Here is a 144,179-nt window from a genome sequence, read left to right on the forward strand (position 1 = left end):
TATTATAAGAATTTATATTTTGAAGACACTTCCTGTGGAATTGTCTTCAAAATAATATTTCAGTGAGTAGAGTGAGAAAAGAATAATTTTAAATACATTCTGAAACTCTACTGAGTGCACATTTTACAGAGCAAGATTTGCAGATATCTCTGCCTTGTCACATTACCAGAAAAATACCAGATTTCCACTTCACTTTATGCTGAGAAAATCACTGTAGTTTGTAATATATTCCTTTAATGTTACTATCAAGTCCTTAACTATTCCTTCTTAAAACAAACCACTTTCATATAAAGAATGAATCTTACTATAAACTTCCACATTTTGTACGAGTTCATATTTTGTGCCTTGAACAAAGTTATTCAAAAGAATGTCACTGAGGAGTGTATTGCTAAAAGGGGGGGGGGAGGGGCATTTGAATAGACAACTGAGCCTTATTCATGAGCTAATGGTTTCAAGATTGTGAGTAGATCAAAATGGATGCACTCTTTGTATGCATTAATTAATGAGACCAGGGCAGAGGACCTATCCATGTTTGCTTATAAGCATCACTTGCTATCAACAAGAAATTAACTCAGGCATAGATTCAGAACACAAAAGCATGGGCATTTTAAAAAGTACTAAAGAAGGAACTGTCACTAAAATTGAATACAGTAAGGACAAATGCATGATGAACACAGAGAATGCCTATTGGGTTTTTTTTTTTTTTCAGCATAATTTTATTCCTACTCAATTCCATATGCCTCTTATATTTACTCTTGAAAATTATTTTCCTCCTTTTTTAAAAATTATTTGGTTATTATCTTTAAATTCGGGTTTTTTCCAAAAGATTTTCAATCCTTTCTATATTTCTTGGCACATTATTTATAAATCTTCTACCCAATGTTATTTATTTTCTAGCATTTTGCTTCTTAGGAAAGAAAAATATATTTGAAGGAAAAGACAGATAATATTCCAGAGATTTTTATTCCAGAAAAGACAGATTTCTATTCCAGAAAAGACAGAGAATACGTCCATCTGAAGTAAGTACTTTGATGTACATTCTAATATTTGTATTGGGCTGGATTTCTAATTACTCTATCATTTCAGGAGCAATGTAACAGAGTGGTCTGCACATGAAAAAAGTATTTCCATTTGGAAGACCCAGTGCTCTATTTAGAAAAGGCTCCTGCATATTAAAGTACTAGAAATAGATTTGTGATTAGATTATTTAAATAAATAAATGCAAATGATAATGTGCTTGGTGTTTGTAGCTAACATAAGAGCATAATTATGATTGCCAAGATAAACACTTCTTCAGCCATATTCTTGTTGTACTTAATGACTCTCTCTCCTTCATAGAAAAATACTTGATTTCAAAGAGTAAAAATTTCTTTTCAAAGAAAAAATTCTAGATTTTTCTGTCAAATCACAATAAATTTCCTATTTAACGTCTTAACACTAACTTTACCTTGTATACCCGCTTTAGGTCTAATCTAAGGGATCAGTTCTTTAAAATGTATTCTTAAAGAAAACTATTTCCTAGAACCTGAGATCATCATCTCTTTGGTCCTGGACAATTTTGTTAAATGGATACAATGTTGATACAACTTTTAGTTGCATTTTACTTTCAGGGGGAAAATTACTCCTGGCTGTAGAGAGACCAAAAAACAAATATATATAATACGTGGTTAAAATATTCTTAATACTGCCCTCTCACTCATTTAATTATTTAGGTGTTTTGAGTTTTGAAACCCTATACTTTGTTTTTCTTAGAATGTGGGTATGGATATTGAATCCAGCATATACACTACGATCACCAAAAGGAAAGCAAACATTTTATGAGAACATAGTGATTCTTCATCCAACCAAAATTCACACACGGGGTCCTCAGCTTAGAACAACTATGGGATAGTCAAGGCTGAACTCAAACTTCACTGTGGGAAGCGACTGCTAGTCTCTATCAATTTGTATTCCTGACTCATTAAGTAGAGGGGAGAATTTAAGCCTAACTTTTGCTCAAAGTGCAGAGGCAAGAACAGCTGCAGTCTTCAGCCTCCTTTCCAGTTCATCAAGAGTTAAGTCCAGAAACACTGGAAAATGACTGAGCAGTCTTACTTTTTAACAAGTATCTTTACTACTTGCCAGAGTTTTTCAGAAATAAAACTTGCTGGTTTTTGCATGTATCACTCATTTCTTTCCATATTCTTTTTGTGTAAGTCATAAACAATCTAGAATTCAACCAAGTCTTGTGAGTTATATATTTTTGGTTGATTTGTTTGCATGCTCGTTCTCCAGCCATACCATATCCCTCAACACTCCACACACACGTGCTACACTTAGACTTCCAGGTAGCCAAGCAGAAAAAAAAATCCCAGTCTCAGAAACTTGTTTCCTAAGTTAGGCAATATTTTCAACTTCCCTAAAGATGTTTTCTTTCATCGCTTCTTGATGAAAATACCATATGTCCCCATGGTTCACATAATAGAAAATGTAATCATATACATCTGGGCAAGGTGAAGAATGCCAAGGCTGACCCAGGAGCCAAATTATGTTACCTTAATCTTCCACACTTAGTTCAGGAAAAAAATGTTAAAACTTAAAATAATAGGGTCTAGAAGCACTAAAATGGCTCTATTTCATAGAATTTGGAATTGTAATTTTAAAACCTTTTACAGTTTTTAAAAAGCTACCAATTAAGCTGCTAAAATTCAGAGGGTTTTGGCTTCAATATAACCACCCCCCCCCCAATATTTAATTTTCATTTGAGCAGTCAAGAAATATATACACAGGACCTGGACAAATTATGAGGCTTGTATTTTTTTTTTTTTTCCATTTACAGCCTCCACACTTTACCTCTTCCCAACCCTATCCTTTGGCCTATTCCCTACATTCTCTTTTGCTGCTGATAATTTTTTCCATTTTGATATAATTACATAATAACGGAGTCTCCTAAAATTCTAAAGGCATTGCCACACAAAACTAAATACAAAGTACTTGACAGGCTGTGAACTAAGCTATTTGTCTCCTTAAGTACACTCAGGCTATCACCTTTATCTCTAAAATCAAGTTTCTGTCTGTATTGGTTATTGGATCACAGGAGAATGGATTTGGATGGATTTGGAAGGTGTGTTTGGGATAGTATAAACAAAATTCATCATGGAGTATTATGGCCAGTGGTAGTGATAAAGAGCATCTCAGAGAGAAGGCAGTCATCCACAGGTGACAGCTGAAAGCAGGGCCCTTAGGGCTGCTGTGCAAAAAAGAAAACAACATTGATTTCAAAGGTGAACCCCAAGAAACAGGGGCTGACTTGCAACTGGGTTGCTTCTCTTGTGGACATTCCCATAGGTGAGCAGTAACAGAGACTTTTATATTTAAAGATAGTTTTTGATCCTTCAAGAAATTTTGAAGTGGTATATGAACAGCTGGTATATGATAATACTATAACTTTATTTTCTAAAAAAATATTTATACTTTAATTTCTTAAAAAACTATGTTAACATGGTTTATTTTGCTATGTACAGTAGCTTGAAAGAAATAATTAAAATGTGGTCCTTGACTTCAAATAGCTAGCTGACAGTCTTATGAGGTAGAGGACTATATTTGCCTCCTGTAATGCACGATGGAGAAGAGGTTTAGACAGTGTACTGTGTCAACATTGAGCAAAGTTTACTAGTCTTGACTGGGCATATAGAAAGGCTTTATTAAGGTATCTGCTTTCATATATGAAATACTTCAATTTTAACTTTAAAAATCTTTTACAAAGCAGCCATTCATGCCACTAGTAGTTTGAAAAATTTTTGGCAACACCAGACAACAGAAAAAATCTGAAATATATACCTTCAAATTCATTTTGTTTGGTCTAAAACATTAATCAATGAAGTTTTACACAGAGGCAATGTGATTTTACTATTTTTTGTGTCTTACTCCCATTTTTCATCTCCTCTCCTTTTTAATCTTTTCCAAAGCCATCTAGGCTCCTATTCCCACAATTCCTTTGCACTTGGTCACCATCTCCCAAACTAAAGGAAAGGGCAGGACTCTCCAGGACTTTTCTCCAGGGAGAAAGTGGATACAATGGTATTTAGGGGTTGAGAACTACCCAAAAAGGTGACTTTGGATCCATAATGAAAAGACCCTGTCTGTCATATGCAGAGGTGTGAATCTGACTTTACTCTGCAGGTGTTTCAGTGAAGGGCTTTAAGCAAGACATTGATAAGACCAGATCTGCATTTCAGAAATATGATTGCAACAGCATAGAGATAGGAGAATAATTTCACAAACAAAGAGATAAAGGTCTGGAGGGCAGTTATAGAATGATTTCATTGTCGCCTTTTGGCATTGAAGAAGCTGTATTAGTTTGCTGGAGCTGCTGTAAGAGAGTACCACAAACTGAGTGGCTTAAACAACAGAAATTTATTGTCTCAAAGTTCTGAAGACTAGAAGTCTGAAATCAAATTGTTCTCAGAGCCAGTTCCTTTTTAGGGTAATGAGGGAAAGATCTGATCCAGGCCTCTGTCCTGTTTTTATGTTCACATAGTTCTCTGTATGTCTGTATTTGAGTTTTCCCTCCTAAAATCATCCACCGTATTTGATTAGGGTCTACCCTAATGACCTCATTTTAACTTGATTATCTCTGTAAAGACTCTATCTCTATGAAGGTCATATTCTGAGGTATTAGGGTTTAGGACTTCAATATAAGAATTTTGAGGGGATACAGTTCAATCCATGACAGAGACCAACAGACAAGGAGTAAATAATTTGTTTGAAATCGTAGGGTTAGTCAGGATTAAAATCTAGATCTGTTAACTCCTAGTCCAGCATTCTGTCTACTACACTAGAGGTGATGCAAGAAAGCACTCCATTGCCAGCCATCATTGTGGTTTCAATAAGGTAACTTCTAAAGTGCTTATATTGCCCATAAAGAATCAGTTATTCGCAAAGGAATTGACTAATGTCTTGAAAAAATTTTAAATTAGAGTCCTGATTTTAGCAACCAAATTGATTTTTTAATAGAATTCAGAAAGCAGAGTTACTCTTCTTAAAGCAAACATCATTAGGTAATTCAAAGTACTACACCCAAGCCCTCACTCATGCAGCATTATTTAGCATCATCCAGTTGATGCTTTCAAACAAATCCCAGAAGCACAGTTTGTGAAAAAATTAGATGGGATAGCTTGTTTTTACTGGTTAAAACTAAACTTTTTTTTCTTTTATATGAAATAAGAAGATAGCATTTTTTTTTGTTTTCATAATAATGTTATAAAGCTTACAGCATAGTATTTAAAACAAACCAGGACAAAGGACTAAGTTGAGATAATATGGAGCCTAAGCTTGGGAAAAAATCTCAAATTCTTTCCCTGATGTCATATGTCAGCTCATATGATGTTTATATAGGATTTATGTGGGTGGTGCTCAGATGTTGTAGATCATTCAACAGATAGTTGCAACCACAGATAATTCAAATTACTCATTATAGTAAATCATTGCACCATCAAATGGAAATTTAACACTACTAAAAAGACTTCATTTGTTGAAGAAGTAGACCAGTTTTATCAATTGTTAGAATTTTGCTATGCCACATCATTTATTCTTTTTTTTTATAAGAGAAAATGTATAATAACAATTAATTGGTATGAGGCTACACACAGATAGATATCCCTCAAAGATCTTGGAAATAAGTGAACTTGTCCATGGAAAAGCAAATTGTAAAAGCAACAAATAATGAATTAGTAAAGAGATAAGCAGTCACTGGAAAGAGACAGGATGACTGACAGGCCACACAATCAGGCTTAACTCCAGTCCAGTTATACACACACACACACATACACACACACAAACACATTGCACGCACACACACATTCAAAAGAACTATGACTATCAGGAAAGCAATTGATCAGCGTAGAAATGGAAAGTCATATAGGCTGCTGTTACACACTCTGTATGGTAGAGAAAACTCACATCTTAGCCATCGGGTATTTCCAATCCGAATGTCAAGGCTGTTCCCCCAGTGGAGATGAATGGAGGTGATGATAGCTGATGGACTTTATTGATTTCTGGTGCCATTGGCAGACCCCTTACTTTTTGAGAGGGGTGTGTTAAGCCACCTTAGAATGCGGCGATTCCATATTTGATTCACTTAACTCTTTTCATTCAGATTCTACTCTGAAGTAGCATCTTCCTGATTTAGTTTTACCTACAGAGCTTGACTATAGAAAGAGAACACAATACTAGAATACAATCTAGTACCATATGATAGTCCCTCTTCTAATTGCAAATTAATACTTTGACAGCCTGGTATCAGTGCCTCAAACTTTTATGCATCCTAGTTAGCCTAAAGAATTCTCTTAAGGCTATCTTTAGGATAATATTTGACCTTCAGAGAAAACAGACAACTTAATTTGGACTTTATCCAGTTCTGTCTGGCTCCAGGAGGATTCCCCTTAGATGACACCATTATCACTTTCTGTTTTTTCCCTATTCATTTCTACTTTGAGCAGTAAGAAAATGTTCCCACCATTATGCTTCTATGAAGTTTTTTCTTCCTCTATTCTTAAGCAAAAGAAACATGTCTAATGGGCCTAATGTCAACCATATACATTATCTAAGTCAAAAAGTCATTCTCTTTAAAACACACACAAATTGTTACTTTTAAGAATTTAAAAGATTTCACTCAATTAACACTGGATCAGTTTCATCGTAGAACTAATATTGTACCCTATGAGAAATACAATTTGCATTCCATTAGTTCATATTCTTAAAATGCTTCAAATGGAAATGTCTTTGAGTGTTAAGTATTTTAGCCTCCTGAAGGCTTGTTATTTATCATTAATGCTTCATCAAGAAAGGACCTTTTTTTTATAACCTAGTTTTAGAATTCCATCAGTAAGTACAAAGCTTCACAATAGGTCCTTGAACCTCCATTCTCAATAATAAGTAACATTTATCTCTGTGTTTTATACACATTATATGGAATTAGAGCCCCCTGCAGAGACATTAGATTAGGAATTATAAAACCAATGTGGCATGCAGTCATTGTCCTGATATTTTCGAACCATCAACAAAGAATGGAAAAGGGGGCATCTGGGCCCTGACCTACCATGTGGGACCATATTATGCAGCAGGATATCTCTATAAGAGTCACTAACTAGACTGCCTGTGTAAAGTTAGATAAGGGGTAAGCTTAATGCTGAGAAACTCTATAAATAATTATGCAGTTCACCAAGCAAGGTAACACTGCACCCTGCAGGGTCTGAATCAGATGACTCAGTATGTGAAGAAAAATATTTGTATTTAACTGGAATTTAATTTAGTTTCACATCCTCACTATAGGTTAATCTTCCTTAAAAGTAGGTCACTAAATTGGTAGTGTTTTGAAGTGTTAATTTCTTTTGCCATGTCTGTCATGTCTAGAGACCAACTTTTGTAGTTTATAATGTAAATCCACACTGATCCAGACTAATTTGAGGGGTTAATTCCATGGTGATCAATGAAATGGCTAAAATGAAGACTACTGTTTAACTGTTAACAAGAGGATTTCAAGTAAAGGTCCTTCAAACCCTAATTTAATGAGAGGGGATTCATATGTGATTAGCTCCATCATTCTTAAATATGTGTTAATAACTGTCTCTAAATAAATATTTTCTGAAGTTAAATATATATCTATATTTAATATCTATAATATATATATACCTTCCTTCTTAATTTGTTTTATCAAAAAGAATTTTTCCTTATAGATAATTTCCAAGAAATCTTCAGATCAGCCTGGATCCAATTTTCTTAACTCATGAATGGTTTTTGAGCACACAGTGGATGGTGGGCATTTATATTATGTCTTCTTACAAGCAGACATTGTCACACAAAATCAGCGACAGCTTCTTGCAGCCTTGAAAGGTACATCAATTTTTGCATCCATCAGAAGAGCAATCTTCATCATTATTTTTATCGTTACCTTATTAATTTCTCTCCATTACTCCTAGTAATCTCTATTTATAGAGACAGGTAATGCTATGATAAGTTCTGTTGGTTAGTAGAGATGTTTCTAATCCAACTGACAAACGTCCTCTGAAACACTTGAGCTCTTAAATTAACCTGGTAAGTCATGCTTCATAAGATCCAGTAAATATCCCAGTTCATTTTGGCAATCCAAGGAGATTTTTTATAATCTGGAAAAGGTTAAGAGATGCAGCTCAGGTTCCTAGGACAGTATTTGACATACACTGACCTTACCTGTGGAAAAGCTATTCTTCCTAGAATCTCAAGGCAAATTTATGATTCATTCTGTACCATTAGGTTGTGTACAGATAGTACAGAAAAAGGTGTTGTGAAGAGAGAACTAATATTTATTGAACAGTTGTTTTAACTGTTCAAGAGCTATAATAGCCAGCAAGTGATGGAGTTGTACACAGGTAGACTTATTTCATTCTCACAAAAATTCTACAAGGTAAAGAGGGTCAACATACCAAATTCATTCAATAAGTAAACATATGGCTGATAAAACTCTATTGTATAATGAAATTTGCTGAGAATAGACCTTAACTGTTCTCATACACAAAAAGAGAGAACTGTGTGAGACGATGGATGTGTTAATTAACTATATGGTAGAGGGGAATCCTTTCACATTGTACATGTATATCAGATCAGCATGATGCACGCCTTAAATATTTTACAATTTTATTTATTCACTATACCTCAATGAAGCTGAGATTTTAAAAAGAAAGGTAGAAAAACCTCAGAGATAATAATCAACTTGGCTGTAAGACCAGAGAGATTTGAGTCAGGCTCTTTATACTATGTAGGCTCCAACATAGTGGACTACATAAAAATAATTTTTCATTTGGTGTATCAAGACACACATAAATAGACATACAACCTCGACAGCAAAATAAAAAGACAAGTGACAAACTAGGACAAAAATTATTTGTAATTTATATCACAAAGAATATCCTTAATATACAAAAGGCTTCTGAAAATAAAGAAGAAAATAATCAACAACACACTGGAAAAGTAGACAAGAGATATGAATAGTAAGATCACAAAAAAAGAAATCAAGGCGTGTGGCTCTCAAATATATTAAAAGGTGCTCAATATCACACATAATAAGTTAAAATCCACTGAGATACAGTTTCACATCTAATAGATTGGTAAAATTCAAAATTTTGTTATTATTTGCTAGTGATTTAAAATCCAGATTCCAATGGACATAAAGCCTATTTTCATAAACATTTAAATTTACAGGAAAAAGAGATGGAAAGGAAAGCTTCGGAGTAAAAGTTTGAAAGACATTAAAAATATTTGAGACAATTAGGAAATTTTGAACACTAGGTAGATAATTATGCCAGTAATTTAATAATGTAATAATAATTTAAAATAAATTATTGTTAAAATTTTTGTGTGATAATGCTGTGGTGAGATTTTCTTAAGTCCTTATATTTTAAAGAAATACACTGAAACATTTATGAATAAAATTATATTTGGCATTTGCTTCAAAATAGGCCAGGGCAGGCAGGCAGTGGAGTTTATAAACCAAAATCAACTATGAGTTGATTGTTATTTAAGTCAGGTGATAATTCTATCAATCTCTACCTTTTTATGTTATTGAAATTTTCCATGATAAAAAAGTTTCCAGAGTGTCAAAGCAATATATGTTAAAAATATAGTTGTTCCTCTGAAACTCATTTGATGAAAGGACATATCAAAATATTTTTAATTGTGATTAAAAAATGACGATGTCTCTATCAAACTCTGAAATTCTGAGCACAAAGACAAGGTTTCTTTTTTTTTTTTTTTTTTTTTTTAAAGACAAGATTTCTTTTTTCAGGATTGCATACCAGACAGCTTCTAGTTCAAGATGAAATTCCTTGTGTTTCACGTCCCCTAGCCATTTTCCTTCATTGAGATGCTCTCCCTAAGTCCTCTCTTCTTGTATACTGAGTGCTTCTCCTTCCTTACTCTGTTTACCTTACTCTGGGCCCTTCTCCTACCTCTTCTCTCTGGAAGCATCCTAGGAAACTAAAAAGTTGTTAATGCACAATAATTAAATTTTCTCTCTTTTTCTCTCTTTATTGAGGGACTGCCCTGATAATCATCTTTATCTACATGGAGTAACTGTGAAATTATTTCTTTATTTAAAAAAATTTTTTTTTAATTTTTTTTTATGATAGTCACAGAGAGAGAGAGAGAGAAAGAGATAGAGGCAGAGACGTAGGCAGAGGGAGAAGCAGGCTCCATGCACCGGGAGACCGACGTGGGATTCGATCCCGGGTCTCCAGGACCGTGCCCTGGGCCAAAGGCAGGTGCTAAACCGCTACGCCACCCAGGGATCCCTGAAATTATTTCTTTAAAGGAAATCTTTCCCCACATTTACATCACACTATAAATGTATTGCTGTATGTATTAAATGCATATTCTCAAAATCTTGGTATTTTGATATAGTCATTGACCTATAGCACTCGTATTTCAGAGTATCAGTTTGTTGGGAATGAATTATATTGTGGTTATTTAGATTTTTTAATTTATAAAGACTCATTTTGTTTACTGTTAAAATATGTATTATATTGTTACTGAAAAATGTATTATATATTAAATATATATATTATATATATTTATATATGTATTATATATTAAATATATATTATATATATTTAAATATGTATATTATATATTTGATGTATACTTGATGTATGTCATCAAACAATTATCTTTAAGTAGTTCTGAATTGTAAAGTCATCACATAACATGTAATAAACTTATCTTCTATGCTTTAATTTTTAAAAACTCACTTTATATTATTCTCCCGATTTTATTTCCTCTATCTTCTTCCAAAATGTAATGTATTGAGATAACTACACAAGTTTCAACTTACTGGAAAACTCTTGTATCATTTTAAAGTTAACTTTAATTATCTGTAGCAATTTTGGTACTGTGCAGAATTATTCATAACTGCCATATCAAAAGTCATCCTTATTATTTCAACAGAAATTTATTGAGTTCCAGGCAATGTGTTAGTTCCTGACAATAAGAGGAATCAGTCCTTTCCCCCTCTTCCCCTGAGTATCTCCACGAGAGTCCCATCTCTCTCCCAGGGTGTTTAGCTACTGCAACTCCCACTTCCTCTGCAGCTTCTATAGTTCAGATCAAGAAGGTGCCGTTGATTCTTTTCTATGTTTATTTAGCGCATGAAACCTTTTACTCTTTTAGAATTCATGCATCTCAGAAGTATAGCATTTATTTCTGGGGAGCTATTCACTTGTTTTAGACTTGGGCAACTTTTTTTTTTTTTTTTTTTTTTTGATATTGCTTCTGGAAACAAAAGTAAAATGTGTTTAAGGGAAGATCCTGAGGCCCAAATGCAAATGTATACATTAAACGATTGCTTGGTCTAAATGCAGGCAAGTGGCATCCTCGGAAAGGCTAACTATAGACAGGACAGCCATTTTTAGAAGAGGCTAGAAACAGCATCCTAACTTTTGGGAATGGCCAACAATGCATTTGCTTCCATGATGTCATGTGTCCAATATTAGGTCACCTGATAAGTGTTGGGGTACATTTTTGCTCCAGTACAAGAAGTTTCATCATATGCACCTTAGCTGATTAGTTATCAAATTCACTAGTGTAATTGAATGTGAAATGGGAAAACAAACCTAATTCCTTTTTCCTAGAAGCAAGTTCTTTTTGAGAAATAGCACACCATTAAGCTAGTTGGTTTGGAAAAGACTCAGTAACTTTTTATTTGAGCCCTCCCAAAGACAATAGCGACATTATTCCCCCATGGTTTAGGTTCTTTCCTAGTTCCTCTTACTCTGAAATTTCTGATTTAATGCAAAAGCTATGTCACACATTTTAGTCCTGAGGGAAATTACTGTGACCTGTTTTTTTTTTTTTTTTTTTTTTTTTTTTTACTTTCTTCAGGGAGTTTATTTTTCTCCACTTTCCCCATCCCCCAATTGTTGGCTATTTCTTACCAGCTACACTCCTCTAAATCCTTGTTCTGGCAGGGCATGCCAGCTGTCTACTGAGGATGCATCTAATCTTGGCCCCTGTCTGTCATTTGGCCTTTTTAAAATGGTCCCAGTTAAACATGTTGTGTAATAAAAATAAATAGGTTTGCCTCCCTGAGTGCTATGACTCACCCTCATTAAAGCCACTGCTGCCTTAAACGACACTGATTTTACCTTTCTCTTCAGAGTAGAAAAGCTAACACATGTGTACTTTTTAACAGAATTAGGGACAGAAGATTCTCGTGTTTTAGTTAATCCACATTTATGGATCACATACTATGTACATGGAGCAGGAACATGCAAAAAAAATTACATAAGGGGGAAAAAATCCACCAACTATTTCATCCCAGTGTATTTAGATTTAATATCAACAACCTGAAATCCACAAATCTTTCAGGAGTTGGTATCTCAGGAATTCCTTCAGCTGTGCATTTTTGGCTTTCACAATCCTGAACAGAATATAAATTTTAGTTGCCTTTGCTCTTTCCTGTGGTCACATTCTCCTCCTGCCCCACCTGCATACCTCTCACAGCTTCTGGTACTTCTCTGACAAAAAGTCCTAGGTTCTGGATACACCTCTGCAAATTCCCCCACCTTATGTCCAGATTTCTGTAAATAATATATGCATTATGCTTCTTTTAAATTATAAATTAATACTAGCTAGAAAGTATTAAACAGCTATCTCTATTGTTTTGTTCAGAACCTGAGTAATTGATTTGTAAAAGAATGAATGTGAATCTGAGAGAGAAAAGTTCTATTAGGAATTTGACCATTTGTTTTATGTATTCCTATGATATGTTATATAGTTCATCCTAGTAAATTTTCAGATATATTATTTGTATGTTATACACAGAAGAGCCACAAAAAAAAAATAAAAACAAACGCTACATTGATAAAAGTTAATACTAATTAAGACTCAGGTGGAACTTCTCTTTGAAGAAGCAGCTTTGAAAAATATTCATTATATTGGGGACACCTGGGTGGCTCAGCGGTTGAGCACCTCCCTTCAGCCCAGGGCTTGATCCTGGGATCCAGTCCCACATCGGGCTCCCTACAGGGAGCTTGCTTGTCCCTCTGCCTGTGTCTCTGCCTCTCTCTATGTCTCTCATGAATAAATAAATAAAATCTTTTAAAAATAATAAATAAAAAAATAAAAATATTCATTATAAGCAAAATCAAACTTTTAGTAGTTTTTTTTCCTAGTATTCAAGGACGTATTTCTATCTTAAAACCATGGATTGCTGGGTCTATATGGGCAAATCATTTGTGTAAGTAGTATGCAGTAATCCCAGACAGTCATCTGCCAGTCATGACACATCAAGGCCATTTGATATAGACAGTCAGTCCTTTCTAAAAGGAGAGCAGAGAGGCTGATTAAAGTTTGCATCAATGGCCAAGTTCACACACTTAGAGGGCAAAATTATAGAGCTTTACATATGTGCATCAGAGAGTAAATAAATAAATGAATGAAATCCTAAATTTTAGCTTTACATGTTAAAGGTTAGGATTCTTTAATAGAAATTTTCTCTGTGGGTCAGTGATTCTCTGGTCCATTTTTTCTTTCTTTCTTTCTTTCTTTCTTTTTTTTTTTGGCTCTTAAAGCACTGTTTCTTTAAAATAGAAAATTAAAACATAATTCAAAATAGAAGGTTAAAATTCAAGGTGAGGGGCACTTGGGTGGCTCAGTCAGTTAAGCACCTGCCTTCTGCTCAGGTCAAGATCCTGGGGTCCTGGGATGGAGCCCAGCATCCCATCAGGCTTCCAGCTCAGGGAGGAATCTGCTTCTCCCTCTGCCCCTCCTCCCTCTCATGCTCTCAAGCTCTCTCTCTCTCTCTAAAATAAATAAATAAGGTTCCCCTGGGTAATTCAGTGGTTGAGCATCTGCCTTTGGCTCAGGTCCTGATCCCAGGATCCTGGGATTGAGTCCGGCATCAGGCTCCTCACAGGGAGCCTGCTTCTCCCTTGGCTTGTGTCTCTGTGCCTCTCATGAATAAATAAATAAAATCTTTAAAAATAAATAAATAAATACAATCTTTAAAAAAAAAAAACAAAAATAAAATAAAATTCAAGTGAGCTATTACCACCTATTTTGCATAAAAATAGTTATCTCACCAGGAAGAGAGTTGATCCTGACTCTTAAGTAGTTTCTCAACCGTTTCCCCAGGATCTCTGGAAAACTTAAAAGGAGATAGGACGGACAATCTCAAAGTCGAAATTTCCACAATAATATTTCAAATTTGTGTTTTTATCTTGATGACAATCTTTTGTCATCAAAAATTACCAGTTATAAACTTCTTTTTTGTGTATACATTTTAAATAAAAAGATGTTTCCATAGGTTTGGAGGTCTGCAAGAAGTTTATTTTCTTACCATGATACAAGTTTGATACTTGCTTTTGTAAAGGAAATGAACACATTGGTTCCTATTATGTTAAAGGACAACAGAAACTGAATGAGAACAAAGGCACAGGACAAGAACTATCAAAGGAAAATTGCACTAGAAAAAGTTAAGCTAAGAAGGCTGTATGTAAGGCTATTGTAAGGGATTGTAAGGGATCCCTATTGACAGGGATCATGACTCTTGCAATAAGGTAGCGAAATAGGACTCAGTTTAGGGGGAACTAGAGGGGAGCATTATCAGGCACTGGAGTGGGCTAGTGGGAAATCTTTTTTCTTTTTTTAAGTCTGGACAGAAGAAAGAATAACAGGAAAGTCCTATTTTAGATATGGTGTTTAGAGAAGGTTTTTCTAAGAGGCAAGTTTTGAGCAGATTTTAGAATGAAGTAAGGAAACAAGTCATGCTAATATGTGAAGAAGAGCATTTCAAGCTGAGACAATAGCAAATGCAAAGGTCCTGCGACAGGAGCATATTTGGCATGTGTCAAAACATCGAGAGGGCCAGTGTAACCGGAACAGAGGGAGGAATAAGAAGACTAGAAGGAAATGAACTAAGAAAGCTAGCCAGTGGCCAAATCATATAAAATCTTGTAAAAATAATGGTAAGGACTCTGGATTTTATTCTAAGCATGATAGAATGCCAATAGTAGATTTCAAGCAGGAAATCAATATGATACTGTTTTATTTAAAGGATTTATTCTGGGCTTGGGGATAGGGCTGGTGCATTAGATAGGGAAAGATGTCTGGCAATAGAAGAGTCTGAGTTTCCTCTGGAAAGACACATAAGAGTTAGCTAGGTAAATAAATTCAACTGGGTTTTAAGGAGTAGGGAATGGTGTAGAAAATTGCACATGGAGCAGCATGTGTAAAGTAGTTTGGGGACAAGGAGTGATGATAGTATCTTAACTGGGCTACTTTACCCAGCACTGTGAGCTTTCAAAGGATGGCAAAAATGTCTGAGACCTAAAATAACTTTTTTTTCTTTGGTTCTATAATATAAAAAGGGAGAACTTTTAAATTAAATCAATCATGAATTAATTATTGGAAAATATAGTTAAAAAATAGAATACAGACTCCACAAAAGTAGGAACTTATCTATTTTGTTGACTGAAGGATTTCAGAACTTAAAATTACTTAAAATGTAGATTTCCAAAAGGAATTATTTCCAGGGCCTGTGAGTTGTCTTTAAAAGAGTCTGTGTCCTGGAAACCAGCAAGTAGCTGGAGTGTATTGCATGAGCTGATGGAATGAATAGTAAGAAACCAATCTAGAGGCATCAGCAGGAGCCAGGCTGTGGAGGGCTTTGTAGTGCCATAATGAGAAGCATCAAATTCATCCTGGAGGGAATATGGAGCCATTAAAAAAATATTAGGAATGGAAGCCAGAGTCACATGTGAAAACAGGCACTCTGGTTTTCCCTCTGACAATGGATTTGATTGAGATAAGACTGTAGTAATTGACTGGAGACAAGGTAAGAAGGTGGTTGTCTCAATCTGAGGGTAAATGAAGATAGATTGACCTATAAGGTCATGCCCCTGGGAATAATGAGAAAGGAACTGACTCAAGTCTATTAAGGAGATAATATTAGTAGGAGTTGGTAACTAGTTGTAGAACTAGAGAGATCGGAGCATTATGAATGGTTCTTAGGTAATAGCTGAGGCATTAGATGGATGGTAGTGCCTTTCCCAGAGAGGAGGAGTAATGAAGGAAATGTGTATTGAATTAATTGATTGATTGATTAATGAAGAGAAGTTTCTAGTCCTTCTCCAAAATTTACCATCAATTAGACCTTGGGTAAATTACTCAAATATCATTTCCTTCCTCTGTAAAACAAGGGCAGTTGTAATCTATACAGCCTGCCTCACAGAGTTGGTTTGAAGAACAAATATAATAATATATTTTCTATTTTATAAATAGAAATTATAAATTATAAATAATATTTAAAATTTATATTATAAAAATTATAAATATTTTATAAATATTATATTTATAGAAATATTAGATATTTCTATCTAATTTTGAAAAGATTTATACTTTATATAAAATATTACATAAGATATAAGGCATATTTTAAACAGGCACCTTCTTGAACTCAAAAATATTACGTAAGTTATAAAGCATATTTTAAAAAGGGATCTTCCTGAACTCACCATAAACATATTTTTAAAAGAATATTACAAATACTGAAAAGTCAGTGTGCTTCCCTCCATCTTATCCTCAGCAGTAATCACTTTCATTCATTTTATGTTTAACATTTTGTTACTCAAAATAATTTTCTTTATATATGCATATACCTCCAAACAGAATATCACAAAAATTTTCTTGTTTTTGAGCTTTATGCAAGTGGTATCATATAGTCTAATGCCCCTTGATTTTATCCCTTCAGTATTATGCTTTCATCATAATTATAGAAAAATTGTGTATAAAAACAAACAAAAAACAAATAAAATTAGAAACAACCCAAATGGGGGCACCTGTGTGGCTCAGTGGTTGAGTGTCTATCCAGTCCCACATCGGGCTCCCTGCAAGGAGCCTGCTTCTCCCTCTGCCTGTGTTCCTGCCTCTCTCTCTCTGTGTCTCTCATGAATGAATAAATAAAATCTTAAAAAAAAAAACCCAAATGTCTACCCACAATATGATAAAATTGTGATATATTCTTCCAATAGAATATTATATAAAAGGAAAAATTATAGCTAGAGTAATAGAGAATATGTATTATTACTTTAAGAAATTGCAAGAAGGTATGCAAATAAAATAAATAATGCTTTTATGAATTTTATGTAGTTAAAAATAAATACGTTTCTGAGGAAAGTCTATCTTATTAAAACAACACTTGATAAGAATTTAAACAACACTTGCTAATAATTTAGCAATTAAAAACCAAGATGGAGATTCTTCATTGAGAGGAGTCCTAGACTGCTTTCCTTTTGAGCTTTTCCTTTTGCTTTTATGTTTTCCTACTTGGAGTTGCTCAGTTTTCAACACCACTGGCTGCCAGGAATGCCTGCCTTCCTGAACTCTTAAGGCCCAACCATGTATTAAATATTTTTGTATATAGCAGGAGTTAGGAACTAGCCACTCTGTTTATTTCGCCCCATTGAGACAAAAGTCAATTTTATTAATAGTAAAACATTACCTGACTGAAATCATGGGAGACTTAGTGTTTTATTTTAATAAGGGAGGCTGCTCTATTTCTCTGAGGTTTTTTTTAAGACATCAAGAATTTTCATATGCCCTAAATTAGATTCAGAGCAGTAGAACTTATTTTTTAAGCTCTATAAATAGATCTAAGTGTTGTAGTGCTAGATAATAATTCCTATGGAATCTAGTTAATTAAAAATCTAAATGTCTGTGGCTGGAATTATTCTATTTGATTTACATCTTTCCTTCCTGTATCCTCAGTATTTATGGAGTATCACAGAGATTACTAAAATATGCCAGTCCAAGTCAACACAGCTTTGCTTCAACCCATAGCCATTATAAAAAGGTAAAGTTGTAATTTTTGGTGAGAAGACAAAGGAGGAAGTCTTGTTTTTGCTTCAATCTCAATACAAGCAGTATGAGCCTCATCTATGACCTAACTTTCAGTTTACTAGTACTATGACACTAGTTCATTTGTCACCCCTGTGTTATCTCTACATCTATGCATGTAGATATCTATATAATATATATATATATAATTATCATGTATCACATTATAATTACAATTATGGTTTATTTAAATGGTTTGTTTATCCTGGTATAGTTAACACTTCTATAATTTATACTGTGTCAGGCACTTTTCTGAGTGCTTTGCTGTGAAACCCTGCTGCTGCCTGTGAGGTGAGGTACTCTTATTATCTACATTTTGCAGATGAAGAAATGCCAACGAGGTTAAGTGATAAGATCAAGGTCACACTGTTCATAAGGATTAGACCTGGGATTCAAACCCACATGTCTGGCTCCAGGTTCCATGCTCCCAAACCTTACCCTATATTACCTTTACTAAACACCTACACGAAACGAAGCCATTTAAAACATCAGTTTAGAGAGTTAGGCTAGCAACCCAACCCAAAAAAGTTATTTTAAATTTGGTTAGTTACCTTGAAAATTAATCTGTAAAGTCTTTTTTGCCTTATTAAGAGGGTATACTTTTTCTTCCTGTTAGTACTGCTTATGAGGCTATGATCTTTTCCAGCATAAGGACCACTCTTAACTATTTCTACTCTCCTGAGCCTGATGTATTACCCACACACTCAAAACTGTTGAAGAGATAAATAAAAGAGTGACTGATACAGGTAATTTGCAAATTAAAGGAAAGGTTAGGTTAACTGGATGCTTCAGAATGAAATTTCATTCTTGGGAAACAATAAGATATTTTGGCCTGCATTATCAAAGGAATAGCCTGTATTAGTCTATTTCATTGGGTAAAAAAAAAAGAGGATTACTGATTTAATTAGTTTGGTTTATCATTTGTGCCCTTTAGTCATAAACTATCAGAGATTATTCCTGTGATTATTTTAACAGGGCCCAAAAATTGAATTTGAAATTTGAGTACACAGCATTCTGGTGACAACTATTGTTGTCTAACCCTGCAAGCACAGAATTTTATTCAAATATGAACATTTTTTATCAGATATTTCAGTTTCTTAAAAATATTACATTTAAAAATCTGTTAAATTGCTAATTCCTATTGAAACTTATTGTGTACTTATTGTGATGTACACTAGGTGTTGTATGTAAGTGATGAATCACTAAATTCTATACCTGAAACTATTATTACACTGTATGTTAACTAACTTGAATTTAAATAAAAACTTGAAAAAAAAATCAGTTTAAAAGATACAAAATTTTCAAATGAAGAAATATTTAAAACATTTGCTACTGTATACAAAAAGGCCTTAGCATTGGTGAAATATTGTCAAATTTTAATTCTCAGATTATCTTAATGGAGAGAAATATGAGACAAGATTGGTGTGTTTCCCATGCTTATCACCTGGCACTTACAGATATAAAATACACGTAAGGGTGGTAAGTCAGACTCCTACCCCTCCAATCTCTGTATAACAAGGCTAATACAATAGTTAATACAGTTAGTACAATGGTTCTGTTCGTTCGGTTAATATCTATTGACCACCCATTATATAAAAGGTACTAAATGCTCTACAATAACAAGCTGCATGCATATGGCATTTTCAAGTCCTTCCAACATTCACAAGTATTATCGTGTTTTGAGCTATGAGGTATGGTAAACAGCACTGGTGTCCTGGTTATCAGATTACAAATGTGGAAACTGAGGCCCAGCAAGGTTAATTATACTACCCAAAGTCACAGCAGTGGTGGCGAATCAGGCTACAGAAGCAGTAATAGTAATAATATAAAGGAGAGAGGGAACAGAAATAGCCCATCAAAAGGTTCTGCTTCATAAAAGTCTTGATTTGAAAGCAGTGTTGAATGGCTTGGTCATACATGGAATACAGACCAAACACACTTTATCATTAAGGGCTAAGTTTCTTTTGATTAATATAGACCAAGTTCCAATAATAATACTGTTTTTGAGTATAGTTGGTATATTCTTAAATCATACTTTTCTCTCTTCTTGCTTAAACTTAATTGAAAAAATAAGCTTCAAAAAAGGCACCCTACGAATAAATAGGGTATGTAATGAGCAACCATTATACATGATTTCTTCACTCATGTGGAACTCCTATAACCCACTAATGAGTTCACCACTTGTGAGGTACTAAGGCCTTTTGTTTCAACTAGGTTAATCATATTTTATGACCAACCATTATGTCTCTTCTATTCATGTATACTACTATTTCATCGCTAGGTACAGTATTCATACTTTATGGTCCAATTTATTATTTGGCTGCATCTGAAAACCAAGTCTATATGAATATTTTATTTGATATGCAAAATACACTAAAGTTACTGTTACCTTTATAAACATATAATAAATCGTATAAAAAGGCATATTTTAGGAAAATAAGTAAATTGGATAGGAAGTTTTTAAGCTTTCCCATCCTCAATGTCAACATACTAAGCATGCAGAAATTTATTTGGCTCAATATTGATGGTAATAATGTCTGCTATTTATTGGGCATCTTCTCTGCACCATACTCTTTATGTATATATTTATATATTCATTATTTCACCTAACTGAATCTTTAAATTCAACATAATACAATAGTTATCTTCATTTCACAACCGAGGAAAGTGACATTCGGCAAGGGTAAGTAACTTTTCCATGTCACAGAATGGCAAATTTGAGCTTTTATTCCATCCTGAACACATTGTCTACTACATCATAGCTTTTCCCTACCTCCAGGCCTTCCACCCTCTTGGACCAACAAGCTGACATTCTGTCTTAATTCCTATTCCACCACCACTGAAGCTCATTGGCTTAGTTATTCATTCAACATACATTTATTGAATACCTACCACAAGCCAGGCATGGTTTTAGGAACTGAGGACACAGTTAACAAGACAAAGTCTCTGCTCTCAAGCACTTAGAGACTCAGGGCAAAGGCAGGCAACAGGACATAAATAAACAAGATAATTTCAGAAAGTGATAAGTGCTAGGGAGGATAAACAAAGTGAAGAGGTAGAGAATGTGGGGAAGGGGGGGCTGGTGGCAGTGGAGAGTGTCTATTTTAAATTGGAAGACCTTTCTGGAGAGGTGATATCTGAGCTGGGCCATGAATGATGTGAAAAGACACCAGGTGATCTGGGGCTGGGCGTTCTTAGCAGAGGGAACACCAAGTGCAAAGGCCTAAGGCAAGAATAAGTTTAGCCTGTTCAAGAAATAGCTAGAATGCCCATGTGGCTGAAATTTAGTGAGCTGAGAAGAAAGTGGTGGTATGAGATGCGGCTGAAGAAATCAACAAATGCCGGATCCTGTAGAGCTTTATAGGTCCTGGTAAAGAGTTTGGATTTATTTTAACTGCTGTGGGAGGCCACTGGAGTGTGTAGAAATGTCCCAATCTTACCACAGCCAGTTTACCTCCTGTTTACCTCTAGCCACTGTCTGTTATCTTATGGTGATGAAGCAGCTGCCTCAACTGTCATTCGCCCTCTTAGGATCTCTTCTGTTTCCTGACAAATTTCACCTTTTGATACTGACACCAGAGCCACATTAACTTGCTGCACACTTTGGATGCCTTGGAACTGCCCAGAGCCTGTTCTACCATTCACTGAAATGATCTTTATTTTCTCTGACCCAACGCCGATAATCCTAGCTAGATGTTAGAGAAACAAACATTAAGGGGGTGAAAGTGGAGATCGTTATCTTTAAGGTATGGCAGTCTGATAACACATTAAACTCTCCAAGAAATTTTCTTTTCTTTTTTAAAAGAGAGATAGAGAGAGTGATTGGGGGAGGGGCAGAGAAAGAAGGAGAGAGAATCTTAAGCTTAGGGGGGCTTGATCTCATGACCTGTGAGATCATGACCTGAGCCAAAAATCACGAGTCACTTTACCGACTAAGCTACCCAGGCACCCCAGAAATGTTAATGTTTTTAAAAGTAATTCCTATTAACCCTAGTGGGTTTTTAATCTGTCGAGTGTCATAACTTTAAAAGGGTCATAATCCTAAAATTCTGGGATTGAACCCTGCGTTGGGCTCTCTCTGTTCAGCAGGGAGTCTGCTTCTCCCTCTCCTCTGCCCCTACCCGCTGGTGTGCTCTCTTTCTCTCAAATAAAAAAATAATAATAAGATTTAAAAAAAAAGAAAGAAAGAAAGAAAAAGAAAAGGCATATAACAGTGAGGAAGTCTGACATACACTATTTTAATTGAGTGAACGAAGTCATCATCATTAAAGGGACAAATTGAAATTGCATGCCTGGTAAGATGCAGTGAGGAAGTACAGCCCCTCTTCTGTGATATTCCTGCAGATAATGAGTAACTTGAATCAAATAATGAGGATTCATCGGACACTCAAATTGAGGAACAGTTAACAAAATAACTGGTCTATAATTTTTTATAGTGTCAAAGTCAAGAAGAACCATTCCTGAATGAAGAGCACCAAAAAGACTAGATGGAAAAAAAAAAAAAGACTAGATGGCAACATGTGGTTTTCTGAACTGGTTGTGTTTTCTGTAAAGAGTTTTGTCAAGACCATGAGAAAACTTGAATGGAGTTTGAAACTCACATGACAGTAATGTATCAATGTCGATTTTTAAATTTTGAGATTGTATTATGGTTATGTTCGAAAATGTTTTTATTTGTAGGAGACACACAGTAAAGAATTCACAAGGGGTGTCATATTAGCAGTATACTCTCAAGTGGTTTAGGGAAAAATGTGTTTTTGTTGTTGTTGCATACTTGTGCTTTTTTGTAAGTGAGAGATTGTTCCAAATTATATTTTTAAAAATAACACAAGGTTTAGTACACATTCAGATTGCTTATTTATCTTACCTCGTGTATTTTATTCACAAACCTTCCAATTTTGAATATTACCTTATATTTCACCACTTCCCTAGAATAACCACGTGTTTTAGTTCCAGAGCTCGTCAAGCCTTCTCTCATCCTTTTACAGGAATACCAATACCTCTTTCTCCTCTGTTTCCTAAAAAATCTTTCCTTATTCTCTATGACCCATTATTCTCTGGGTATTGTCTGTAATATAGTATTTGTCACAAAGGAAAGACCTGTAATACATTCATCTTCCCATTCCTGGACCTGTCACAATCCCTAGAACATAAGAGAGGCTCAATGCATTGTATTGAATGAGTGAACACTAAATTAATGGATAAAGTGTTGGAACTGTTTGTTAATATTGTGTTTCGAAAGGATTTCTGTTGTAACTCTTTTTTTTTTTAATTTTTTTTTTTATTTATTTATGATAGTCACAGAGAGAGAGAGAGAGAGAGAGGCAGAGACACAGGCAGAGGGAGAAGCAGGCTCCATGCACCGGGAGCCCGATGTGGGATTCGATCCCGGGTCTCCAGGATTGTGCCCTGGGCCAAAGGCAGGCGCCAAACCGCTGCGCCACCCAGGGATCCCTGTTGTAACTCTTAATCCTATATATAACACAAAGTTGCAGACATGATGTCTTGGGGAGCTTGTAGTGGTTTTATTATACATATATTTCATTATATATATATTTATATATATTCAAATTTATATATATATTTCATTATATGTCCCTTCAAATCATTTTTTTTTTTTTTTTGGAGTAGAATGGAAATAAAGGAAAAGAGAGAGAAGAGAGAACACAGAGGGAGGAAAGAGAAAAGGGAGAGGAATAATTTTGATTTTGGGAGATCAATGAGTTGGTGAGAGACTTGTCACTCTCATATCTGGTCAGCACAGCTGCTTGGCGCAGCAGACAGCCCACTTACTTTAGGGTAGACAAACCTGCATGTGACCTGCAACTCTGCCGCTTTTCAATTATGTCATCTTGGACAAGTTAGTTAACTTTGATGATTTTCAGATACTTCATTTTTTTAATGAAAATAATACTGTGAACTCCATAGGTTCATTGTGATGTTGAGAGGGAACATTTTAAATAAAGAGCTTAGTACTATGCTTGGAGTATTATGAGCCCTTAGAAGGCAATAGCTCTTATCTTTATTATCCCTAAGATTTTGATGCTCTGTACTCTCTGATAAACTATCACCTTGTTGTACTTTATCAATAAGTTAAAAAACACTAGAATAAATATTTGAAAGTATGAAGCAGCAAAATCCTACTTCTGAAAAACCTAATGGTTTTATGTTTTTATCTATAAAAGTGTCATGTTTACGATTACAGGTTTTGCTTTCAATATGGTTATGCTCCAAGTCAGATATATTTCCAAGTTAGTTGTGTATGAGAATAGACAATTGGACATTTTGCACATGTAAAGCATCTTCTTTGGTTTTGACAAGATGAGAGGTATATTGTGCTTAGTTCTTAAGATCATTTTCTTACTTTCCAGACAAAAGGTTTTTTTGCTGTGAATCTGTCAGTCTTCAATCTCATGGGATATGCTCTCTTCAACCCTCCACTCTCTTGTTTTTTGAGTAAATAATTATACGATGTTTTCCTCCTAATGCATACATTGCTCTAAATCAAAGCTCTCTACAAGAAAAATTTACATGGAAATGAATCACATATTATTAATGGTGTTTTGAAATAACAAACAGCAGCTATAATGGCTTTTAGGCAAGTCAAACTAAAAAAATAAAATAAAATAAAGTAGAGGTTACCGAGGTCAGGCTGATGTCATTTTTCACATCACTTCTCTTAGAGTTAGAAAATCCATGAAGAATAACAATAAAATCTCCCAAACTGGAGGCAATGAAAGATTTCAAAGAGTAAGCCCAAGATATCACACGTCTAGCTTTAAGGTCATGGAGAGTGAGAAACCTAAGCATACGGATCCATTCAGAGTCCGTATTTGTCTGTAACCCCCAGTATTACATGTGAATTTCTATGGTGTTGAGGTCCACATTCCTCACATGAATCGCGGAAGGAGTTTCTGCACACCATCTCCTTCAGTATTCAATCGAAATAAGTTAGCAACCAATATTCACTCTTTTGAGTTTGAAAACTTTCTTTTTATGTGTTTGGAAAAGTGTTGTGTAAAATTGGGAATTTCCAGAGTGTTGCTTGTGTTCAAGGACAGGTTTAAACAATGGGGAGGCATCAGGCTTAGAAGAGTCTCTGAGAACAAAGACAACCTACAACCTACAACCTATATCCTCTATGAAGAAAAAATGTTTGGAAAAAGCTGTGAGTTTGATGCACCACGGAACACACGTACTCCAGTGTAATTATGCCTGGTAAGTCCCTCTTCTCATGCTCTACAGCTGTATTGCTGGGTCTTTAACAGTGCTCAAGAGCCACACGTTGCACTGTGGATTTCAGAGGGCACCTAACAAGCCACCCATATTTTGGAAGCAGTGAGCGGGAGGATTAATGAGTTGCTTAGCACCCCCCCCCCCCACTTTGAATGAGTGTTTATTGATTCTGACAGAGGCACAGGGAAGTGAATGATAGCGAGTAGAGTTGCCTACCTCACCTGGCTCTCTGCCTTAATTTGTTTGTGAAAATGAATTAAGACTGATGGCAAATAGGACTGTGCAGGAAAGACAGGACACAGAAAATGATAATGGTCACAGAGAGGGAGAGCAGCAACTAAAAAAAAAAAAAAAAATCCAGTTTTTAGCCGGGTGCTATTTTTATAATCTAGGATTTTAGGCACATAGAAGCTATTTTAATACCACGCATATGAATACATTCACAAAGTTATATGCAGTTTACAGCCTTAAAAACAAGGTTTTCCTAACTTGCAGCACTGTAAGCTCGATTTCATGTACCTGGGTCTGAAAAAAAAAAAAAAGTCAGATTGTGTTCTTTTAGTGACGTACATCATCACCAATAAAAGAGATTTCTGGTGTTCAACCACAATGGCACCCTTGTTAAAGATGCATGAAGTCAAGGGAATAGACCTTATTTCTCCATGGCTCTGGAGGCCCTGGAGGTCTGGCAGGGATAAACATTTGTCTGTCACTTAATAAGGCACAAATGACTCAGAAGAGAAGATATAATTAATGTGTTTGGGGGGTGGGGAGGGGTTGGTTGTTTGCTTTTTTGTTGGATTTTGTTTGGTTTTTGATAAGGCATAGCTGTTGGCCAGATCAAAATTAAGGTTGGGAATGCAGGGCTGTTGGTAGCCCTCTCGTGCCACGTGGTCTTTAGCTTCTCTTGTATCGATGGAGTAAAAATTAGAGTGAAGACTACAGTCAGCTGGGCCTCTGCGCCGCCACACTCTTGTATTAGCTTCTTGTTCCAGTTGTAACAAAGTACTACAAACTGGGTGGCTTAAAATAACCCAAATTTATTGTCTCCTGGTTCTGGAGGCTAAAAGTTGGAAACTTGCGTGCCGGCCTGGCCATTCTTCCTCTGAAATCTGTGGGGGAAATCCTTCCTTGCCTCTTCTAGCAGCTGCCATTCGCTTGCAGGCCTTGGCGTGTAGACCCCTCATTCCCACCTCTGCCTCTGCTGTCACGTCGCCACCTTTGACCTGCGTGTCTGCCTCTGGATTCCCCTCTTCTTACAAGGACACCAGTCATAGTGTATTGAGAGCCCACCGTGCTCCAATATGATTGCATTTTAATAATGACCTCTGCAAAGACCCTCCCAAACGAGGTCACAGTCTGATGAACTAGAGGAGAAAACTTCAGTTCAAACTTTTCAATTTTCTATTGTTTTCTCCCTAAACCTGATATGTTTCGGATGATATATTTACATGGAAGAGAGGGTGAGAGGCACATCCCAGTAAGTAACAAAATTGCTTGGAGTACTTAAGGTCATGTTTGAATTTCATGGACTCTCTTACCTTCTCAGTCTAATTACTGCATTCTTCTCATTTCGTTAGACTTTAAAAGTTATAGACTGAAGAATGGAATTTCCTAGTTTATGATTTGCCCGATGAAGGTTTTTAAATAAGTTGAAATTAATTATTCTCTTTTATCAACTAACTGCTAATGAGTCAGCCAAGCTCCCATAAACCTCTTAACCTATCTGCCTATGATGCTGATTCTCGTCGGCTAGGCCCCCAGCTCTGGTTATAAACCAAACGCTTACCATGTGCCAGGCTCTGGGCGGGACACTTTTTATACAACTCCCCTTAAATCCCATTGCTTGCATTCTACCCATTTCACATATAAATGAACAGAGTAACTATAGTTATGTGAGGTCAGTTACTTCTTATAAAGTGTTAAATGCAGAAAACCCAAGCTTCTGAATTCTCCTGTAGCCATATAACTGGCTTACGTAATTCTTCCTCACTGACTTGACTGGTTGTTTGGCATTACGTACAGACTGTCTTGTTGCTATTTTATTTTGGCCTGTGCTTATTACGGGGCAGGGAGGATCACCCTGAATTTACCTCATGAAAGATTTTTTTCTCCACTAATCTTTTTGAAGACTGGTAAATTTTTTTCTGCCTTTTTTTTTTTTTAATTAATAGGGACATAATTTTATTTTAGTTAATTGTAGAGCACAGACTCAGCATTTGTAGCCATTATCAGTATGACTATACATGTGTTTACCTGGTATAACCAATATTGAATTCAGTGTAATCTACAGAAATTGTTTATTTTAGCATTAATATGGCAACTGATATTTTAAGACAATGGAAGTCCTTGTCAATCTATAGGAATGTGAGGAGATAATTGACTTTGTTCTGATGGTGAGACTAGCTTTTATCCACTAAAATATCCTTTCTTGACTTCTCATTCTAATCATCTCTCTCTGTGATTTATCACTACATAGCAGCAAGAGAAGATTCTGTTACTCCCTACCTGAGGCCTATGACACATTAAATGAGACTCAGACTCCATCATGGTTCATAAGATGCATCCTGCTCTGAACTTAGTCCCTTTGTGCTGCTGCTCATTATACTCCACACCCCAATCACCCTAGCTTGCTTGGGATTAGTTTCTCAACACGAGCTGATTCTTTCCTTCCCAGGATCCTCCATTCATGCTTTTCCCTCTGCTTTTCCATGGATGTTCCTCCTATTTATTCAGGCCTCAGTTTATATTTGGAACTTTCCTTCATGGCTACCTGCCTTGCTTATACTATTAGATTCCCCGATGTCATTCTCCTTCATGTCACCTTCTGCTCTGTTTATTTCCTTAGAAGCACTTGAAACCCTTCTTTATTTGTTTACTGTTAATGCTAGGTCTTCCTCTAGACAGTTAAGCTCTGTGAATGCAGAGAATATAGCTGTTTTGTTGACCACCATATACCCAATTTCTGTCTCACAGCCTGGCACATATTAGGTGTTCATTAAATATTTATGGAAAAAATGAATAGTCATTAAATACTTGGTCTCCCTGTGAAGTCTTAGTACGTTTTTATTGTGCTTGGTTTGGGCAATCTGCGTACTATTACATGGAGTAAATCAAAATAATAAAAAGTATGGGATGTTATGCTTTTATTTTTGCTTTTTGTTATATGTTTGAGTGACAAAGACTTTAGAAGTTTTATTGCCAACTGAAAGCCCTTTTAAAGAAAATATTTTGGGGTGCCTGGGTGGCTCAATCGGTTAGGTATCTGACTCTTGATTTTGGCTTAGGTCAGGATCTCAGGGTCATGAGACTGAGCCCTGAGTCAGGTTCAGTGCTGGGCATGAAGCTTGCTTAAGATTCTCTCTCCCTCTCCCTCTGCCCTTCCCCTGCTCATGCACACACGCACTCTCTAGGGAAAAGAAAAAAAAAAGACAGTATTTGACCATAATATACCTCCAAGAGTAACAAAAACCATCATTCTCCTATTTGTACCTCACATTTTACATAGGTTAATTGGGAACATAAAAGGCAAAGATAGGAGCACCTGGGTGGCTCAGTCTGTTAACTGTCCAACTCTTGATTTCTGCTCAGGTCATGATCTCAGGGTCGTGAAATCAAGCCCCACATCGGGCTCTGCACTTAGCATAGAGTCTGGTTGAGATTTTCTTTTTCCTTCTGCCCCTTCCTCTGCTTGCTCTTTCTCTCAAAATGAATAAATAAAATATTTTTTAAAAAGGTGAAGATAAATTTAATACCGAATTCCAAAGCCCAAATTTAAAAAAATCTAACTCCCTATCCAACATAGGAGATCATGAAAAATGTTTAGCTATAAAAAATTATTCGTACCTCTCATAGGTTTCTGGGGAATTGTAATGTTGATTTAAGCACTATAAATAATGACTCAATTATATATATGAAATGGTTGAATTGGTGGCTACTCTCTTTATTACCATTAGAGTGTTAAAAACTGCATTTGTTTAAACCGTTAATGTGATACATTGTTCTTTTAAAAAATTCCCCAAGCTAATTGTTGGCTATTTTTCATATCTCTTCAGGACCCAGCCCGTAATGATATATTAAATAAGCACTCCATACATATGAAACAAATGAGTAAGCATTAAATATATGCCATTAAATTGAGATTGAAGTACATGTATCCGTTTTGTCAACTTTCCTAAACATTACCTACACCCTGTGGTATAGTGTCCAGGAGCAGGGGTTTGGGATATGTTTCCCAACTTTACCACTTATTGCCACTCAACTATCTTTTTCTATAATGTTATTTATCTCACTGGGAGTTCCTGAGACACCATGTGTAATACTTTGTACATCTTAAGCACCCAGTTAGCTGGTTATTGAAACTAATTATCAGGCAGGCTATAAAACAGATGGCCATTTGTGATCTCTTCTAGCTCCTTAATCAAATAACTTCAAATATCTTTTAAAAAGGCCCTATCTGGACAGAGTTTTCTAGAAACTCTAGGTAATATGCATAAGGTAAATTTGTTCAATAATAGCTAAAATATGAAAATATATGCTTGATTTATTTTACGTATTGCAAAGTTTCCGATGGCAATTAGAAAATAATAACAAGTGTAATTGGGAGTTACTGATATGTGTTACGCTTTAGCATTAGTTAGCTACATTCTAATATGCAGTGGGTATCTTTTAGTCCAATTGCAATGTACTTCTTTTCTAATTTTACCTGTAGGGGTCACTGGTGTCACAGGGCAATCTTCCTCTCTGTTTAGGTTTTGATGGGTAATTACCTGCTGACAGGTAATGTATTATAGGAATAAGGTAATATATTCTTACGATTTACTATTCAGTAAGGAATTCATTAACATAAAGATTATGACCTAGAATATACCCTTGGGAAACTTTCATGTTGATATGCTTTTATTTGGAAGGTGAGTCACTATGTTTGCTAGTGGAAAATAGTTGACAGAAACTTCATTTTTAACTTACTTCTTATTGGATATAACTATGGGGTTCAGTCAAGTGACAATGAACCAAGAAAAAAAATGAGTCATTCATTTAAAATTTATTAAATGGATATATCCTTGAATATCGTAAGAGGTATGATTGTCATAAGAAAAATGCATTATGTAAACCTAGTTAATGAAACTAACTTTACACATTTTATTAGGTATGTTAGTAAATTCTAAATTGTAGCCTTCATTCCATTCAGGTTGTTAATATGATAGAGATTATAAGAGATGCTTTGCATGAATTATATACTTAAGATGGTGACAATGAACCTTAGTATTTGATAATCTAATGCAAATTCAATTTTTGTATTCTTATAACTAATTCTTTTATATATGGTATTTTCCTAACTATAAAATAATTAATCCTTAAATAGCAAGTTTTTTTAATTGGTGAAAATAGCCCAATTAGACTTACCATTGATCTGATTCTTCTCCTTGAACAAATGTGAAGATATGCAGTTGAGAGACAAATTGGACTAAATCCACACCATTTCCTTTTCTGATTTCCTTTTCCTTTTCTTTCATGATGTCAGCCAGGGAGACACCTTAAGTGTAAAAAATCTCCATGCAACTCCTGACTGGGGAAAGTGTATCATCCACAGGCAAACATACCTCTGCTGTGTTGGTCAGAGAACAGTATAGGGAATTCATTGCTGCTGTGTTTGTTTTTTGTGGGGAATAAACTACTGTAACCAAAAAATCAAGGAAGTTTGGTAATTTTCCACTAAGGTTTATATTGGCAATAAAATCAATTTCAAGAGTTTATTTTTAAGAAACTGATTTTTTTTTTTTAAATTCAAAGCCAAAATTGGCAATGACCCCATTCCAAATCTGTAAGATAGTTGTGTAACTCTATGATTGTTAGAACTGGATCCATCAGATTTTTGCAAAATTAAAATAGGATTTTAAGAGTTAATTTTTTAATTCCCTGTAAACTTCTTCATAACCTTTCCCTATTTCACAATGAAAGGCAAACACTATCTTGAAGTTGAAATGCAAGTGAATTCTGAAGAAAAATAAATGTATTTGTACTAGAACTGCAAATGTTTGACAGAAATTGGAAAGTGGCTCTTAAAGAAACTCTCAGCATGAGAGCCATAATTAGTTTTAAGATTTACTTGTAGTGGCTTCTCAGACCAATAGGACTTTGTTTGCTGTAGCATCTTAAGATATCTAGGGGACATTCAGTCTTCAAATATCAAGGGATCTATGTTTTACTCTAGCCAAAGAGCTATGTGAAAATATATGTGAAAGTCACAACAAAAATTCCCAAATAAAAGCCATTTAACTTAAAGTCAGCTGTCTTTACATGGGATATATAGACTTTTCATAGTCTTAAAAATCATCTTTATAGAACTGCCCTATACTGTATGGATTTGTATATTTATTTTGAGAAAAAAATCCTCTTCTACTCTTTTGTGTAATATATATTCTGATTTTGAAGATACGGTATGAAAATACACATAATAAATTTTTTTAGTTTAAATAGCAGTGATAAAAAAGCAAATCATTTTAATTTTATATATCAAATTTGTCTAAAAACTGAATGTGATAAGTTTTAAAACTCACCGGAAAAGGATCATAAAAGCATAAAACTTCATATTGTCAGTTTGAACTAAATAAGTATTTTTGAGCCTATAAGATATACTAATTTTTGTTTAGATATAGAAGTATAAAATGTGGCCAATAGTCAAGAAGAACTGCAAATAAGGTAAAAATAATGATCAAAATGTAGTAAGTACTGTGTGTCAAATGAATGGAAATTTTAAAAATAATTTGCTAAGAAAGGAAAGATATTCATATCTGTCAATCATCATCATGAACAAAAATTATTTGTGAGGATTTTAAATACAGAATCAAGAACAGCGAATCCATGACTTCTAAAAGCTGGTGATCATATCCTTCAGGAATTTTTTAGATGAGGAAACAGAGGATCACAATAGTAAGGGACTTGTCCAGAGGCACACACAAAAATTAATGATGGAGTGTGCCACTAGAATTATGAAGGTACAATGAACTATGGCAACAAGCCTGAATTGGTTTTCATGCCTGTAGTAATAACTCTGCCCTCCTGCCCTCCACTTAATGCCCTGCTCCCAAAATAATCTTCCAAAAATGCCTTTGATCTATCACTGGCTTGTTTAAAGACCTCTTCAGAGCTCCATGAAATCTAAACTTAAGGCTGCTTTCTTGCCTTTTTTTTTTTCACTGCCTTTCCCTCACTCTGTGCAAACTAAGTGCAAACCAAGCTATTCTCCAAGAACACTCTGAACGTTTTTAAAACGTTCCGCCTTTTGTGCATCCTGTCCTTTCACCCTGTGATGCCTTCCCTCTTATCTCTTCAACTGCAAGCTTATCCATCCTATGTTCTACTCAAAAACCACCTCTGGGGCCTTCCTTAATCTCTTGCAGTTGGAATTAATCTCTCCCATACTAAGCGTATTATACCTCTGGGGCATATATCTATTGCTTCTAAAAAACTGAAAGTTCATTGAGGACTGAGACCTTCAATCTATCATATTTGTATCATCTGCAGTACACTGAATAACTTGCACATAGCCACAGAGAGATAGCAATGACATAGCAATTTATTAGTAATAACAATAAACATAATTAAAATAAATAACATTTATTAGGCACTTACCCGGTGGCAGGCAGTAACCAAGTGCTGTAGATGGAATCAGAATTTGAAGCCAGGCAGTTGACTCCAGGATCCTTGTTTTCAGCCGTGTAGGTCCTGGAGTCAGCAGCTGCTCTGGATTGAATCCTGATTCTACCACTAACTAGCTGAGTGATCTCTCTGTGTCTCAGAGCTTCGTCTTTAAAATGAAAATAGTAAGAGTGTCTACCTCGAGCTTTCAAATAGATTAATTTAGATAATTTGTGTTAAACATTTAGGGTAGTGCCTAACACCTAGCAGGGCTGATTAGTAGTTAACTCTACTTACTACAGTTTGTTCTAAGTATTTAATGAGTTAAATTAACTATCTTGGCTAAAAATGCTTCTTACTTTCTCACGTCCTATCAAAATTCTGTTCTGGCTTTAAGGACCTGCCCAAGAGCCAGCTCCTCAGGAAGTCATTCACGATGTCATCAGGGTAATCTTTCACAGTGTGTTACACTCCGAATTTTCTATAGCATCTAACTATAACATCTGTTAGCTTCAGGAAATAGTTACAGTCAGCTATGGTTGGCAACAATATCAGAAATAGCTATGGAGTTACCAACTTTTTCTCATGATAATAGGAAAATGATCGTCTAACCTTAAACATTTTGAATCTCATCTTTCCACTGACTCACCTAAACATGTAAAACTATTCTTATAGTAGACAAAATACTTTGAAAGTCCTGAGCAGGAATATTTAAAACAAAAACTCTATACTTGGTCACAACTCCAGCAGAATTCTAATTTATAAATTGGAAGGCAAAAACCTCTCAAGGTCCCCAGGTAGCGTTAACATATCAAAGATGAAGTGTTTACTCAATATGCTAGTAAAATCCCAATTTAATTCAGTCTTTCCCCATAGAAGAATTGTTTTGGTATCTGAGGAACCATACTCAATTTTCTAGGTTATATTAAAGCATGTTTTTGATGAGGTAATACATAAAGATGTATTTCCTATAATGAAAAGTAAATATATAGTAGGCATTTTCCCTGAAAAAGATAAAAGGGGTTTTACACTTGTCAAGACTTGATAGCTTGTTAGGTCAGCCACATGCCACGATGTGGTTCAGGAGAGTGACACAAATAACCAGAGTGGTCCCAATGTATTTTGATGTTGCTGTGTTTTGGTCATGCCTTTTGGAACTGAAATATGACAGTAGTCCAAGTCAGTCACTGGCTAATTGGTTTCCAGCACTAAAATAACTTTTTATTTCTTTTCTCTAGTTATTTAATGAGAATAATCTATACCATATTAGGTACCATTTTATATTTTAGTATTAGGTATATTTTATATTTTGTAGCATCATACTTTAGTGGGATCATGGCAAACACTAACCTGCCTTGACTCAATCTTAAAATCTTGCAAGACGATATAAATGCCTATGTATGTATATATATTTAAGTATCTGAGATCATCTCAAAGCAGCAAAGATTATTATCATAGTGGCGAAGGTTAGGAAGGAAGAAAGAGTGTGATATAAAATGAAGTGGAAAAGAAAAAGCCTAGAAATCCAAAAGCTGAGTTTCAGGTTTCTCAGTGAGATTGTGATCTCTTATTCAGGCCACTTTCAGTTTTTCTGCTACAAGAGTGAGGAATATGAGAAAATATCAACTACTTCAAATATATGTACCTGGATTTCACAACAAAGACGGTTGTTTCCATCAGGAATTTGGACATAGACCTTTCAAGCCCCAGGGAATCCTTGGATTACAATGAAACAAACATTTTAGCAAATGTCTAGGAACGTCTATTTACAAATCATTTCTTTCTCTTTAGCATAATCACATTCAAATATAAGCTCTAAAAAAAAAAAAGAAAAAAAGAAAAAAAACAAATATAAGCTCTACATATTTTGAATTCCATAAAAAGATATGTGGCAGTATAACTTATGGATAAATCATAAATATTTGAAAAATCAATTTCACAGCATCTCTGATCTAACTCTAGCTTTTTTTAAAAAAAAAGATTTTATTTATTTATTCATGAGAGACAGAGAGAGAGAGAGAGAGAGAGAGGCAGAGACACAAGCAGAGGGAGAAGCAGGCTCCATGCAGGGAGCCTGATGCAGAACTCGATCCCGGGACTCCAGGAATCACGCCCTGGGCCAAAGGCAGGTGCTAAAATGCTGAAGCACCCAGTGATCCCCATAGCTTCTTTTTAAACATTTTTTTTAATTTTATTTTTTTATTTTAATTTCAGTACAAACATAAAATTCTAAATTCTTAATTAAATTTTTAGCACCTACCGAAGAAAATAAAATACAGCATCCGAACCAATATCTGTTGCTATTGTTCAAACTGGCATTGATGGATCAAGCCTTCTAAACAAAGCCTTTCTGAGGAGTAAACTATTTCATTAAATGACTGTGCGATAATCCTAAGTGGACATCATTAAAACAGAGATAGGCAGTACGCATATTTTTCCTTCCTCTTTAATACTCTTTCATGCTAATATGCAGGACTGAATTTTTCTCCCTCCAGTTCCCACTCCTGCCATTTCCTGGGATGTGACACATACAAACAACATTTGATGACGTTCACAATTTGAATCCAACAATTGGAGGGGGGTTTCCCTTCTCAAGAGAAAACACAGACTAAAACCTAGAATGTAACTTTAACAAGCTGTAAGTCTAAGAAGAATAAAAATATAGACTCCCTGCTGACAGCACAAAAACAACCAACTGACTTTGGAATTGACAGACTCTGCAATGTTTCTATTATCCCCACAGTGCAGGAGCCTCCAAATCTAATGATATGATTAGGTTGTTCTGCATGTGAGTATCAACAAGCCAAGTGAAAACAGCTACAAATTAGGATCGAGACAGGGAGAAATAAACTCAGAGAAAAAAAGTGACAATGAGTTGACAAACAAAAATTCTAAAGCACGCAAAGAAACCAAACACCAAATGCAGGTAACCTAATCAAGAATTGGCACATTCATAGCAACCTAAATTAATTTTATGAAGTATTCCAATAAAGACTTTGAATATCTACAATTATGGTTCTCAAATTGATAAAGATTACTTCTGTTTTTTCAATGTCAAGGAATTATTTTTTAAAAAGAAGAAAATTTAGAATGGCAAGGCATGAAAGAGAACAAATTCTATATGTTTAAATAAAAATCATAGTTATTAAAATTTGAAAAGTAATTTCCACATTAGAATAAAAGAGAAAACCAGTAAACTGGAAGAATAATTTAAGGAATTCATTAAGAATGCAGTATAGAGAACAAAGAGCTAGAAACTATATAATATAAACTCAAAACAGCATGGTACAAATAAATTCAAATATATTAGTTCATTAAAATACTGTTAATGGCTTGAACTCACCTATTAGAGGACAGATTACAGATTGGATTTTTTAAAATATAGCTATAAATTGCTAGTAAGAGTGATGAGGAATGCTATATTATATGAATACTAACCATAAGAAAACTAGCACAGCAATATTAATATAAGATGGCATAGAATTTAAGGCAAAATACTAATAAGGATACCATGTACAAGACGAAAGGGAGAACTCACTTAAGAAATGTTAACAATATTGAGCTTATTTGCAACTAAGAATTAAGAGACTTGAAATATTTACAGCAGAACAGGCACAATTACAAAAAGAAGATACCTCCATAATATTAGTACGATTTCAAGGAATGCTAGTTGAAGCAGATTAACTATTAGTTAGAATATGGTTTTGAACAGCAAACTTAGGAAGCTCAACCTAATAAATATATACAGAATTCTGTACCCCAAAAATGAATGCATACATAGAATAATAATTAAATCGATAATGTAGTAGATCACAAAGGAAGTGTTATCATAGTTCAAATACTTGGAAGTGAATCATATTCTATGATAATAGCCTAATATAATTTGACACCAATAATCGGAGATCATAAAGAAATTAAATGTTTTGTTAAATAAGACATTCATGTGGGGCACCTGGGTGGCTCAGCGGTCGAGCATCTGCGTTTGGCCCAGGGCATGATCTTGGAATCCCGGGATCAAATCCCACATTGGGCTCCCTGCAAGGAGTCTGCTTCTGCCTCTGCCTATGTCTATGCCTCTCTCTCTGTGTCTCTCATGGATGAATAAATAAAAAAAATCTTTAAAAAATAACATATTCATGTGTTAAATTACAGTGGTAATTATGAGAAACAGGAAATGATTAGAAAGTGAATGGAAAATTTTAATATATATATTTATATATATATGTTTTGAGATATAATCATCTCAAAACCAGTTCAATGCAGTTAAAAATGCTAGCTTTATTTTATAGTATTATATGAACTTTTTTAAAGAATAAGGATTAAAAATAAATGAGGTATACATTCACCACAAAAAAAAAGAAAAGGGTTAAAAATAATACAAACTGGTTGTACTAATTAGTTTCTGCAAAATGTGTAAAAAGAACATGTAAAAATCAATAGTGTTCTTGTACACCTCTGGCATAACTACCAAAATATCAAACTAATAGCTAGTAGAACTAGTGATAGAGTTTGGCAAAGTAATTGGATAAGTGGCACATAAGAATAAGTCTTACAATATATTAATTTCCAAAAGAAATATAATAGGAAAAAAATAATTCATTCACAGAAGCACCAAAACCATGAAGTACATAGGAATAAATCTTTATTTTTTAGTATTTTATTTAATAGGAATAAATCTAATAGTAAATATGCAGTGTATTCATGGAGATTATTATAAATCATAGCTGAAAACAAAAATACACTATTCTTATAGATGGACTCAATATTTTTTAAATGTCAATTCTTCTCTAACGTACACATTCAGTAAAATTCCATTAACACAAGTTTTCCATGAAATTTGATAAGCTGATTCTATAATTCAGATGGATGAGCAAAGGGTCAAGAGTTGTAGAATTTTAAAGAACACAGTATAGGACAAAGTACAGTAACCTTACCCCACTGACATAAAGATTTCCTTTGCCCTACCTGATATCAAGACCTACTGTAAAGCTATAGAAATTAAGACCTTATAGGAGAGTACTTGTGATGAACACTGGGTGTTGTGTCTAAGTGATGAATCACTAAATTCTATACCTGAAACTAATATTACACCATATGTTAACTAACTGGAATTTAAATAAAAACTTAGAAAAAAAGAAATTAGGGCTCTATGGATCTACAAAAGGAAAAAGGCAGAAACATATCCACAAAAATATGAGAATTGGTGTATTACAGATACACATTACAAATATACCTACCTGCCCTTGAGAACTTGGAAACATTTCCTATATGGCAAGTCCTTATCACTCTCTGCCTCCAGTTACTGGGATACAATGGATTCCATCTGGAATGAACATCTTATTCAGATGGAACCAAATTAATTTCACTCTTCTAGGAGTTTAGAACCGATATCCAGAAAACTCTCAACCACTTAACTTTTAGACATTTATAATCAGGATATAATACTGCTGTTGGAGAATTCTATTTTAGGAACCATACATCTAGAAGAGTAAGTCAAAAGAGAAAACTCAGTAACCAAAACAGAAAACTAAAGTGGACACACACACATAAAAAGATGGGAAAACGTAAAAGCCAAGAGAAACTCGATTTCTGATGGCTTTTCATGTTCCTATTTGATGCCTTTTTTCACTCTAGCCCTAGAGTACTTGTCTTATTTCCTTATGATATGTAGTTCTTTTTTTCCCTTAAAATACTTTGAGGGGTTTTGGTTATTTCCAGACAAAACACTTTGAGTGAATGAGATTTATTATCAAGTTTCCATAGGCCTTAACAATTAAAATGGAGATGTCAACTTTATAAAATACTGGGATCTCTACACCTTCAGTGATAGAACAGCTTTATCGATACATAAAATTGACCCCAGTGATATTTTACAAATGAGGAAAGAGCATGCATAGAAAAGTCAGTATTCAAAAACTGCTCCTCTATGTCTTGTGTGGGTAAGGTTGGGTTGAAGTCAGTAAAGTCACAGCTAAAGGCTTTTAAGGCAACTGTGCTAGCCTTTTGTCATTCATTCAGTAGAAACATATTTTGTGATCTTAAATTATGACAGTAGTTCTTTGGGTAATATTGCCAACACACTTTTCTTAAGCAGAAGTGCAGGAAATTCTTCCATTTGAATCCATTGCCATTCACAGTCTTAGCACAACACACCTGTGAATTGAGGTCAAAAGTTAAGGTTATTGCAAAGGCCGAAACTAGGTGGAGGGACACTGGTTCTATCTTAAAAGGTCTTTGACTCTCAGGGCGCCTGAGTGGGTGGCTCAGTCAGTTAAGCATCTTCCTTCTGCTAAAGTCATGATCCCAGGGTCCTGGGATTGAGCCCAACAATCAGCCTCCCTGCTCAATGGGGAGTCTGCTATTCCCTCTACTCATGCTCCCTCTCCCTTACTTGCGAGAAAAATGTATGTCTCTCACTGAATAATTTAGGTCATTTGTTTATATTTTATTTTTACTATTATAATGTTATTGGCTTACCTCATGTTTGTTAAATGCCAATAATATGATCTAATTTCTTTCCAAAAAATGTTTGTTCCTCTTACAGATAATGAGCAGAATGTATACTCATAATATAGCTTCCAGCAACATAGACTCTTGTAATTTAAGTAACATGCAGTGGTCACCACAGCTTTTGCAAAAGTTTCTTTTATCTGGATAGTTCCACTTTGGCTATCCTGTATAATAGAGTTAGCACATCTTAAGCCCTCTGGATAGGGTGTAGGTTATAGTATCTTTTTTTTTTTAATTTTTTTATTATTATTTATTTATGATAGTCATAGAGAGAGAGAGAGGCAGAGACACAGGCAGAGGGAGAAGCAGGCTCCATGCACCGAGAGCCCGACGTGGGATTCGATCCCGGGTCTCCAGGATCGCGCCCTGGGCCAAAGGCAGGCGCCAAACCGCTGCGCCACCCAGGGATCCCTAGGTTACAGTATCTGGTTGCACAGTGTTATAATTGTCTTTGTCAGTAATGTAAATGACTTCTTTCCAATGGTTTTTGACCAGTGCATTCTTTAAATAAGTCCCTGCATTTGTTTTTTAATCATTGCCCTCAGCATTACTGAATCTGCAAAAAAAGGTTGCAGTTCTTTACCTAGGTTGACCAGTGACTGGTATATCTGAATTATATTTGACAACCCTAAGGACAAGAATTTTGTCTGTAGGTTATAGAGGTATCCACATTAGAAGCTTCCCCTTTTTTATTCATGTGACACAGAGTGATTTATACCTACTGGCTAGGATATCTTATTGGATTTTTAGGCTGACCTTACCATTTTTTCATTCAAATCATGTAACTTTTGAAAGTGAAAAGAGTACTATTAATAATTAGAATGGGACATCAGGCAAAAATAAGCACTCTGCCAGCCACATCAAGGTGTATTTTCATTGTAGTTATTATGTTTGTAAAACTTAATTATAACGAGGTATTTGGAGGGTCTTATTGTGGTTTCCTTGCTGCCTAAAATTGTAGTGTTAAAAAGATGGCACATCTCTGAAATCTAAAAAATGAAGTATCTACAGGACCAAACAGTCCTTCCTTGTGCCACTCGTCTTCCTGAATCTTACCTCTATTATTGAACTGTTCACAAGATATTGCAATTGCTGGCTTATGTCTCCATCTCCTTTGCTACACTCAAGCTAGGTAAGGTAAGACCTGGGACTGGCACATTTCCTGTGGCCTGGACAGGAATCAATGTATGTTTTTTTAATTGAGATCATCTGAATAAATTGAAAAGAACAGAATAGTTATGGAACTTTCTTTTTTAAGAGCACTAGTAAGACTGGATTGTCTGTGGATGGTATGTTACATGTAATGTTTTTATATACTAGTATAACACCATGTAGCTGGTGTACAACTGTGATTCATAAGATAACTTGGTATATCTGAATTGAAGGAGCAACACAGTACAATAGTTAAGAGAGTCAACTCTGGAGAAAGTTTACTGGAGTCTGAATTTGGACTTGGCCACTTACTAGCTGTGTGTCCCTAGAAAAGCTAGATTCTCTGTGCATCCATTTCTCTCTGTAAAATGGGAAGGTAATAGTATGTACTTGCCTCATGGAGTTGTAAATATAAATGAGTTGTCGCGCATAAAGGACTTAAAACAGTGCCCAATTATTGTAAATGCTTAAGAGTTGGCTATTGATAATAATTGTTATAATAATTGTAACTCTTGTTATAATAATTATAATAATAAATATTATTACTACTATTATTATTAAAGAATGAACCTCGCATGCACACAATAGAGATACAGATGTAGATATTATACTCAAATATCCAGACTAACTGGGTACCTAGCAAGAATGATTTTTCATTCATGTAATGAAAAATCAACAAGTTGCACTGAAATTAAGAATGGGAATAAGTCCAGGTAAGCCAAATAATTCACATGGGAGAAGATAACTTATTAAATTGAAATCTATAGGATTTACACCAAATATTAAAGACTATGAAATAAATATGAAGGACATTTATAATCTCTTACCTTCACTTCTTATTTCCCTTTTCAACTTTCAAAGAATAGAAATGTATTTAAAATATTTCCACTTATATCTGTGAAAGTAGGAAATAAATTACCTTTTCTTTAACCTTTATTCCCTTCCTTATGTAGGACTCAGAACTTTTTCACTTGAACATGGGGGTTTTACATACATAATGAAAATGATAATTAAACTTCCAAAAAATTCGTGGGTTGATTGGGAAAAGGCATTTGATGTGTAGAAGACATGATATTAATATGTTTTAGAGTATATGTATAAACATTATTTAAATCTGTGCTATTTTCACAAATGCTCCATGCTAAAAGTGTTTTGTAAATTGAACATTAAAAGCCTCCCACATTGGGACACCTGGGTGGCTTGGTGGTTGAGCGTCTGCCTTCGGCTCAGGGTGTGATCCCGGGGTCCTGGGATCAAGTCCCAGTCCCACATAGGGCTCCCTGCAGGGAGCCTGCTTCTCCCTCTGCCTATGTCTCTGACTGTCTCTCTGTCTCTCATGAATAAATAAATAAAATCTCTTTTAAAAAATAAAAGCCTCCACATAAAATTATTAAAAGGAGATTATTGTTTATTTAAGTGTTTACAAAGTGAATGTCTAACCGCTTATGGTAACTGTTTTTTTGTATATTTTTTTATTGGAGTTCGATTTGCCAACATACAGTCTAACACCCAGTGCTCATCCCGTCCAGTGCCTCCCTCAGTGCACATTACCCAGTCACCCCATACCCCTGCCCACCTCCCCCTTCCACCACCCCTTGTTCGTTTCCCAGAGTTAGAGGAGTCTCTCATGTTCTGTCTCCCTTTCTGGTATTTCCCACTCATTTTCTCTCCTTTCCCCTTTAATCCCTTTCACTACTTTTTATATTCCTGGAATGAATGAAACCATATAACGGTAACTTTTAAGCACTACCTCTCTGCTGTTTGATATTATGTTTTATAGAATGTGTCTTTAGGAAATTTTAAATGTTTCCACTCAGAACCAAATCAAACAATACATGACACTGATGAATTCTACAATACAGAAGATGTGTATCTTACTTTACTTTAAGTCTTAAGAGACTAATTGCTAATGGTCTCAAGCTGTTATATGACACGATAGTACATTTCTAGGTAAGGGATATGCTGCTTTCCTTTAGACTCTGCCAAAAAAATAGGCATATTTTTGTTGTTACCATTTTAATTTCATATCTAATGTGATAAAATGAGTGTCTTCAAGGAAAGGATAAACCTCTTACGTGTTATATCACCTGAGTCACTATACATTGTATTAGTAGTCTAAGTTCACTGCTTACTGTCATTTTCAGATGTTGGAATACCATGTATGTGTGTGTGCATGTGCCTGCATGCTTGTGTGAGTATATTTGTGAATATATATATGTGTGTGTGTATATATATATATATATATATACTCTTTTATATGTTAATAAGGTAAATGTTTCCTTTTTTAAAAAAAAATCCAGTAACTATTTTTGCTGGTTGTGCTATTTGCTCAACTCGAAAACTTGACATGCAGAACAGGTGTGAAATTGACAGATCAGCCATTTTCAAAGGGCATGGCAGCAGTTGAGAAGATTGAGTTTCTTACACTTTATACCTTGTGATGTTTGTTGATTTTTAAGCTCCTGCATTACTTTATCTGAAAGCAGGTCTTGTTCTATCAATTTTCACATTAGGGAATTAAGGTATGCATTACTATTCTTTTAGTGTAAAATATGTATATTATTTCCCATGAAACAGAATGAAGGGAATGTTATCTCACTAAGAAGAATGCATAAATATAGAAAATCAATTTAATTAGTAAGAGAAATGGAGAGAAAGGATATTTCCGTCTTCCCACATCCCAAACCCACTGCATTACACCGTTTTGTCATTCTCTTTATCCCTTTCTATGTGGTCTTTGGCAGTTAATGAAACCATCCTAACTTTTTGATTAGGTTCACTCATTTTAAAATCAGACCTCAGACTATCTTGTCTACATTTTAGAAGTAGGATAGGAAGGTGACATCACTGCAATTAAATTCTATCCATGGGTACTAAAGATTCCCACAAACTAGACCTTGTGAGTTGATGAGGCAAGAAGAAACCATGGTCCCTGTCCTGAACAAGCAGGCAGTCCAGTTAGGATAATTAGTCAAATGCCCACTGCATGCAGGAAGGTTAGTGTCAAAAGAGATCTGAAAACAGAGATCCCACAAACTGAACTAGGAGGAGACTTCAAAAGAATAGGAGCTTAAAGTGTACATAGAAAAAGTATGCAGAATTGGATAGGAAGAGTAAAGGTACCTGAAATGACCTAGACAAAAGGGTGTACATGAGCAGCCACAGAGGAACAGATGTGCATGGCATGTACTAGGGATGATATGACTTGCTTGGCTGACAGAGGACTTACGGCTAATAACTTGATTAGACATTGAATGAAATGTGCTGCAAAATCAGATTGTGGAGGCATCTCAGCCAAATAAAAATGAGTTCTCTGTAATCCATTATTGATTTACCCATACCACTCTTTATTATCATGAATATAGAGAATTGAATGTTAGGAAAAAACTTAGGGAACTCTTCCTTAAAATTTCATGTAATATATTGTTTCACGTTGAAAAAATGAAGGTGTAGAGCCTGGGTGGCTCAGTCAGTTGAGTGTCCAACTCTTGATTTCAGTTCAAGTCTTGATCTCAGGGTCATGGGTTCGAGCCTCCACATTGGGCTCCATGCTGGGCGTGGAGCCTACTTAAGTTAAAAAAATGAAGGTAATATATATGCATTTAACAAATATAGAAATGACACAAAACAAAAATGCTGAACTTTTTAAAGAGTTGTTTGTTTAATAAGTTTTTAGCATACTACAATGATGACATTTCTTGAAAACATATGATTGTCCAAAGCTAGGCTAGTGAAAATTTAATTTGCTGCTTAAAGAGGTTTGGATAAAGTTATGGAAATAGATTAATGACCAAATCTATTTTTAAAAGATGAAAAGTAGATTATATTGCTATGATTTTTATTGAACTATTTCTGAAAATAGAAAAATAGGCAAATTAATTTAATTAAATAAATAAAACTTTCTTAGCTGTTCTCTTCATACATGTGTACAACTGTGAAGACACTGGAAGAGCATGGCCCCCCATTTTTCTTTCATACCTTGTTGTAGAATCTAATTTTACCCTATTCCTCAGGTCCACAAGAACTGGCTAAGACAGGACTCAAATAACAAAAGACAGTGCATATTGCATAGTTCAATTTCTGTATTCACTCAGTGAAAATCTGAAAGAAAGGTCAGAGATCTTGATAACAGAAATCAGTGGATGAACTGGCCCTGGGGATGACAGTCCTCCTGCCTGCATTTTTACTAGTTCTCCTGCTAATTTTTTGTTGTTTTGGTTTGTATGCCTTTTGACTTACTTATATGCAAAAGTCAGCCTAATACAAAAGGCAACAAGCCTGGTGGTATGAAATAATATTCGTGACTGAAAAAAATTATTAAGAAAGTGCCATGAATGCTATTTGGGAAAAATAAAGTAGTTTATTCCCCCAAATTTGGTCTGGATATTTTTAAGTTTTCCAATTCCCCAGCAGACTGGTTTAAGATAGAAAGTAAAAGATGACCCTGTTTGTCTCAGAAAATGGTGACAATCGCTATTACATTATCAAAATCCTAGAACTCAGCAGGGAAGTACAACTGCATTAACCCAAAGTTCTCAAATGCTGCAGGGTGAGTCATTTCACTGACTCATTTCCTTTTACATGGAAAGTCTATTGGGATATTGATGACTTATACAGATGTGATTTTTTTAAAGATAGTTGATTTTACTACCTGTACTTGCCAATTAATTTTCAGAATTTTGTTTCTAATGGTCAGAAGCCCAGCAAAATAAAAAGTAATAGTTATATCACATTTCTTAGCCACTATAGGAGGCAGATGTGCAATGCAGTTCTCTTTGCTTATTTTCATGCCACAGCCTCTTTTGGCCCTTAACCAATACTGGGGGGGACACGCTGAAGGCAGCTATGCTTATAAAGATTACCTTGTCATGATGATTCACAGCTGAACCTTTATTAGCCAAAGGCTCACAGTTCTTTCTGAGATCCATTTCTCTTGCTCATCATACTGCTGTGATCAAAATGGGTTGCAAAAATCTACCTCTCCACCTAGCAATACTTTCCTAAGTTTTTATGACTTTATTCCAAATTCTTCATAAGAAATGTTTGGGAAGTCAGTTAAATCACCAATTATTTCTTCATTGCATGCAGAGAAGTACACAATTAAATATTTTAAATTCTTTGAAACGTCTCTTGTCATATTACAAATACACAAGGAGAAGGTTTAGTAAGTTAATGTTACCAAAAATCAAGTAAAAGAGATAAAAGAAATTACATTCTTTTATGTATAAGGGAATAATTATATTTCGGGCACCTGTGTTAATAAGGTAATGTAGTGTTCTTTGCATTAATAAGATATGGCATATTGACCGAAACTCTTAAAGGTAGAATGCAAAAACCAAGCCATTAAGATCTGAAGAAATACTAACCTTAACTCCGGTGTAATTTAGACCTGTCAACAAAATTATCAGGATAGCAATTTTAGAGATAGTATTCTAGGTATGGCCTATAGTATTCCACTTGTATTTAATGAAAATGTGCTTTCTTAAGCAATCAAATATTTGCCCTAAGTTCTACTTCAGGATGTTTGTGTTTGTTCAACTAAAAAGTTAAACTCAAGCATTCAATTTCAATGGGACTTGAGACAAGCATACAATTAGAAATTTAGAAATAGTTGTGTACCTAATGAAAATTAGGGAAATCATTTACCACATGAAAGTCAGTTTAAATGGTTCATTCTCATTTTTTCTTCCTATAAATGCATGTTTCTTAGAAGTATGGGATGATATATGCACGTTTGACTCATTGAATTTACCTTTACAGGTAAATAGATTATCTTTTTTCTCTGAAGATCAATGTTACATGCTCCATGAAGGAAGTTCCTACAAAAAAGAAATCACCCAAATGGACTCCCTCAGTGTTACTCTCTTCCATATTCCTGGCCAAGTCAAAAGTATAGAACTACATACCTATGCCTCCTCCCTGAAAACTTGCCATTCAGGATATCAAAGGAAGTGCTGGGCCATAGACCAGAGCACATGATTTTTGCATCTAGCAGTCATTTAACAAATGGTTGTTGAAGTCTTGTATAAAAATCTTTGTATTCCCCCTATGTGACCAAAATGATTAGTTGCATTATTTCACATACTGAGCCATAGATGATAGAAGCAGCCAAAGTCACTGCTATACTGGAAATTCATTTTTCCATATCTACTTATTTCCCCACTAAAAACTTCAGTTATCATCTAACTACCTGATGATTATATAACAATCACTAATGATTATTTCATCTGTATAGGCATCTTGGGAAATAATTCATTATCTTATAACAAAAAAGATTAAAAATTTGTTGCAAGATAAAAAATACTACCAAGTAAAATAGTTCGGAAAAAATTTTAAATTATTATCATTATTTAATACTTGATGCTTTATAGGTACAAATTCATTCTGAAGCAATGCTTTTGGAACGTTTAACTTAAATTTTCAACTGAATAGTTGACATTAAAATTGTTTAGCTGTTTTATACTTTCTCTTCTTATAAAAGAAGAACATTGTTTACAGAAGGCCACCTCCAAAATTTTGTAGATTGAAAGAATATCTCCCAATTGTTTCAGTCTTTGTCAGATTTGGCTTGCGAGTGCTCTGACTTTGTTGGCATAAAGCAGGTAAAAGATATCTGTGTGTAAAGTATTATTCAAGCAAACAAGGTCTTTAAGTTTATGCATTTCAATATAATGGGTATTGTTAAAAAATATGAAATCAAAGTTGAAAGATTTGATTTAGCAAAATGTGCTGGTAAGTGATAAATGCAAATTTCATGGTCAATACCAAAAGACACCCCCCCCACCCAAAAAAAAAGTCCTCTGCCATTGTTCGTGTTTTATCTATTTTTTTTAAAAACCATAGAAGGAAAAATACTCTCAGGGAAAAAAAAATGAAGCTTTACTGCAAAAGAAATGAATGCAAGAAATGGCACTTTAAGTAGTGAAGAGACATGAAGCATTGCAACTTCATAGCCTGCTAAGGAGCAACAGCTGTACCTAATTTCAACTTGACGTGCTTCAGATCTCATATTCATATAGGTATTTAATGATCCAAACATAATGGTCCTATATAGAATAATTACTTATATGAAGGAGCAAACTTCATACGCATTCCTTTTTAAATGATCCTTCAAGAGAAAAACTGCACTGGCTCTTTGAACAATGAATAGCCTCTTTCACCAATCCAAATGTTTGGGGGCTAAAAAGCTTATCTTTTATGAGAAAATAATAATAGTGGTGAGGTTACTTCTTTTTGACAGACTCTTTTTGTCTCCCCCCTTCCCAGGATAGCCAGTACAATGACAAAAGGTAGAATGCCAGGCCAATCATTAAGTCATACTGGTAGATGGTTACAAGAAATATCAGAAACAAAAGGACATACGGTACTTTAGAGTTGGTGTATTTCGAAAGCAGAGATTCACTGCTTTCAGTTTGACCTTCCTGGGCCGGGACACTAGCAGAAGCAGAGCTCTCAGATCCCTTGTCACCCGAAGAGCACAGTGATTGTCCAGAGGTCAATCCTTCATTTTCACGCCTTGCCTCTTCCACGTTCTCAGCAGCTTCACTGACGAAAATCTTGGGCCGTAGAGATTTTTCCACACCGAGTTCTTGTTGAGAAATCTGGCTTGTAAATCTTTCTCTGCTACTACCTGAGGTCTGTATCCCCAAACTTTTGGAAACTTCTTCAGGTACAGACCCAAGATGAGGGTGCTTCTCAATACCCTGGATTTCGCCTGTTGGATTACAATTATATTCTGATTTAGTAGAAATAGATTGGAGAGTCATGGTAGTAATTATATTCTCTACAGCAATTGCCTGTTCATGAGATGGCACTGAGGCTTTAGCATGGTGATTGGAAACGTGAGAGTCATTCTGAGAAGCTCTGTGAGTGTCTGAGTTTGAAGCAGAATGAATAATAGCATCTCTATCCATTTTCTTTGATGATTCTTGGACCTGTTTATGATCTCTATTTTCTGGAAATGCTTTTTTGTCTGCTGGTAACACTCCCAAGTGTAAATCCAGTTCGGAGGCTGCTCTTTGATTGCCTGTAATGACCTGTAAGGATTCTTCTACAGATGTGATATTTCCAATGCCACGTCTCCTCCTGTCATGCGTCTTCCCGGGATTGTACATAGATGTGGTTTCTTCTCTCTCCATTTCATCTACATGTACATTACAAATACCTAAACGTGATTCCTTTTCAAAATCATTGTCATAGATTACACCTCCTGCATCTCGTTGACAAAGGGTGTAATGTGAATCATCATTTCCCCCTTCATGTGGATCAAACGCTGTTTCCTTTACCTCGATGGGCCTGTCACTTGGCGCTGTCTCTTGAGGTAGCTTAGCAATTATTGCTTTTTCTCTAGCAGACATGCTTTCTAGAGCACTTTCTGATGTTGTCTTAATTATATAAGCTGTACCTGCTTCTGCTTTCTCAGTAACACCATGATCAGCTAGAGAAGACAGTTCACAGCTCACTGTTTCTTGGCAGGTAAACAATTCTTCCTTAGGAGTAGCTTTCAAACTCCTTGTGTTATCTCTTTTCCCCCACACGTCCTCACAATCTGCTTGTTCCTTGATCTGTTCTGTTCTGTTTGTCTTACTCTCTCTTGCTTTTCTCTGACTTTCTAGAACATTCCAACTTTGTTTCTGTTGTGCGTTCTTATTCTGATCTTCAGGATTAATCCAATCTGATTTCTCTTCTTTAACTTGGAAAAGACAATCATTCCTCAAAACATTTCCATTTCTTGGTTGACAAACTTGACCAGGCATCCCTCCTGAAGCAGTGCCTTCACTAGTCAAGCGATCACGCTCTGGAGTAGTTAACACAGTTTCTTCCCAACTTAGACTTATCCTTGGTGAATGAAACGTATCTGCTGTGATTGCCTGGTTGCGAATTGCGGAATCTTTAAAATTCAGCAGAACAGTTACGTCTCTGTGACTAGTCCCTGTCTCTTCCGTACTGATTGCAGAGTGGCCCATCTTCCTTTCTTGGTCGTCTAAGATTGAATGAAAATTTTTGCTTTGTTTTTCATTAACACCTAAATGTATTCTTTGCTCCTCCTTCTCCTCAGCCTTAGCATTGCCATAATCTTTCTTAGAAGATCCTTTTTCCATTGGTTCTTCTGAATGGAAATCCAAATGGAAATCTCTTCTTAAGCCTTCCAAGCCTTTTGTTTCCATTTTCTCAGCTCTTCTTTCACTTTTTTTATTAAGGTTGTCTGAGACTAGTTCATCTGAGGAGGGACAAGATATTTGTACTCTGCCTCTCCTTTGGGCTGGATTAGCATTATCATCCAGTACTTCTTTGCTGCCAATATGCAGTTGCACTAATTTGTCACTACTAGTATCTCCCAATGGTGGCTTGATTTCTCCTGTATCTGAAGTAATTTCCTCTGAAGGTTGATGACTACACTTATTTTCTGAGGAATATTTTTCATTGCAATAAAAATCTCCCTTTAAGAAGCTTTCTGCTGATGAACTTGGAGACAAAGGCCTTTTAAACAAGTCAGAGTGTACTTCACCACGGATTTGCTTCTTCTCTAACCCCTTAGCTTTATTTGGAAAATTGACCGGATCTATTGCAAATGTATTCTTTTCATCTCTGGAGGCAGTACTTCTTATTAAGCATTGATTTATCTTAAGGGATAAAAAACAAAACAAAACAAAACAGATAATGCTCAAATGATTGTAAATATACAAAACGAATTAGATAGATTTCGCTAACAGGGCTAGCAATTAACTGGTAGATTTTCTTGATTCACTTCATTTGTGGATTCTGTATAAATTCTGGAAGCCGGATGTTTTGGGGGGATCCTTGTAGGCTATGACTTGGGAATGGGATTAATAAGAAAAGGGACCAAAATTAATCACTCTCCTTCCTAGCTTCCAAATATCACATTGTATTATTCAACTATTCTTGCTTGTCATTGCACTTTCTCCTCACTTAGGATATACACATTGATAGCTCCATGCTAATCAATTAGAGAGCAGCTTCCTGGGTGCCCCTTGCTGCATTTACACTTGCTGTAGGTGCCCCTATTACAGTTTCTCTTATTAATATGTTTTCTGCAAAGCCTCTGCAAACTATTAATAGCAAAACGTCACTCAAAGAAAAGTGAGGGAGTTAATGTCTCTGCAAATTCTGTTTTAATGACCCTCTGCCAACTGGTACTCAAATGTATTTGAGCTCTTCAGTGATGCCAACTGTCAGGATTTAACAGTGAGATGCCTGTGTTTTTTTTTTTCTCCTCATAACTGACATTTGCATGATCTCAATAATTATATGCAAATCTTACGTTTTCCCCTTCTTCTCACATAAGGCTCATGTTACTTGTCAACTGCACAGCTGTCTTGTAAGCCAATGCCTGTGGGTTCCACAGATTTGGTTGTATTTCCATCTATTATAGAGCTTCATTGTTTTATGCATTAACGTCAGCATGGAGCAAATTAGCATCTAAATTACAGCTCCCTGTTCATTTATTGGATGTACAATCTCAGTAACTTCTAAACAAACTTTTATATTTGAGTCTGCTCATTGTAATGAGGTGTATTGGTGAAGTATGTGATTTTTCAGGCCCCTTTCATTATATTCTGTGGTTTGAAAAAAAAAATGGCGATGTTAACTTTCAGCTGGTGAGAATTCTCACAATGGGTGACAACTTTGTAGTTTCTTAAAGTTGGAGCAAAGTAAATTGCATACTTTAGTGATGCAGCTTCCATATCACTATAGAAAAGGTGGAAAATGTGGGGGAAAAGATGAGCTCTATTTCTTTTCTGTTTCAGCACTGACACTTGAAGAGGCAAATGTCATTTTAATCTTGGATGATTATGAATCCATGTATCCTAATGATATGAGCTCCAACCAAATACAGTAGAGGATAAATTGCATTATGTGACTCATTTACTCCCATTTCTTCCTTTGTGATAAAAATGCTATCTAAACCATCCCCCCAAAAATTCCAAATAGATTGAATGTTCACCAAGTGTGAAATTTATGATAACAAATTTAATACTAAATTGTACAGTACTGAATTTGTTTCCTGTTTAAAAAATATAGCACAGGCTGTCTTTTCTCCTCATTTGGTAATTTAATACTTTCCAATGATATAGAACTGTGAGATTCTCACAAAGATGGAAGTACGTTAAAAAAAAAATGCTGCTAAATGCAAGAATCAGACTTGAAAAGCTGGACAGACTCTAACAATCATCTAGTCCAGCCCTCTCATTTTACAGATGAGTTTATGCTAAGTGTACACTTGTCACAAAGATTAGAAATGCACATCAGGGTAGTGCTACCTCTTCTATAATTCCTACAAACTATTACTCAGAGCCGCTGGTAAAGAGATAAGAAATGAATGTCATTAATTTACCACTGCAGAGACCAGAAGCAACATACCGAAATCAAAGTGCCTTGTTGATCAAGCTAGAGATGCAAGGACAGAATAGGCTGTGCTTTCACATTTGCAAATTATATTAGTTGAAACTATTGAAAGGCAGGCATAGCAGCATCTTTGAAGCATAAATGGATTCATCGTCTGTAATGCCGTGGCAACCAGAACACTTACCATCAACTCTAATTCTTTTTCATTATGTTCATCATGTTCCCTGTTTACATCTTTTACATTTTGATTACTGGTTTCCAAGTCCTCCTTGTCTTCATGAGAACAAACAATTGTTGGGATATAGGTGTCTGCAAAGTTAATACAATTGTATCTTTGTAAGATTGTTATCATTGTGGGCTTTAACAAAAGACACAGATTTTAATGAAAATTAAATTGAAAAAATGAAAAAATATTACCTGTAATACTTGAATTCTCAAATTTATTCTCCTCTGATGCTGCTAATGATTCTTCCTTACTGTGAAATTTAAAACAAAATGTTGTAAATGTGTTCTGAGACTACCTCATCGAAATATTTTTGTACAGAGGAAAATTCAAATAAATAACAAGCCAAATAAATACTATTTAACCTTTAGTATTTTCTTGTATTACTTTGTATGGTTTTTAAATAAAATTTTATCTCTTAGAATAATTCAATGGTAAATATTAGTAGCAGAAAAATTTAAAAATACTTTCCACAATGCCACATTTCTAAATAAGATTATGTTTCCTATATTTAAAACTTACACAACCAAAGTAAAAATATATGTAAATGTCTATTATTCCATCATTCATGAATTTAATCTTTGCAAGTGAGAATATTTTTCTCTTGGTTTAAATGATAAAGTTTTATGAACTGACAGTCCATTTGTGGTCATAGAAATTGCTTTTTAACGTTCCAATTATTAATTTTTTTGTGTTCCATTTTACTCAGAATTCTTTCAGTTGGATGAATATAACATTAACTCTCTCTCTTCAGGAAAGGAGAAAAAAACAAACTTACTAAAAACTGAAAGGCAGCTAAATTTATACTCAGTTCAAAGACTTTATGTGTGTATTGCCACAGGCTAATTTTACACCCAAGACTTCAGATTGCTCATATGAAAGCATATATTTTCTTTCTTTAAAATGATTTGGGTTATAATTCCTTTATGATAATTTTCTGCATAGTGATTAAGAAACTTAAGCATATTTTTCTTTCAAATGTACTATCTGTAGGTTTATTTGTGGAATCATTAGACTAGATTTGTCCATGACACTCAGCAAGAAAAATGTTAGTGAAAAAGTCCACTTTGTGTATAGTTATGTCATAAATCAATCTATCAGAAATGACTGGCCCAGTGTCCACATTTTCTTGTATTGTCTCAGCTGAATTTTCTTATAGTGACTTTTCTCAATGACTTCTTTTCCTCATTAAAATGCATCTAGAGAGTTGGTGATAGCTGATACAGTTGTGTAATAGAGTCTACTCTTTGTTCCATGGATAATGTTGATCCAAATCCCAGGAGAGACAATCTTTTTCAACAAGTCATGAGAAAACTGCAAATTCTTTCCTCTGGATTATAAAAGAAGGTAATTCAGTTTTGTATATATTTATATGCTTAATTTTAATTTTACCATAAATATTTGGTATTAATCAGTGGGTTCATGAAAGAAAATAATGTTTCTACATAAACATAATATCATTGGGGAAATATAGTATTTACATAATTGATACTGACTTAATCTATAAATCTGTATTGTTTAATGCCAAAAACTATGCAAAGATTTATTTTTGAGGAATCCAACTGCAAGTTGATGCTTCTTTTTTCTTTTCCACATACATGATATAAAGGAGTTTAAACAGATATAAACCATTAAATATCATTTAGCTGTTCCTGCTTCCTCTTTATTCCCATAACAGTGTTAAAAATCTCATTTATAGAGGGAAAATCATAGCCATTTAAAGCCTTCTGTTTTTGACTAGCCAAAATACTACCAATCACTTTTCTATTCTATCTAATTCTCTAAGGTACTTCAATTTTTTTAAAAAAATATTGCACCAAAAGGAAATAAACTTGCTTTTAACTAATTTGAGGGACAAATAATTAGGTACTAAACTGTGTATTATTATATTGGTGTCTTATAAAACATGTAAATACAGAAATATAGGAGGAAAATCTTAGATTCAGGGATAAATACCAGAAGGAGAAGCCGAAATACTTGAAATTTAAATATTATACCAAGTATCTATGAAGAAAACTAACAGAAGATGTGTAAGGCTCCTATAAGAACAGAATAAAATTGTGTCATGAAATACTAAAAATGTAGAAAAATTGAGATACATACCATGTTCATAGATAGGAAGAAGATATATGAAAGCATTCTCTCCCAAATTGATCTACAGATTCATCTCAATTCTAATCAAAATTCCACAACAGTTTTTATTTTTTACAAAATTTGAAAATATGATCTCAAAGGGAAGACTAAAGGACTAAAGATAGATGAAATATTTCTGAAAAGTAGCTGTGAGGAGAAATCTGCTGTGCCTGATATCAAGATACCTTATGAAGTTTTAGTTATGAAAGATAGTTATATTGGTACAGAGACAGAGCTGAGTAATAGATTTGTACATATCTAGAACTTGGGTATATGGCAAACGTAGTATGTCACATAGCAAATAATAAGGGATTGTTCAATAAATGGAGATAGGGAAAACAGTTGATTCAATGAGAAAAGATGAAATTAGCACAACATATATTCAGAAATCAACTCCAGATGTATTAAGATCTGAAATATCAAAAACCTTAAAATTCTTTTTTTAAAAAAGATTTATTTATTTGAGAGAGAGAGAGAGCGCGCACAGTGGAAGGAGGGGCAGTGGGGAAGGGAAAGATATCCTCAAGCAGACTCCAGGCTAAGCAAGAAGCCCAGTGGGCTGTGTCTCACAATCCTGAGATCATGATCTGAGCCAAAACCAAGAGTCATATACTCAACAAACTGTGACACCCAGGCACCCCAAAACCTTGAATGGAAAATGTGTATAAATATCTTACAGACTTCAAAGTAGGAATTTTTTTCTTAAATAATAAGAAAAAAAACATTGTCAGTTTAACTATATTGAAATTTAAAATTTGTTCATTAAAAGACAGATTTATAAGAGAAAAATATAAATTACAAACTAGGAAAAATGCATGTGTTACACAAAATCAACACAAAAAATCAAGAATATATAAAGAACTCCTAGAAATCAATAAAAAAGCACAAACATTTTTGTAGAACCAGAGGGGCAGACATTTCATAGAAGAGAAGTTTCATCTAGCCTACCAGTAAGCACAAAAAGGGACAGACAGTACTGTTAGAGGACAGAAAAATGTGAATCGAGACTACAAGATGATATTATTTTAATATCTATTTAATTGATAAAAATTGCTATCAAGTATAGAAACTTGAAACAACTCAAGTGCCCATCAACAGAAGAGTAGACACAAAACCATAGCATATCACAAAAAGGAATATTACATAGCACTCAAAATTAATACACCACAGAGACATACATACATACATATGGATATCACAATATGGATAAATCTTAGTAACATAACATTAAATGAATAGTCCCAAAACATTATATCAGAGGATGTTCTTTTTATTATAAGTTAAAACTACTAAAATGATTTGTATTTATATATATATGTATATATTTTATATATACAATATACTGCATGTGTATACATACACACACATACATGAGGAAAAAATATACTGAAAAACTATATAAACAAGAAAGTTTGATTTTCAAGATATGGTTACATCAGGTGGGGCAAGTTGGGGTAAGGGATGAGGAAAGGAAGTGGTTAGAAGTTGGTTGTTGTTTTCAATGGTAGTTTTGCAGATGCATATTACATTATTTAAAATATCTAGTTAAATCCGTAAGATAATTTATTAAGACAAATGAGTTGTTCTCTGTCTCAGATTAGAGGATGTCTTTAGATAAAGTCTCCTTCTGAAATTCAAAATGCCCGTCATATGACCAATTACCTCTAAAGAGTATAGTTGAAACAACTTTAGAAGAATTGAGGAAAAAGACAAAGCCCTTGATGGCTGATGATGATAGGCCAAGAACTATACACAATTATCATAGAAATAAAAAGCATTATTGAATGTTTCTAGTCTCCCTTCTCCCTTTTATGTCACTTGATCCCTTTTTAAGCAAGGAAGTTTCTTATTTATTGTATTCCCAGTGGCTAACACAGTGCCTGACCCATACTAGTGGTCTAAAAAATGCTGTTGAATAAATGCACAGCATCCTTTCTACTTTTCCCTTCTCTTTGTCTCATAATGCTTAAAATTTCACCCCTTCCAAAGCTCAGGGCCGTGTTTTCAATTATGACTTCAAATAATTAAGCATTTTAAAATCTTATAAACTTAGAAATTAAAAAATAAAAAAGATATGTATTTTGTGGAGAAAGTTTATTTCCAGTGCATCTTAAATCACATAATAATGCCTTTCTTTTAGGAAGCTAAATATATAATGATGGAAATAGACACGTCAATAGGCGATTATTATCATTATAAGTGATAAGTATTATAATAAATTATGGAATATGATACATATTCTTTAAGAAAAAAGAAAAGAGAACAGAAACAAGGAGGTTACTCTGTAGGGGACTCAGGGAACTTTTTACAGAGGAAGTAACATTTTGAGCTACTGAGTTATTGAGGAAAGTAGGAGTTTGGTAATTAGAGAAGAATGTCAAGGTCATTCCAGATAGAGGCAATAACGGTTGGTAAAAGATTTGAGGGTAAGAAAGCGCAAAAGAAAGAGCCATTCAGAAATGAGATGTTCAGATGGTTTGGATTGTATTGGGGGGAAAGAATGCCAAGGAACAGAACTGGAGTTAGTTTGAGTAGTTTTTTTAAAATAAGTTTTTAGGGATCCCTGGGTGGCGCAGCGGTTTGGCGCCTGCCTTTGGCCCAGGGCGCGATCCTGGAGACCCGGGATCGAATCCCACGTCAGGCTCCCGGTGCATGGAGCCTGCTTCTCCCTCTGCCTGTATCTCTGCCTCTCTCTCTCTCTCTCTGTGACTATCATAAATAAATAAAAATTTTAAAAAAAAATAAATAAAAAAATAAATAAAATAAGTTTTTATTTAAATTCCAGTTAATTAACATACAGTGTAATACTAATTTAAAGTATACAATTTTGGTGATTGAACACTTACATACAATACCCAGTGCTCATCACAAGAAGTGCCCTCCTTAATCCCCATCACCTATTTAACCCATCTGCCAGCCAACCTCCCCGTTAGAAACCATCGGTTTGGTTTTGAGTAGGTTTTAAAGGCCTTAGCATGCCAGGGAAAGTGGGGCTGAATTCTTAATGCACTTTTTGACCACTGTGGAGGGTGGTAAAGAAAGGGAGTTCAATGGAAGAGAGATACAGTCAGATAGCCACTTCAGAACCAGTCTCTGGAGGTACATTTAGGGTCTCTAAGGAGAACCTGGATAGGATGAGCCAGGTAGGGCCGGCACACTAGCCATGAGATGACTGCAGTATTTCAGGCACAAAATAATGAAGCAATGTAGACAGAAGAGATCAAATCACATGTGAGTTACAACTTTTAATGCAGCAACAATATAATTTATTGACCAATTCCCTGTAGATAAATTTTACAAATGACTTTCTCTGCCTGACCTTTATTGCATTCATGGGATTTAGAAATCTACTATTTTCCTTCTGAAGACCTAAGAAAGAAAGAGCTAAATCTGACAGTTAACTGGGGCCCCTGCACTACAAGTCAGTAAGGTGTTGAATTAGTCTGCCCACGGTTTCTGATCTTTTATGGGCTGGGTGATCTGCCTCTGAGGTGCTCATGAGAAGCACCTTCCTCCCTGATCTCACATGCTTGGACAGGGGATTGATCCACAAGTTATGCTTAGATTCCTGGGTTTTATTCTAATCTTCACTGGAGAAAAATAAAATGCCTTCCCATCCACACTGTTCACGTCATAACATTCTAAGTAGTTATGAGCCAGTCTGAAGGTAGTAGCCTACTGGTTTTGCTAGATTTGGACATTTTATCTAGATGATTTTCTAAAGAACTAGAGATCAAGCTCATAAAGGAACTTCAAGCATCTCAGTTGTTCAGGTGCCCTGCTACTTTGTCCCTCCTTATCACATGAATACTATGTTCTTGATATAACAACAGTTCCTCGAATCGCCTTTCATACCAGAAGCACCAGGTCCTATCTCTGCACGTTTAAAATTAATAGATCTGCACATGGAGGTGGGAAGGGAATGGAGAATGGTAGATCTGGGAATTTCCAAAGATGATTTTGTTGAGGCCAGATTTGCAAATCCCGATGTAGACGTGATGCATCTCAGTGCACTGAGTTCATTGGGTCTAGGTACGCAGATTGCCCCTTCCCTCAATGATAGGCAGTGGTAGGAGAGTCATTCTTCTGTTTTAGTTGGCCCTCCTGGCCCCAAACTCAGGTCCCCTACTTCTTGTTAGTTTGCTATAACTTTGTAACATGCTTTCCTACTACATAGTAGGAAATTTTAGAAAACATTTTTGAGTGGAGAGAAATAAGAGATAATGCAGAAGGTTCTAGTCTGAGAATTTAAAAAGATGGAAGTAGCATCACCTGAAATAGAGAATTCAGGAGGAGAAGCAAGGGTGAAGGGGAGCAATGAGTTTCCCTGAAGGAACTGTGTTAGGCTTAGAAGGCCTTTGGACTTTCGATCGAATGGGAAGTGAAAATTAGTGCTTATTGAATGAAAAATGCCCGGGTTTTATTGTTTTCTTTTCTCTCATAATATTATTGCAAAAAAGCTTGCATCATCTTTACAATTTAAATATTCCCCCTCTTCAAAGAAATGGGACATAACATTGAAATTTTATGTGGTGGCCTCAAGTAGATCATAATGTGTTTTTGAATATATGAGGAAATTAATGGTTTCTAATTGATATGAACCTTATGAAATATAATAGTAACTTAAAATATATAGCAATCAATATTAATTAATTCAATCAATCATCATTTAACAAATATTTGAGCACTTACAAATTTCCAAATATTGTGCTAGATCATCACAACGAATAAGAAAGAGTCCTTGCCCTCAAAAGGCTCACAAACTAGTGGAGAAGGCAGACAACTAAATAAAGCAATAACCCCACAGTGTAGTAAGTGCTCAGTGGGATGTAGGATGGAATAGGAAAAGTTCCCAGGAGGATCTGGCCTCTAACTTGAAACCTCAACAAGAAGCAACACTAGTTAGGGAAGAGAGGAGCAGCAATTCTAAGCTTAAGGCATCATGTACAAATGCCTTATCAGTAAAAACAGTTATTCTGAATATGTCAAGAAATTTAAGGTACAATTTTTAAAGAATGAAAGATTAAAATTCAAAGTATCGATTGGTGTCAGCCCGCTGAAGAGGCACAAACTTAAATCCTAACTGCTTTTTAAAATGACCTCCTAGAAAAAATGAGTGGGAAATATCAGAAAGGGAGACAGAACATGAAAGACTCCTAACTCTGGGGAACGAAGAAGGGGTGGTAGAAAGGGAGGTTGGCAGGGGGTGGGGGTGACTGGGTGATGGGCACTGAGGGGGGCACTTGATGGGATGAGCACTGGGTGTTATTCTATATGTTGGCAAATTGAACTCCAATAAAAAAAAAATGACCTCCTAAATGAAAATTACAAATGCTGCTTTGGAGGCCCAAAACCAGATCTGCATCAGCATGTCTGCTGGGGGAAGTAGGAATCTGCATTTTTAGTAGAACTTCAGAGATGCTCCAGTGTTTGAAAACATCTGATCTAACTGCTCATATCGGGGCTATAGGAAGACACTCTAAGAATCCAGGAAAGTGAATCCGGAAGTGCCACCTTAATGTCTCTGACTTTTCAGCAATTCACATCCAATTATGTGAGAATGGCTGCAGCTCCATGCACAAAAGAAAATAATGGTCTATGTATCGCATATACTTAAAAAATAAATACATGGAAGAACAGACCAGTCTACGTACTTTAGAGAATAAAATGATGAAACCTTGACAAGGTAGGAATTGAAAGGTATTTGCAACCTATCTAATAAATTAACAGGAAAGCCATGATGTGTGTTTCTGAGTTAGCAGTTTATCACTCAAGACTTGAGTCAGTTCTATAGACTCTAGCTCTGAGCCTCACGTAACTTCAGAGAGTTTCTCTCACTTTGTGTGCCACACTCCTCCGGTTCATAGGATCTCGGATCCATAAGAGGCCTCATACTTGGGTAGTCCTGTGCCATTTTTTTACAGAGAGAGAAACCAAAGCCCAGTTAAACTATGGGGCAGAAGTCACACACACACTACCTAGTAGCTAAACTGGAACTATATTCAAGTTTTTGGTCACCAGGTCAATGTCTTCTCAGAGAGTCAATCCAGAATGAAAAAGAGCAGAAAGACCCGGATGCAAATCTCATTCTTTCTGTTATTTACCACTTACTAAGCCACTTACTAGCCATGTAACCTCAGATGATACTCAACCTTTCTATGCCTCAATTTTCTCTAAAATATTGCCTCCTTCCGATATAGGGCAATTATTTAGCGTAGTTCTCAATGTGTGGAAGTGTTTAATAAGTTTATTATTATCACAACTGTTATAATGTGGTAAACACATTCTATACTACCATGATACCCAAGTCCTATGTAGTTTTTAATGTTTATGTTATATTCTCTCATATACTTAATTCACGAGCTAATTTCAAGAGTCAAGTTTGTAGCCCATGATAGCATACTTGCTTGGTTGTTTTTCCAATGCCCTTTTCAGAGGACCATCCTCCAAAGAAAAGTCACTAGATCTCTAGTGAATATAACATTTTATTTAAGTGTCTTCTCCAAAAAAAATAAAAATAAAAAATAAATAAATGAAAGTGTCTTCTCCAAGTACAGTGTGGATGGGAATGTTAATCCATACTTTCTTTTATTACCCAACTGATTTATTCAGTGTCAGGATTTAGGCGCCGTGCTAATACTACTGTACTACTGCAGTTTCTGGGTACGTGGCACTTCTGCTTTTGGAGTTAATTTTAACACCGTCAAAATGTGGTCGTGTTTGTATAAGTAATAATATGGTTTTCCCAAGGTCCTGTAATGCCATTGTGCTAAAAGCTGATATGTCTCTTAAAATATGAGTGAAACCTCTCAGAGACCTGTTCCACACAACCTGAGTCTGATGTGATGGAATTACTCAACCACTCAGGGTAAATGTCAGGATTAGGTTGTCGGCAGCAAAAGTATGACTCTGTTCCAAGAGGAATAAAAAAGTTGGCATACGAAAGGATCATTGCCAAAGTGAGTCATGACTTGTATTTGTGTCTCCTTAACACTGCTTCAAAGTGCTCGGCGTTGCTCAAAGAGAACCAAACTTGAAATTCTTGGAGATCACCTTTCACTCTGAGATAAACAGCTAAAAACTAAATAAATGTTGAACTCTTCAAGAAGTTCAGCCTATTCTCTTCGTTCTCTTCTCTTCGTTCTCTTGTGGTCTCATTTTGTTTCCTCTATCCTCCTGCCTCAAAGAAAGTCAGGAAAATAAATGAATGGAGAGCTTTTAAATTAAAAAAAAAAAATAAGCACCTCATTTGAGATTTTTTTAAGACACTTAAAAAGAATGCTAGCATTGGCATTGGCACTGATAAATGGTTACCCCTAGAAATACTGAAAAGGCTTTCCTCGGATAATAATTGCATATTGTGTACTATTTATTTTCATAATTTTATGGTGATATTTTCCTGAAAATTTACTTTTTAGAACTCTACTTTTTTTTTTTTTTTTTTAGCCACTTCTGAATTAGAGGAAGAAGGAAAGCAAAAGCTTGTACTTAATGAGAGGTAATGTTCATAATACATTAACTACTAGAGCTTAATATCTATTCCTTTGGTGTTACAATACCAGTAGTCTTCTCTTGATCAGGAGTAAAACCAAAAACGGAAGCAAAATATTTGATCAAAAGAGAACAAATTAAAGAGATAAATTTCTAATTGTGAACAGAAGTATCTAAGGAAAAGAAAAACTAAAGGCATGATGCAGAAGGAATTTAGATTGGGACGCCTGGGGGGCTCCAGTGGTTGGGCATCTGCCTTTGACTCAGGGCGTGATCCCAAAGTCATGGGATCGAGTCCCACATCGGGCTCCCTGCGTGGAGCCTGCTTCTCCCTCTGCCTGTGTCTCTGCCCTCTCTCTGTGTTTCTCATGAATAAATAAATAAAATATTTTTTTTTAAAAAAGAAGGAATTTAGATTGAAGAGACAAATAACATTCAGTTCCTTGATAATAAAGAAAGGACAATAAAATGAAGACAACTCTGCATTATTAACAGGAGTTGAAAGAAACAAGAAGTAATCTCAGAGAAAAAAAACCTCAGGGCCGCCTGGGTGGCTCAGTCGTTAAGCTCCCTTTGGCTTAGGTCATGATCCCAGGGTCCTGGGATCAAGCCCACATCAGGCTCCCTGCTCAGTGGGTAGTCTGTGCTCCCTCTACCCTCCCTCTACTCATTCTCCTCATTCTCTCTCTCTCTCTCTCTCACATCCTCTTTTTCTCAAATAAATAAATAAAATATTTTTTAAAAAGGAAAAACATCAAAACATTTAAATGGCTTTATATTCCCTTCAATGCTGAATCTGAGACTAATAACTAATATGGTGAGGATCATGGTTTCTATGGGCATCACATTCCTGATCTTTAAAGCAAAAGCTCTGGATTAGATTAGGGATATCAAATATAATACCTTCATGCTGGCCTCTCTCTCTAGCACCCATGGCAAGCACTGATAACAGATCAGGGGATTTGCTTGCTGAGACCAGATTCAACTCTATGAAACTTTTCCACACAGCCTGGAGGCCACTACCACCCATCAACCTTTCTGTTGCTCAAATTAGAATGAACTTGCCCTCCTCAGCTTTGCTATTAAATAATATGCCTTCCAGTTTTGGAGTTCTATATTTATATAACTAGTAGGAGTATCTATGAATATAATTTTGAAATGTTTAATTCGGAAATTTCTTAAAATATTTTTAAAAATAAAAATGCTAATAGAATCCATAAAAATAGCTACTAATTTAAAACTGCAATATTGTAAAAAAATAAGCTCTTGGTAAATTCTAATGGTCAGCATTATCGATTCAAATTAATAGAAATCCTATCTGCACAATTTGTAAGCTAATCTTATATTATTTGTAATAAAGATTACAGAATCATTCTTTTCTACATTATTTTACATATATCCAAGTAAAACTTTTCAAATAATGGAACATTACTTGTATCACAACTGGTTGGGATAAACAAATATATTGGATAATACCTATCATATAAGCTCATTTATTACTTATAAAATGTAATCAGAAACCATGGCACACCAGAAGCCCCTTGACTAAACTCTAGCGAACAGCTCAAGCATTCAAGAAACTAAGCACATGCCATGATATTAGGGGCCAGATGGTTTTATTGAGTCATTTTCCTGTTTTCCATAAAGCTGAATTACTACATTCCTAAAAAAATTTTCCTCTTTCTGGTTCTCAATTAGAGCATTGCCCATTGCCTCAGTGCTTGATCTTGAAAACAATGATATTATGCCTCCTTGATACAGAAATTTCAATCACTGGAAAACATACTTAAGTTGAGGAATCCTTTGGTAAGTTTCTTTTCCAAAGTTTCTTCATTTCATAACTTGGTTTTCTACTAAGGATTGCCCGTTCAAATCTGCCTTGCCATGTCAAACTGCTGGGTGCTATTTTTCTTACTCACCTCACCTTACAGGTATCAGGACAAAAAAGACAATTTAGATTTAATTCTGTGATTGAATCTGGGCAGCATGTGCCATTTTGTGGCAATGAGTATTTTCTAAAGAGGTACTACATTGTGAGCTTCTAGTGAAGAATTTAGACTCTTGGAGGTCTAAGTGTGAACCAAAATTTGTAGGTTGCTTTGGGACGAGATATAAGCAGAATCCATGAATTTTAAGTGAAGAGGACTAATAGGTGAACCTGGCTCAAAAGATGACTGCCGCAACCTGCCAGTTATATTCTATTGAAAGAGAAATGTGAATGTTTTTAAGCGATGAGTACTATGAAAACTAAAGGATACACATCTGAGAGATATCAGAAAAAGTTCTTAAACTTATTGGCCCAAAGACCTTATTTTACTTGAGTTCTTAAGGAAGTAATTGTCACCCATGGAGTATGTGGATGACAAGAAACTAGTGATTGTTCAGCTGAGAGTCCTGCTGTTTCAGAAGTCTGGCATCCTTATTCTCCTGCAAAGTAATTGCTAAGAGTTTTATACCATCTCCATTTTCCAAAAATTATCAAAGTATTGCCATGTGTATTTTGTTCCTAAGGATACTAAGTTGCAGGCATTCTTTTTTTCATAATGATGTTGATTTATCTGTGGTTGTGTAAAAAGTCACTATCACAGAGTCATGACAAGTGAGCCACATAATTGCAATCACAGAAACTCTGATTTTCTTTGTAGAATCTACATGTAAGTAGATTGCCTAAGCTATTTGGTCTGTTAAATACTGAGCTTTGACATCCAAGCTCTAAAGCATTTGTGTTATATATTGTTTTGAAACTGTTTTAAGACAAAAGTAATTTGAAATGTAAATTGATATATCCAGTGTATGTTTGGAAGGGTTAGGAGATGGGGTCAATACCAAGGACCATGAGACTTCCAGACTTTGAAAACATCATTCAAGAAATAGCACGTCTCAAAGGAATTATTGCTAAACTGAGGGAGACAAATACGAGATCAGAGCACCAACCTGCAGTTGCTCACCTGAGCACCTTTACCTTCCGTTGTTTCTCAAGATAGCAATGTTTACAAGTGGTTGTTTGTGTTTTTATGGGGAACAAAATTCTAAGAAACTTCTGCAACTGTTTCCCTAGCCTCTGCCCATTCCTGTCTCTTGATAAAGAATTTCAAGTATGTGTCAATACTCTTTCCTTCATCTGGAGTAAATCAGGAGAGATCGGATTTAATTCAGTAGAAATACTGGAAGAACAATTCTTCAGGGTTTTTTTTTTTTTTTATAGAAGATCGTAGATTTTATGTTCGTAAAAAACCACCAGATATCTTAAATGTAATTATTGGGACCAACAAAAGTCAAGGCATTTCAAAGCAAGTTAGAAAAGTTAAAATATTCAGCGCTTCCTGTGACTACCTTGAAGTGTTCAATTTAAAAGTTATAAAGTCATTTTTTAGCTCATTTCTTTATAACTATGAAATTAATATATGGCTGCTATTTCCTCTATATTTTTAATTTTTTATACTATCAGCTACTGCTTTTTAGATTTAATGAGTGTTTATGATCTGAAATCTGTTATAATTCATTTCCATTTTCAAGCAATTCAATTTCACAAACATATTTCCAAACTAGCTATTCTACTTATGCTAATCACAGCATAAATTGATATATCAGGGAAGAGAAATATGGTAAATTGGGTTGGATGGTTTATGTTAAAATCCAAATAAGAGCCCTATTATCCAACTGGATTTGTATTTAACTGCATTTGAAAAGTTTTCTAGGCAGAGGAGTAAGACTTAAAGCATTATTTCTAAATTTAATGCTTTTGTGAACTTACGTCACACACTAAAATCATCTTAATGCACCTTTTTGTCAATTCTTCACAATAGTGTTACAAAAGGAAGGGAGGAGAGGATACATTTAAAAAGCAAATGAAAAAGAACTCAATGGGAGCCTATTAGGCTACCTGTTGATGAGCATGTAAGAGAGCATTAATATGCGGCTCATTGACATGATAGGCCATAATGACTCCTCCAGGGACGGTTCAGTCTATTGTGTCAGAGACTAGTTAGGGATTCATTAACGTGAAGACTCATGACTTCTTAATATGCAAATTATTAATGCAATGCACTGAGGCATCCCTCACAAATGTCCACATTTTGTGTTACATGTTTTCTTTGCCACCCTTCACCCACACCTTTTGTGAACTGTTTTCTTTCTTGCATCCTCTGTTGCAGATTTCTTCACAAAAGATTCTGTACTCCTGTGGAATCTACCGTTTCACAAAGACCTCCTTCCCTTCAGCCCACGTTGCTTGGATTTACATATACAAACCACTTGAGCATTTTGAATAAATCAGTAAAAACTCAGCATAAAATCTGATTTGATATATTTCTCCAATGTCAAATTGGTTTTTGGCTAAAGGCAGGACAAGGTGAACAAAGTGGTTGTTTTTAAGAAATGAGACTCTGAAACATGAATAGTATCATTTATACTGAAGGTGGGAGGGGACAGAGAAAAAGAGAGCCAAGAAAAGCCCGAGAGAGAAGACACCAGAAAACAAAACAAAACAAAACAAAACAAAAACAAAACAAAACAAAAAAACAACTTAATTAAACCAAGTAAGAAGAGTAAGTATTCATATCAATTTAATACACTAAATGAAGAAGAAATGAATTTAAACCACTCAATGTCTGGCATACAGCAAGCAATCCATAAGTATTAGCTGTTATTATTATGTTGGCATTTTGCACTCTGCAAAAAGATGAAGTTTACATCCATATTTCCTATTGAAACAATAAGAAAAATGTAATTGAGTGAAAGTTGTTCCGTCTTTAACATACCATAAAGAGGGGATCAAAATTTCTTTATTCCTACAGCAGAATTACCTACGGCATTCATGGAGTGGTACTCAAGTATCCTTTGAACCTAATCCACATTTCATGTATAAAAACTATGCTATAATATACCCTATATGTAGAACTTTATATACTACCTATATTCATTTTCTTGCCACTCTATTGTTCTAACCTTGTCTAGAACACAACATCTTCTCTACTAAATTTCAGGAGAATTTCTATTTCTATTTCTAAATTCCATATACCCTAATTCTGCAATAGGCCTACAGATTTATTTATCATTAAATCATTTCTCCATACAAAATCGGTAATGTTTTTTTGAAGCTAACAACTTTTTATCCACTTACATATACCATAAAATTCACCTGCTTTAAGTGTTCAACTCAATAATTTTTAGTATATTTAATATATTTTCAGAATCGTGCAGCCATCACCAAAATCTAATCTTAAAAATTTCCAGTACCTGGAAAAGAAACCTCAGGTCCCTTAGGTTCACTCTTCATTTCTCACCCCCAGCCCTAGTGACACTAATCTGTCTCCATATATTTGCCTAATCTGGGCATTTCATACAAATGGAATTATGTAATATGTGTTCTTTCATGTCTGGCTTCTTTCACAGAGCATAATGTTTTGAGGTTCATCAATGTTGTAGCATGTATTAGTATTTTCTTTATATCTTTTAGTAGTATTCCATTACATAGATATACCACACTTTGTCCGTTCACCAGTTGTTGGGCATTTGGATTGTTCCACCTTTTGGTTCTTACATGTAGTACTTCTATAAACACTTACATTTGTGTGGACATATGTTTTCATTTCCCTTGGGTAGAAACCTAGGTATGAAATTGCTGGGATATGGTGATTCCATATTTCACATATTGAGAAACTGTCATACTATTTTCCTGAAAAGTAGCTGTACCATTTTATAATTCCACCATTAGTACATGAGGTTTTTAATTTCTTCATTTCCTTGCCAACAATAAGGGAAATTACCTCTTATTGATCATAATCATTCTAGTGGGTGTGAAGTGATACCTCACTGTGGTTTTGATTTGCATGTTCCTAAATGACTGATGATGTTGAGCCCTGTTTTATGTGCTTATAGGTCATTAAAATAGCTTCTTTAGAGAAACATCTATTCAGATCTTTAGCTTATTTTAAAATTGAGTTGTCTTTTCATTATTCATTTGTAAGAATTCTTCTGTATATAAATCACTTACTAGATACACAATTTGTAAATATTTTCTCCTGTTACGTGAGTTGTCTTTAAAAAAAAGATTCTATTTATTTATTTGAGAAAGGGGGGGACATCCATGACTGGGGGGGGCAGAGAGGTATAGGGAGAGGGAGAAGCAGATTCCCCACTGAGCAGGAAGCCCACCACAGGGCTTGATCTCAGGACCCGAGATCATGAGCTGAGCCGAAGTCAGACAAAGCCACCAGGGTGGGTTGTATTTTCATTTTCTTAACTGTGTCATTTGAAGTGCAAAAGTTTTTAATTTGGATGATGTCCTAGAAATGTAATTCTTTTACTAGCTTTAAGGTCTTGGAGAGACCCTACATGGACTTTTTTTTTTTTTTTTGAGAGAGAGAGAGAGACAGAGAGACAGAGACACAGAGAGATAGAGCATGAGAAAGGGGAGGGGCAGAAGGAGAGGGACAAGTAGACTTCCTGCTGATCCCAGGACCCTGAGATCATGACCTGAGCCAAAGTCAGATGCTTAACTAACTAAGCCACCCAGGCACTTCCTACATAGACTTTATTTGATTTAATCTCTTTAAAAGGAGACAATATCATTTTTAACATAAATAGTCCTTATCAATGTAATTACCACAAGCAGCTAATTATACTTCATATTCTTGCTAACGTTAATTTCAGTACTAAATGCTAGAAAACATCCAACAGTTATGGGTCCTACCTAGGTTCTAGACTGACGTAGATGTAAGCAGATTCAGAAATGCTGCAAATGACCATGTAGATTCGAGGAAAGAAGTCCAACTGATTTAGGAAGCTGACAGTACAAACATGCTATTTTTTCTGGAGCCTAAGTTGGAAGAGATAAGGTAAGCAGGGAGGAACTCATCAATGCCAAGATGACTTTAGATCCCTGATTAAATAGAGCAAAGTTTATTACCAGGAAATCCTAAGAAGATGAAGCAAGAAGAGCTCAATGAGATAAGACTATGTTTGGAGATCAGTCCAAGAGCAATATGGTGCTTGGGAAAGACTAGCTGAGAACCAGATATGAACCAAAAGGCAAGGAGTAGGTAACTGAAAACGTGGGGTCACAGACTGGGATTGCAGAAGGAGTCTGGTACAAGAGCCAAATTCTGCTGAGATGCGGCTGCGTTGCCCAAGACGAGGACCTCTGCATACTCTCAACAAGGCGACAGCGGACTTTGCAGTCAACACTGAAGAATCCTTCTATCAGGCGGGCTTAACGGACTCAGACCTTCTATTGGACATCATGCTAATTCAGAATGATGTTAGACAAAACTCAGTGTGTATCCATTCAACAAATATTTCATATTTGCAGGCATTATACTAGAAGTTGAACCACAAATACAAACCAAGATGAAACAAACTCTGCCTTCATAAAGTTTACAATCTACAGAAAGACAAATACAAACCAGCAGTTTAAAAATCACAATTTTACCATTCATGACTGGGGAAGCATAGGGTCCTACAGAAAACAAAAAAATAGGAGCACTATCCCAAACTCAAGAAAGGCAGGGAAGCTGGGAAGGCAGCAGCAGCTGTGCACATAGATGAGCTTATAAAGAGAGATCAGACTGGAAGGAGATCAGATCCTGTGATCTGATTGCAGATCATATTTAAAAGCTTGATTTTCTGAATCATAAAATACATTTTTCAGGAAGAAAAACTTTTAAAACACTTAAAAGTGTGCCTCATTCTAAATAGCAATTCACTTTGTCCTTAATGTTGCTACTCTTGCTTAAACCTAACATGTCGTTCCTGCAAAAGCGTTATTTCGTTTAGGTTTACTAATTTTCTTTTCGTTTTAATAGTATTACTCTTTTGGTACTTACTGAGAGTAAGTGATTTCCAATTTAAAAAAAATTAATTCAGAACACCTTTGTTTTTGTCTTTTGTTTATACCAGTTATTCTCAATCCTGGGGCACATCAAAATCACCCGGGGAGCATTTTTAAAAATACCTGTGCCTGAGCCTTGCCCCAACCCAATTCAGTCTCTCTAGTGGGGCTTGCGTCTGGGTGGCTTATTGTTCCCTTTCCTATGTGCTGTCAAGCTGGAGAAACACCGGTTTACACTACAATTCTACACTGGCTTTTACTCCATGAAGGTATGGTTAGTGTGAAATTAAGTCCTTCGGTAAAAATACTCTGCTATTAAGAGTTTCTGCGGGGTGGGGAGAAAAGAAAGTATACATAAGCAAACCAGGCTAGCATCAATGTAAATTTTACACAGATTGTACTTCTGCTACTGTTAGGTCTATTAAACAATTTTTATTCATCATGGGGATTACCCATACTTCAGTGCATTTAAATTTACTTTTTTTTTTTTAACTAAAAAGAAACCTATATGCTGTTTAGGGTAAGAGACATTCATCATTTGTACTTTAACAGCTATATTTCTCATTATAAAACTGATACCGTCTGTAAAGATTTAGTATTTAGTCCCGGACTAGTAAAACGTTTTGCAGTTGTTGTTTTTTTTGTTTTGTTTTGTTTTGTTGTTGTTGTTGTTTTGTTTGTTTTGCAGTTGTTTTGTAGCAAATTATCCAAACAATTATTACAAATGCAAGCACCATAAAGTGTATTGCAAAGGACACTAGTAGCTTGGATCCTATACAAGAAATAGTCTTGAAGTAAAAATAATAGAAATGAGGTATTGAAAAAGGCAGAATTTGCCATGTAATAGTTTAAACATAAGTTTGTGGATAATGCTGATAATGTGTTTGAAGTTTTTCATGTGTGAGAGAATGTTTCATATAAAAATACCACAACCATCTATATTCTGGTCTTCTTTTTTTCTGACCCGGTACATGAGGGTGCTTACAGGATTGCACTTGCTATCTTTGAGGATCAGCATTTTACAGTGGATTGCTTCATTTATATGTATAAGGTGTTGATTTTATGAAAAAAAATCTTTTTTTCATGTCTCAATTTACATAATCTTATTCCATATCCTTAATACTAGTAGTCTATAGTCAGGATAACCAAATAACTTAAAATAAAAATTTTGATAGGTATAATTATTTAGTGCTTTTTTAACTCAAGTAACTCAAATGTTGAATTCCCTCTTTGATTAATTAACTATAGCACATCTCCATCTTCACTAAAATAAAACTGCAACTCGATGCGTCAGTGGAAAAGATAGACCTAGAAAGCTAGGAAATGAGAGTCTGGGCAGCCAGAGGGTAGCCAGAGAAGGGAGAAAGGGATACTGAAAAGCTTTGGTGTCAAAGAGAATCTGTTTTCATGCCTTTCTGGCATGAGACCCTGTGGCTAGGTAGTGACTGGTCCTGTGGAAAATATGCCCAAGAGTCTATAGGAGGCATAAGGAGCATGAGAACCTCATGCAAACAGAAGGGAAAGGCCCATCACTTGAAACTGCTTCACGTATTGGCCTTGTGGCTTTGTTCAGCGTGGAACCCTGTTCCCCCAGATTCCTTCATGACTGACCATTTTCAAGTCTCTGATCAGCTGTGATTTTCTCAGTGATGTGCAATCTTTATTCGTCCCCTTATGTGGTTTTGCATTTTATACTCTCATTTGCCATTTTCTAACATAGCTTAGTTACTCTTTATCTTATTAGTTTTCCCTCTCGTTATAATATAAGCTAACCGAGGAAAGACATTGTCATTTTTTTCACCAATGTATCCCCAGTGTTTAGAACAGTATGTTATACATAGTATGTGCTCAATAACACTTGTTGAAAGCATGAAGATCCTTTATTCCTTTCTCCCATCATTGGTGGTGTTTGTTTATTCTCTATCAGTGCACAAGGTGAAGAGCACAGTAAGAACTTTGCTACTAATATTTTTATGATTTTTTTTTCTTTCAAGTTAACCAAGACCCATACTCTTTCAATCTTGAGGTCACTGGTATTATAGACGGAATCATACTCGTGTATTTTCTATATACCCATCCATGAAAATAAACAGTGAGATGCCTGGACTAATCTTTCACTAAGTGAAAACATAAACCTTAGAGTTTTTAAAGGAAGAATTTGGATCAATTGATTACAAAGAGAAATGTTCCCTGAGCATGACCACAGTAGTAAAATGAGTCACCCATGAAATAGATACAGGAATATCTAAAAATGCGTGCCATCTTACATATCTGCTTCTTATATTAAAGATGATCTATACCAAAATTCAATAACCAATATTGATAATGAGAAAAGAATAAAACCTGTAGTTAACCATTGCAAATGTAGAAAGTGACAGTAAGTAAAAAAAAAAAAAAAAAAAAAAAAAAAAACGGTTAAAAACATAGAAAAGATTTTTAAACCATGAGACTCCCAAAACACAAGCAGAAGTATGATGGTGTTCATAAGTGCCATAAGCAGTTTTTCAAGGCAGTAAAGAATCTTTCATAAAAAACGATTACTGGAAAGCATGTTAAGAGAAAAACATTGGGGAAATTAGTCTCACAACATTTACAATCACATCAATATCATTTCTTGTAGTTAGCAATCTAGTTCATAGCTTTCATTAATTTATTCTGAATACTTCCTGAATTAGTACAACTAAAATGCTATTTTATCCTCAAATGGGATGACTAAAGTTCAAATTTTCAGCCTAGCAATAGAATACAATTATTTTTTAACTTTGTTTTTCAAGTTTGACTTTCACAACTCTGTTCATCCAAGGCAGTCTGATTGACTAACAAAATCACCAAGTTGTCCTTTGCGCTGCCATTCCCACACATATTTTTTACTCTCTGTAAATACTTTCTTGCTTCTTTACCACCTACTCAAGTTTGACCATTTCAAGGTCAAGTTCAACTCCTCTGTGATGCTCTTCCTTCATAATAGTTCTTTCTTAAATGCCTGTTGCTTTGTATTTCTTATGATTTGCTCTGAATGTATGTCATTCATTTGGCACATATCATGTTGATAGTTAACTTTTCATGTATATAAATATTATCCATTAATCAAATTAATGCTGGAAGATAGAAGCTACCTAGAAGTGTTCTACATAAAATAAGAACTCTGTTATTTCTTTATCAATAAGTGCCTTAGTGAGGCATTATGGCTCAGAGCCATAGGAGATTAGAGAATTTAAATCACAAGCCCAGTTTCTCCTCTTAAGTATTTTCTGGACTTGATCAAAGAAATCCCTTTTGCCTAAATTTCTTCTTATGTGAAATGGGGCTAGTGCTGCTTACTATGATGTATAAAAGTGATCTAATGGTTTATATCACTTAAGAAATGATAGATTTAAAACATGTATTCCTTAAGCTTATATAATTAGACATTTCTAAATAAAAGAACAAGGTAAACTATTAAAGTCGTATATATCATAGAATTAAAGTTATCAATCCGGTATAGTTTATATACATAACATGAAAGTCCCACGTAGTTTTGTAGCTAAATTCTAAACAATGTTACAATGTTATAAGTAGCCAAAGAATTCTCTGGGAATTAGACAAATACACACACACACACACACACACACACACACACACACACAAGTGACCTTTACAATCATGTCAACATAATTTTGAAAAGGGTTTCCAAAAAAATTAATTTCCTTAGAGGTTACAATTCATCATAGACAAGTATATTCTATTGTACTAAAAAAGTAATAACTCCCCCCAATTTCTCAACAGCTAAGGCTTACCTAGAAATGTTTAATTCAGTCTTACAAATAACATTTTCAGTGGAAACCCATCTCCACTTGTGTATTGAAAGTGGAAAACAACAAATTTAACTGATAAAACTTTAATTTCCAGCCAACTGCATTTAAAAACTTCTTTGAAAGAAAAATGATAACTATTTACAGGTTATGCGTTGCCTACCTCAACAATACATTTTTACTTTGGGTTGCGACTTTAGGTTTTACACAATAAAGTTCTTTAGGATATTAGGAAAATTATAGTAAAACTCGTAATGAAACTATGAGATGTTAGTTGAGGGTGGTAATGTAGGAACTGATTGCTATTATCAGTATAGGGGAACATATTTTTTGCCATAAAGATATGATAAGTTATGCTAATTTCCTAAAATATATGTTTGTTTCCCAATTCTTCCTGTCATGAAAACAAAACTAATATAATTTTAAAGTTTTAAATGTTTAAAAAAATTAAAACATTATAATGTCTGTCTGATGATGGCTACTATTTCACTGAGTTCGCTAACATTTTCACAAGATATATTTTTTTAAGATTTTATTTATTTATTCATGAGAGACACACAGAGAGAGAGAGAGAGGCAGAGACACAGGCAGAGGGAGAGGCAGGCTCCATGCAGGGAGCCTGATGTGGGATTGGATCCTGGGACTCCAGGATCATGCCCTGGGTCAAAGGCAGGCGCTAATCTGCTGGGCCACCCAGGGATCCCTTTTATTTTCACAGGATATTTTAAATGTATTTTAGAATCTGCAAAATCAGCAATTAGCTACAAACTAAAAATTACCATTGCTTAATATTTTCAAAAGTTATTTTTTATATTTGATTTAAATTCAATTTGCCAACTAAAGTTAAAGCTCTCACCTATAAGAATCAATGCAACTGGATTCATCTGTTATATAGTTTTAAAACATATATATATAGGAATATGGGAAGTCTTCATCTTCTTCCTGCAACTTTTCTTTAAATCTAAAATCATATCCCCCCAAAATTGTAGATAGTCTTTAATAGAGTAGCAGATCCATCACACTATCTTCTTGTAGGTTTAAGGTTAAACATTTAGATGCATTGCATTACTCCTCTTAAATATTTTTGGTTTTTGGTTTCCTGTAGGGGAAGGAACACAATCTCAAGACAGAGCTGAGAGTTCTGTATGACTCAGTAAAGTTTAAGTTTAGATACACAGGGAGGAATCTGGTAAGGGCAAAAGGCTCAGTCAAGGGAAGATATTAAGGTAAAGTAAAGCAGATAAGCTAGCAGGCAGGCCCAGAATCCATAGGTATCAGAATCAGGGAGCACCATATGAGCAGCAGTAGCACTCTATGAATAAGGGCCCTGCCCCTGGCCCTAGCAAATAAAAAGAATGAATGACTCTGTTCTGACCAGTAGATGCACAATATCTGCCTTTGGTCTTTCATTATTCAGCTTGTTAGGTTTTTCTGGTTCTGGTCCCACTGGTTTGGACTGTGGTAGGAAGAAAGCCAAGGGCTAACCAGTGAATATTTATTTTATTCGATATGTTAAGATTACTTGACTTTACTTCAAAGTAATATGGTGACTCTATGAATCAGCTCTTTAGAAGACTTAGTATAGAAGGAAAGACAATAATGAGAGTATTCCCATGTAGACTATATTAATTTATTTCTTAATTGATCTCTTATTGATACCTTGATAACTGAAAGTAACCACCTAAATTTAGACTGTAAGATGTTATAATGGTTCATGTGTTCACTTCTATATTTAATTTTGAGTCAATTTAGACAATAAATAATGTAGTTATTGCAGAGCAAATTTCATTTTTTATCTGTTTTTATGGTATATAAATATAGTCTTTCTATATTTTATCCTATTTTTAATTTTTAAAATAATTTTTATTTTTGATCAAATGAGCAATCATTACCTCATGGCCATAGAATATAATATGGGTATAGAATAAGTAAGAACCAACAAAAGAGAAATCAGTTATTATATTGAAGTTTTTTATTTGCATTGCAGGGATGATGACTAGGATTTTAAGCAAAATATAGAAAGAATAAAGGAAGAACAGTTAGGTTGTGAGGAGAAATGTAACTTTGGTGTGAGACATTAAGGGAATTGATTTGCCACCTGGATATCCAGATGGAGATGTCCAGAAGGCATCTGATTTTTAAAGCTTGTGAAAACAATAAAAGCACTCATCATTAAAACTGTAGCAAGTATAATTCATTCTTCAATTATTCAGAAGGTGCTTTTAGATTTTACTAGGCCTCAGGGTTATTGAAGAGAAAACCAGTTGCCTTTAATATTAATTTTAAGAGCTTTTTATATGCAAATCATTTTATTAGTTCTAGTGGGGAATAATGCTTAGACAAACACATAATTCCTGGCCTCAAGGAACTTGCAGTCCAGTTGGGAAGAAGACACATACATAGGTTTTTTAAAAGTGCAGGAAAAGGCCCCCACAATAAATGCCACCTTTGTAAACATTTTGACTAAACAGGTATAGAGGGCCATATGATGGAAATCTTCCTTCCAGACATCTCTGGAAGGAAGATATCTGATAAACAGTAAATCTTTTATTAAATGTTAATTTCTTGCCTATAAATAAATTGCATCAGATGCAAACATGAAAAACAGCAACCCTTTCATTTAAAGAAAGCTGTTCTTTTTGTATCCTTAAAGTAACTACTCCATGAAAAAAATACTACCAGAAATATTATAATTTAAAGGAAGAATAACAAAGTAAATAAGAGCAAAAGCAATCCCATAATCTGGATAAATCAGGAATAGGACTAGGAGTCCTGTTGAACTATATGAGTCTAACAAGATTTGTAAACAATGTCTTGGATGTCCATATAACTAGCATTGCCTAAAAATTTAACTTGGTTTGCCAAAATTAGCTTTAGGTGAGATACTGCTGAGACAGAAAATATAAAATGTTAGAAAACATATGAACTATCTGAAGAATGACTTTATTATATGTATTACACACACACACACACACCCAAGATGAGGTATAAGTAAAAGCTCACATATACAGATGTGTGTGTGTAGTTTTTCACACAAAAAGGCAATACATTAAGAATAATTCAAGTATAGATGGGCCGTATTACTTAACTGTTCCCTGTGTCCAATTTACTAAATAAATTATGAACTGGATTGGCTGTCCCAGATCTCTGCACATACTCATTGATTAGAATACATAGTTTTTTGTTAAAACTGTACACACACACACACACACAGATTCAAGAAATTTAACATAGATTCAGTGAATCTGCTTGTAGATACTGTATTTACCATTCTACAAAATAATATACTTAACAACCAGTGTAACTTTGCGCTGTTCTATACTACATTTGATTTTCACAAACCTATTCGAAATTTCTTTTCAGTGTCTTATATAGTTACATTCTTGAGTGAAATTGTATTTAAGAAATTAGATATCTAGAAAATAGTGTATATACAGCTATCGTAAATTATTCATTATTGGTCTAAGAGGGTTTCAAAAATTCTAACAGCTATCTTTTTTAGGTAGACTTGAGAAATAAACTAAGTAAGCTTCTGAAATATTTTTGATATTGTAACTTCCCGGGCCCCCATAGGAAGTACAGTAATCATAACAATCCCTCCAGTACTCAGAACTCCAAGCTAACGATGGCAGGATTGGGAGAGCTTGTTAGCTAGCCTGCTGTTCCCTGCAGCCCCGGAATGTTAGTGCCTGCAGTGCACAGTCCTTGTAACAGTGATATCAGCCATCCACCCCCTCAGATAATCTAGTTGGCAGTGAGTTTTTTTTCTTCTCTTACTTTTGCATTAAAATACTACAAACTAGTTTATTGGTTTGCTAGTTAGGACCTCAGGCACAATTCTAAAATTATTAGGTTAGTTGACATAAAAAATAGAAATCAATCACAGAAACAATATGATTCTGCTTAACTTTGTAAGAATAGGGACTCTAACATTTAATTCAACTGAGAATCAGAGTAAATAAGTGACAAGATTAAAGACACGGGACAGTATGAATGGCTACATAAAAGACATATTATTCCTTATAGAATACATTGCTGAAGAACACCATCCTCCCAGAAGATGATTCAGAAGAGAATACATAACCATTTGGCTCCGGTACTTTTTGAAATAGTTCTGCCTCAAAGCAAAAAATAGAATTAAATGATCTTTTCTGCAACAATATGATTTATTGAAGATTATTCAGAAATCAAGCGTTCTATTAACATTGGAAACAATGATTGAACTTTTATTTACACCAAACACAACAGTCTTATACACGTATTAGAATATATGTGAAGATTACATTTTTTTTCTGCACCTGAATGTGGCTTCTAAAAAAATGTGTAATTTTTTATTGGTAAATACCCAGATGATTCAAGTTACAACAGTACATTATAAAATTATCTGTAAGTATTTATCCTCTGAAGGAGATATTAGTAAAATGTATTTTTCCCAGCTTCATTTCATTATATGGCTTATGAAGCTGAAATTTACCTGCACAATTCTATGTGATTCACAATTGTGTGAAGACATCCACAGTAATTTTTAAGAATGGAAATAAGCTTGGAGTTTTTCTTATAGAGTTAGAATCTATTTGATTTGTGTCATGGCTTAAATCTGTAAAACAAATCAGAATATCATCAGTGTTAAATGGGCTATAAAATCTGTTTCACATAATTAAGAAAAGGATCGACTATTTGGCATACTTGACATATATAAATCTGGGGAATATTTTGTCTTTTTTACTACTGCAGATTTCAAAAAGGGTAAGTAAAATTCAAAGGGTATGCTGTTTCTGTTATGCCTCACTGTTTATGGAATCCACCTTTTCCCCTAAATACACACACACACACACACACACACACACTCCAGGCCCCCAAAGTCCTCATGCCTCTTTGGAGCCTTTTCTACAACTTTGTACTCAAACCTGACTTGTATCCCATAGTACTCTCTGCTCTAAAATTCGTCATTTGATCGGATCAATCCAAATTTAAAGCCCCTGTGTGCAACAACCTTATTTGAGTATAGAATAAGGATAGCTCCTGCCATCCTAGATGTGTCTGCATTTAAGGAAGGGAAATGTATTTGTGTGTACATATATATAAAAATTTCTGTCATGGTTTCAAAGTGTCAGAGCATAGAAGATCCCTTAAGTTTGCCAGGTCACTAAGCAGTCAGGCCCACCTGGGGTGTCTTCTTTGGAGGTTATTTCTCCTGCGTTGTTCCTGTTGGGGTTTTGGGGTAAAAACTTAGGACAGTCAAAGTCAGCAAAGTTGCAAGAAGTTGAAAAAATAAGTATCCCAATTCATAATCTTTTTTTTTTTTTTTTTTGCCTGGAGCCTTATTGGCTCAGAGTGCTTGGACCCTATGAGAATTTTTATGGGCTTGCAGATGGGCTTCAGCTGGGAAGTTAAAGCTTATGGAGATCCAGAGGATCCATACAAGAAATGGCATCCATAGTGATTCCTTTCAGCTAGAGCTTGAGAAATGCCCTGAATGATGAGACCCTCGTTTCCCCTCTCTTAGACAAGATTACAAAACTACTCCATGGAGTTTAGGCTTCTAGGGGTATGGATTTATAGAAAACCAGGAAGCCACAAAGCCCTGGTAGATCTCCAAGGAAACTAAGCTACTTGGCTCCTTGCTGTCAACCAGCTGGCAGCTTCCAAACGGTCCTCTTGACAGGTCCTGTGCAGCTGCGTTTTATGTTTCCATATGGCCTTGCCAGAGGTCCCCCCCTTAAAGCAGACCTGGCTTCCACAATTAGTACGGACTCACAACAAGTTAGTTATGGAATACATTAAGTCCTAAAGGCCTCATGGGGCTATTTACACCTCTTTGGACTATTTCCAGGATCCCAGATTATACTGTAAGTGTAAATTAAGGAAGTCTCACGATCCAATGGCTCTGACTGGAACATGCAACATTACCATATCTTATGCTCCATTTTCCAGTGCTTTTCTTGGCCTCGTTTTAACAATTTTGTACCACCCTGAAAGGTAAACTCTCTGTAATCTTAAAATCATGCTTTAGAAAGTATTTCTCTCTTTTCCCTTCTTGAATGTGCCTGGGTTCTATTCCTCAGGTACAAAAATTGAAGACCGATCAATTTTCTCCTTTAGCATTGAAGTCTTTCAGGAATTTATTTGCATTCACCTGGCCAAGTTATAAATACCATCCAACACCTATATCATGCCATTTCTTTACTTAAAATAATAAATTGGTTTCACTTAATAAAATACAAAACCAGATGAAGTCAGTCTGTGTACCCAATGGTTGGGAACATACATTTAGCAGCTGGTGAGAGAGAAAAAAGGCCACTCCCCTAGCCCGTGCACAAGTATAGATCGCATATTCTAGAAAACCTGAAACATAATGTAAATGGTTCTTATTTTTTTATTCATGGTTTCCATGGTATAAAAGAATTGAAGTTGATGTTCTTTCTCTGTCCCTTTCTCTGCTTTCAGCCCCTGTCAGGCCTTTTTCCTTTGGACCTCTCCTTGTCTTCACAGGGTCATGTTTCCAGCCATGTTTCTCATGGGTACTGGTGCCTAACAACACACATGTCCTTAATAAACACTTGAATGAGTTTTGGAACCTTGACTGAGCAAGGTAGACTATAATATCTGGAGAAATCATGGAAGTCCATGAATCGGAAATTAGTAAACATTAAACAAGGTTTGATAATGATGAAAGCAATTATAGTTGGCTTTTGAGGACTACTTTATATGTGCCCAACACTTTACTAAAGCTTTAAAAAATATCTAATTTTATGTTAATTGAATCATCATAATAGCAGGCATCATCACCCCTATTTTACAGATGAATAAACTGAGGCGCTAAGAAGTAAAGTAATATATCCACAGTCCCATAGCTATTAAGTATATATTTTACTGGGATTAATATGCATGTCTGTTCAGTGCCAAAATTTATGCCTTTTTTTTACCCCTTCCCATCTGGTCCTCCATTTTTTCACTTAGTAAATGTGGAGATTTTAATGGTCATTAAGATAACCCAGTTTTAAGATGTTTCAGATATAAGATGACACAGATCTCAAGAAAATTTACAATTTAATTAGTTTTGCTTGTTGATTAAAGTTCTGCAAGAGGCCAAAAAATGGCTCTCCAAAGATGAAAACTTAGGAACCTTGAAAGGAATGAGGAAGGAGACTTTGAGCAGGTTGAGCTTTTCTAAGGATTTTGATATCCATCTAAATTAATTTTAATTAATTGTGCCTTTTTTACACTGGTTAACATTTACTGATAATTGACTATGTTCCAGACACTGTGCCAAAAGTTTATATGTATTATTTCACAGAAATCTCCAAATAACCCTATTAGGTAGTCCTATTGTTATTCCCAATTAACAGATGAAGAAACCAGGCCCAACTTGCCCACAGTCACACAGCTAGCATGGTGGAGCTTGGACTCAAAGCCAGATATGTTGAATTCTGAAGCCCATAATTGTAACTGCTTCTGCATGCTATTTTTTGCTTATTTATCTATGTACATTTGATGTCATTTATATCAATGTCATTTATCTCTTTTGGTCATTTATTTTGTAATAAAGCCCATGGGATGTAGATCAGAAATCTGCTTAGCTTGTTTGCTAGCACATACACCTGTGCCTTGTATGCAGTGACACTTATCAAGTATCTCATGATGCATGCCTTTCTGTGCAATTAAATACCTCTGGGTCATTCTCAGTCACATGCCTGCAAGTAACAGACTCTGCTTTCCTTTCCCTTTAGGCTTTTCTCTCTGTCAAAGTGGATAGATTAACAAACATCAAAGAAAATAGACAACCACATCAATGTAGAGATTTACAAACTCTGACCTGAAAAAAGATCTCCATAGAAAAAGCATGGTGCCTAGAGTGATCCGCGTAATAGAAATTCTACCTCACTAAATGTGTTCCCACAGTCCGTCCTGTACTTATTAGAAGGGATTATTGACACTTTCAGAAGATAAAATCTCCAGAACCCTGATAGCAAATTAGCTTTGGTATTAAGACGAATTCAAGGTAAATGTTACTGTCTATATTTGGGCCGTTTATTTCCACTTTAACTAGGAGTTATGTAACAGACTATTGTTAATTGCTTGCATGTATGAAGCAAAAATCCACATAAATTTCTCTTCTGTATTTATCTGTTGGAAGAAGTGACCTCCAAATTAAGCCACGGAGGAAGTGTGGAAATACTCAAAAAAGACCCATTTAAATTCTGTAAGTCTTTGGAGGGAGGAGGATATTTTAGAAACTATAATTTTTTGATCAAATAAGTATTAGTTCACTTTTATTTTAGCCAACTACACGTTTTGTAAAATAAAACTAATAAGGTGTGCTATTTTCCCTAACTAAATTCTTCACAATGAAATCCAACTGCAATATTCATTTAGAAATTTGATAATGCTCTCTTGTGTGAGTTTTAGGAATATTTGAAACCCCATTGCATATAAATTATATCATGGAAAAGCTGTATAAATATTCTATTACGGCACATGCTGTTCTAAGGATCTGTCAGGATTTCCTTTATACACTCCATTTTGAGTGGTATATAAATCAGATGTAAAAATTCATGTTGGACTGAAACTCAGCACAAAAGGCCTCCTCCAGAGGCAAATGCTTTTTTCAAAATGTGGTTTGAATTATGTTGGTCATTTTTAAGTTATAGAAGTGCAGAAAATGTATTTGTGGTTTTGAAGGAGAGAGATTTTTTCCATTTTTATAACTCATTAGGAAACTTTACAGGCCTTTAGACCATTTTGTGGTTTAGTTCTTCTCAGGTTTTTCCCCAAAGCAATATTAAAACTTGAATGGTGTCCGCTATGAATCCAATGATTACTATTCTGAATACAAATGTGTGTATGGATATATATAGTTATACATATCTTAGACTAGGAGAAGTTCCAATAATATCATGAGTGGGGTAGAAGATTAGGCCTATCAGTTGCCTGTTTTTGTTCTTGGTATCCAGTCAGGTTTGGTCTATCAAAGGAATCTCCTATCTTTACCATAGTTCGGAATGTATTGCTTGTAATTTTAAAGCTGCATCTTTAACTTCAGACAAATCCTCCTAGTTAAATACTCCTTCTTCTGTTAGCTCTTTAACAGTAAGGCTGTGACTTCTCTGAATTTTGCCTTTCTCTAACAGGAGAGCAAGTTGCAAATTGCAGCTCATATAATAGATATTCACTGATGATGATCTCTTTTTGTAAAGTATTTAACGTGTATGTTTGTGTATATAAATTAGTTTGTTAAATAGCACTGAGGTTGTCTATATAGCTAACATGTTGCTGAGTAGTTTCATGAACGTCTAAGTTATTATTTTAGCACATGTAGAGATTATGGTTATATTATTCCCTTAATAGCATCAGTTAGAATCTGAGAAAGTTTTATTTGAACTAAGAAAGTTGGCAAAATTCACAAGGGTGAGTGAGCCAATCTTTCAAAAGACTTTAAAGGATAATGAAAATAGAAATATTTTGCATGACTGAATTGCTTCCACCTATGTTATATTTAGTTCATTAATGCATTAGACTAATGCACTTAGTAGTTACTATTTACTTTCATATAACAGATCTAAGCATTAAAACATAAAGAGGCTAACATTTTTCCAGTGTCATTCCTTACATTTTTTATTAAATTCCACTTAGAATCTCAGTGTCTTGATTCCTAATCCAGTTCCCTCTTCATCCTATTACACCACTTCTGGTACAGTTGCTAGAATCTTTAGGTCCACTAATAGTTAGGATGGACCACCCAGAGGGCAATCCCAATCCCACTTGTGGAATAATGTGAACTTTCCCACTGAGACACTTTGAGGAGCAGAAGGGATTTATCTCCTCCTGGAAGTTTTATCTGCTAACCTAGTGTTATGGAAATTAGCCAACTTTACAATAGAGAGAGCGGAATGTAGTTTATTTTTTTATATTAACAAGAGAGCAGGGTTACTAATGAGGAATCATATCCCAAATCTCTAATCTATAAAGCTGAATATACTTACTTCTATTTGGGTCATTTTAAAAAATTTCTGCTCCATTTGCTTTCACTAATTTATACTACTTTGTGTTCTATAATGTTACATTTGGTTGTAATTATAACATTTTATGCATAATTTATGCATTACTCATGTACTTTTGTCTTTCTCTTAGTTTGTCATTAAAGTCCTAGCTTTTATGATTTACCTTAACATGGACTCCAGACACCTTTATATGACTCAATCATTAAGAAGTCTGGGGGAATGCCTACCAACTTCTGAGCACTAAGAGCATTTTGAAGCACAGTTTTATGTTCATCAGAAATGTTTTGAAGTACAGCAAAGACATTTAAAACCCACTGAAAATAAATATACTATAAATGTCAAGATGAAATTTTACATGTTAAGAATCTAGATTCCATGGTTTGAACATTTGTAAGTCATTAGGCAAGCAGTATGCACATTGTGCTCCCCTGCTCCCCCATCTACTACATTATACCCATATTTTTCCTTGCATTTGGTGGAGAGATAACGTGGTGCTATTATTTGAATAGCACTGACCTTGTTATAGCCTAGCACCATTGTCTTATATATAATGAGCAGCATATTTTTAAAAAGCATGGTTATTTCTTACAACACATGAAATAAAGAATGACATAAAAAGACTTTAGGATTATGAAGAGTAAAGAATGTAAGATATATCCTCACCTTGATTTTACCTTTAAACAGCCTTTAATTTGTCTATTAGGAACTTCTTCCCGTGGTTTTACAGGTTCCGGCTCTTGTTCTTTCTTTTGACAAATCAATATATAATTTGTGCCATTATTATTTGACCAAAATGTACCAACAGAAGTTTCATAACGTATACAAAACTCAACTTTACTGCCATCTTTTTGATAAGGGGGAACCAATAAAATTTTAAAGGAGAACTGGTCAGTTTCACCATCATATGAATTTGGTACATATTCTGCTAAAATGTCATAATGTGTCTGCCAGTCATCCAAGGACATTCTCACATATACTAACTTCTCAAAAGAAACATTCAAAACTCGAATAATGCCCTTCATACTTGTAGACCCAGGAGGATACTCAGTTGACTCCAGTACTGCTTTCTGTACTTGAAGTTGCTGCATAAGATCTTCTTTTGAAGAAGGCAAATCAAATAGTGGAGATAAAACATATTCTTCTGTGTGAAAAATGTCCTTCGTTAAGTCAAAACTGGTTGAAGAACTTGGTAAATCCCAGCAATCAAATTCTTTGACAGACACAAGATTGAATCCAAAGGTGTCAGCAAAAGAAACTCTTCTTGTACCTGATGATGAAGACTCCAGGTATAGATCTTCAGAAGATTCAGAACCTCGTCTACTAGGCTGAGGGGAGAAGGCAGGTTTGAAAGTAGCTTTAACTTCTTCATCTTCAGAAAGAGAATCAGATAAATTAGGAACTTCTAAAAAGTTATCTTTGCTAATCTGACTAGGTTCTTCTGAAGGCTCCATTGGGCTCTCTGATATCAAATAAAGGAGGACTGTACAACTAGTAGAGGCTGATATTTGAGATACTGAAGCTTAAAATAAGTATTATGTTACAGTTGACATTGCAGAAAGAAGTCAGCTCTATAAATAGGTTCAATGGCGTGTAAACTATGCTAGCTTGCCTCCAAAAGCCTTTAATATAGTATCCATGTTACTCTCACCAGTATGTTTCAGATTTAACTCTCAGTTTTTAAAGTTGCATGTGTTTATGAGCTGAGTTCCAAAAACACTTTAAATCTTTTTTTTTTTTTGCTATGTTGAAAAATCTGAAACTTCAGAATTAAAAAAAAAGTTTTAACCAGTTGATCTTAAAAATAAAAACATGGACCACTTATTTTAAAAGAAAATGAAAGTAGTATCACAATACTGATATGTAGTTTGAGGTAAATCAATCCATTGAAGCAGACAAGGGCGGACATGAGGAAAAAAAAAAGAACATGTCTAGAGCTAGAAAAATCTCTTGCCTAATAATGATAGCTACTATTTAACAGGGATGTACAGTGTAAAATGTGAGCTATTAAGGGGTTAAATAGAGGTGCTGGGAGTCCTGAGGAAACATGATTTAGATGAAGAAGGTATCACTTGAAATAAACCATGAAGGGTAGGTAGGATATAGACATGCAGGGCTGGAGTGAGGTGGATTTTCCAGGTGGAAGAAATGGCCTGAGCCAAGGCCTAGAACAAATAATTAGTCAAATCCGTTATTTGAAACATTAGCAAGTTTCTTTTAATTAAGCTATGGAAAAATATACATAAGTAATGTGTTATTGACTTGAGAATATAAATGGGCAATGGTAAGTCTGGCTGAGGAGTGAAATATTTATGTAGAATAAAATGTTCATCTTTGGCAAATTGCCATTTTTATGCCCACAAAGCAGAAGTTAATACCATGATATCCTGGGAATTTGATGTGAGTTTTAAAGTGTGAGTAGCCTGTTTAGGCCACCATATTTTTTGTGTTAATGTAAAACCCACTGTAGAGATGACAATCAGATAAATGCCTATTAAAAAAATGTAAACATACATGTGCTTTGACCCTGAAATGTTCTAGCCAAAAATTTATTCTATCAGTATAAGTACACAAAGATAAATATATCTATATGTTCACAACAGAATTGTTTTAAATACTCTAGAAACTATCCAAATATCCATCCACAGAAAACTGGGTAAATAATGGGACACCCATGCAATAAAACGCTTTATAGCCATTAAAAAGGCTATATTAACACTTTATATATTGATACAGAAAGATAACCAAGATAAATGCTAAGTGAGAAAAGAAAGTGTGCACAGATATCTATATAGAAAATTCCTGGAGAGACACGGAAGAAATGGTTAGCAGCAGTTATCTCTGATCATAGAAGCTGAGGGTCGTAGGGGAAAGGAGACTCCTATTCTTCAATTAATTAAGTTAAATTGAGAGGTGATGATCTTTTTAAGAAAAAGAGAGCTGCCTAACAGCCTTTCTTTAAAATTACAGCTTTGTAAATACATTATAACTTACTGGACAATTTTAATCACATAAAATAGTGGCTCAGGAAATTATTTTTTAAAATTAAAAACGAGTGGTGTCAAGAATAAGGAAATGAGATTATTTGGGCTTTACCTCATCCATGTAGCAAGAATGAGTGGTGACCTTATGGATTTTTCAAGAATGGAAAATGGCTATCCCTTGCAAAATTAATGACCATGAACCTTGAGTAGCCATATTCCAAGGTACCTAAAATAAATCACTAGGTATTCAAGGAAATCAGTAACAAGATACTTCACAGGATTAGTCAATAATCCATATAGTTATGTAAATAATAGAAGAATGAAAATTTATAGATACAACGATGTACCAAAGTAATCTAACTATTTCAGTGTTATAAGCGGAGGCAGAGAGATAAAGAACCCCTCAGGTTGCATTCTGTCTTTGCCACTTACTAGCTAGTTGGCGCTATGAATTTTGCTCAAAATTTTTTACCCTCATTTTCTTTAATTGTTAAAATGCAATGTTAACAATTAAATGAGCTGCATGTTAAATGTCTAGAACAAAACTTATAGTAACAGGCATTATTTTTATTTCTAAATATGCTTGCAAACGGCTGATTTCTAAGCTGCATCAATAGATAATAAACTATGGAGAGTCCACATATATATTAAAGTAATAATTTGTAATTTGAATTTTTTCAGACTCTAGTATGTAACACTTAACTTTATAAGACGCAAAATAGCTCTACATTAGAAAATGGTCCTGTTATTTGAACTGAGCTTTTCCCTTCCTAATTTGTCTCCTTACACAGAGCGCTGCCTTGATTTGTGGTAATCGCTGCCTCTCCTTTGAAGTTTATAACCTTTACATAATTGTAGACAGTTGAATGTTCCCCCTTAGTCACCATTTAGCTAAAGCCCAGTGATTTCATCTTTTTAATCTCTTCTCACACGTCGGTCCTCCAGCGCTTTTTATCATTTGGTTACTCCTCATGAACTCCTTCCAGTTTACCTATATTATTCTGTTAATGAGCTGCCCCCAGATGAATGCAATATCACAAATCAAGTGTCTCTGGAGCATGTAAAGAAACACTACTGGTTTCAGCCTTGTGACTTGGTGTTTGTATTCAGTTAAAATTCACATCACCTTGTTCTTTTCTATATCATAGATCAGATCAACACCCCATTTTCTCATATTCACCAATACCTCAGTGTTAACATGACTTTTACCATAATACTCTTCTTCAATTGCTTAGGCATACTTTTTTTTAAAACAGAACTAGGGCTTTTTTCTTAACAATGCTCAAGTTTTCACATATTCTACTTTCTTTGTATTAATTGAAGATTCTCAAATGTACCTTTAACATAAAGGGCCATATCAGTCAGGATCCCAGAAACTGGGAAATTGATTGATGTCAAGCTCAAAATAAGATAATTCCTTCCAAAAGGGCTTATTTACAAGGGTCTGTTTGTAAAGTATAAATGCAGAGAAGCCACAAGGGCTAGTGCAGTAGGCTGGGGGCCAGTTGCATCATTCTTGTTACCATCCTCCAAGGGATGAGGAAAGAGACAATCATCCAAACCTGAAAGCAAAGAGTGCCATGAACTCCCTACAGTGATCTTTGATCAAGGGACACAGCCAACCAAATAGGACTTTGCCAGGAGAGATCCAGGAACAAAAATACATTGAACTTATTTGTATTCTTCTCCTTTCCTGTGATGACTTAGAAGGGCTACGTGTTGGCCAGAGGCTACAGGGGCCATTACGATTCAGTCTCCTAACACAGACAGCAGGGTGGAAAAGGGTGAAAAAAATGGCAAGTGAATTTCGAGGAGCAAAGAAAGATACCAGAGGTTAAAAGTTCATTATTTGGTTATTGTTATGTGCTTATATATTATTTTTAAACATATAACTTAAAATATCCATATGTGTTCCTCTTGCTTAACACATATTCTATCTCGATGCCAACTGAGTTCCTATTACCTGATACTGTCACAGAAAAAAGTTAAAATATCTAGCATTTATAAACTCCGATCCAGTGGAAGTCATGAATCAGAAATATTGTGTTTAAAAAAAAAAAAAGAAATATTGAGTTTATCTTCAGATGGCTAAGAAAGAAATAAACTTTTTTGAGCTTAATTATAACTTCACATTTGTTTCCATTGTTGGCATAAGTCTTTGCAATCTAAAGCCAAGAAACATTTTGTCAAAAGAGAGCCTGGAAGAGTGATTTTTCAACCAAGGACACATATCAAAATCACTGAGAGGTGCTCTAACTACACAGGCTCAGGTGCACCATCAGATCTACTGAATAGAGCTTCCAGATTGATGATACTGCACAAGTGATTCTGGTAAAGATTGGTGAAGGTGCATGATCTGTGAGTCTGTTGGCTATAGGGCCAGGGAGTCAGGAACTTATGTCTAGTTAGAAAGAATCATAGTTATCATCCCTCAATTATTATGTGCTTTTTTTTTTTAAAGGAAAGAGAAAGAGAGGGAGAGCACATGCACAAGTGGCGGGGAGGGGCAGGGGGGAGAGGGAGAGAAAATCTTAAGCAGGCTCCACATTGAGCTGATGTGGGTCTCCGTCTCATGACCCTGAGATCATGACCCGAGCCACAATCAAGAATCAGATGCTTAACCAACTGAGCCACCCAGGCACCCCCAGGCTTTTCTTATACAGAGTCTATAAAATACTTTTATAAAAAATGATATAAAAATTTAGTAAATTCATAGACTAGTAGAACTTTAAAGTACTTAGTGATCATTTAGGCTGGTCCCTTCGCTTTCACATAAGAAAACTGAAGTAGAAACAATGAAGGCCCCATCATTTAGTAACCGAGCTGGGACTTGAGCTCAGATCTCTCTTGTTTTCAGTCCAGTGTTCTCCATATTATCCCACCCATCCACCAACTTTTAGCTTTAGAATTAGAAATGAACAAAGTAATCATTTTTTAAAAAAATAGTCATTAAAATTCATTTGTTCTAGATCCAGTTTATTTTTTTAAATCAATTAACTTTTGTGAACTTTCTTTTCTCCATTTGATGGAAGATCTCCAGAGTGTCCAGATAATTTTTCTTTATGACAGAGTCACTCAACCTTTTTTAACCTTTGCTGCCTTTGGTAAATATAATATCTTACACTGTCCTCTCTCTCCCTCCGAGATTCTGCTATACTCCTATTTGGGAATTATTAAGTTATAAAAATGAATTATATGATATTTTTAGAACTGATATTGATACTTAGTATTTTAAAGGACTATTAGTTAAAGGACACTACTTCAAACATAATTTGAGACACAGATTGGCTCATCAGAAGCCGATTACTTAAAAAAATGTTTTGCGAATGTGCACATCTACCAATAGAGGATGCACAGATAAATCAGAAGAAAGTGGAAACCTTGCCAGGTGAAGATAAATTTTTAAAGGTATGTGTCGTTTATCTCATGGAGAGATGAATGATTGATTCAGCGTAGGTAATTGATCATGTTACAGCCGAAGACTTTGTCACCAAAGGTAGCATCCTCATTCTTTAGCTTAATTCACAATAGAAAAACTAGTATAATATTTAAGCACCAAGTGCTTAATTTCTACGGATTAAATAATGTGCTTTAAACTCCTTTGATTGAAATAAAAACATATAAATACAGAGTTAGGTAGTCTCCAGGTGCAGGTCTGAGAAGCTCAGCGGTCCTGGCCAGCCACCTCGTGCTGGGCAATGGCACCAAGGTGCCCATCATGGGCCTGGCCACCTGGAAGTCCCCTCCCGGCAAAGTGACCGAGGCTGTGAAGGTCGTGATGGACCTTGGGTACCGCCACATCAACTGCACTCACAAGTTGCAGAATGAGCATAAAGTGGGCTTGGCCATCCAGGAGAAGCTCAAAGGGCAGGGGATGAAGTGTGAAGACCTCTCCATCCTCAGTGAGTTGCAGCGCACGTACCATGAGAAGAGCATGGTGAAGGGGGCCTGCACAAGATACTGGGTGACCTGGTGCTCGACCCCCTGGACCTCTACCTCATTCACTGCTCCACGGGCTTCAAGGCCGGGAAGGAATACTTCCCACTGGATGGGGAAGGCAATGTTATTCCCAGTGACACCAGTTTTGTGGACACGGGGGAGGTGGATGAAGGGCTGGTGAAAGCCATCAGAGTCTCCAACCTCAACCATCTCCAAATCGAGAAGATCTTAACCAACTTGTCTTAAAATATAAGCCTGCTGTCAACCAGAAGGAGCACCACCCAAACCTCCCCCAGGAGAAGTTAATCCAGTACTGCCAGGCCAAAGGCATCCTGGTGACCGCCTACAGTCCCCTCGGCCCCCCGACAGGCCTGGGGCCAAGCTTGAGGACCCTTCCCTGTTGGAGGATCCCCAGATCAAAGCCATTGATTGTGCAGCCATTGTGCAGCCAAGCACAATAAAACCACAGCCCAGGTTCTGATCCGGTTCCCCATGCAGGGGAATTTGGTCATGATTCCCAAGTCCGTGACACCCAAGCACATTGCAGAGAACTTTCAGGTCTTTGACTTCGAGCTGAGCAGCATGGACATGACTGCCTTACTCAACTACAATGGGAACTGGAGGGTCTATGCCTCTCACAAGGACTATCCCTTCACTGGGGAGTTCTGAAGCTGTGGGTGCTTGTCCCCCCAGGTGCCCCACATTCCTCCTCTCCTATGTAGCCTAGTGTGGCCTCTGCCCCTCGGTGGTGGGTCGGTGACCTGCTGACAGGTCGTGAGGGCTCGGCCCACAAGCTGTTGGATCTCAAGAGCAGTCTCAGTAGGTTAGAACCTCTTCCAGTTTTGGCCTTCTTCTTGTCCAGCTGGGGAACGTAGGACCCCGGCACCCTTTTCTGACTAAGTTGAATCTACAAAGTTGAAATAGTGCCACTAACACCTGGATTTTGGCTGCCGGGTACGGTAACCCTTTCATCCAGACTTCTTGCCTCAAATAAAGAGTTCTTTTGTGAACTTGAAAAAAAAAATAGAGAGTTAAAGAAATCTAGAGTTCGAAGGTTGAAGGTTGTTAAGCAAGCATCAAGGCTAACCTCTCATCCTTCATATAGAACACTGAAATCTAAGTGGTCAATTAGATTCTTACCTTGGGGTGTGCATGAATCCAGCATTAGCCCTAGAAGGAAAATATAAGCTTCTCAAAGACAGGTATAACCTAATAATAGTAAATTTTTAATTGACCTTTCTGGGTCCTCTGCCATTTGGATTACTTAGCATAGGCAAAAATCTAGCATTAACTATGGATTTCTCCCAAAGTTCCAGAGATATATATTTGCTTTATGCAACGCTTGGCACAATTTTAGGTGAAGATGAATACTTAATGCACCGGTTACAACTTAAAGAATCTCAAGCTGAATTTGCCTTGCAGGGCATGGTGACTAATAGTGTTTAATATCATAACAAAGCCAGCAAGACTGTCAGCATTACTTAGTTGCAGTTGTCTCAACTGTACATAGTAGTTTACCGGGCTAGGAGCTTGGAGCCTGTCGTATATTGACCTTGCAGGGTAAGTGGGTGGGAAAGGAGCTGAAAATTCTCTAAAATTATATGTTAAATTTGTGCATGGCTATATTTAATTGTGTTGAGTGTACGAAATTTACCTCCCAGCTTTCTGAACCAAATTTTTAAGAATGATTGCTATCTGCAAATGATTTGACAATCAGGAGAAGACAGTCCTGTGACTTAAAAGTAGACTCCGTCCCTTTCATGAACCTCAAATTCAGCACAAATTGAATCAGTATCCATTCTAGAGATCCCTTTGCTATGTAATATGAAATATACATGATGATGCTTATGTGAACACATACTTATGCATATCTGATCTGACTATTTAGGTGAGAAATAAATAGAACTTTAATTTTTCATAAGGCATTCCTGGTACAGTGAATAAATATGCTTAGCATCATTTAAAATTTTCTTATGGCAAATCATCTTTTACCAGTAACGTAGTCAACTGTTCTGGATTCCTTTTAGATTTTTCTTAAGAATGAAAAAGAAGTCTAGGCATAATCTCTTGCTTAGCCTCGTAGCTTAGTCATCTATATTTTTAAATCATATAACAAAGAGTTATCTAGTATATAAGGAAGTGAGAAATATATGGTTCTTTCAGGTGGAATCAGCTCGAAAGTTTAAATTATTTGCTCACTGATGAACAGTGTTTGGAAAATTATCTGTTAGAACACGTTTGGGAGCTTATGTTTATTCAGTGTAAGGTGAAAATTATATCTCCTAGAGTAGGAAAGTTCCCTGGAAATCATTCTGTCCACCTCCACCCTGTAATGACTCCCTGTTAAGATTTATTAATAGGAATGTTGCTATCTTTACCTTAGATAGATTTAGTGATAGCAAACTCACTGCTTAATAAGATAGCACATTCCACTTTTGAAAAAAAATTAATAAAAAGTCGGAGACTTTTGTGCTACAATCGAATTTATATTAGTCTTTGTGTTTTAGTTTTAGTTTTATTTTGGAAGCAGCATTTGATGTTCTTATAAAAATGTACTGTGTTAATCAAAATTTTCATAAGAATTATGTCAACTGAAGCAAAACGTTTAAAGTATTGCATCCATGTAGAAAAGTTCACAAATCATTAGTGTACAGCTCATTAAATTTTCCCAAAAGTGAACTTAGTCATTTAACCACCGACTAATCCAAAAAATAAGATTACCAGGGATCCAGCCAGAAATCCATTCTCATATCCATTCCCAATAGTTATTTCTTCTAACCATTATTGTGATTTCTCACACCACTGATTAGTTTTCTCATTTTTGAGCTTAACTTAAATGGAACCAAATTCTTTCATCACATCTAGTTAGTAGAGGATGGAATTAATCCCAAAGCTAGGACCCTTCATCTCCTCACCACTTTACTACAAATTCAATTCAGTAACATCCATTGGGGAGAAAGCACATCATGAAAAGAGCAATTGAGTCAAGAAAATTCTACTTAAAATATGGTTCATACATTGTCAGTCATGTGACCTTGGGTAAGTATTTGACTTTTCTAAAGGATCTTCATTTTCTTTATATACATGTACAGCACAAATAATAACAGTAACATTATGAATATTAAATGAGATGATATCTTTTTTAAAGGTCAAGCACAGTGCCTAGCAAACAGCAGTTTGTTGTTCGGTTCACAATAACATATACTGAAATGAAAAAAAAAACAGTAATGTATCACTTTAAACTTGTGTAAAGTATCCCATTTTTCAAAGCACAAGTTCTTTAGATATTGCTTTTATAATAAATGCTCTCTTTTTGCTTTATAACTTCCTTTTCAAGACAGTAGCTTACAGTGTTTACTTTGTATTTGAATAGCCACAGAAGAGAAAGAGGAGTTGTAATTGCTGTGTCTTTTTCTGTTGAAGATGGCAACTCCTGGTATTTCTGTCTCTCACCCCCAAATCCCATCGACCCATCTGAAAAACACTCACCTATACCCCCCAAACCATACCAAACTAACCCAGCAGCACTCAACAGCACTCAAGATGTTCCTAGAGGCCCAGAGGGTAAGCAGGCAGGGATAGGAAGGATCTGATACTATCCTTTCCACATTTTTGGAATATAAACTTACTTTAATTTGGTAATTCCCTCAGAAAGGTTAAATATAAATTCTTTCACATCCCTAGCTCCCAAAGAATGAGAATGTGATTTCTAGTCATGTTCTCTCATTAAAATAAAAGCTCAATATCATAAAACAATTAGATGATCCCCAAGGTCTCTTTTTAATTTTCTAATTCTGACTCTTATGCCCCATGAAGTTTATTGTAATGTGCTTAAACTTGTGTGTTGAATTGTGCCTGTTTGTTCATCATGTGAGTAAATGTGTGTGTTGGGACAGGCACTATCGATTGACTCCCCAAACTTCCATTTGATAAGGTTCACTTCAGTAAATATTTATTAATACCTTTACCCTGTGCCAGGGTGGGTAAGATGGTGCCCTTGCCTTCAAGGGGACCACAATTTATCACAGAAAGTGTAACTTCTCCATTGTGAATTAGACAAAGATTTTTATAGATAAGGAGGAGTGTTCATCCTTTTACTTTCTTAAAAGTTTATCAGCCTGTGTCTTTTACTTGTAAAACTTTTATTGGATAGCTTCCCACACATTATTTAGGTAATTTGTGTACATCACACATCCATCTGGCTGAACCACACCAGACTGCTGTGGTGAATGGCATTTCACTCTTAACAGGCAATCTGTGTGCCCAAGAAACAGACCATGATCCCCGGGTGGCTCAGCAGGTTAGTGTCGCCTTTGGCCCAGGGCATGATCCTGGAGACCCAGGATCGAGTCCCACATCAGGCTCCCTGCATGGAGCCTCCTTCTCCTTCGCCTGTGTCTCTGCCTCTCTCTCCTCTCTCTCTCTCTCTCTCTCTCTCTCTCTCTCTCTGTGTGTGTGTGCGTGTGTGTGTCTTGAATAAATAAATAAATCTTAAAAAAAAAAGAAAAGAAAAGAAACAGACCATGAAGATGGAGTATCATAGTCTTCACCAAATTCAGATCAGACAGCAGTATTGAGTCCTTTCATTACTTGCATACTATTGCAGGATTGGCCAAACATTCCAGCTTAACTTTCTATACTATTTTCATCAGATGAAGTAAAGGAGAGCTAGCTATTGAAGGGCTGGGAAAGAATTTATATGGTTTCGTGTCTCCCACAGCTATAAGAGCACAGGCTTACCAGAAGATGTTTGCATACTAGAGCATATACAAGCTGGAAGGGATTGTAGAAAGTCTGTAGAACCTCTACAAGGAAGAAGGTAATGTTTTCCCCTCCTCTTATTAGAGCGCTAGCAGCATGGGCAAAGCTAACAGTCAGCTGGCTCACAATTCAGTGATCTTCCTCCTCAAACTCTTTAAGTAGATCTTGTTTGCTAATTAAAAGAAGTGCGTAAAATGTGTCCCTGTGCCACTCCTCCTGAACATAAGCGGCTGAACCCTTCTTTTCTAATTTTTTTTTATTGCATCCGTACTTAAGACTGGGATAGTATGTAGAATTTAACTCAGAGAATCAGTCAAGTCCCCTAAAAGGAATTGGTATCTATCCTCTTTATCCAAGCAATCACACTGGGATCTTTATTACTCCATGGCAATGAGAAAGTCCAAAGGTGATTCCTCAATTGACAAAGGAGTCCTACATCAGTGATACATCATCATCCCTCTGCTTATTCTCACTTGGAGGTGATTTCTCCACCACCCATCTGGAGTCTAAAAAAGAGTGTTTTGTATCTTTCTGAATAACCTCTTTAAAAGAACAACTAAACAGGCTTTAATATATTAACAGTCACCATAAAAGTTCTCATATATATGAAGTTGCCAATATTCATTTATATAAGAAGCCCTATAGGATAAATTTGTATCATGCGTTATACAGACTCACTTGAAAAAAAAAAAAACCCTTAAAGAACAGTAGAGCACAAAAGAAAAGAGAGTTATGAATCCATGAACAAGTAGACTAACATTAGATCATATCCAAGTATAGTTTCACATAAAATATAAAGATGTGAGGGAAATGATCCATTAAAAACCGATATCAGGGAATTAGAACCATTAGAGGAGATGTGATAAATACATACTGTCACTACTTCCCCCTGGTTGCAAAAATTTTAAATTTAGGAATGGCCTATTTCATTTTCCCACAAGAGTCATCAGAATTTAAATTGGAGTGGGGAAGTGCCTCATAAGGTATCCTATCCAGAACATTCCCGACATGGAGAGAGGGGTCAAAAGATATGTGTTAGCCTACTTGGAAGGTGATATTTTCTTTTGCCCTTTAAACACTGAAAATTATGGCCACCGTAGTAAAGAATTAGGATTAACCATCTTATATAATTATAGGTTAAATCTTCTGAGCATAGGTGAGGTGAAAATAGAATATGAACAAAGTTCATCTGTCCAGTCTAAAATTCAGGAGTAGCATAGTAATCTGTTTCCAAGGCTTAAATTATTACAATTATCATAGCATACATGGTCTGTGGCCTGACACTGCAAATTTCAGAAAAGAAACCAGAATATACAGAGTAATTTTACTCTGCTCCATGTGTCCTGGTGTCACTCATTCACTCTCTACTGAAAGTTAGAGTTTGGAGGCCAGGTAGGTGAATTTACTTTCCACACCATCCCTATAAGCTTTTGTCTAAATTATCTGGCTATACAAAAGATCAGCTTGAAACTTATTGCTCACCTCTTATCTATTCAATGGTTTGATGGAACAGCAAGGAATATCGTTAAAGACAATGAGGCATCAACTCCTTTAATTATTCTCTCTTAAGAATCTGCCATTTCAGACCATCTATTTCAGATTTGGAATCGTGACATTTTAACCTCTTCTTGATTAAAGGTTTCTATCTCCATCTCAAAGAATGCTTACTTATATGTGGTTTCTCACAAATGGCTTAACCTTTCTGCATCTCAGTTTCATCCCTTATAAAATAGAGATAATTACAGTGAGTTCTATTTGCCCAGCATGTGGCAGGCATGCTCCACGCATGGACTCCCTGTAAGGTCTTCATACGGAGTTCGAAATATGTCATAAGAACAAAGACAGAACCGAAAATAGAATTAGGACTTAAAGCAAGGCAGGGTGTCAGGCATAGGGGAGCGGAATGTTGATGTGCAAAAGTCGTTTGGTGTCCTTCGGTCTTTTATACATTTCATTCACCTACCTAAAGAATTATAAAAATATCATGCATAATTATCAAATAGAACTTTACAACTAGTATACATTAAAATTCCCAATGAGGGATCCCTGGGTGGCGCAGAGGTTTGGCGCCTGCCTTTGGCCCAGGGCGCGATCCTGGAGACCCGGGATCGAGTCCCACATCGGGCTCCCGGTGCATGGAGCCTGCTTCTCCCTCTGCCTGTGTCTCTGCCTCTCTCTCTCTCTCTCTCTCTCTCTCTCTCTCTGTGTGTGACTATCATAAATAAATAAAAATTAAAAAATTAAAAAATAAAATAAAATTCCCAATGTCTCATTAGGCTTAAAAGCAATGCAGTACTTTCCTTTTTCTTCTCAACAGTTACAGAAACACAAAGTTGGGAACTGCTGCGATTTTAGTTTTCAGTTATTTTTCTAAGGGAGATTAAAGACGTGGGATACTGATACTTTAATGAAATGAATTATTATCCCATGATTTCTCCATTAGGAACAAAAACAGCCTGCACTTGGAAAAGGGTTTGTATAAGTTTTTTTAGAAATTTCCATTTTGAATGGAATTTATGCTTCCAGTTTTTTAATTACACAATTTTTGTTTTGCCATTGTTAAGTGTAAAGTTTTAGGCAATTTTCTCCATCAATCATTAGTGAGTAATGGTTTTAATCCATATTGATAAATATTTTGGAAATGTTTCTCACACAAGATAGATAATAAATAGTAAGTCATCGTAATTACGAACACATCTTTGAAGCATTTTCTTGGTATTAGAACTATATAGATCTGTTACTAGTAACATGCTATCAAAATGTAACCCATAATCAGATATAAATTCAATACTATTGATAAACACTGAGGAACATTTATATGACTTCAGGTTTTTTGACCACAGTATTCACTATTAACAAAATGTTGGCAGCCATAAAGTGTCCCTTTTATGACTTACCTCTAGTTGAATAGAAAGCCTTACAATTAATTTTAAAATACAGGTACTTAAATAAAAATATTTTCACATGATAATATCTCCTTGTTTTAGATTAAAAAAAGCAGGACTCAGGCAAAACAAGAGACATTGATTCTGTCAATAAATTATGACTTTCTCTTTCAATAAGTGGTTACATGGAATGTTTTCATTCATTTTATGTGGAGGAGGTTGCAGTGGAAAGAAGTTCACTAAATTATTATTGATTTACCTATTATTTTTAATAGGCTTAGAAAATCAGATCCTGATAGAATTTTGACAGGAAGAAACTATTTGCCAATAAATAAATCCTAGTATGAAGTTAATTTATTTTTTAGTTTGGTTGCTGAGACGAAATTCTAATATCTTTAAATTTCCTTCTAAATACAGTAGTTCTTTGTGATATTAGATATGTAGTTAATATAGTTCCACTGTGTAATATATCTTCTAAGAAAAACGGATAGAACTTTCTATGTAAGTTGCAGCTCTTTGAAGATATACTACTACTTTCAGATTTGATTATGAGCATTTATTTATTCTGGTTTCATTATTCTTTCTTGACCGGGTAATCTTTTGTCTTTCTTTCTTTCTTGTATCAAAGCAGTGGTAGCATTAGGGTCGACATGTATAAAGGCATCACAGAATGCAGAAAGTAGCTGATCTTTTACGCAGCCTTCTCCACTTAACCCCAAACAGACTCTCCTGACTAGAATTTTAACAAGAGTAGTCTTCTTAACTCTGATCAAAAGAGAACGTAGAATCTAGTCACAAAGAACTGCCTCCACTGTATGTCCTTGAGTGTGGCCAAGTGTTCATAACTCCCCTCACCACGCACACATGATCACAACTGTTTCCCCCAGGAAGCGATACGAGAAATAGATCTCCATGCACATAAAAGTAAGTTAACACGATAAATATTGTCCAAACTTTTAAAAGAGTGAAATAATTTATTTTGAAGCAAAGGCCTATAGCTACTCTTAGAAACTGTATAATAGTGTCAAATGCTTCCAAAATTATTTTTATCTTTTTATAAAGATTTATTTGAGACAGAGTGCACACATGCATGGAGGGGGAGGGGTACAGAGAGAGGGAGTGAGAGAATCTCAAGCAGACTCCAGGTTGAGCATGGAGCCTGACATGGGGCTCAGTGTTATGACCCTGAAATCATGGCCCTCGCCCAAACCAAGAGTTGGATGCTTAACCCACTGTGCCACCCACGTGCCCCCTTTTAAAATAATTTAAACTAAATAAAGACCAAAGGAAAACACCATTATCTTTAAAACAGTGGTCAATAAACTAATTTTTCCAGTGGGAGTGGTAGGGCAATATCTTGGAATTATATCACACTGAACTGAATAAAAACCATCAAAAACAAGGCTATTCCTACTTTTCACTATCAAAACAATTGATTTGACTTAAGGTGACTCGGAATACTTGATAGTAATTATTTCACACTTCTTAGTCACAACTATTGATAGGAACTGGTTGTTTTTCCCACGTTAAAATAGTGTTCCTGACCTCTTATCAGTACACATAGAATATAGGAGTTATTTTTTAACCACCAATGATAGCTTTGACCTCATTTTAGAACACCTCACTTCATTTATCCTTAATAAGGGCCTAGATGAATGACTACAATTCAAGGCAAAATCTTGGCTGGAAACTGAAGAGCCAAAATAGCAAAGATGTTTCGTTCTCATACCAAACATATCTGGCAGATAGTAGCTCTCTGGAGCACTGTGCTGAAAAAAAAAATTGCAAGTCCAAGTTCAACTCAGTAGGAAAATGTTACAGTAGAATCTTGAATGAGAGCAAGAAGCAGGGAGTAAACTGAATACATGCTGGTTACGCTGGATTTCATTAATATTTATTCAGCACCTACTATGTGTAGGACTCTGACATCACTGCAGGAGATACAGAGATACGGCAGTTACCACCTTTGATCTCAAGAAAGGCAGCCGGGTGAGGGAGGAAGAAGAGGTAAAACAAACCAAATGCGCTGAACGATAAAAGTAACGTGAGGAATACAGACAAAGTTCTAATCAGGAGTTTAGGGGAGAGAATTGTAGTTCAAAGGATTATCTTAAGATTCATGGAGGAATTCCACAAATGTTGTTCCATTAAGAATAAATCTTATACCATTTCCTGGGCATTCAAAAGGCTTGCAAGTTTACCAAATTAATCCAGGTATTAAAATAAAATAAAAATTTGGCAAATAATTATAGTTCAGTGTAATGGAAACTTGCCCAAACTTCCATTTATTTAACTATTCTATGATAGTCTAGATTTGATTTTTCATTTTTTGTTTTTGATTCCTCAACCATGTTTTCTTTCCTCCTCCCTCTAAACTGCCAAACTTCCATCAGATGACAAAGGGTTAAGGATTCAATTGATATTTTGAATCTGTCAAGAACCAGTCACTTGGACTCTTGAGCCTCTTGGTCCTATTTCGAGAGTAGCCTGCCCCATATAAGCCATAATACAGTTTGTAAATTGTCCAACTTAGCTGTTCAGCTGCCGTAGTCTAAAGTTTAAAAATATGTAAGTGGGTCAGTTCTAAAATTAATTCAGCCTAAGTTTGCCTGAAAACACTAAGAATATTACCCATCCCGAGGGCCAAAATATCACCCCCAAGCAGACAGAAACAATCCCTAGAGAACAAGTGCCTGGGATGATGTCTCTGTGACATGCTCACTTTCCTGCCATGCCTGCAGCCCTTGATGGTAACCCGGGGTGCTCTGACCCCGCTAGTCAGACAGGGGAGGTGTTGGCTTTAGCTGATATGCAAGTGCAAGCAGGTTGATCAAACGAAGCAGTTAAATGTCAACAATCATAATTGACATTTATGCAACATGTATAATTTACTAGACATGCATTTAGTCTTCTAATAATTAAAAAAGAGAGGTACTATTACGCCTATTTTACAGATTTAGAAACTGGGTCTGGATAAGAGGTATAGCTGGAACTTGAACACAAGTCTCAAAAGTCTGCCTTTATTCACCACATTATGCTACATTGTGCACGTATTACTTTCCTTTGCATCTACTACTCATCATTTATTAAGCACTGACTATTTGTCAGTCATCTTGCTAGGGATTAGGGATACAATGACAAGGTATCTGTTTTCGGATAACTGATACTGTGATAGAGACACCAGGGACTGAATTATGCCCCCTACAAATTTATATGTTGAAGCCCTAATGCTCAATGTGACTGTGTTTGGAGATAGGGTCTTTAAGGAGGCAATTAAGATTAGTTGAGGTCACAAGAGTGGTCCTAATCCAGTAATACTGGTGTCCTTATAAGAAGAGCAAAGGGCACTAAGAATGCACATGCAGAGAGAAAAGATCCTATGAAAATACAGTGAGAAACAGCCATCTAAAAACCAAAAAGAGGGGTCTCGGTAGACACCAACCCTGCTGACACCTTGATCTTGGACTTCCAGCCTCCATAACTGTGCAAAAATAAATTTCTATTATTTAAGCCACCCAGTCTATAGTATCCTTTTAGGGCAGTTCTAGCAGACTAATTCAGAGACAGGTACATATATCATTGTCTATAAAAGAATTGAAAAGAACTAATAGTGCACAAATATATGGGAGGAATAAATTTTTACTTTAATAAAGATATGAAGATGGGTCACAAAATTTAATTCCTAGAGAATATACAGTTTCTTTATTTTTGTCTATAGCTGATCTGGTTTTCAAGAGGCCCCATCTGTGGTTTATTGGGAGAAGCATTCAGTAATTGTCCAAACCATTTTAATACTTAGGCCAAAATGGCAATTGAAATAACATGTTTGGGTAATATTCAGCAAGTCTGAGAAATGTTTTAGTCTCTCAGATTTCTTACTCTCTGTACCACCTCCCAGGTTCTTCTCCAACATGATGTCTGTGTATAGAGCAGGGGGGGCAGGGTGGGGCATTCCTTTGGTAGGGTTGTCTGACTTCCCCAGCTCCTAGTGGTACTCCTTAATTTCCTAGTTTCTGGATACTCTATGGTCCCCCCATGCTGAAATCTGAGCAAGAAACTGGTGAATCATTCTTTTGACTTCTCCAATGTGCAGATTGCTCCCCTAGCAGGTTCAGCCTCACTTTTGCTCATATTGCTGCTATAAACACTAAGCTGAGTATCCCATTCAGTACCAGCCTAGGTGGTCCACTCATAGAAATACATCACACTGCCAAGTGTTGGCAAGTTGCCAATCAGATTCTTAGCTACCCAGGGGGCCTATAATACACAGGAAAGGGTAAGAGTGAATTGGAAAAATAAAATTTCAGGCAATGCCTTCAAAATTACTCTATTATGGCTGAGCCCCAGGCAGGATGGTACAAGAAAAAGTATGAGAGGCCCTCTACCCAGAGTCTCAATCAGGCAAAGTCTTGCTCGACATAGTGATATCTTTACTCATAGAAGGGATATATCTGTTCATCATATTCTCCCATTCTCTCTTTTCTTGTCACATTTCTTTAGGATTAGAAAGGGGCTTTTTTTCTGCGTCCTCTTCCTATCTAGAAAATGTATGTAAAAATCTATGGACTAGGTCCCTAAGACTGTGCTAACAATAGACATAATGGAATTTGGGAAGTCCAATTCTCAATCACTGAAATCAAGGCTAGTGCCTTGATGTACGTCTACTCTTGAATACTAATTATTACTTCTGTCTTTTTCTTTTCATTCCTTTTGGAAGAAATCTTAACCTACATCGAAGCAGAAAGATCTCTTCAATGGACTAGAACTCACAAAGGCAAAAAGGGTAAGCCACATTAATAATATTCAACATATAGATCCCATTACACATTTGCCTAGTAGCTAAAGGTGAATGATTGATTCTGACTTAAAAATTATGCTTCCCAGAAGAGATAACATTTGAGCTGAATCTAAAAGGAAAAAAGGAATATTTGTTAAAATATTCTTAGGGGTGGCTCAGTTTAAAAATGCATAGCCAGTGGTTCTTTTCTAAAGTGGGTACGTTTTTGTAACACCAGAGAATACAGAGCAACGGCAACAAGATAACTTGAGAATCATGAATCATACTCAATAAATATGGGAAAAAAAAAACCTCTTCCACTAGTTCACACTTAAAATAAAGCTCCTGTTACACGCTAAGAATTGTACCAGGTGTTACCAAAAATGAAAAGATGAACTCCCTTCAGGCAAGCAACACACAAACATATTATTGAAAAAAAGATGTATAAGGGCAAATACATCTTAGAAGAGTTATAACCACTAAGTAGTGTAAAAATAATTTACCAAATGATGGAAGTCAAACATTTCATAGTAAAATCAGGACTAATCCTTATACTAGTGTCCCACCTATCCGGCTGTGTAGACAGTCCCATTGTCAGCATTCCATAAGAAGAAAGATGCTGAAAGATTATGACCAAATATATGTACAGGAAAGTTTGTTGAAAGATTATAGGTAGAAAAGGATATTTTGGCACAATGCTTATTATTGAAATTACGCTTTCAGTGATCACTGAGATTTAATTGAATGTTCGATAGATATTTTGAAGTTTCTAAGAAAGAAGTTACATACTAATTATTCCTTAATTTCATAGCATTTTAGGAGAATTTTACAAAATACGATTCTGAAAATTTAATATATAATCATTCTCCACTCATAGTCTCCTTTCTCTTAACCCCTGGTCTAGTTTTTATTTGAAAGTCATCTTATTGAATACAAAATAATGCAATATAAATGGAAATGAAGCAGATAGTAAAACTACCTTACTTAGTAAGCATGTCATGACTAAATACATAAATTGTATTTGATTAACTGGTAAATAAAGTATTAAAATTATCATCTGTAGATATTTTTAAATTGACATTTTATAAATTCTAACATTACTGCAAATGGTGGACGTAAGATTGAGTTTCAGAAACACATAATGTTTTACTTCCCTTCTGTTCTATTGACCCTGTGATTTTAGGGCAAAATTAGTTATCATATACATAGTCCAACAGTAAATAAAAGTAGAACTTCCTCAGGGCACCTGGGTGGCTCAGTGGTTGAGAGTCCACCTTTGGCTCAGGTCATGACCTCAAGGTTGGGATCAAGTCTCGCATCAGGCTTCCCACAGGGAGCCTGCTTCTCCCCCTGCCTATGTCTTTGCCTCTCTCACTGTGTCTCTCAGGAATAAATAAATAAAATCTCAAAAAAAAAAACATTTAAAGTTTTTCCTTTTAAAACATACTGAATTTGTATCCAGCAAAGTCTTGAATATATTAATGAAGGTAGAGTCCAGAAATGTATACATTAGACATACAATGGTGGCTTCAAAATTCTACATATGTGGGGGCTTAGGGCAGAAATCTAGTTAAGCCAGGGCTCTTGTGTTGAAGCTACATTTACAAAGCAAATACATTGCTCTCTATTTTATAGACTATCCAGAGCAAATACACTGCTCTGTATTTTATGGACTATAAAATAGTTAATAAAATATCAATTTTAAAAAATATCAATATTTTATAAAATGTTATTTGGCCTTTATATAAATGTAAGAAAGTATAGACATTTCACATGAAAAATGATCATTCTTTTTATTTAAGATAGAATTCAAAATATGGTTAAAAATTAACACTTTTCTCTGCCCAAGCCATTGGTGGTTCTGCCACTGTAGACACGTAAAATCATATTTGGATAAATCCTGTATCTTTCTAATGCTAACACTCTTCTAAACTCAAAAGTTGTATATTTACCTTCAATCTCAAAGGCATATTAAGCTTTCTGTGTCCAAATCTATGTTATGTTTATAACTTACTATGCTTTCCTCAAACATTTTTCCCTCCCAGATTTTTTATTTTAGTCGATGGCACCAGCAGCCAGCTAACCATCAGACTGGGTTCATTCTTAATTATTTTCATGGCCTCATCTTCAATTATTAATTCCTTCCATATCCCATATGGAGGCATCAGCGTTCTTTCAATGATTCAGGCCAGAAATGTACAGCAGGCTCATGTCCAATACCCCATCTATCTAGCTAGAGAGAAAATGATAGTAGCAATGTAGATAGTACTTCCTCACCCCTGATGCAATCAATTACCAGGGCCAGTAGATATTACCATCTGAAAAGTGTCTTGAACTTCGGCTTTCAGGTGGTAGAGTGGTAAATCAAGCTGAGCCATATGTGAATTCAAATACTTGGAAGATTCAACTATTCAAGTTCACACAGCTTGAATATTTAATTTCATAGCAGAATAGCATTCAGAAGACAGAATAGCATTCAGAAGGGGAATGCTACCCATGTGACCAAAGTGGAAATACAGCTGGATAAAAAGGTCCTGGGAGTGAATCACAAGGCAAAAGCTCAGTCCCTAAAATTAGGTATAACACTTGAATGAATCAAGAATAGACAACAACGTGAGACCCTGTGCTGTGAGCCTAGGATCCTAAAATTTCCCCCGAGTAGGGACAAGATTAGTTAAAGGATCCGAAGCAGAACTGAACAAGTATATATGCGTATATACATACGTATGTATATATTCACATCCACAGATACATACGTAAAACAAATTCACAATATACAACAATACACAAAATTGCAGAAGCAACCAATTGTTCCTCTTCTTCAATGCATAAGCTCTGAGGTTCAAATTTCTAGGTTCCAATTTGATCTCGACTATATGATGTTGGAAGAGTAACGCTTGTACTGTGAATTTCATTTGTAAAATAAAGATTATGATACCATCTACCCCATGAGATTGTTGAGAGGTTTAAATAACTTCAGGGGAGTAAATATTTTTATTATTTTTTATTATTATTAATTTTTATTATTACTATTTTTACACATCAAAACTTCATGCAGTATAATCTTTACCTAGAACTAATTTCCTTCAGGACATTCCTTCTACTTTTCTCTCATCACTATAGAGATAACACCCTAATCTGCATTTCAAATCCAAAGAAATCACCCATGCCTCACTTATCTTTACTATTTATTTGAATGTTTCCACTTGAATGGACTTTCACATAGTTTATAACTCTGAAACTTAATACGTCATCTTCTTTTAGTTGCTGTACAGCCATAACCTCTGCAATACCTGGGAGTGTTGGCTAAAGACTCCAGAGAGATATCCTCCCCCTTTAAAAAAAAAAAATATTTTCTTTATTTATTCATGAGAGACAGAGAGAGAGAGAGAGAGAGAGAGAGAAAGGTAGAGACACAGGCAGAAGGAGAAGGAGGCCCCATGCAGGAAGCCCAATGTGGGACTCGATCCCGGGACTCTAGGACCATGCCCCCGGCCAAAGGCAGGTGCTCAACTGCTGAGCCACCAGGGATCCCAGATATCCTCCCCCTTATGGTAAGTTAACCCTAGGCTTCTCAACTAGATTGTAAACTCCTTAAGAACTTAGGACAATTCTTATTTTTATTCTTGTGAGGCTGGGCACACTATGAGAGATGAAATTTGTATGTTTGGGTGGGAGAAGAGAGGATGCTTCTCTCACTTTCTCAACTGAGAGCTTTGCCACAGAATGCCCTTTGCATCCTTGAACAAGTCCGCCTACCTAGACTTCGCCTGGGAAGACAAATTACCATGGAATCCCTAAGGGCATTCTCCCTTGGTAAAGCAGGCAAACAAACCCACTATCTAGAGAAAAATATTTGAGAGTTTTAGAAAAAACTTTTAGAGGTTTTTTTCTAAAACTCTCAAATATTTAGAAAAGTTTTACCTACTTTCCTCTGAGGGGTTTGTACCCAGGTAGGTATCAGATTCTGGCACTAACCCTAACTCGACATTCCTGAGGTCAGCCAGCATGCTGGAAATGCCGACAAAGCTGAGAACAGAGTTCTAAACTTCCAGAAGAAAATGAGATTTCCTTCCCTGTAAGTCACTGAGTCCAAGATCTGGAGCAGCCTGGAGGATACTGTGCCGGAAAGAAACGTTACTTGGCCAGAGGAGGGCCAGGCCTGAGCGCAGCACCATGTGGCAACAGGAAGCAGTTCTGGGGTCCTGACCTGGTCCTCCACCCCACACACATACGAGCATATGCATCTAGTGCCCAGCGTGGGTACATGGGGAGGAGGGCTAGGGCCGGCTGTAGAGAGAATGGAAGTATGAGTCGGTATTTAGGAAACTACCATAAACCAGGTGATAGATGAAGACCTCATCTAAGGAGAAGGTGACAGGGCTGATCACGAAGCTGGCAGGTAGAGACTGATTCTGCTGGAAGATTAAGGGATCTGGAAACCAAGGATGCTGGAGAAACAATAGTAGAGTCACAAGAGTTGATGGAGGAATCAACCTCCCAAGATAGAGAACTGAAGAGTCAATGGTGATAGAGGGAGATGAAGATGTGGGCTGAGAAGAAACGAGATTTCTAGAAGATTGCCAGTAGGGAACGATACTTTGAGTAAAGCATGGAAGGGCTGGGTGACAAGTGAGTGGGAAGACAGACGGCACAGGGACTGATGTCTGTGTGCTCATTGGAAGAGGCAAGACTGACATTAAACAAAACAATTAAGGAAGCAATGTCAGTGTTTTATCTTTCCTTCTGGAATGTTTCCTTCCTTTTATCCCCATGAGCTTGTCCAGTGCCTTTGGCTATTTCTTCTGTTTGAAGGATCTTCTGCCCAGATATCTGATGGCTCATTCCCCAGCTTCCTCCTGAGCACATATCAACATTTAACACGCTACACATCCTTTTCACTTCTCACTGTTTATTGTCTGTGTTTCCCATTAGAATTTAAGGTCCTTGAGGACAGGGATTTTTGTCTTTTTATTAACTCTCTAGCCCCAGTACCAAGAACAGTGCCTGTTGCATTATTATATGGGCTCCATAAATATTTGTTGAATGAATAATCAATTTTTAGATGGGGCTTGTGTTGTCACAATGGCTGGCCTCCTTCACTAAGGGATCTGCATGTTCACAAGCCACCACCAGGGAATTGCTGCCAGTAACTATTGTCTTAAATGATTCTTGAGTCACCTTCCCAGTCTGTTGAAAATTATGTCCCATTTTCCATCTTCTTGGAGTTTTTCCAGATAATTGGGAATTATTTTTGAGAAAATTATCTAAGTGAATGTAAATGGTTAAAATTAATGTATGGTGCAATCCATATACTCTTTGCCATTGCAGAGGTCCTCAGTGACTCCTCTCAAAGAGCCAGTAATGTGAAAATTTCAGGAAATGTGACAGCCCTTTGGGAGAAAATTTGAGGGCACAGGAGTATAAAGGATCCCATGTAGAAAGCTGACTTTGCCTTCTATGTGTATGTCTTCCAATGTAATTACCCTGGCTCCAAGTGTCATAGAAGTGAAACTTAGTAAATTCCATAGCTATTGACTAAAATGGGTAGCTCATTTAAGAAATACCTTTTTAGCACAGATATGGGCTTTTTTAGCCAAGATGTTTTTACTTGACTACAATTTAAACCAAATTCCTTTTGTTTAGTCCACAAGGAAGAGTGAACAGCTAGTTCTTGTTATTTATCTTTCTCACAGTAATATTGTGAAGGTTTAATAAAGGACAGTACAATACTTTTGCAGGTATAAACTGCAAGAGAAATCATGATCGCTTTATTCTTAAGTGGTTCCATGTCACCTTGCTATTTCACGCTTGTCATTCACTAATTAAATGTCAGTTCCCAACAGCTACATGGGGAAAAGTGTTATTTGACATAATCTAAAATAGAATCTAAGTACACCCAATTGTGCTTAGATACAGATACTGTTTGTCCTCCCATTCCTCACCTTCAGCCAGTCTCTCTGTTCTCCTTCATCGTTCTTTCCTTCCCTCCACTGCACGCACACCTGCTATTTCCCACCCCATTTCTCACCATCCCATAGAATAAGTGAATGCTCACCACCTTCCATCTGTTAGTATTTAATATCAACCAATTCCATATCCACTGTCCTACTATTGTACTCTGTGACCTACAGATTTCATGCTGCTTCTCTGTCCTGGTTTTTATTTATTTTCATATCAGGGACTGGGTAACAGGATGGCTTGGCTAGAATTAAGACCCAATGTCAAATAAACTCACTGTGACTAAAGTGTATGGTGAGGAGAATATGAGAGCTGAAGATTGGCAGGAAGAGGCATCCTCAGTCTGATTTGCCTACTCCCCCACCCCGGAAACAAATATGTGACTTGCCAATGGGAAGACAGGTTTTTACAGATAAGACTATTCTTAGAATTGGTAACTTGGGGCATTAACCAGCTTCTGTAGTCCCTTGTTTTATCTCAAATAGCATTAAAACCATGAGCAGTATTGTGAGAAAATGTAGCTGTCTCTTGAGAAAGATTCCATCAAATAAAAGAAGAAAATATATCATAGACGACATTTGTTTGATACCCTCCACAACATCACTGTAAGGCAGGAAACTAAGTTAAAGAGAATTCAAATGGCCTGCCCGGCCTCACAAAGAGAGTGGTACCCAGAATTTAAATCCAAGTCTTTGGAATCCGTACCCAGTGATCTTTCTCTTTTGTTATATTATATCCAAGCCTATACATTTTCTGACCTGTATGCCAGTAAAAGAAAGAAAGAAAAGAAGAAAGAAAGAAAGAAAGAAAGAAAGAAAGAAAGAAAGAAAGAAAGAAAAAGCAGAAATTGTATTGAAGTTCATTCCTTCCCTGTTTGAATGAATATTTGCCTGGTATTTTATTAGGGTAGAAAATGTACCATTCAGGTCATCTGTGTTTCAGGTAAATTCCCATTGTGATAAAAACCATCACAAAGAGGAATCTTGACTAACTAAGCTTTTTCCTTAATACATCAGACAACCATGTTGGTCTGATCATGTTCAATTTTGCACAATGTTTAAATGCTTCCTCCAGCGCAACTCTTCTCAGTTGCCCCAGAGAACAAGTATCACACTGCACACTGTACGTACTGGATAGAGGAACAGACCCAGCCATGAACTGCAAGTACATTCCTTATGCCCCTTGTGTTCTAAAAATCAAGTGTCAATTTATTATTGCGTTTCAAGAGTTCCTCTTCAAACACTTCAAGGAAATTCATCTAAATTCCCAAGTTTTAACAAAAACACAATCCCACAAAGAATCCTAAGAACTCTGATTAATGAAAAGCGGAGAACTAGTTGTGCTGTGTCTTCTCCCATACTGTTTTCAAAATATGTGTTGCATTCTAGTGGACTTCAAAGGGCCTGTATGCCAGTTCTATTTATCCTCCGAATTCTGCACAACATGCCCTCAAAGGGAAAAGAGTTTTATTTTAACTATTTGTATGTTCCAAAGCACTTGTTTTATGTACAAAGCAACCACATGCATTTTAAAAGGTTGAATTCTAAAAATAGTAGTAAATATATCTGAGGATTCTAATTCTTCAAGACATCTTACTAGTTTTGCTTACAGAGATTGTTTCATGCTTGATTACAGATTTTTTTTTTTTGGCTTCCAATAGAGAGTTTTTAGGGATACTGTATATGCCCAATATCCGCGGCCCCTTCCTAACAGCATCGCTATTACTTTTGGAAAATTACATCTTCCTCATCTTCTGTAATCTTGGTGGTCCATGAAATTCCTGGGCCTGCCTCCCACTGGGAAGCCTCGGGGGAGGATACTTTCTTACATTGCCTCCATACAATGAGAAGGAAGGTATATGACCTAAATTTGGCCGAAATAAGAAGCTGTAATCTTGGACAAGTGAAGGGGAAAAAAAAAAAAAAGAAATAAAGAACAACTAAAATTCCATTCCTCCCAGAGTGGTCTCAACTAGTCTGTTCTTTTCTGTAATTGAGGTAAAATCTTACAAGGGTCACATAAAGTTAACCATTAGCCATTTTTTAAAGTGTATAACCTATTGCTATTTGTACATTCACAATGTTGTACAACTGTCCCCTCTATCTTGTTCCAAGACATATTCATCACATTGAAGGTGTTTGGCATATCCATACCCATTTAGGCAGTTACTCCCCACTCTCCCGTCTCCCCAGCCCCTGGCAACCACTGGTCTGCTTTTTTGCCTCAATGGATTTACACATGATGGGTATGTCACATGTATGGAATCATGCAATCTGTGGCCTTTTGTGTATGACTTCTTTCAGTTGGCAAAATATTTTCAGGCTCCATCCCCGGTGTAGCCTTGATCAGTGCTGACCAGCCTATTCTTGCCCCCAACCCTCTCCTAGCTTTCTGTTTCTATTCCTCTGTTCCTGCCGGGTTTTTGGCATCTGACATGCCCAGTCCTCAGTCATCCCAAATATGTGGGTCGTGCTCTTCTTCCCAGTCTTTCACATTTCCTTTTTCCCAGTGGTGAGGTAGTCATTGGTTTGCATTTTGTTTTCTGTTTGTTTGTTTGTTTGTTTGGTTGGTTGGTTGGTTGGTTTGGTTTGGTTTGGTTTTGGTTTGGTTTTGAGAGAGAGAGAGAAGGAGAGGAGCAGAGGGAGAGGGGGAGAGAGAATCTTAAGCAGACTCCATGCCCAGTGCTAAGCCCTGTGCTGGGATTGGTCTTACAACCCTGAGATCATGACTTGAGCCAAAACCAAAAGTCAAATGCTTAACTGAATAAGCCACGCAGGCACTTGCATATGTTTGCATTTCTTACAATGGATGATGAATTGGCACACTTTCCACTGGGCACATGAATTATTAGTTTCTAACTAGATACAAAAGTTCAAAGATTTCTTTCCATTTTCTACTCTCTTCTTGTGCCAAATAAATATATGAATATGGTAGAGATCCATTTACCTTCTTTCTCTTTTATTACCACTGTTAGGGAGTACTTGTCTTCATGCCAAAGGCATTATGAGCATAAGAAGAAATAGAACTGAGTGTCTTGGTGATTCATTCCCTCCCTTTAAAAATTTTTTTTTATTTATATTCAATTTAATTAACATGTGCTCTATTATTAGTTTCAGAGGTAGAATTCAGTGATTCATCAGTTGTATATAACCCCCAGAGCTCATTACATTACATGCCCTCCTTAATGCCCATCACCCAGTTCCCCCCTCCCTCCAACAATCCTCAGTTTGCTCCCTATAGTCAGTCTCTTATGGCTTACCTCCCTCTCTGTTTTCATCTTATTTTATTTTTCCTTCCCTTCCCCTATGTTCATCTGTCCCTCCCTTTTGATAACTTAGCAAGGAATTAGTTCAGTGAGAATAGGTTGATATTGGAGTCTGAGATCCAGAGGCTCCTCCTTTTCCTACTGAGGCCAATTCCTCTAGCAGGGAATTTACACTTGAACACTTCTATCCCCAAGGCCCCTTTAGCTGAGTCCATGCAGCCAAGCTAGGCCCAATCTAAAACCTACCTCTATTGGGATTGTGAAAATTTGGAGGATGATAGGCACTCTCCTTTTTTTGCTTGAAAGTTTTTCTTTTTTTAAAAAAAAATATTTTTATAGCTATACCATGTGGTACGTGTAACCATACCCCTTTTTTTCCCCCCTTTTGCATAACAAAGCCAATCCAAAAAATATGACGAGAGGCACAAATATAAATAAGACCAAACAAGTCTGGTAGAAAAAACAGCATGGGCAGAAACTAATATAAGATAAACGATGATGCTTGAATCATAAATCCTATAATATCCACAATCAAGGAGCATCCAGATTTTGCTTCAAGGCTTCCTTTGAGAAAAGAATTAGGGCATGAATAGTGTAGGGGAGGCCTGCACTGACGTGAAGCACAACCAACCAGTGCTTCAATAGCTGGTTTGCCAAGAAGCTCCTTAAGGGGGATGGCTCTGGAGACCCCTGCATTGACCTCTTCAAATGCTATCGCAGTGTATTCAGAAAGCAATAAAGGAGAAGGAGATTCCCATTGAAGGACTGGAATTCATGGCCCATGGCAAAGAAAAGCCTGAAAGCTCTTCTTGAACTTGACAGTCACCTTGAAAATAGACTCCTCCAATCAGGAAATTGAGGACACTGGATTTCATCAATTAAGGCTGTGAAAATAGCCATTGATTTGATGAGGAGTTTAGGAGGGAATTTTCTTTTCTCCTTGATTTCCTCTCACTTGTAAAAGATGATGAACCATCACTCTTTGCTTTGAGACAACTTCTCACTTGTGCTGTGGCACCTTGCGGGAACCTCACCTGCTAAAACTGAATGATTTTTTGGGATTATGGTTCCAATACTTGGTCTAGGATCAGCTTTAAATATCCTTTGTGTGTAAATACTGATAATCTTGTCAGGATGATCAGGGTTGCCTGGCCTTTTGAATTTGCTTCAAAGGGCATTAGGTAGATTGTACTAGGGTTATTACTATTCATGGAAGCAACTGGTTAGGATCTCTCTTCTCTCAGGGAGCTAAGGCTCTGAAAAGGGATTCCAGCACAATGGTTTTAATCAATGCTTGGGGGTACGGTTTTATTTTTATACAACAATTTTTAAGATTGCTGGTGGACTGGGTTAGCCAAGAGGAAGACAGCCTTAAGAGTGCCTTGCCTTAAAAGGTGTCAGATTTCTGAGTAAGGTGTGAAAGCTTGAAGAATGTTGCAGCACACACCATTTCAGAGCTCATAGTATAGTTTAGGAATTAAGATCTTTGGAGTAACAATGGAATAAGATCCTAAATTGCAGAGATTTGCTGTTCCCAGCTTTCAGCCCAAGTCAATTAATTAGGTCTACCTATATTATCATAAAACTGCCAAAACGCTGCATCTGGTTAAATGGGACAAGAGTCTGTTTTATTTGCCTTGTGTACCCACCCTGCCCTGCAATGTCTATAATCATGAAGACGGAATAAATTGTAACATTTAGTTTCAAAAAAAAAAAAAAGAATTTACTCTTTCTTGAGGCTGATACTGAAGATGATACAACCTATTCGCCATCATGTATCTGCGTGTCTGTGTTCTTGCCTTTAGAGCTTCAGAGAGTAAGCTTATCCTTCTTCCAGTTGACCATCCTTCAAATATCTGAAGATAGTTTTCATATCAACATCCACTCTCGACATTCTTAATAACTCCAGTTGTCTTACAGCTACAAAGCGCCGTGGATACAGGAAGGAAAGACCTCTTTCCAGTGAGGACCTGAGCGATATTAATTGAATGAGCAGCATTTGCCTTCAAGTTGAAAAACATTTCTATAAATGAAGGCAAAAGGAGGGTTACTCTGGGTGGAGTGAGCGGAGAAAGCAAAGTTTATATTTGTAAAAGTGAAGATTAAACATGTCACCAGCTCAGCAGAGGGATTTGCAGAAGAACAGTGAGACAGTGTAGATTAAGAGCACAAACTCAAGTTTGTAGTACAGATCATTAGAAACCGTGAAACAGTTTTAAAGAGAAGAATGACATGATACAAGATGTGCTTTGGGAACAGTATTTGGGTGTAGAATGGAACCTAGAGAGAGGAGAATAATTAAGAGGTTATTATGGAACTCTAAATGGGATGTAACAAATGCCTGAAATAGAAAAATGGTGGGAGGTATGATAAGAATAGGTGAAATTGCAAGATACGGTGCAGAAATAGAATCACCATTCATAGCACTATCATATCTGTCTCTTTTCTTTATGTTCATATTAAGAAATCACTGTATAAGAGCTGTAGCTTATAGACGTCTACAAGCGCAGGGTGGTGAAGCAGGAAGCAGCTGTAGAGTCACACGGGCTGTATTTCTCATTTCAGAACTGTTGCTATGCACAAATTATTTTGTAATTTGCCTAGTCTATAACACGAAGTAATAAAGTGTGGCGGTGCCTGGTACAATGACACTAACTGTTCTCTCCTGTCCTTTTTTTTTTCTTTTTTTTTTTCCTGATTTCATTTCTCAAGAAATTTTGCCAAGTTGCGTTGGTGTGCTAGAAAATATATTGGTGATAAAAGCCACGGAACTTGAACACAGGGTACGCAGAGCCCACTGTGTGAGATACACAAGTGTGGTAGACTGTATAGCTCACAATTACTGCTTCTATAAAAAGGACCCTAGGACCCAACCATTGTCACATGACCTGCAGAGACTCTCTCTAGGAATCTTTTCCACCCCATCGACTTCGAGAATGTGAGCATACGTGATATGTGCCATCCCTGAAAAGTTTTAGGAAGCATTGCCTGGTTCGACTATGCCTTTTTCCTTTCTGCCATGAAAAAGACACGTCGCAGAAGTAGATTACCCCTGGAACAGAGGGAATTCATGAATCAGAGCCGCAGTTTTTCCTACAGTTGCTGCAACCAACATGTGATGCATGAGAAATAGACCACTAAAATTTAGGGAATTTTGTTGCTGCGGCATAACCTAGAAGATAATAATAACAATCACAAATATAAAAGTGTGTGATATAGATGAATAAAGAAGAGGGACAATCAACTCTTATCTGGGAGTAGAGGGGTCATCAGGGATAGACTGGGGGAGGGAATGATGCTGTAGCAGAATGTGGAATCAGAAGTAGAAATGGGCTGGGCAAAGAAAGGGCTCCCATAAAAATTGGATATTTTGTGTTAAACCAAAGTACTAACAAGTGACAGAACAAGGACTATTTGTGAAAAGGAAGAGAGTCAAGTATGGTGGGAAGTTAGAGTTTATGTGGCGGTGACACACACTCAAATCTAGTAAGGCTGACCCTGACCGTGCCATGGGTACGCAACCTGCCTCAGCCACTCCCAGAATTTCTGATCTACTTTTTTTCCTATAGCATCTATATTCTTCTAATATGTTGGGTAAGTCACTTACATATTATATTTATCATTTATTATCTCTCTCCTACCACCAGAATGTCATCTTCCTGAGGGCAGGGACCCTTCCCTGTTTTGTTCACTGATGTTTCTCAAGTACTAGGAACAGCAACTAGGCTCAGTAGGTGCTTAATAAGTACTGGTTGAATGAATGACTTCAAGGTCATTTCAAAGTCTCCAAAGTCATCCTAAGAAGCTTAGAATTTATCCCAATATTGGTCGGGATAAAGTAATTTTGCATCTCAGAAATATTACTGAAAGCAGAAATGTGGATAAAGGATTAGGAGGAAAGCAACAAACTCTCTCTTACTGCTTCTTATGTGAGATCTGAAATAGCCAAACTGTGAAATGTAAAAAAAAAAAAAAAAAAAAGACAAAAAACAAACAAACACAAAAAAAACAACCAAGAGTTTTTAGGGGCTTATTGAATGTTTCAAAGCACCCTGAGACAAAGTGGGATAGAAGTTGAGTGGAGCTTAGGAAGAATTGGGCAATTTTAGGATAGAATAAAAGAGTTAGAAAACCAGGAAAATATGAGATTTTTAAAAGAAAGAAGGCACAGCATAGAGGGTGATAAGACTGTGGGGGCAAACAGAGCATATGAGTCACTTCCATGTTTAACAGTGGTCAAAATAGACACGGTTGAGAGAAATGATGGCATTAATTCCTTAAGATTGAAAAATGAAATTAACCTCCTGGACCTCTCATCTCTCTCTCTCTCTCCCTCTTTCTCTCCCCATGCTCCCACCCCCTCTCTGTCTCTCTCTCTGTTTCTCTCCCTCTCTCTGTCCATCTGTCTCTCTTTCTCCTGCTCCTCACATTCGTGTCCTGAAATGTTAAAACTCCAAAACCAAATACCACTTCAGTATATAAGGTTTGCAGTAGTTGTTTCTCGATTTCTCCAAGAAATTTTTGATACATACTACAATACTGCAGGTCACTTTGTAGATAATGTCTTCGGCACTAAGATAGTTGTACCTACAAGAAATGGGAATAACATCAATTATTCCTATATGTTTAATCAATACTTATTACAGACTTTCACAGAATTTTTTTTTCTTGTGACTTTTTTTTTAACTAAGTAAAACAAATGTGGATTTTTCTGCATGTTTATGTAGGGAAGAATACAGAAATGGAAACCACGGTTTTCATTTGTTCTACAAGTCTGTGAAGGATACGATCCTTTTGCTATGTTATCCACCTACAATCCTTTTGTAATTAATAATGAGATTTTAATGGAGGATTTTTTTTTTTAGATTTTATTTATTTATTCATGAGAGACACACACAGAGAGGCAAGACACAGGCAGAGGGAGAACCAGGCTCCCTGCGGGGACCCCGATGCTAAACTTGATCCCAGGACTTCGGGATCACGACTTGAGCCAAAGGCAGACCCTCAGCCACTGAGCCACGCAAGCACCCCAATGGAGAATCCTGAAGTGTTCTTTCCAAGATAAAAAAAAATGTGAAAGACTAACATTATAAACTGTTTATCTTCAGGGGTGCCTGAGTGGCTCAATCAGTTAAAATCAGACGTGATTTTGGTGCAGGTCATGATCTCGGGGTCCTGGGGTTGAGCCCCACATTGGGCTCTGCACTCTGCAGGGAGTCTTTTTCTCCCTCTACCCTCCCCCTGCTTGTTCTCTCTCTCTGTCTTTCAAATACATGAATAAAATCTTTTTTAAAAAATTAAAAACCTAAAAAAAAATTAAAAACCTGTGTATCTTCATTCTTACTGTATTATAATTTTTTAGTTCTGGTTAGTGTTTTTTTTTTTTAACATTAGCAGTTCTAACCATTTAGTACATTGACCTAACACTGTTATAAAGAGAGGATGACCTACTGCTCAAGCAGATCACTAGTATTCAAAATTAACTTCTACAATATTTTAGATTCAGTCTATTGACTGAGAAATTTATTTTATACTGTTAGAAAAACCAGTATAATCAGATAATTTGTATCATATAACTGAAGATGTACTTCTAAATGATCAAAAGGCAGTCAGTGTTCTTGAGAAAGAGGAGTTTCAGGTGGCTTCTGGAGCCTCATTTATTGGTGTCACTTCTGAATTTTTTGCAAAGCAATGTTTTTCAAACAGTGCAAATGAAGAAGTTCTGTCAGAAAGTCATCTCTATCTCATTTTGGCCTTCATTCAAAAGCCATTTTCACATGATCTGCAAATAAAGGGAGTTTAGCTTCTATTTACATACATTAAGGACTACTTTCCCTTCCACCAGAACCAGAACCAGGGACAGAGATACGGGAGGCACAACATCTCCCTGCGTGTCTGCTTTATCAACGTGGGAGGAGGTGAAGATGGGAAGAGGAATTACTGGAGTATATACTCAGGCACGTTGATGACTTTCTCTATAAGGATTTTTAGACAATAGACAAAATCAAGAACGTGGAGACAACAATGGGAGTGTGACATCTTTTCAGAAAATTTATTTGGTTCTCTAGGGAAATCTTGCTCTAGATATGCTAGGATATATTTCACCAAGTACACTCCTAATTCCTGGATCCTATGTGGAAAGTAACTTATTTTAATAGTGCATTAAGATTAAAATATTTTAAAATACATATTTCAAATGTAAAAACAACTATATTTCATCTGGCACAAAGTTATCATCATTAGCACTGAGCTATGAAGACTAAGAAAAACTACTTAAGTTTTTGCTGTGAAGGTTTTATTAACTATACAACCTAATACTAACCTTTTTGTGCCATAATTAATAGGAAGTTTAATCATATAGGCAACTATAATTTTTATATCTTTTTTTACAATTTTTATATCTTATCTTAATTGTATTCCTTTTCTTTCTCCCTGTGTATAGATATATATCTTTTAAGATACAAACAGTATACAGCTCTTTGGAACATTTGTTATAAATGAGCTAGATAGATGAAAACCTTACTGTAGAGTACAATGCATTTAAATAGTTTTAATTAAAATGATTTCCTTCTAATTAAATAAGAATCAATAACCATAAGGATTTATTCCTCATAAATATTTTTACTTGTCATTTTTATTTGTCAGATAACACAAAATAAAAATATAAAGATAATTTTCTTGATTCTACACTTAGTTTTTAATTATCCTCAATATCTTCTATGCCGTTATTTATGGAATTAACAAGGGTCCAATTTAATGCATGCCTTAGGAGCATTAATACTAAATTTTAAATATTAATGCTTTCCAAGCACACACAAGCAAATAGATCCTCCTACATAGAACATGTGCTGTTAATTGTTTAATAAAATGCATAAAAATTATTTATAAATAAATATGTAGTAAACAGGGTGGTTATGCCATTAGATGGTAAGTTAGGTAAAATTTTAAAATCTTTCTTCATTATTATCTTGCCTTCAGTTGGTGATGTCAGTAAAAATTAATCTCAAACCTGGGCCAATTGTACCCACAAGCTGTTTAATAGACCACAACTGACTTAACAGTACCTAGGAATATTCACTACTGCCTTTAAGAGCAAATCAATGTGGTAAAATGTAATAAAATATAAAATATTTAAAACTTGCCTTGTGACAACTGTAACTTTTCTTTTAATGAGCGGGCAACTTTTTTGAGGTTGGTGAGAGGCTGATGAAACTGAACGTGTTGAAGAGGAGGGCACTTGGTCCAGCCGCACCTGCACACAGGGCCAGGCACCTTCTCGCAGCCTCCCCTGCACAAAATGTCCAAGAGGGAGACCAAGTGCTGTGGTTGAAATTCTCTGTGCTCAGATGAGCCAGCCCTGCAAACTGCCGTTTTTTTTGTTTTTGTTTTTTTTAATTTCAGCAGTAATACTCCTAGTGATGCTGGATATGTATAATGAAATAGCACCATACATTTAAAACTAAGATAAACTGCTTCTGTAACATATATTTTCTTAAAAAATAATAATCCATAGTATCTTATTGAATATGAAGGAAACCGATTATAGAGTTTCTATATACTTATCTATTGATATTTTGTGTAATTCCTCCGTTCGTCTTTATGGTTTCTTTCTCGTCTTAGCCATTTATCCCACATGTGGAACTGGCCTCCTCTGCTGCAATGACAAACTGCAATGATCTACAAGGAGAAAATCCTAGTTACATTTCAGTGAACTGAAGCCAAACGTCTTTGAGTAATGAAACAAGGAGCAGAAGGGTGGATATGGAGAAAAAGTATAGCAACTCATATAACGATGGGACTCTTCAGCTTAAAGTTTACAATCTGGTCAAAGAGATGGACTCCACATGAGGTGCTCGTACCGACCTAAAGAAAAGGTATGTGTATAAAGCAACATTACGAGCTGCACCAGTTAACACAGTATAAGGTGAGCACATAGATTCCGACAGAAGGCTGAGCAGAAGCCAGAGTCACCAGAAGAGTCCAGAGTTGTATGTTTTCTATAAAGCATAATGCAGCAATTGACAAGAAAACTGGATTCCTATAAAGTAGAAGGAATGTTTTCTAGGTGGAGTGCTTCTCTGAAGGAGCACAGAGTATGGACTAAGTGAAAATGTTGGTGGAAGGAAATGCCATTTACTTAAAAGAAAAATCTGTGACATACTGTTGTCAATGGAGAACAGCAAAATTTGGAAGAAAGTCTGTAAACCAGAGTTTAGTCTAGAGATGAAATAAAAATATATGTAACAGTCTTTTTTACCATAAACATACATGTGGTGCTGTTTATTAACACTATTATACATATTTTACAAAGGAAAGGAAAAGAATGAAATATTTTATATTCAAAATTATTAAATAACATTCCTATAGTTATTTCAAGATCCCTAAAAGAAAAAGCAACGTAGAGCAAGTTCGGGATCATAAAATATCACTTAGATCAAAGGAAGAAGAGAAGATATTTGAGTTTATGTTGCCAGTATTTGTAAAGGTTTTTTTGTAAAGTTGTTTTAAAAAAGAAAAACAATGAACTTAGTAGCATCATGAGGAATTTAACATTAAATGTACTTTCTAATGATAGATGGTTATGTCTAAAAAAACAAAAGCAAAGGGAGATTCAGGGGATTGTGTGAAACAAACCAGGGAGGTTTTGTGAGGAAAAGATTAGAAAGAGTCAAAGCGGCATTTGTAATAGAACACTTGGCTAAGAAGCTGGAAACGGATTCTCAGGGTTGCCTCTAACAGTAAGTAGCTAACCCAGCTTGTCATCTATTAAAGTTTATGAACCTTTTGCAATCATTTCCAATTCCATTCTTTTGAGTCAATAAACTGAGTGTAATGTAAGAGGATGGATAATGTCCTCTGGATCTGGACTCCAGAAATCAATCAACTCTAAAGAGAGTTCTGAATATTAAAAATATCTTTACTAAAGAAGCATTCTTTTCTAAATTGTCCTCTGTGGTGTGATCTAAATTGCTATTTTCACTTTCTTTTCAAATCTACAAGGGGATGAAGAGTATACTCAAATAAGACAGAGGGTAAGTTTGGCCTTTCCTTTACTGTTTGTGGATGGAAAATTCTCTTTGACATAACAGGTTTTGTTTTGTTTTGTTTAAAGTAAAGCTTTTTTTTTTTATCTAGCATGGAGACCAGTTTTTATCAAGTAATGATTTATCACAGTAATATTCAGAGAACATTTCAGGGGTTAACAACCAATGTCACTGATCTCATTGAGTAAAACCAAGGAGAATCATTGATGGCATGCTCAATTGCTGTCATACAGAAATACTATTAGAGAACAAACTTCCCCAAAAATACTTTCTATTCCTAGTCGCAATGATACTATAATTCTTTATCTAGTTCCTTCCTTCTTTAAGGGCATCTAACCACAACACTCAGACTGACCTCAAAGGAACTTGATTGAGTTACCTTCGAATTCTCAATTCAATGACAATCCAATAGGTAAAGAAAAGTAACCATCAGATTTAGTCCAGATGGTCCCATAGTGAAGATTCACTGTAGATGATCTATTTAATGAAATTAAAGCAGAGTATGAAAATTCAAAAGAAACAAGGCCAATATTAAAATCGTGGTAAAGTGCAAATGACCTGAGGATATTCATAAGCATTATTTGCAGTCCTCAGATTGCCAGAACAAAAGAAACATTTTTAATTTGACTTCACCCTTATAAAATGACCAATAGAAAAGAGATACTTTGTTGGAGGAGATTTTAAGGTATTACCAAAAAAAGGGGGGGGGGGGAAGGGACTTGCAATAGAATATAAACATGAAGTGCAGTAAGTAAAAATATACTTCAAGAGTTTTCACAAATATTGTCATTTACATTTACAGAATTTACTAAGCAAAAGGGAATTTGAAGTCTTGTACGGTACTTTCTAGTTTTTAAATTATTTCCTGCTTTCATTGATTTACTTTATCAGGACATGTCCAAAAGGAAGAACTCTTAAGGTGATTATTACATTCTTTGGGCACTAGTTGAGAATATTTTTCTTATGCTGTAATTAAAAGATCTAACGCTGGTTAATCATAATGAATAACAAGGAAAATAAAAGTCAAATGGCCTAAGACTGCACCTCAGAAAACAGAGAAATGGAAAAGACAAATTGCTATTGTAAAACAAATGTCAAGAAAATTATAAATTCAAACAAAAGATTGAATAAGGTATTCTAATTTCCAAGGTAAAAAATAATAAAACAAGCTCCACTGCACCTATCAAAAATAATATTCAAATAGAATAACATTTACGAATAATACTAATTCCCTAGTTTTCTATGCTTTAATTTACCTGAATGCACATTTAAAAAAAAAAAAGCTTCTATTAGGAAATTTTTTTGTTAGTTGAGGTACAACCTCAAGTACCCAAATTTAGTAAGAAATGTCAGAAATGCTGCAGCTGGTAATTGCAGAGTGAATCTAAATCAAATAATAGCTTTTTAATCATTAGAATGATCATAGTAATTTGAAAGGTGAACATAGCAAGAATGATGTTAACATAAAATTGTTGATACCAAAAACTGAAATTAATACTGGATCATTTCCATCATTAATCAGGAAATAAATCTCTCTTGCAAGAGAACTTTCCAAGAGCAGCTAATAACTGCTATCAGACTTTCTTGAATCCATAAACCAAATATAGATCGAAGAGTGACTGATATTAGGAGCCTGAAAGTGACAGTTCCCTCATGAATTTCACCAGACCACGTGACCTCTATGGCATTAAGACTTGAAGGAAAATTATCTTATCATGAAATAATTCAGCAGTCAGCTTGATGAGTATGCTGCACTGCAAAAGCATAGATACCTGTGTCAAGCTGGTTTTCTGCCATTATCTGCATGTTTAGAGGGTTACTTGAAAATAGAAAAAGATGGAATCAATAAGTTTTGTGTTAGTATACAATCACAACAAATACAATAAAAATAGGTTCCATAAGTGGGATAGGGCTAAAATATGGCCTCTGAATCTTTGCTCATGATTGTTACCAGCATGCCCCAAATCACTTAGATGTTATCCATATCTATCAAATACTTTCCCATGACAGTAACATTTCTTTAGTCTTAGAAACACAGACAAGTGGAAAACAATTCCAGTAGAATACCTTTATTTTTGATGTTCCAAATCACTAAACCAAAGTTACCCCATTGTCCATGATTTTTTCACCAACATACTACTATTCCAAGAAAGGACATTTAAATACTTTTTCACCTAATGCAGTGTCCCTGACAAATATTTCAAAGCAAGAGGCAATGTCAGCTATGAATTCTACCCAAGGACTTTGGAGTTGTTATCAGAGTTAAATGGGGAATAGTTTAGCCAAAAATATCAAAATTTTGAATATCTGTATTTATTGACCAAACAGATCCACCTGTAGGAATGTATTCAACAAATAAATTCATTTATTTATCCAACCAATACACTCACATTATTCCAAAGACACACACACACACACATATTTACATATGTGCTTGTATAAAAGATATTCATTGTAGCAATATTATAATAAAGTGAAAACAACCTAAGTAGCTATTAATTAGTGTTCTAGATACTTGTACAATAAATGCTATACAACCAAATAAAATAAATAAGATAATTTCTCATAATATCTTGCTACACAAAATATACATACAGCAGAATAAGTTACATGATTCCATTTTCTGGTTTTTAAAATAAATAGAAAACTTCATACATGGAAGTTAGGAAAATTCATATTTTAAAAGCTTACTACAGTTTGGACTTCTCTTTCCAGGCCCCAATATAATGAACTTGAATCAAAGGAGGATCTTCTTTTTATTTTTTCAAAGGAGGATCTTAAATGACATTACAAAGTAGTCATTTTCCCAGAAGACTTTAAAAAGATAGCAGATAGGGACACTGAGCCCGAGAAAACCAAGGAGATAAAAAAAAGAGCTTTCTAGAGGAAGTCAGTAGGTCCTAGATGCAGTCTACAGTGACTGTTTGGAAAGCCATAGTTTCTCATGGAAAGTGACCAATAAGCTTTAAGTACATCTTTACTAACAGGTAGACTGAGATTGCTTGAGGTGATCAACAGTAAAATACAGAGAAAGTTTGGAGTGACTCCAGCAAGGGAACGGGCTTTCCCTACACTATGTACAATAAAGGTGAAGAATGTGAGCGTCTTTAGATTATATTTATTAAAATATAAGTGCATTTCCCCCCCCCCCCCCGCCCCCTGAAATGTGTCTTATAATCAGTGTGGACATTTACTCTGGTAATGTCTCTTTTATTGATATATTTTTGCTAAAATAATTAATATTTGAATGGTGTCTTTTTATCATCGTGATAAAGACCTCTTAGAACCAAGGAATCAATAGTTCATACTTTTAAAAAGCATATACAATGTGAAGAAGCAGACATTGCTGAGGAACAGAGTAGAATGGTAGGGGAACATCGGATGAATGGGGTACTTTTAATTTTATTTTAATACACAACTGGGTACTTAATTAGAAGGGTTTTTTGTCCTTTTTTTTTTTTTACCAATTTGCCTAAACTATATTGTTTTTCCCAACTGACCATTTTGGGGGAATGCATACATAACACATAGCTCCATTTCCTGTGAGTATGTAAGTAAGCTCCGTGAGGTCAGGCATACTGGCCTGTTTTGCTCAGTGATGATGTATCCCGATCACCTAGAAATGATTTGCCCATATAATAAGTGTTCATGAATATAGAGATGAGTGAGTGAATGAATGAATAAATGAACAAACTTAATTGCTTTTTCAAATGAGCTTTGATATGTGTCCTATACTTGTGTAGACATATAATCCTCATACTTTTCTCATGCTCCCAAAGGAGAAAAACTAAACAAAACAAAACCAAGAATCTGCCTACTGATGCATGAGGTTAAGATTTAGTCAGCAGAAATAATTTGAGCTCCAGAATTTCCCTTCATATATCATGGGCTCTCTCTTATTCTATATATCACTGTGTGTAACTATTTTGTGCCTCTCCAGGCATCACTGACACTAGCAGTACTCACTTTCCACCGGCCTTCTACAGTTTACCAGCTTTGGACTTTTTTTCTGCCGTATAACTACCTACAACAGCAATAACATAGGATTTGATGTAATTATCATATGGCCCAGCAATTCCACTCCTAGGAACATACCTAGGAGAAGTGAAAACATATGTTCATTAAAAAAGTTTGTCCATGAATGTTCATAGCAGCATTATTCATAATGGCCAAAAACTAGAAAGAGCCACAATGTACATTAACTCGAATAGATAAATACAATGTGCTATAATCTATATAATGGAATCTTATTTGACAATAAAGAGGAATGAAGTTCTGACACATCCTTCAACATCAGTGAACCTTGCAAATAGTATGTATGCAGGAGGAAAGAAAGCAGTCTCAAAAGACTGTATTGTATGACACTAGTTATAGGAAATGTCCATAATAGACAAATCTATGAAGACAGAAAGTAGATCACTGGTGGCCTCTGGCTGGGAGAAGAGATCAGGGGAAGGGAGTGACTTCTAATGGGTATGAGTTTTGGGAGGAAGGATGGTGAAAATGTTTTAAAATTGATGGTAATGAAGATTGCACAACTTTGTGAATACTTCAAAAAAGCATTTAATTGTAAATTTTAAATAGGTGAACTTTATGGTATATGACCTATATCTCAATCCCGCTATTAAAACCAATAATAATTTAAAATTTTTTAATGTATTTACAAACCATTTGAATACCCTAAGGAACAAATTTCACTTTAATATTCTCCTCAAAAAGTTAGAAATGTAAAAAAAAAAAAAAGTTAGAGATGTTTGAAAGCTATAAATATTTTTCTAACTAATTTGACCCAACTTATCAAACTTTTATTTAAGTTGGTTATTTTTTCTTATTAGCTCTTCAGATATTGCCTGTTGCTAATACATTTGCTTCTCTTTTCTGAAAATAGGAAAGAGTAATGACACCTCTGAATGTACATCTATATGGCATCTAGCTTCTAGATATTCCCAAAGGTGCCCCACATAGGAATACTCAATGCATGGTATGACAATGAGAGCTCTTCATTAAGGTTTGAAGCTTATTTCTGCTAGAGAAAGAAATGGGAAATCAGTTGAGTAAAACAGGGTGTGAAAGCCAAGGTATTTCCTATTTCATCGTTTTTATGGTTGGCCTCCTACTTCCTGCAGTGCCCACCTAGACCTTACAAATAAATTTATTTTTAAACTTCTCTGCTTTTGCCATATATGAAAAGATTTCTTAACCTATCTGCTCCCAATTCTCACATTATTCCAAATACTTTGGAGAATAACCACTTGTCTCATAAACAGCCATTTCTTAACCACATTAATTTGACATATTCATAGCCAAAATGCTATTCCCATCCCCTCATACTGACAAAAATGTCTTTAACTCATCAGGATTAACAAAATAGAGAGGGTGTGGGAAAAGGAGTATATAGTTTAGTTACATTATTTTTTTCTTTCAACAGAAAAATGTGACAAGTAGGAATGTCCATTGAACAATTACGTATTTCATTTTGCAATCTTATCACAACATAAAGTTATGTGGGAATTTTGTAGCTTCCCATCAATTATAAAATACCAGAGCACTAGTCAGTTGACTACTGGAGCAATTATTGGCCTAATAAATCCAACAAATTTGTTCTTACATACCAAGAAGACATATCTCTAAAATATATATATATGTGTGTGTGTGTATAATTCATCCAAAAAAAAAAAGACATATTTGAGGCCATCCCATAGCTTAACTTTGAGTCTAAAGACATGAAGATAAATCAGTTTACAATTCCTAGTTCATCTTTTAAAAAAATAGTATATTTGCAGTAAATTCCCCACCAAACATTTCAGATTTCCCAATTCCCACATAAAAAGATAATGCAGCCATCATAATGTGCCAGATAATATACTGAACTTTTAAAGGCTAATAAGTATAACTTTTTAAATAATGTTACTGAAAAGAAATTAATTTCTAAGTTAGTCAATTAAATAAATGAATTATCTGTTTGAGATTCACTTATAAAAATTGATCCCAAGATCTAATTCCTAAGCTTAAGAGTTATTATTCCAGATTTCATAACAAGGTGAAGGCAACTCAACGCATTACAATTCACATACTGTCTTAATCACTTAGTGGGTTCAGCCCTTCATATTGAACACTCCCATAATGCTTTGGCACTTATTTGATCAAAGTTTTAACTGAGATAAACATTTACAAACAGAGCTCTTGTGCGTTTCTCAAGATGGTCAGCTGCTCACTTGCAACATGACCTTGCAAATCTGCCATCAGTGGGGGGATATCTCTTTACTCTTGAGGCTGAGGGGACACTGTAACTGTTTTGACCAATAGAATGAGGCAAAAGTGACCTTCTGAGAACTCCAAACGCAAGTCCAAACAGCAGTGGCAGCTTCGGGTCCCCACCTCTTGTCCACACAGTCTTAGGACTCTCCCTCTCAGAACTCAGCCGCCATGCTGTCAGAAGACGAGGTCCCCTGGAGAGGCCATGTGTTGGCATTTCTATCAGCAGCCCCCTCTGAGCTCCCTCCTGACAGCCAGCAGCGGGCAGGTGAGGGAGCCATCTGAATACCCAGCCCAGTAGGCCTTTCAGAGATGCCAGCCCTCGCTTCCAGCTGCCTGAAGCCCAGGTATCCCCCAGGAGAGTCCAACTGAGAACCACCCAGGTGAGCTCATCAACCTGCAGAACCATGAGAGAGAATAATAAACTGCCGTTATTAAGACTTTCCATTTCTGGGGTGATTACTCAGCAATATATGAGAACAACAAAGTGACTGCCACCTTCCTTACAATAAAGCACACCCCTCTCCCCCTCCATCTGTTAGGTAAGGACACAGGCCTGGAGATGGCGGAGAAGAGAATATTTCATGACTAGATGAAATTTATTGAAGAATGTGCTAAACATTTCTGTATGTTGGCAAATTGAACACCAATAAAAAATAAATTTATTATTAAAAAAATCTTGACTACTATATATATATATATATAAAAAGAATGTGTTAAACATTCAACTCAACCTGCATTCAATGTACTTCACTTTCCTCAAATTCATCCACTCTCTTTGGACAGCTGAAGGTTGACTTAGGATTTAAATTCTTTTTTATTGTTTCAAATAACCCTCCAGATCATCTCTGAGTCTCAGGATAAACTGCCACCAGAAAAGGCATGTGATTTTCTCATCTGCCTCATTGTGTGTGTTATTCCTTAGAACAGAAAAGAGGAGGAGAAACCTTGGTGCCTTGGTCCCCCCAGTCTAGAGACAGTGCCATGTGAATGAGGTCTGACCACCTGGTGGCAGCAGGTCCCTTTGGTAGCCATGGATTTCTGGCCCAATTCCTCTGTCTCGCTGGATGATGGTCCCAGCTGCAGCCCCTCTGGGCCTTTCCCTTGCCCGCCCCGTTGGCCCTTCCTTGCTTTTGACAGCTACCAATAGCCGCCCTTGTAGCCAACTCTAATCATGTGCCCTGAGAACAACAGCTGTTAAAAAAAAAAAAAAAAAAAACAACTGTGGTCACATTAGAATCACCTGGGAATCTTTTCAAACTCCCAATTCTAAGGATGTACCCGTGACCAATTAAATGTGAATCTCCAGAGGTAGAACTCAGATGTTAGTATTTTTAAAAGTTCCCAGGTGATTTTAATGTGTAGCCGGGCCTGAGAACCACTGCCCTAGACCAATCTTAGTTCTATGAATAGTATAACTACTCAGCATTACCCTTTTCAGTAGCATCACTAAATGGCATCTGCTCACAGATTCCTTGCTGTGTCACGAAGGAGCAACTGTGCGGCTGGCACGCTTTTTTCCTAGGATCCTAGTCACCTCTCCATAGAGGTAAATTCAATGCATGTCCAGCGCTGTGATGAGCTCTGGGAATGCAAAAGCTGGTTACATTTGACCCCTGATGCCTGGAGATTAAAGTCCACTGCAGGAAGGTGGGAAAGCCAAGAATGGGATAATTCTGAAAATAAGTCATTTTAATGTAATGTGCCTCATACGTTAAAAGAGCAGATCTACAGAAACACCAAGAAGGGGCATTTTGAAAGAGTTTTTGGAGGCTCAGTCAAGCAGAGGGAAATGCATAAACAGAGGACCAAATGAAAGGAGGCAGAGCACAGGTCAGGGAAGGTGTGATGGTTTGATCAGGCTCATGGACTTGGGGGTGGCAGGGAGAAAGTCTGGGGATGGTAGAGAAAGTTAACATGATTCTACTTGCATTTTTCCTTCACTGTTATTTTTACTAAGAATGTGGGCAGCCCCAGTGGCCCAGCGGTTTAGCACCACCTTCAGCCCAGGGCATGATCCTGGAGACCTGGGATCCAGTCCCATGTCGGGCTCCCTGCATGGAGCCTGCTTCTCCCTCTGCCTGTGTCTCTGCCTCTCTCTCTCTCTCTCTCTCTCTCTCTCTCTCTCTGTATGTCTGTCATGAATAAATAAATAAAATCTTTTAAAAAAATAATGTAATATGTATTAATAGTACAAAAATAAGAAAATAGACATAAGCAGAAACCCAAATAGCCAATAAATATCTGAAAAGAAGCTCAGTTTGAAGAAAATGCAGAACTAAACCTCAGTGAAACACCATTTCACACTCATCAGATCAGGAAACAATCTGATAAGAAGAGCTAGAAAGGGCATGGAGCAATGGGAACTATCCCATGCCATCAGTGAGAATGTAATTAGGTATAAAACTTTGGAGAGAAATTTGACAAAAATGGGTGGAGTCGAAGGTACACATACCCTACAACCCAGAAATTCCATTCCTAGGCCTGTACTCTAGAGAAACTCTTATAAGTGAACACAAGGAGACAGGTACAAGAATGTTTCAGGACTATTATTTATAAAAGTAAAAAATTAGAAGCAACTTAAAAGCCCATCAAGGGGAGAACTGATTAAATGTGAGATAGTTAAATATGCAAAAATGAATAGTATTATGCTATATCCTAAGTGCACTCTTACTTTAAGTACCAGCAGGAAATAATCTAACAAGCAAAGTGTTGAGGGGAAAAGAAGCAAATTGCAGAGAATTAGATACTATATGATATCAGTTATCAATGAAGCTAAATATTGTATTTTCATTTGGGGACCCATACAATCTAGCTATGATATAAATAACTGTGCAAATCAGCATCATTTTCAGTATATTGGTAACAAGGAGATCTAGGAGGTGAGTGAGGGGGCGTGAGCAGAGAAGAATACACACAGAATTTATAACTGTATTTGCAATGTTTTATTTCTTAGCTTAATGGAGGGTACACATGCCATTTTATGTTACGTATTTCACCATTCTGTATATATGAACTCTTGCACACTTCATTTATTTTTGAATGCAGAAAGAGAGTTGGTTAAGTGGAATATGGTACATAAAAAAAGGCTCCATGATTAATGTGTGAGGTTTAGGCAATTGGGGACAGAAGCTAAGAAGCAGCAGCCAGCAAGGCAAATGTCACACTGAGAGACACTCAACAGTGACAGGGGAGCAGAAGAAAATCAGAACAGGATCAGGATACACATTGTCCTAACTGAAGGTTTTGGTCTTTCTTAGTGAAGAGGAATAATAAGCAAGATGAAGACCATGATGTATTATTACATGTAATTTATACATACGGTGTGTATGTGTGTGGTGCTCAAGCCTGTAGTGTGTTCTTACAAAATAATAAAGTGATTTTTAAACAAGCTCCCTGAAGGGGCACCTGGATGGTTCAGTCAGTTAAGTGTCTGCCTTTGGCTCAGGTCATAATCTTGGAGTCCCGGAATCAAACCCCAGGTCAGGCTCCCTGCTCAGTGGGAAGTCTGCTTCTCCCTCTGCCCCTCCCCCTGCTCCTACTCTCTCTCTCAAAAATGAATAATCTTAAAACTAAGTAAACAAATAGATAAACAAGCATCCTGAATCACCATGCTCAGAAATCATTACTCTTAACATTTCTTATTTTGTGTTCCTCGTTCTAGACATTTTCCTGCATGAATATATATTAAAATATGCAATTTGCCCAAAAAGGGATTGTTGTGTAGATAGCCTTTGGTAACATGGTTCTTAACTTGAAACATCACACGTTCTTCTGTGCCTATAAATATAACAGATTTAAATTTTATAAATATATCATAAAAGGCAGTAGAAAGGATGGATTTAAGGAATTAAAATAGGAAACTATTTAGGAAGCTATTAAAATAGGATAGACAATAACCTATAGAGGCTCAAAATATATGCAAGATTTGTATGGAGAAAATTATAAAACTTTATTGGAACAGGATAAAGCAGGCTTAATGAAAGCTCTATCATGTTAATGAATAGGAGGAATTGATAACCTAATGGTACCTGTCACCACTGCAATTGACCTGTATAACCTATGCAATTTCATTTTCAATTCCAGGGTATTTTGTAGAACTTGACATGGCAATTCTAAAATGAACATCAAAGAACGCAAGAATAACCAAGGCATTTTTTAAGAAGAAGAGGAAGATACCAGATATTAGGGCTTATTACTAAGACATGGTAAGTAAAAGATACCAGGATATACAACTTAATGAAACAGAAGAAAAAGCCCAAAAATAGATTCAGACACATAAGGAGATTTAATATATGGGAGAGGGCCATTGCAGATCACTAGGGAAATATGTATTACTCTTAAAAACACTGTTGGGTTATCCATATGGTTATCTATATGATGAAACTATCCCTACTTCACCTTATAAAGAAAAAGTAATTCTTTTTTTTTTTAAGACTTTATTTATTTAACACACAGAGAGAACTAGAGCAAGAGTAGGGGGTGGGGCAAAGGGAGAAGGACAAACAGGGAGCCCAACATGAGGCTCGATCGCAGGACCCCAAGATCATGACCTGAGCTGAAGGCAGCCACTTAGACAACTGAGCCACCTAGGCACCCCAATAAAAGGTAATTCCTGAAAAAAATGTGATAGCCAAATTTTTACTATTTCTAAAATAAAATACAGGACGTCTTTGTAAAATTAACGTGGTCAAGGATATCCTAACAAAAACATAAAACATGCCTCCCTAACAAGAATTATTGTTGAACTTCACCACATTAAAATAAAAAATGACTGGTCACCAAAAGACATCACAAAGAAAGTAAAAAGACAAACTACATAATAAGAAAAAGGACCAGCAACCCAACGGATAAGTAGCAACTGAAAAAATGATATTTCATAAAAAGGAGCAGTAAAAGCCCATTATATGAAAAGGTAGTCAACATCATTAAAATATATGTAATATGCAAATTTTTAAAATTACGTAGCATTTAGAGCACTGGACTTACAAAATTAATATGTTGAGTAACATGAGGTTTGGGAAAGATAGAGTGGTAAGTTGATACAACTATTTTGAAAAATAATAGGCACTCACTATCATTTAAATGAAGCCATTTCACTCCTAAACCATATAATCTGAAGAAATTTTTTGGTGTGAGCCTTAAATAAAATGTATAAGAAGATTCATAGCAATGGTTTTTGTAATAGCAGAAATCTAGAAACAATTCTAATGTTCTTAGGAAAATGATAAACGCATTGTCACATATTCTATAATAAAATATTATATAGCAGTGAAAAAGAAGGAACCAGATCTCCACACACATGAATAAGTCATAAAAGGATAATTTTGAGTGAAAAACCAACTAGTAGAAGACTAGATACATAGAGCAAAGTGCTTTAAAGTTCAAAACAAGCAAAAGTAAACAACACATCATTTACGACTGCATATGTGATTTTTTAAACTATTAAAAATTGGAAATGATTAGCACACAATTCAGGGTAATAGATACTCTCTATGAAGGTAGAGAAGTATATGGATGGGGTTAGGGAAAAAAACACAGGTAAAAAAACACAGATAACTTCAAAAATGTTGGTAGTGATATAATTCTTACGTTGGGCATAGGTTTGTGGTTGTTGATTTATTATTAGATTTTGTAACTTACATGGATGCTATATATTCATATGTATTAAACATTACATAAATTTAAGGTAATAAATTATTAGGACCTTATCTAAGGAAACTGTAACAGGGAAGCAGGAATGGAGATAAGATACAGATCTGAGAAAATATCTAGGGGATATTTCTTGAGTGGGCTATTTATCATACATAAGTAGTGAGGAAGAAGGAGAAATATAAAATTGCTAATGTTGAATTTGGATAGCCAGTGTTAGTGTTCATTAAGATGAAATAACATGAAGATTTTGTTGTTGTTGTTGTTAGTTGACTGAGATTTAGCTTAAGATGGAAGGTCGGAAAGACACGAACACATTCACTTTTATACATTTCCTATCTGAAGTGCATGTGGAATATCTATTTGAAGTGCACGTCACACCGATGCAGGACTCTGAAACAAACTGGGTCAGTGAGGGATGTATGTATACAGGCATCATCACTTCATGGAGGTATGTAAATCACGAGAAGCTTCTAATGGAAGCGTATCGAGTTAGGGAAACACGCAGAAGACAAGCATTTATGAACAACAAAGTAGAGAAGAATTAGATCAGGAGACAGGGTCACAGAGAGAATAACCATGGATTAGAAGGTAGAAAACGCATAATGCATCATGAAGCAAGGAACTCTAGCTGCCTTGTCAACAAATGTTTGCCCTTCCCAGAGTGGAGGCCCTCTTGTAAACTATCACATCCACTCTTAACCAAAGTTTTGCAGCGTAGGCCTCTTCTTATCCTTTTGAAAGTGTCTAAATTCAGGTAGCATAGCCACTTGTCTAGCAAAGTGCCTTTAAGTTCTAAAAGGACACAGAAGAGCATTGAGAGGTTTTCAATTCAGTCTTGGGCAGGCATATATTCAGTCCTCCTTGTGCTCATCATACTCTCCCACCTAAACCAGTGTTCACCTCGGCTCGACTTGTTTAGGAAATCTAACTCCTGCTCCAGGGCTCTCCTCTGTAACGCTCATCAATTTGACACCTGGATCCAGCACGTGATTTGACGTACATCTGTTTTTCTTCTCTCAAGTTCACCACTTGAGCTTCTGGCTCAATTCTCTGACATCATCTATTCTCAGATAGACTCTTCCACCTTCTTCTCCCCCATATCCCACCAGATCCAATACGTGGAAGAGTGGGCAATGGACCCCAACACTTTAAAATTCAAAATACCTTTTCCAACCATTTTTAGTCAGTGATTTATCCAGGCAATTAGAAAATGAGACACAACATCTACAGGAAAGAGAGAAGCTTTCTGTAAAGGTTCAGCTCCTAATGGGGTAGGCAGAAAACAAGTCCTGTGTGTGCAACTTTGGAGTCACAAATAATTAGTACTGAGAGTCAGGAAGATCTGAAAAGAAAGCAGCATGCAGAAAGATGATGTGAGAGGCATCAAAGGTAAATCTTGCTTCATTTACAAGGTTTAGTCACATCTTACACTGCAAATAACGTATCTATCACCAATTATAAAGTCTGATGTATTTTACTTAAATCCCTTAGGGCAAAAGCTTAATTGTCATATTTCTAGATATATTTTAAACTGAACTCCTTGAAGGTAGAAAAAAAAAACCCAGAGTCTTATGCAACATTATATCCCCAACCTTTAGTATAATTTCTGGCACATAAGAAACACATAATGAATAAATAAACCTTAGGATATAAGAATAAAAGCAAACACTTAAAGGGTGCTTACCGTGTGCCAGGCATTATTCTAAATGCTTAACATATATTATTAACTCATGGTAACTATTTACTTTTAAATTAAGAAGTGAATAACTTTCCTACAAACTAATGAAAATTAGGGTTGATTTTAACTTGACCTATCACCATAACCTAAATGTTTTCTGGAGACTCAAAGAAATAATGGTGACATTTGGATATGGTGGAAAAAATTAAAATTAATTTAATTTAAATTAAAATATAGCAATTCAGAAATTGCTATATTGCAGTATATTACCATAACCCTTCAGGTTTTCAACCCAAAATGCCCCATTCTTTTTCTTGGACCTGATCACCATTTTATAAAGTGAGTCCTTGACAGCCATATTTGTACATTTGTACCCTGGGCCTTCCTGGCTATCGATAATTGGATCAGAAGTGTCACCTCATCCAAGTTGGACAAGTCAGATACTTCTGGTAATTTGAAGCCAGAACTGAGAACCAGGGAACAGTCCTGTGTATGAATGCAATTGGAACTCAAATACTCAGGAGATACGGCTTGGCAAAATTCTTCCCTGTGAATAAAGAAATAGAAGAAGCCAACAGAGAAAAAGAAAGAGGAGAAGGTGTTGTGGGGGTCGGGAGGATGGAGAAGAGGAGAGGCTAGAAAGAGGAGAAGGAAAGAGTCACAAAAGGGGAAAAGCAAAGCCAAGAAAACCAAGTTCTTAACAATATTCCAGTTCCAAGTTTTAGCCCCTTCCTATCCTTGGAGTCTTTGAGAAAATCATACCTCCACTTAATAAATTGCTTTGTTTTGCTTAAACTGAATCAAGTTGTTTTCTGCTAACTTTCAACCACAGAATCCTAACCAGTATACATACTATGGTACTAAAATGTAATGGTATTTCCCAAAGATAATCAACCAGAAAACATTTTCAAAATTATATTGTGTTAATGAAACACCAACTGGAACACATGAATGCAGGTGCCAAACTGAATTTTAAAAGTCACCATCCATCTGAGGAAACGGTTTGAGAAAGGTTGACGAAGGCATAAAATGATCAGTAGAGTATGATTATTTAAATATTTCTCATATTTCTAAATAATTCTAAATAAAAAAATGAAGGTTTGGGACATTGGAAAGGCTTGTAGAAACAGGCAAAACAATTGAAGGTGGTAGCTTAATCACATAGGAAAGAATTGGTAATGAAGTAGATCACGATCTTTAGCATCATGGATTCCAGAAAACATGGGAAACAATATTAGTGACTCAATATTGGCCGCATTTAAGATCACATCCATCAATGCTTCTGGTTACTAAAGTAACATTTGTTATTAAACATATAATAGAAGGAAGTGTGAAATAAATAGGTCTCATTCATTGGAGAACATTTACTACTTTAAAATGACTGGAGTAAATTAATAAATAGTAATCCAACAAAGAAGCAGTGGCTAAGTATCTAGGACTTTCTTAGCAAAGCAAGTGTGGGGAGAATATATGGAGCTATAAAGAAGGACTATAACAGACGTTTACTGTTTAAAAATAGATTCTAAACTTAGTCTTATAACCATGTTAAGTTGCATTGAAAGCACTGATGTTTGAGAATCTCTGGGCAAACACTACTGCCTAATGCAGCTGATAAGATTATCTGGCTGAAGTTTTAGGTAATACAAAAACAAAACAAAAGTCATTTCCCTATGTTTGTACTATCATCACATACCTGCTAACATTTTAGATATTTAACATTTTATGGAATACAGAACCATTACTATCATACTGTATAATTAGGTACTTTTAAAATATTAAGTAAAAATCAGAAGTCATATCTAAATTTGTGAAGAATTTTTGAAGTTGTCTCATCCCTCCTATTTCACCTTACATAAAATTCCTTAACTATTATATAAAGTCCATTTTTAAAAAACATGTCTTAAGTTCAAAATTTCAAAGAGCATTTCTTTGTTTAAAAACTTACAAAATCTATAGAACTTTTCCCATCAAAAATTGGCAAAAGCATAACATGCAAAATATGTATCAGTGTTCACAACTGTGAAGTGGCATTTACTTGTGTCCTCTTTTGCATTTTTGTGTTATTTTCTAAAGAACTCATCATAGATCCATGATGAAAAGGGGATTTTAAAAGACTAAAGTCGAAAATGATATTGAAAGTATGAGTGTTGGTGTTAAGTATGATTTAATAAATCATGTAATTCATTTACAGAGAAATATGAAATTATAAATTACCTGAACAGTTAACCCTATTAAAAAGAAATAAGCTAGAAGAAATAAAAATGTTGGCAGGTATAAATAAATTATTTTAAATGTCTATTGTATGAATTGTGATGAAAATGAATATATTCTGTCCTGATTCTTTGGTTTAGAGATGATCACAGATTGTGTTATGAGATCATCCTAACTCAAATGTTCCTTGGAAACACATACACAAAAGAATTATCTGAGAAAACATTCTAAATTTTGGTAGATGAGTAGAAGAATTCAAGAATCCCCTAAACTTATGCCCATGTAAGAAAGAATGAAAATGCAAGAATCAGGGACATTGTGGTAGTGTTGCAAAGGTCAGAGCAGGCCAAGTCATTGGCAAGGCGGTTTTTAATTCTGCTGCCCAAGGAGAGGAGAGAGTGACTGAGAGAGAAAAACGGAGTTTCATTGATCCATGTGCTTTTCCCTCTTCTTTTTTGCCCTGGGACACGGCCCATTGTCATGACTGAACCTGGCCTTCATTATCTCAAGGGGGAACAGAGAGCTAAGTTGTCAAATTTTTGCCTTTTCAAGTTTCATCAACATCATCTAAGGAAATTTTTGTTTTTGTTTTTTATTTCAGTAGCACCCAACATTAATTCCACCTTCTGAGCACCACGAGCACACTCCATACACATCTGATCAGGGAAGAAGGAGGAATAAAGGACCCCCTGAGATGGAGTCCTGGAATTGGAGAGGACTGAGGTAACAAAACCCCATCCAACATTATGAATCTAGAAAAAGAAGAGATTTGTTCTCGGCTCACTTTCAGGGGCCGTAGAGGAAAGGAAATCTCTTTCAGAGTTTTCTCAGATTCTGAAGCATGGAGAGGCAAATAGAGAGAGCCAGAGAGCAATGTACAGGCAGAGATTTCATCCTTCTTCTGCTATGTATCCCTGACCCCAAGCACTGAAGGTGCACAGTGTGCTACTAAGAAGTGTTTGTTAAATCAGATTATGGAAAAAATAAGATACACCAAGTGGTTGGAGTAAAATCAAAATAAGCATCAAAGCATAGAGATATATTAGGATTTAATACTTAAGTAAAAGTACTGAAAACGCATAATCAGAATGCTAGTAAAAGGTAAAAGGAACCAGACTAGACCCTTCTTGAGAGGAAAAAACATGTCTCCCTGTATTGCCAGGTGCCATGCTTGCCACATTTTCAGTATTTAATAAGTGTTTGTTGAATGCAAAAATGAATGAACAAATAAGTGAATGAATCAACAAATTAATGAATAAAATTCAGAAGAAACCACTCCTTCTCCTTGCAGCAACCCCTCCAAGGAAAGTGACTGCTCTTTCCCCACCCAGAAGAACACAGGAGGTTTACTTTCTGGAGACATTAAAGACACAGAATGCCAGGAATAGCTGAGGGGGTGGCTGATTTACCCTACCAAAAATAAAAGATGAAATATTAGAACACTGGGAGTAAAATGAAGATTTAAGAACTTACCGGTAGAGAGAAAGTACAGGTGGAATATGAAAGACAGAAACATGTCAGACTTCTCAGTAGCAACCCTGGAAGTTAGAGCACAACGGGGCCTTTCTAAAAAAAAATTCTGGGTGGATATTATTTCTAATAAACATTGTATTAAAAAACAAACTATTCTCAAATATAAGAGTAAATTAAGCAATATGGAAGATCACAAAAATTGCATATCCTATACAGTTTCCTCTTGCTGAAGGGAGTCAGCCAAAAAAGAAACATGGAATCCAAGGCAAGAGGGAGACAAAAGGAGCTTTGGGTGAAAACATGCGGCAGGATTAGAGAGAATATTTCAGTGGGAGCAGGAGACCAGAAGGTCTCCCAAAGGATGCCATCGAGAGAAGGAAGAAAAAAATTATCTGGTGTGTTTGATCATATTGACAAGAGTCTTATAGTTCCAGATGACTTGAGAATAAGTTAACGATGAACGATGTGAAACTAAACAAAAACAAAATTGGAAATTGGAACTTGTAAGAAACGTGATCAACTCTAAGCAACATGTGTATAGCCATATGAGTGAAAACCTCAATTACTGATTCTAGCCAAAAATCGTGTTATAACTATATTTGAAAGGTGGGGTGGAGAGGAAGTAGGTGTTGGTGGGGAGTGTATAAGATAGCTAACTTCATAAGAACAAGTCAATAATATCTGAATTGTAAATACTTGAAATAGCTGTCTCAGTGATTTGGAAATATGGAAGACAGTAGAAGGTGACACAGCTAAAAGACAAGGATGCCGTGATCAAGTGGAGTTGATGACACGTAGGAGTGAGCTGAGGACTGCTGTTGGTGGCGATAAACCTTACAATTCAACTTGACTTCTTAAACTCTGCATGAATTGATGTGCTAAAATAAAAGTCAACTTAAAAACTATCAAATTGTTCAAAAAAAGGTTTGAACAGCAGAAAGACACAGCGAGTTGCTACGTGGGGTAGCAAATCTCCAATGAAGGAAGAAGAAAAAATGGCCTGAAAGAGGAGCTTATCCTCATTAATAGTCTAATAAGTTTTAAAACTATAAGACTTCAATCTCATCTGTAAAATGAACAAAAATAACAAAAGCTGAGTGTGGGCAAGGGTGCAGGAATACAGGATCCCACGGACACAGGCTAAAACAGTGCTGGCACATTCTCCAGGCAAATCCACATGGAGGGATCTGTCGGTGGGAAACCACCACAGTTGTGTAGACGAAGATTTACTTACTGAGATGTTTGTGGGTGAGTTGTCATTATTAGCGACAAATTGAAACAAATGGGGAAAAATGCAGAAACATGATTAAATTAGCTGTAACCTATTTCCAAGATGAAATTTACATGATCATTGGACTAACCTTTTTTTTCCCCAAAAATGTTTTAAAGTCAAAAAAGTGCTTATAATATAATATCAAATATAATCTCAGAATAAGAGTTAAACATACAATCCCATTCCAGTAACATCTACCACACACATACTCATATACAGAAAAAAAATCTAGAAGAATTATGGCAAAATATTAACAAGTACCATCTTTAAATTGTGGGATTATGGGTTATTTGGTGGTTTCTTCTTTAAACTTTTCATCATTTTCTAGGCTTTCCATAGTTGGTGTATACAACCTCTAAGACAGGCCTAACTATGCATTGTGTTCTTGTTTTTATGGAAAATGTTTATGCTTTGTTTTTAACAAGGATGGCTTCTATACTGACATCTACAGACAGGGAAAGACGAAAGCCATCTGGAGAAAGAGAAACTGAAGGATCACAGTAGAAGAGCCCATGACTGACTGCCCAGTTCAACAAAAGACATGGGCACTGCTTTCCTAACACAGATTAAAAATCTGTCACAGAGAAAAGATGTAACAGTAATGGGGGCACTTCCACTATAAAGACATCTGCTAGAAATCTCATTACACTAAAAAGCTGAGCATCAGACAAAATCTTGACTTGTCTTGCTGACAATTTCATCTCTCAGAAGGTAGTAGAAGCAAAATGGAACTGCTTCTTAATTCTGACCAGAGAGAAAGAAGTGATTGCTGCTGGGCAGTGAGAAGACAGGTAGTCATAGGCTGGGAAGTCCCAGGCATTCGTACCTGCCTGAACAACACACCTAACATGCGTGAATTGGTGAATATGTAGAGTTCGAAGTGAAAAAAACAAAACAAAACAAAAGCGGAAGTTCAATGACAAAAAAAAAATGGACACACATTCAACATGTACTCAAAATCTGAGTAACAGAGAAGGGAGGGAAGAAGAGTGTTTATTTTGAACTATTCACATCTTTGGATCAATAATTTCACTTTGAAAAAATATACACAAGATATTTCTCAAAAAATATGAAAATATGTGCAAAGAGATGTTTGCAGCAGCATTATTTGTCATTGCAACAAAATGTGAAAAGTACTGCAATGTCCAAAAAAAGTCAGCATATTCACTCCATGAGCCTTATGAATCATGACAGTAGTTAGAAAGTTTTTGTTATAACATAAAAATGCAAATGCTTTAAATAACTTAATATGAACTAAAAAAAGGGAAGGTACAAAATTTTACTGATTCTCTTATATACTCAAAAATATAAATGTATATACATATATTATCTGCTCCTTCCACAAATTTTAATTAAATGCCTCCTAATATATTCCAGGTACTAATCTAGGCGCAAAATGAGAACCAAACAAAACAAATGAAAATCCTGCCCCAAACAGCTTCCTTTTTGGTAGGAAAAGGCACAAAAGATTCAGAGAAGTTATTTTTGGGTAGACAAACTATGAGGGATATACGAGTAATTTTTAAAAATTATTTTTTCTATACTTATCAAATGTCTCACAGGGAACATATATTACATTCATAATGGGAATATAAAATACTAATTAGCTGAAATGCATGAGTATTTAATAAGAGTATTATATCTTGGTTTAATAAATGCATAATGTTCTAATCAAGGAAGGTAATACATTCCATTAAGTGTTTTTAAGATTATACCTGAATATTACACACACTTCTATATACCTTATTTTATTTTATTTTATTTTATTTTATTATTTTATTTGTATATACCTCAATTTAATTAGTAAATTAACAGTCAGGAATGCATTTGGAGCAAAATTACCTGAATGATAAGAAGTCTGAGCATTATGTCAAAAGCGATAGAGCTGAGGAACTGTAATATTTAGACTAAACACCGACAAAAACAATGAAAAAAAAAAAGAAAAAGAGAAAATCTGAGGCTAATTCCTGTTCCACTGTTCCTAACAAAACTCAGAAAGTCACTCCTAGAAAATCATTTCATCCCCCTGATTCCAGGTGTGCGCGTCTGTGCGCGCGTGCACACGCTGGTGCGTAATACAGAGAACATCTCCCTTATCTGTCTTTAAAAATAGGTATGAGGCTCAACACTAAAAAAAAGAAGAAAAAGAGGTAAGAAGATCATAACTTTGAAGCACATGCTAATTAAAGGGGGGAAAGCATTTAATATAGAGGTTTTTTTTATCAAGTGTTTCTCTAATGCACAGTCACTAGTAAATTTTTATATAAATCCTACAGATGTCCGTCTACATGCATTCATACATATGGGAGCATGTTTATACAACTTTTAAAAAAAGATTATTTGGGGGATCCCTGGGTGTCGCAGCGGTTTGGCGCCTGCCTTTGGCCCAGGGCGCGATCCTGGAGACCCGGGATCGAATCCCACATCAGGCTCCCGGAGCATGGAGCCTGCTTCTCCCTCCGCCTGTGTCTCTGCCTCTCTCTCTCTCTCTGTGACTATCATAAATAAATAAAAAAATAAAAAATAAAAAATAAAGATTATTTGTACTTACTTGAGAGACAGAGAGCACGAGCCAGGGCTTGTCCAGGGGGAGAGGAAGAGGGCAGGCTCCTCTCTGAGCAGGAAGCCCAGAACCCTGAGCCAATGGCAGATGCTTAGCCAACTGGGTGCCCCCACTTCTATGACTTTTAACCAAAATGGTATTGCAATGTACACAGCACTTGGTGATCTGGCTTTAAATTTTGAGTAACTGACATTACATGTATTGTTCTGAAAAATGAAATTCAGAATAACGGGTCAGATATTGGCCTCAGTCTGAGGCTACATTGGTAAAACAGAATCCACCACGCATGAGCACAACGCTCCCAGTCTCTGTAATCCTCGGGCAGTTACTAACTGGCCACCTGATGTGGACATTTTGGCCAGAGCCAAAGACTTTCCCGCTATAAGACTCCATGATTTTATTTTGATTCTATAAATTGTCCAACTGGGGCCTAGATATGGTGAAAGGAGGAAAAATGAACTTTTATTGAGACTCCTATGCCCTTTTGAGTTTTGCACTGACACATTATCTCATCTGATGCTAACAAGCCCACTGTAATAATTATATTTTATAGCCCAGGAATATAAGGCTCAGAAGAACTGAGCAATCTGTCCAAAGACAAATAACCTTTGAGCTACAGAATCAGAGTTTAAACCCTTGTTTTCAGAAAGTGCTTTCTGTTTACCCTCTAACAGTTCTGAGGAGATGCTTAAGGAGCTGCTGCAGGGATAAGGGGGCACCTAAGAAAGCATCATTCTGGGACATTCGCTTGGCTTTAATAACAACAGCCCTGATTCATGTCTCACCTGTTAATTAAAAAAAAAAAGTTTACAAAACAATACAGTCCACCATGTGTCCTTCCCTGTGTTTGTCAGGGAAGCCTGGGTGGGAATTCCAACCACTTCTAGAAAGTCAACAGACTGAAGCCAGTGTTTGGACAGGTAGAGAATTAGTGCCATGGAGCCAAACAAGCCAAGACTCAGTCTAGGAGTCTAAAAGTCTAGACCAGTACAGGCAACCTGAGGGTGCATGGGGGGCCAGTGAGTTCAGGAGAAGCAGGCAGACCATGACCAAGTACAGACCAAGGCCATGTCACCCAACAGCGCCCAAGAGAATCATGAGTTACCCTTGCAGGCAAGTGTGGGACCTCTCAGCCTGCAGCTACTTTGCTGTAAACTGAGGCATTGCCCCTTTAGCCACTGCTGTCCTCATTCTAAACTTCTTTGAACAAATCCATCCTCGTGTTTTTTACTTATGCTTAAAATCTCCAAATGTGTATCTGAGGCCCTGACATCTATTTAGAACTTTAGACCTCTGAATCCAGTTCCTTGCTCTTGTAGGCAAATAAATGTCCCTTAGACACCTTGCACGAAATTTATCTAAGATGCCTCCTTGTCTTTGCCTGAAATCTCCCTCTTGCCTTAGGTACTTCCTGTCTCTCTAAGGCAGAATCAGGAGACATCCTAAGAGACCTCCCTCCCCCCAATACCCAACCAACTAAAGTCTACAAGTTTTGCCTTCTCAATTCTTCTTAGATCCATCTTCTCATTTTTATTACCCGTGCTTTGAGCCCTCGTTTGTCACCCGCACTGGCTTGAGTGTCCCTCACCCAGTCAGGGTCAGAATTCCACACTGTGCCTGTAGGACCCATGTCCTATAGACGCCTTGTGTAGGTGCATCTCCCATTCTCTTCCATATCAATGCCAACACTCACTTCTCTTTGCCTCCTTATCCAAAGACTTTCCCAAAACCCTCAAGTTGGCTTAGTGGTCTTTCGCTGTACTTTGCCAATCACCCTGGCACGATATGCATAAAGTTAGATGGGAGGCTTTGAGTGATGTTCGTTTTGAGGGCAGAAACTAGATTTTTCATCTCTGTATCTCAAGTGCCTAAGTAATTCTCAATAAAATGAGCTCTCCTGAGGGCTCCTATATTCTGTTTCATTCAGTAGACTTTCATGGGATACCTTATAGATATTATAAATACAGAGTGAGAAGACCCAGACCCTGTGGTTAGAAGCAAAACTTCGAAAGACTGAACTCAGTCCCCATCTGCTACCCGTGTTCTGTATTAAGTCAGTCTTGGTTGTGCCTGGGCTGGGAGGGGGGCACTCTGAGATCACTGCCAGCAGCAACCACCCACCCTGCCAGGGTGGTGACTCATATTAGGACTAACCCACTCCAGTCCCTTGGCCCTAAA

General features: G+C 35.9%; 1 protein-coding gene and 2 pseudogenes across 6 annotated transcripts; 2 read left to right on the forward strand and 1 right to left on the reverse strand.

Moving 5' to 3' along the window:
- Positions 1 to 37,406: 37,406 nt before the first annotated feature.
- On the reverse strand, positions 37,407 to 84,879 carry PPP1R3A (protein phosphatase 1 regulatory subunit 3A). 6 transcript variants are annotated; one of them, XM_072764785.1, is made up of 6 exons: positions 83,944 to 84,879; positions 52,228 to 52,286; positions 51,995 to 52,119; positions 47,811 to 50,066; positions 45,810 to 45,832; positions 37,407 to 38,934 (listed from the first exon to the last, which is right to left on the reverse strand). In XM_072764785.1, exons 1-5 carry the CDS (start codon positions 84,729 to 84,731, stop codon positions 45,827 to 45,829), a joined length of 3,234 nt encoding a protein of 1,077 aa, XP_072620886.1. In that variant the 5' UTR covers positions 84,732 to 84,879; the 3' UTR covers positions 37,407 to 38,934; positions 45,810 to 45,826. The 6 variants fall into 6 exon arrangements, with proteins under 6 accessions (XP_072620886.1, XP_072620882.1, XP_072620887.1 ...); XM_072764781.1 differs by having other exon boundaries at positions 47,806 to 50,066; positions 83,944 to 84,852; XM_072764786.1 differs by lacking the exon at positions 37,407 to 38,934 and adding an exon at positions 43,770 to 44,007 and having other exon boundaries at positions 83,944 to 84,852.
- A 3,175-nt stretch (positions 84,880 to 88,054) lies between these two features.
- LOC112929901 (aldo-keto reductase family 1 member B1 pseudogene) lies at positions 88,055 to 90,869 on the forward strand (annotated as a pseudogene).
- Positions 90,870 to 112,434: 21,565 nt separating this feature from the next.
- LOC112929864 (TP53-regulated inhibitor of apoptosis 1 pseudogene) lies at positions 112,435 to 112,827 on the forward strand (annotated as a pseudogene).
- The last annotated feature ends 31,352 nt before the right edge of the window (positions 112,828 to 144,179 follow it).

This window comes from Vulpes vulpes, chromosome 7 (assembly GCF_048418805.1).
Source record: "Vulpes vulpes isolate BD-2025 chromosome 7, VulVul3, whole genome shotgun sequence".
In the NCBI taxonomy this organism is placed as follows: domain Eukaryota; kingdom Metazoa; phylum Chordata; class Mammalia; order Carnivora; family Canidae; genus Vulpes; species Vulpes vulpes.

Excerpts from the sequence above, each read along its gene's own strand:
- PPP1R3A (XM_026012138.2), bottom strand. The coding sequence starts at position 84,731 with ATGGAGCCTTCAGAAGAACCTAGTCAGATTAGCAAAGATAACTTTTTA. Across the intron at positions 52,287-83,943 it reads TGTTTAAAGGTAAAATCAAG|TAAGGAAGAATCATTAGCAG; the intron begins GTGAGGATATAT and ends TAAATTTCACAG. Across the intron at positions 52,120-52,227 it reads TGAGAATTCAAGTATTACAG|ACACCTATATCCCAACAATT; the intron begins GTAATATTTTTT and ends TTAACTTTGCAG.